At 42.8% G+C, this 121,378-nt stretch overlaps 6 protein-coding genes and 2 non-coding genes across 12 annotated transcripts; 7 read left to right on the forward strand and 1 right to left on the reverse strand.

Moving 5' to 3' along the window:
• The first annotated feature begins 25,365 nt into the window (after positions 1-25,365).
• LOC110500169 (lamina-associated polypeptide 2, isoforms beta/gamma) lies at positions 25,366-30,774 on the forward strand. The gene is made up of 6 exons (XM_021577366.3): positions 25,366-26,178; positions 26,608-26,725; positions 27,009-27,176; positions 27,435-27,547; positions 27,769-27,878; positions 28,505-30,774. The coding sequence occupies exons 1-6, from the start codon at positions 25,945-25,947 to the stop codon at positions 28,920-28,922; spliced, it is 1,161 nt and encodes a 386-aa protein (XP_021433041.2). The 5' UTR covers positions 25,366-25,944; the 3' UTR covers positions 28,923-30,774.
• Positions 30,775-32,082: 1,308 nt separating this feature from the next.
• On the forward strand, positions 32,083-40,234 carry LOC110500174 (solute carrier family 25 member 3). Of its 3 annotated transcripts, none has more exons than XM_090213088.1 (8): positions 32,083-32,137; positions 32,533-32,703; positions 34,134-35,336; positions 35,811-35,990; positions 36,444-36,625; positions 37,715-37,887; positions 38,738-38,848; positions 39,479-40,234. In XM_090213088.1, the coding sequence occupies exons 4-8, from the start codon at positions 35,874-35,876 to the stop codon at positions 39,637-39,639; spliced, it is 744 nt and encodes a 247-aa protein (XP_090069214.1). In that variant the 5' UTR covers positions 32,083-32,137; positions 32,533-32,703; positions 34,134-35,336; positions 35,811-35,873; the 3' UTR covers positions 39,640-40,234. The 3 variants fall into 3 exon arrangements, with proteins under 3 accessions (XP_090069214.1, XP_021433062.2, XP_021433054.2); XM_021577387.3 differs by having other exon boundaries at positions 34,134-34,258; XM_021577379.3 differs by having other exon boundaries at positions 35,209-35,336.
• On the forward strand, positions 36,874-37,109 carry LOC118944177 (small nucleolar RNA SNORA53). Its single transcript, XR_005039488.2, has one exon. It is a non-coding gene; the product is annotated as a small nucleolar RNA SNORA53 (small nucleolar RNA).
• Positions 39,102-39,342, forward strand: LOC118944176 (small nucleolar RNA SNORA53). Its single transcript, XR_005039487.2, has one exon. It is a non-coding gene; the product is annotated as a small nucleolar RNA SNORA53 (small nucleolar RNA).
• Positions 40,235-41,124: 890 nt separating the features above from the next.
• LOC110500186 (L-lactate dehydrogenase B-A chain) lies at positions 41,125-46,704 on the forward strand. The gene is made up of 8 exons (XM_021577399.3): positions 41,125-41,738; positions 42,225-42,361; positions 43,164-43,281; positions 43,416-43,589; positions 43,691-43,864; positions 44,122-44,239; positions 44,527-44,650; positions 45,643-46,704. The coding sequence occupies exons 1-8, from the start codon at positions 41,684-41,686 to the stop codon at positions 45,808-45,810; spliced, it is 1,068 nt and encodes a 355-aa protein (XP_021433074.1). The 5' UTR covers positions 41,125-41,683; the 3' UTR covers positions 45,811-46,704.
• A 6,556-nt stretch (positions 46,705-53,260) lies between these two features.
• Positions 53,261-56,972, reverse strand: LOC110500221 (vesicle transport protein GOT1B). Of its 2 annotated transcripts, XM_021577466.3 has the most exons (6): positions 56,767-56,941; positions 56,334-56,425; positions 55,040-55,218; positions 54,663-54,744; positions 54,323-54,385; positions 53,261-54,153 (listed from the first exon to the last, which is right to left on the reverse strand). In XM_021577466.3, the coding sequence occupies exons 1-5, from the start codon at positions 56,789-56,791 to the stop codon at positions 54,347-54,349; spliced, it is 417 nt and encodes a 138-aa protein (XP_021433141.1). In that variant the 5' UTR covers positions 56,792-56,941; the 3' UTR covers positions 53,261-54,153; positions 54,323-54,346. The 2 variants fall into 2 exon arrangements, with proteins under 2 accessions (XP_021433141.1, XP_021433132.1); XM_021577457.3 differs by having other exon boundaries at positions 53,261-54,385; positions 56,767-56,972.
• LOC110500215 (UDP-xylose and UDP-N-acetylglucosamine transporter) lies at positions 56,419-69,333 on the forward strand. The gene is made up of 10 exons (XM_021577446.3): positions 56,419-57,239; positions 57,462-57,575; positions 57,723-57,825; positions 57,970-58,019; positions 58,366-58,447; positions 58,622-58,682; positions 59,401-59,510; positions 60,217-60,292; positions 64,756-64,831; positions 67,795-69,333. The coding sequence occupies exons 1-10, from the start codon at positions 57,163-57,165 to the stop codon at positions 68,045-68,047; spliced, it is 1,002 nt and encodes a 333-aa protein (XP_021433121.1). The 5' UTR covers positions 56,419-57,162; the 3' UTR covers positions 68,048-69,333.
• LOC110500196 (uncharacterized) lies at positions 69,300-86,962 on the forward strand. 2 transcript variants are annotated; one of them, XM_021577415.3, is made up of 9 exons: positions 69,300-69,553; positions 75,387-76,608; positions 76,915-77,011; positions 77,186-77,366; positions 82,293-82,307; positions 82,486-82,569; positions 84,521-84,591; positions 85,828-85,960; positions 86,078-86,962. In XM_021577415.3, the coding sequence occupies exons 1-9, from the start codon at positions 69,485-69,487 to the stop codon at positions 86,096-86,098; spliced, it is 1,893 nt and encodes a 630-aa protein (XP_021433090.3). In that variant the 5' UTR covers positions 69,300-69,484; the 3' UTR covers positions 86,099-86,962. The 2 variants fall into 2 exon arrangements, with proteins under 2 accessions (XP_021433090.3, XP_021433099.3); XM_021577424.3 differs by lacking the exon at positions 82,293-82,307 and having other exon boundaries at positions 69,304-69,553.
• Positions 86,963-121,378: the final 34,416 nt, after the last annotated feature.

The following is a 121,378-nucleotide window of genomic DNA, read 5'->3' on the forward strand; positions in this document are numbered from 1 at the left end:
GGTTTAATAACATACTGTAACTGTACAGACAGTAGTAGTAATGGTTTAATAACATACTGTAACTGTACAGACAGTAGTAGTAATGGTTTAATAACATACTGTAACTGTACAGACAGTAGTAGTAATAGTTTAATAACATACTGTAACTGTACAGACAGTAGTAGTAATGGTTTAATAACATACTGTAACTGTACAGACAGTGGTAGTAATAGTTTAATAACATACTGTAACTGTACAGACAGTAGTAGTAATGGTTTAATAACATACTGTAACTGTACAGACAGTAGTAGTAATGGTTTAATAACATACTGTAACTGTACAGACAGTAGTAGTAATGGTTTAATAACATACTGTAACTGTACAGACAGTAGTAGTAATGGTTTAATAACATACTGTAACTGTACAGACAGTAGTAGTAATGGTTTAATAACATACTGTAACTGTACAGACAGTAGTAGTAATAGTTTAATAACATACTGTAACTGTACAGACAGTAGTAGTAATGGTTTAATAACATACTGTAACTGTACAGACAGTAGTAGTAGTAATGGTTTAATAACATACTGTAACTGTACAGACAGTAGTAGTAATAGTTTAATAACATACTGTAACTGTACAGTAGTAGTAGTAATGGTTTAATAACATACTGTAACTGTACAGACAGTAGTAGTAATAGTTTAATAACATACTGTAACTGTACAGACAGTAGTAGTAGTAATGGTTTAATAACATACTGTAACTGTACAGACAGTAGTAGTAATGGTTTAATAACATACTGTAACTGTACAGACAGTAGTAGTAATGGTTTAATAACATACTGTAACTGTACAGACAGTAGTAGTAATAGTTTAATAACATACTGTAACTGTACAGACAGTAGTAGTAGTAATGGTTTAATAACATACTGTAACTGTACAGACAGTAGTAGTAGTAATGGTTTAATAACATACTGTAACTGTACAGACAGTAGTAGTAATGGTTTAATAACATACTGTAACTGTACAGACAGTAGTAGTAATGGTTTAATAACATACTGTAACTGTACAGACAGTAGTAGTAATAGTTTAATAACATACTGTAACTGTACAGACAGTAGTAGTAGTAATGGTTTAATAACATACTGTAACTGTACAGACAGTAGTAGTAATGGTTTAATAACATACTGTAACTGTACAGACAGTAGTAGTAGTAATAGTTTAATAACATACTGTAACTGTACAGACAGTAGTAGTAGTAATGGTTTAATAACATACTGTAACTGTACAGACAGTAGTAGTAGTAATGGTTTAATAACATACTGTAACTGTACAGACAGTAGTAGTAATGGTTTAATAACATACTGTAACTGTACAGACAGTAGTAGTAATGGTTTAATAACATACTGTAACTGTACAGACAGTAGTAGTAATAGTTTAATAACATACTGTAACTGTACAGACAGTAGTAGTAATGGTTTAATAACATACTGTAACTGTACAGACAGTAGTAGTAATAGTTTAATAACATACTGTAACTGTACAGACAGTAGTAGTAATGGTTTAATAACATACTGTAACTGTACAGACAGTAGTAGTAATAGTTTAATAACATACTGTAACTGTACAGACAGTAGTAGTAATGGTTTAATAACATACTGTAACTGTACAGACAGTAGTAGTAGTAATGGTTTAATAACATACTGTAACTGTACAGACAGTAGTAGTAATAGTTTAATAACATACTGTAACTGTACAGACAGTAGTAGTAATGGTTTAATAACATACTGTAACTGTACAGACAGTAGTAGTAATAGTTTAATAACATACTGTAACTGTACAGACAGTAGTAGTAGTAATGGTTTAATAACATACTGTAACTGTACAGACAGTAGTAGTAATGGTTTAATAACATACTGTAACTGTACAGACAGTAGTAGTAATGGTTTAATAACATACTGTACAGTAGTAGTAGTAATGGTTTAATAACATACTGTAACTGTACAGACAGTAGTAGTAGTAATAGTTTAATAACATACTGTAACTGTACAGACAGTAGTAGTAGTAATGGTTTAATAACATACTGTAACTGTACAGACAGTAGTAGTAATGGTTTAATAACATACTGTAACTGTACAGACAGTAGTAGTAATGGTTTAATAACATACTGTAACTGTACAGACAGTAGTAGTAATGGTTTAATAACATACTGTAACTGTACAGACAGTAGTAGTAATGGTTTAATAACATACTGTAACTGTACAGACAGTAGTAGTAATGGTTTAATAACATACTGTACAGTAGTAGTAGTAATGGTTTAATAACATACTGTAACTGTACAGACAGTAGTAGTAGTAATAGTTTAATAACATACTGTAACTGTACAGACAGTAGTAGTAGTAATGGTTTAATAACATACTGTAACTGTACAGACAGTAGTAGTAATGGTTTAATAACATACTGTAACTGTACAGACAGTAGTAGTAATGGTTTAATAACATACTGTAACTGTACAGACAGTAGTAGTAGTAATGGTTTAATAACATACTGTAACTGTACAGACAGTAGTAGTAATGGTTTAATAACATACTGTAACTGTACAGACAGTAGTAGTAATAGTTTAATAACATACTGTAACTGTACAGACAGTAGTAGTAATGGTTTAATAACATACTGTAACTGTACAGACAGTAGTAGTAATAGTTTAATAACATACTGTAACTGTACAGTAGTAGTAGTAATGGTTTAATAGCATACTGTAACTGCACAGACAGTAGTAGTAATGGTTTAATAACATACTGTAACTGTACAGACAGTAGTAGTAATGGTTTAATAACATACTGTAACTGTACAGACAGTAGTAGTAATAGTTTAATAACATACTGTAACTGTACAGACAGTAGTAGTAATGGTTTAATAACATACTGTAACTGTACAGACAGTAGTAGTAATGGTTTAATAACATACTGTAACTGTACAGACAGTAGTAGTAATGGTTTAATAACATACTGTAACTGTACAGACAGTAGTAGTAATAGTTTAATAACATACTGTAACTGTACAGACAGTAGTAGTAATGGTTTAATAACATACTGTAACTGTACAGACAGTAGTAGTAATGGTTTAATAACATACTGTAACTGTATAGACAGTAGTAGTGTTTTAGTAACTTGCTGTAACGGTATAGCAGTAGTAATGTTGGTGGCACCGGTTTGATTCCAAAGGCAACCAGCACTATGGCAACACCACAAGTCACAGAACATAAAACACCATGGTAGGTTTTTAGACTGTGTGTAAACTGCCACCACCAGAACCAAGAGAGCCTCCACGCACGCACGCACACACACACTTCACACACACACACACAAACACACAACCACCTCCTTAACCAACCCCTCACCCTCCTCCCTTCGTCCCTCAGACTTCACTGCAGAGCTATCTTTACTTGGGCACGGGGGTGGAGAGGGGGTCTAACTGTGTCTGACTGTGAGGTGTGCTGTGTGTTGCTTGGCAGTGCAGCTGAAGTTTATGGTAATGTTTTGGGTGATAGGTCGGTCGGGGGCAGTGGGTTGGCGGGTGGCAGGCCAGGCCAGAGCAGCCATTGGTGGTGGCTATGTGGTGACTGTGTGAGGTTTCAGGCCGTGTCCAGCTGGCCAGGGTTCGTTCTCTGAGGTCAGGGGAATGAGAGGAGGCAGGTAGCAGGCAGTTCGACCTGGAGCTGCTCGTGGTCAGGGTGGGCGGGTGGGTGGGGGGCGGCGAGACGGAGCCACTCTCTCTTGTAGACCAGAGCACAGGGCCAGAGAGGGTAGCCACAGTCAGACACACAAACACACACACATAAACCGACACATAGTCAGACACACACACAGAGTCAGACACCCCCAATGCTCTCTCTCCCCCCACAAACAACATCTGCCAAGACTGAGCAATGCCACAGTGACCACTTCATGAGGCCAGGGCAGAAGGCTCGGACTCTGGCCTTCATTTTCTGCTTTCTGAATCCCCCGAATCTCTTTAAAGTACTGAGGTGTTATCACACAGGCACACACACACAGTTTAAAAAGGAGGAGGGTTAGCGACTACGGGAGCTCAACATTTTATAGATTTATCTACATAGTTTTCCAAGTTCAAGTATCTTGCATTCTCTAGCAAAACTCCTTCCCCTTTAATACAAAGGCCTTTGTGAATTCACACTAAATATTTTTGGGGGGAATATTTACTGTAAATACCTTTTTTTAGTACCCATATATCTAATATATCTGTTGTCACCCCGTGTTATGAAATGTCTCTCCAGTCATCATCAGACCCACACGTCTGGTCCCATGGTGTCCCCCCTCCACCAAGGTGTCGTCCCCCTCCACCAAGGTGTCCCCCCCCCTTCAAGGTGCCCCCCCCCTCCCTCCACCAAGGTGCCCCCCCCCCCCCTTCAAGGTGTCCCCCCCTCCACCAAGGTGTCCCCCCTCCACCAAGGTGTCCCCCCCCTTCAAGGTGCCCCCCCCCACCACCAAGGTGCCCCCCCCCCCCCCACCACCAAGGTGTTCCCCCTGCATCAATTCAAGCCACATTGTAGATGCTTTTGCTGCAAAGAGGTGGGTGGAGAGATAAGAGCGTCTGCTAAACGACTCAGATGTTAAACATGTCAAATGCATTAAAGGGGATGGGTGTGTTTTGAAGCTACAGGGTGAAAAGATACATCAAAGACCGTTGGCTAAATTTGTTCCAGGCTCTGCCCCTATTTTCAATTTCAGTACAAAAGCTTCTGTGAATTCAAACTAAGAAATATATATATATATAAATAATAAAACAAATAAATAATATTTATTTAAAAAAATACATTTTTGAAGAAATGAGACATAGAGAAAGGTAACAACAGTTGTTCCCCCTAGTTTCTCTCCCAGTACCACACTGAGTCTGACAAGCCGCTGAAAAATAGGACCAGCTCGAGTTTCACCCTTCAGAAAGAATGTGCTGTGAGGGGCTGTGACTGCTACCAACTACCAACCCTGTGGTCTAGCCCTGGCATGTTTGGTCTGGCTCTTCTGAAAATGATGTTGAGTGCCATTGAAGACCTAGCTAGGCAGGGTATGTACTGTACTGTACACCAAAGAGCAACTCTGAGTGTGTGTTCCAAATGGCACCCTATACCCTTTATAGTGCACTACTTTTAACCAGGGCTCATAGGGATCTTGTCAAAAGTAGTGCACAATATAGGGAATAGGGTGCCGTTTGGGACGCACAATGATTCTGACTGAGGGTGTTTCTACTCTGGAACTCTGGAGAACAGACTTCGTCCACCAAGACCTAATAGTAGCACTGGTAATCAGTCTTAACCCGGGCCTCAACATCAAAGCATTTTCTCAGGGGTGGTTGGTTGGTGACTTTGGCGGGAATGCGTTTTTGATCATTGGCACTGGGACATTATAAACACCTGGTACTAGATTGGCATTATATGAAGGCTGCACACTAACTGCTGAAAGAAAGAAACAGCTTCAGGATGGACAGGAGTAACACTTAGTTTAAAGTGTCAATGAAAACAATAAAAGCTTTTAGGAGATACCTGACCAGCAGTGTTTGTTGTACAGTGAACACTTTGTTTGTTTTGAAACAAAAGTATACTATCCCAGCAGTGCCCTTTATAAAAGAAAAGAAATAAGATTATACACAGACTGAGACAAAAAAAAACAATGAAAAATGGGCTGTGTGATGTAAATTTAATACAATGATGTTATTGTATTATAAACATATTATTCTCTCATAAAACACAATTATACCTCATTCGGTCAATTCTGTTTTATAGTATACCAACTGTTCAGCGCTCACCTCCGGGCAGAACATCTCAACTCCTCAACCTCTCCTTTTATCAAAACCAGAAGTATTGGTAGCCGCCGGCCTAAGCAAGGCTGCGATCTGGTTCAGTTACATAGAGACATAAAGTCCCAACAGAGGAAGAAAAACACTCAAAGACAATTTGGTCAAAGCACCTGATCTCGACTGGAATGTATTAGGTGTCACCCCCCCATAGATGCTTGGTACCCTACCAAATTGTATTCCTTACACCGCTTCTGTCTTGCTATTGCACCTGTTCTGAATTTGCAGGAAGACAGAAAACACATACTATACACTAATGGGAGGAAGAGTATCACTCCGACTCAAATGACACCCTATCCTAATGGAAGCCCTCTGGGCCCTGGTCAAAAGTAGGGCACTATATAGGGAATAGAAAAAGGAGGTAAATCAGATCAAACCACCCAACATGCAGCATTCTCACTGTGAATTAATTCAAATTGATTTCCCCAGCAAGGCCAATATTTTTTGGTCCTGCCTGCCACTAAAAGTCGGGCGATTTATCATCCAAACATCCTAAGCTAGGGTGAGGGGTTTTGTGTATAGGTACTCTTGGACCTCAGGACCAGTGGGTGTGATGTCCGGCCAGAGATAATATGGCTGTCTTGCCAAGAGCCCAAGCTGTGAACGCTTGTCTGAGAGTTACCGTAAATCCTTCTGCCTGCACCACTAAGAAGCTCAGAAAGCCACAGCCCTGCTATTCGCCACCCCTGTGGTCCTTTACAGGTAGCCTAGACTGACTTCCAGACTGAACTATGATCTCCCTCCTCCATTTGTAAAAGGGAGCATTGCAAGGACAGACAGAGCTCTCAATGGATAAAGGTATTCTGTATTATTATCCATAGGTGAAACCATGAGCAACAACTTTGTCTCATGGATAATGAAAAATAAAAATAATTCAAAAGCTTCTCTCTTAAAAAATATACAGTTCCTTTGGAAAGTATTCAGACCCCTTGACTTTTTCCACATTTTGTTACGTTACAACCTTGTTAAAAAAACAGTATTAAACTTCCTCATCAATCTACACACAATACCCCATAATGACATCACAATACCCCATAATGACATCACAATACCCCATAATGACATCATAATACCGCATAATGACAAAGCAAAAACAGGTTTGTAGAATATTTTGCACATTTATTAAAAATGAAAAACAGAAATACCTTATTTACATAAGTATTCAGACCCTTTGCTATGAGACTCGAAATTGAGCTCATGTGCATCCTGTTTCCATTGATCATCCTTGTTTCCATTGATGTTTCTACTCCTTGATTGGAGTCCACCTGTGATAAATTCAATTGATTGGACATGATTTGTAAAGGCACACACCTGTCTATATAAGGTCCCACAGTTGACAGTGCATGTCAGAGACAAAAACCAAGCCATGAAGTCGAAGGAATTGTCCGTAGAGCTCCGAGACAGGATTGTGTCGAGGCACAGATCTGGGGAAGGGTACTAAAACAATTCTTCAGCATTGAAGGTCCCCAAGAACACAGTGACCTCTATCATTCTTAAATGGAACAAGTTTGGAACCACGAAGACACTTCCTAGAGCTGGCTGCCCGGCCAAACTGAGCAATCGGGGAGAAGGGCCTTGCCAAGGCACATGATAACCCACTTGGAGTTTGCCAAAAGGCACCTAAAGGACTCTCAGACCGTGAGAAACAAGATTCTCCGGTCTGATGAAACCTTTGGCTTTGGCCTGAATGCCAGCGTCACGTCTGGAGGAAACCTGGCACCATCCCTACGGTGACGCATGGTGGCGGCAGCATCATGCTGTGGGGATGTTTTTCAGAGGCAGGGACTGGGAGACTAGTCAGGATCGAGGCAAAGATGATTGAAGCAAAGTACAGAGAGAACCTTGATGAAGATCTGCTCCAGAGTGCTGAAGACCTCAGACTGGGGCGAAGGTTCACCTTCCAGCAGGAGCACACAGCCAAACAATGCAGGAATGGCTTCGGGACAAGTCTTTTTATATTGTGTGTATATTAATAATGCAAAGAAACTGTAATGTAACAAAATGTGAAAAAAGACAAGCTCTTCGAATACTTTCCAAATGCACAGTATATATCTATATATGTCTTGAAGCTGTCTTGAATTGGAGGGAGCACTATCCATGTAACAAATGATTGTATAAAAACAGGCCACTTTCAGAAAGCCTGTCTTCCGTTTTAGTACAGATGTAGGATCTTAATTTGACCAGTTTCTCACAACAGTAAAATAATCATGCGTCAAAAGGAAATGTGAACTATTGTGTGGATTATAATGAATGGATTTGTGTCGGGATTAATTCATTTCTAGTATTAAAAATGTTAAAGTGGAAATTACAAAGTTTAGAAACCTTTTTAAACCTTGAATACACTACAACTTTACATTTTCTGTTATGCAGGAAATTTCCTACAACAACAGAGTGATCAAATTAAGATCCTACATCTGTAGCTGCTTGGTTCAGTCAATGGATCGTCGTTTGCTTCCTCTCGCAATTGTTTCTGGAATTACTCTTTGTGTACACAAGTGTTTGCTTTGGCATTTTCATACAATGGTCTATATAGCATTCCTGGGTGCAAACGGTTTGTCAAGTACACCTGTTGGAAAAACCTTTTAAAATGTGTTTGGGTATCCTGAAACGCAGCAAATATCCTTGTTTCATAGAAAGAGAGGGAAAGTAAGAAAAAACATAATAATACTAATATTAACAATAATTGTACTAGTTGATTCGAAAAGCTCAGAAAATATATCTGTATTATGAAATTGTATCTGCTGCCATTTGTCACCAAGTTCTAATGCTAACTGTATATTATCAGCGTTTGCTGCTGATAATTGTACCTTCTGCTATTTGATTTGATTTCTATGTGATTTATGTGATTTATTTAGATTTATTTGTGTCTTTATAATTGTTATAAAAAGAATTACAATAATAATATTATTATTTTCTAAGTGCACCTGTTTCCCTAGTTCACTTGACTTATTACTTCAGGAATCGAGGGAGAACCTCAGATTTCAGATGCTCTCTATTTCTGTGACTTGATATTAGAGATCACTCATGGCACACTGGCTCTGCATGGGAACTAAGGACGTGAAACAAGGAATTACCCAACTTTCAGTCCTTTGGATATCAAAGCCTGCCGTTTGGGAGGTAGGGTAGGAGGACAGGTAAGGTCCAACACTGCCCCCACCAGGAGTTATCATCCCAGCAGGGTCCCAGGATCGAACCCTCCATCCCGACCTGTCGCTGCCTGGTCCTCAACCCCAAGCCATAGGGACAGAGAGGGACGGTAGACTTGGGAGGTGGCAGATTGGGAAAGCTAGGGGAGGTCTTAATCAGGATGAGAGAGACAGCACACCCTAGCTGCGTGTAACTAACTGCCATAACTGCACAGTGAATCCTTTCGCTCGCTGTCACGCCATCCTGCGACCACAGGATTGCAATGGCACCCTATTCCCTATGTAGTGCACTACTTTTGACCAGGGCCCATAGACCCTATTCCCTATGTAGTGCACTACTTTTGACCAGGACCCATAGACCCTATTCCCTATGTAGTGCACTACTTTTGACTAGATCCCTATGGGCCCTGGTAAAAAAAAAAAAGTGCACTATATAGCGAATAGAGTTCATTTTGGACGGACCTAAAAAAGGGAAGACCACCGGCAGTTGCCACCCGTCGGGCACTGGGCAGGACCTGGGGCTCATCTTTGTTGAACGTGGCTGTGGTACCTGGCTGCCTCTCACCTCCCACTGGGCAGCCCGGACTGGAGACTATATTTAGCAACAAACTGAAAAAGAAAAACCCTCTCATTCTTAAAAAAGCTTTCTGTTTATGTTTCCATTGAGGCAGGCTGGGGGTTTAAAAGAGGTGAGAGGAGAGGAGGAGAGGTGAGACACTGGGCTGCACTCTGATGCTCTGACTAAGTGGTGATTTGATTTGCACAGGGTGGTGGTGGTGGTGATGATGGTGCAGATCAGTTTTTCCCCCGCAGCATTCACGTGTAGATGTTGTGTCTGTACTGCAGACAGTCACTCTCTGGTTAGAGCTAGATCCTCTCCAAGCTCATCTCTTTTCCTAAGCTGAGTACAAAAGCACAGGACCAGCCCGCACAATAAATGAAGCCTTAGACAACTTATTTCAAGACAATGAATGGACACATCCTGGACACATTACATTTCTTCTTCTTCTGTAAATCATGTCCAACAACATCACATTTAAAGTGGCTGATTTTACATGTTGTAAGGTGTTTAAAATAACAAATATAATGGAATCGTTGGAGAGGAAAGTCAGGGGTTTGTAGCTCATTGAGCCACTGAGAGTCTTCAACCAAAACCACAGAAAATGCCTGCTTTTAAAAGAAAGGGTTGAGGACAGCGACCAGTGTTGTCTTTCCTGCGAAATTTAAGTAAAAAAAAACATTATTCTGCTCCAACCTCCCCGACATGTTTCTACGTCTGTCTTTCATAGGGATCGGGAGAAAGAAGACATTTGTCAGACATTCTTGGTCAGTGGACAATAAAGTAATCTTATATTTCTAAGTTCTCAATCCATCTTTAAAAGGATCGGATGAGATGCAGCAGTTTCTAAAGGAGGACATTTCTTTAAGATATAAGTTCCATGTTCTTGTTCACCCCTACACTGGGGTGATCTAATGTATGTGCGCTCCAGTCGAGAGACAATCCCTCTTTTCATGCCTCGCTTTCTTTCCATGTTTGATTCAGTGGTTCAGTGGGTGGTAAGACTCACAGTAAGAGCCTCACTGTGATTGGAGATGAGGAAGTTTGGCCTGGGAGCATGTTCCAATCCAAGGTGAGTAGGTGGCCTACCTACCGACGTAACTTATGGGAGATGACTGGTGTGTTCTGTTCACTCACTGCCATTAGTCTAAGTGCAGTAGTGTCAGTTAACTCGCCACTGGCACCAGGAGCACCAGGACTACTTAATGCCAGATGGAGGGAGCTGTCCTTGAAGTCTTCACAAGCAAGACATAGAGAAACAAACCCTTTATTCAGTAGAGGAGAGAGTAGAAAAAAAACGGATATCTTAGCAAGGTTACCACAAAGTGTAGGTTAAATCCCACATAGGAAAAGGGAGGGATAAAGGAGATGGGGGGGGGGGGGGACTTCCAATTCCATTCCAGAAGTGTATAAAAAAAACACAATTTGGATGTTGCTGACTGTAATTTTTTATTGCGTTCAAAATACAGGCTGAGATATAAAACAAAGCGGTGGTTGTCACGCTAAAGGGTCCTGCTGCTGAAGAGGTGTCGAATTATTGTACCTCAGCTGGATACGTGGGTGTTGGAAGCCAGGGGGTGAGGATGGAGCCAAACCCAGTAGACTTTGGCACATCTGTCCCCTCACCGCTGGCACGGATCAACCTTGCTCGCTGTGAGGCTTCAGACCATCGATAGGCCTCTGGTGGATTGGCAACCGACTACTACCGAGAAACCATGAAACCCATGTAAGGGCTTCACTGACTGACTACCAAATATTGATCTATGATGAAGAGGATCATTGTATTGGAAAACAAGTAAACAACACTTGTCACTTCCTGTTGTAGTCTTATCTCCACCCAATCCCCTTGGAACTGACACTTACAATGACATAACACTTCTTCTATGTTACAAATAGGTCAACACTAAACTAGAGAGAGGCCCGCCCAAACAGTACAAGGAAGGAATGAAAAGTTTACGTTTTCAGGATTATATAAATAAAATAATAGCGGAAAAAATGCTTTGCTGTTTTACCAGAGCGTGTGTTTTACCAGAGCGTGTGTTTTACCAGAGCGTGTGTTTTACCAGAGCGTGTGTTTTACCAGAGCGTGTGTTTTACCAGAGCGTGTGTTTTACCAGAGCGTGTGTTTTACCAGAGCGTGTGTTTTACCAGAGCGTGTGTTTTACCAGAGCGTGTGTTTTACCAGAGCGTGTGTTTTACCACAGGGTGTGTTTTACCACAGGGTGTGTTTTACCAGAGCGTGTGTTTTACCAGAGCGTGTGTTTTACCAGAGCGTGTGTTTTACCAGAGCGTGTGTTTTACCACAGGGTGTGTTTTACCAGAGCGTGTGTTTTACCAGAGCGTGTGTTTTACCAGAGCGTGTGTTTTACCAGAGCGTGTGTTTTACCAGAGCGTGTGTTTTACCAGAGCGTGTGTTTTACCAGAGCGTGTGTTTTACCAGAGCGTGTGTTTTACCAGAGCGTGTGTTTTACCAGAGCGTGTGTTTTACCAGAGCGTGTGTTTTACCAGAGCGTGTGTTTTACCAGAGCGTGTGTTTTACCACAGGGTGTGTTTTACCACAGGGTGTGTTTTACCACAGGGTGTGTTTTACCAGAGTGTGTGTTTTACCACAGGATGTGGTTTACCAGAACTTGTGTTTGCCTGCCTTGGCAAATTGCATGAGCTTTAGACAGCTCGGAACTGAATGAAAGCTAATGACTGGACCAAACCTGTTCTGATAAATTCCTTTGAGTAAGCAAACTCTTGTTTAAGTAAGTACATACAGTACATTTATACAACGTTTTTGTTTATTTTTTACCAGCGATCAAATCAAATCAAATCAAATTTATTTATATAGCCCTTCGTACATCAGCTGATATCTCAAACTGCTGTACAGAAACCCAGCCTAAAACCCCAAACAGCAAGCAATGCAGGTGTAGAAGCACGGTGGCTAGGAAAAACTCCCTGGAAAGGCCAAAACCTAGGAAGAAACCTAGAGAGGAACCAGGCTATGTGGGGTGGCCAGTCCTCTTCTGGCTCTGCCGAGTGGAGATTGTAACAGAACCATGGTTTATAAATGACCAGCATGGTCAAATAATAATAATCACAGGCAGAACAGTTGTAACTGGAGCAGCAGCACGGCCAGGTGGACTGGGGACAGCAAGGAGTCATTATGTCAGGTAGTCCTGAGGCATGGTCCTAGGGCTCAGGTCCTCCGAGAGAGAGAGAGAAAGAGAGAATTAGAGAGAGCATACTTAAATTCACATAGGACACCGAATAGGACAGGAGAAGTACTCCAGATATAACAGACTGACCCTAGCCCCCCGACGCATAAACTACCGCAGCATAAATACTGGAGGCTGAGACAGGAGGGGTCAGGAGACACTGTGGCTCCATCCGAGGACACCCCCAGACAGGGCCAAACAGGAAGGATATAACCCCACCCACTTTGCCAAAGCACAGCCCCCACACCACTAGAGGGATATCTTCAACCACCAACTTACCATCCTGAGACAAGGCCGAGTATAGCCCACAAAGTTCTCCGCCACGGCACAACCCAAGGGGGGGCGCCAACCCAGACAGGGTTGGCACTGTCGATAAGCAAGGCAGTGACGAAACTGGCAAGACCATTGATGGCCTTGAGTGTAAACGCCCCCATAACCATTCAGTTAGACTCTCCTCTTTATTTAACTTCTTTACTCAATTACAATTTCTTGTTTTGCTGAAAAAGCAGTAATATTATAATTTGTTCCATCTTTGCTGTAGTCAAAAGTATGTGTTTCTTTCTGTGGCCTATTGCAACTTCCCAATACAAGATTACCGGTGCTGGGGAGAAGAGAACAACCTATAGTTTAACTGGTAATTTAACTACATATTGCAGTAGTTTGGTGGTAATTGCACTAAATTCAAATCTTGGGTAGTGTTTTTAGTAGTTGATAACTTTTTTGCCATGTAGCGGTGTAGCTAACTACTGGAACTACACACTACTTTTTTTGTTGCAAAAATCAAATATGGGTTTTTATGTTTAATAGGCCAAATTACACATTCTGTTAACTCAGATCTGACTCCAGAGTGACCAGTTCTTGCAATTTGTAGTCAGATTTCAGATTTAAATATATTTGGATGTACTTTGGATGCAGTGAACTTCTTTTTCAAAGTAACTTTAGTTAAGTAAACTATATGTTTCTCAATGGTAGCTATAGTGTAGGTTAACTTCTTCCTTTAATTGGTAGCTTGGTAAACTATATTTTTCTCAATGGTAGCTATAGTGTAGGTTAACTTCTTCCAGTAATTGGTAGCTTGGTAAACTATATGTTTCTCAATGGTAGCTATAGTGTAGGTTAACTTCTTCCTTTAATTGGTAGCTTGGTAAACTATATTTTTCTCAATGGTAGCTATAGTGTAGGTTAACTTCTTCCAGTAATTGGTAGCTTGGTAAACTATATTTTCAGAGTGTCTTCCCCAAAACTGCAGACCACCAATACCAGACATTTTTTTTTCTCATGCTCTAGAGATGAATTGAAAGCATTCATGTTTCACGGAACCTTGGAAAAATACTTTTCAACACTGACTTCCGTTTCACTGAGAGACCTTTATTATTTTTTTAACATAGAACTGTAGAATAAAGGAACATTCTTTTAAGGTGGCGATGTCCGATTTCCTCTATAACATTCAATGCTCCGTTTCAAAGTGCTTACTATTGCTTCTCTATGCAAACAACTCACTTCACGCTGTCCACTCTGATTGTGGGTGGGCAGTGGGCACCCCTGGTTTCAACTGACTGACCAAATACATCTGATCATTTCAAGTCTATGCTTGGCTTGTGATTCATGATCTGCTTTAAAATGAGAAAAAAATACAGTATTGACATCTTTATTCCTTACGATCAAGATCATATTTTTTTCACATAATATCATCACTTCAACTACATGTAGGCAAAGGTCTCCAGCCATGCACCCCTGACAAGACTTTTATTATCAGCTATGGTAGATCCACTCTTCATCCACTTTCCATCCAATCTCCAATTCATTTCTTAATTGAACATTTAGGCTGGAGCTATGCCAAAAAGAGGAGAGTGGGGTAAGTTTAGGTGTTTTTTAAAATTCAGCATCACTCCCTCAAGGGAAATATAGTATTCTTTCTAACATCTAAGATGTCTACATATACAGTATTTCAGGATGTTATGTATCCCTGGAAATAATCAGAATCCATGTAAATATTACAGTTTTGAAAACATAGTTTGTTCAAAAAAAGTGGTCTCTTGGCACAACTTCCCCCGGGTATGAGGTAAGTTAAGCCACCTACACATGTCTGTACTGAATGAAAAATGACCCCTACCTTTTAAAAACCATGTCTATCTTTATTTCCCAAACACAATTCAACACAATCACAACCACTTTTTTGTCTTTTAATCATTTTAATCATATTTTTAGCATTGTTTTAACACCTAACAAAAACTTAACACGGGCCAGGCCGTTATTACCTCTTATCCCATCGATAATGCCTTGCATTACGCCTGGGAAGAAAACACTTCAATTTGCTCAACTTGCCATTGGCTCAACTTATGGTTCAACTTACCACGTAGCCATTGTCTCTGCTTACCCCAAGGCAAACATTCTGACTATATTAGCCCACACAGCTACAAGGACGCATTTTCATGCTAGGTTTAGGACCTCATATTGAAGCTTATAGAGACCCTGACTTATGTAGAGAACAATCTACTTTGGTTAAGATACAAGCATCATGAAACCTCTAACATGAAATTGACTTGGTAAAAATCTGTTTTTTTGGACCTAACTTGCTGACCACTTTTCCCATGTAGTTTCCCACTGGGCACAGATGTCAGTTCATTTGGTAGAGTTGTCAACTAACGTGAATTCAATGTGAAATCAAGAAAACATTTCACCATATCATTGGATTTAGGTCAAAAGTTGGTAATAAAAAATACAAAATGCCCTTTCGTTGATGACTTTATGCAAATCCAATCAGTTTTCCACGTTGATTGAATGTCATCACATTATTTGGGTTGAAATGATGTGGAAACAACGTTGATTCAACCAATTTTTGCCCGGTGGGTTCTTCCTTCACAGACTCCATGAAATGATGACTTCTTCCTAAATATTTGGTAAAATCATAAATGTTGTTTATGGTTTCCTAGAAGCAAGGGTGGCTCAATTTACCCATTTGGCTCAACTTACCCCACTCTCCCCTACAGTGAAATGATAAACACATTGAGATGTTGACATCTCCCTCGATCTGGCCCGGTGTGACTGGGAGTGCTGCTTGTGTTTCTACTGAATGCTGGTTGATTTATTAGGTAGGGTTAACAGTGAGGCTCCAGACTCCAGGACGACTGGTGGCCTGCTCCGATGGAGGGTAGACTTGGGTTCAAATTCTATTTCAAATACCTTGAGTGTTTGCCTTAGCCTGCCAGTAGTGCCAGATGGTGCCAGGGTTTGCCGTTTTGGGGCTATTCTATTGGACTGTTAAGCCAGGTGCACTCGATCTAGCCCAGCTCAATCAAGCCCAGCTCAATCAAGCCCAGCTCAATCAAGCCCAGCTCAATCTAGCCCAGCTCAATCAAGCCCAGCTAAATCAAGCCCAGCTCAATCAAGCTCAGCTCAATCTAGCCCAGCTCAATCGTGGCCAGCTAAAGGATTTGAAATGCATTGTATTTGAACCTCAGTCTGCTGCTCCGGTAGAGGGCTGCTGGGCCAGGCTGGTGAGCTCAGAGTCCAGCCATCAAGGATGGAGAGGAGAGGATGGAGCGAGAGAGAGAGGGAAACGGACAGAGCCAGAGGGCAGGCTGATGCCATGGCTGCCACCGGCACATCACAGCACAGGAGTCTTTTGAGAAAAGTATTTTGCTCTTTGGCTTTTCCACGCATCCGCCGTGGCAGTTGGTTCGGTAACGGTGTTCATTCAACCATGCGAAGCGACCGGTGGGCAGCGCTTAAGAAACTGAGCAGAAGCTGGTCTGACTGCTTGCCCTGCCTGACTGAGGGTTCCTGGGCCAAGTTAAGCACGGAAATATTTATTTCCTGTTCATTCAAGAGCCTTCCAGGTTACCCTCTCTCTGTTCATCCTGAGGTACCGGCCAGCCACTCGGTTCAACCGTGTCAGTCAGCCACAGGACTGTAGGCTATGTATGGTCAACTGGGTTCGTGGCTTGGTTAAACCATGTAACGGCAGGTAGCCAGGCAGTTAGAGAGGCGAGCCAGCAACTGGCACTGGACGGTTTGCCAGTTTAAATCCCTGGTCCGACAGGAACAAATATTTCAGGAAGTGAGTTGGCAGGGTTGCTGGTATCAATTCCTAGATGCCATTGCCTGCTGTTGTGTCCTTGAGCAAGGCACCTACAACCCACCCTCACAACAGCTCCCCGTTGTCCCAGTGTGGCAGCCCCCCACACTGCCAAATAAAACAAACTGTATTTGTATGTGTGTCTTTCAATGTGGTTGGGTTAAAAGCAGAAGTAATATTTTTGGTTGGACCTTGTGTGCAATTCACCAATAAAGTGATCTCAATCTTAATGTAGGTCGGCCATATTAATTTATGTTTGGTCAGTGAAGGTTTGAGACACGGTTAAATCATGGTTAGGTGAAGGATTTAACTGTTTGTCTGAATTATCGTTGAGAATTTCAGTGATATGTTGCTTACACATCTGTTGTTCCTTTTCAATAACATTTAGCATGCTCAGAATCTCCATTAAAATAACAGTCCAGGACTAGGAGTAATCTCTGTCTGGGAAACAGGCCCATAGAATTGAATCAAAGACTCTTTAGCTATGGCTATTATATCAGCTGTCGCCTACATAAGGAGACATTCACTTAGCAGGGTGGTTTTTTGTTGGCCAGAGTAAAAGTTCCCTTAATTGTGCTGCAGGTATTGAATTGCTGAGGGACGCTGGGAGGCTGAACTGCATAAGGTTGTCTCGGAGAGCCAGGTCTGTGCTGGGAGACACGAGATGGATTTATGTTTGGTCAGGGCTGCTGGGCTGGTGATTGTGTTTGGCGTACAGCACTGTAGCTCTCCTGGCACCGGCTAAGCTTAGGTATGCACATAGGGCCCGTGATCTCTTAAATTACAGCAAGGAGGATAAAAGATTTACAGGGTTGAAAGCTCTAACTCCTCTACTAATGTCTACTGGGATGTGAGCTGGTCAGGGGTAACTTTAGGCCGTGTATTCAAAAAGTGTCTCAGAGTAGGAGTGCTGATCTAAGATCAGATCCTCTTTGTCCATGTAATCTTATTGATTATGATCCTTGATGGTAAAGCTGATCCAATATCAGAACTCAGTGAGTCTTTTGTGAATATGAGCCTAGATCTTGAATATGTATTGGGTAGTGTTGACCCTTGCATAGTATTTATTAGACATGACTCCATTACACTAGGAATAGACGTTTCGTTCACACTTCAGTTTTCCTCTAAAGGGTGCTAATTTTATAAACTCGCAAAAGCACTGACGAAGGCCGTGAGGTCGATACGTTAAGCTTATTAAAGAGCAGTGATACTACCAAGAGCAGTGACACTACCAAGAGCAGTGATACTACCAAGAGCAGTGATACTACCAAGAGCAGTGATACTACCAAGAGCAGAACACTACCAAGAGCAGAACACTACCAAGAGCAGTGATACTACCAAGAGCAGTGATACTACCAAGAGCAGAACACTACCAAGAGCAGAACACTACCAAGAGCAGTGATACTACCAAGAGCAGTGATACTACCAAGAGCAGTGATACTACCAAGAGCAGTGATACTACCAAGAGCAGAACACTACCAAGAGCAGAACACTACCAAGAGCAGTGACACTACCAAGAGCAGTGATACTACCAAGAGCAGTGATACTACCAAGAGCAGTGATACTACCAAGAGCAGTGATACTACCAAGAGCAGTGATACTACCAAGAGCAGAACACTACCAAGAGCAGTGATGCTACCAAGAGCAGTGATACTACCAAGAGCAGAACACTACCAAGAGCAGAACACTACCAAGAGCAGTGATGCTACCAAGAGCAGTGACACTACCAAGAGCAGTGACACTACCAAGAGCAGTGATGCTACCAAGAGCAGTGATACTACCAAGAGCAGTGATACTACCAAGAGCAGAACACTACCAAGAGCAGTGATGCTACCAAGAGCAGTGATACTACCAAGAGCAGAACACTACCAAGAGCAGTGATGCTACCAAGAGCAGTGACACTACCAAGAGCAGTGACACTACCAAGAGCAGTGATACTACCAAGAGCAGTGACACTACCAAGACCAGTGATACTATCAAGAGCAGTGACACTACCAAGACCAGTGATACTATCAAGAGCAGTGATACTACCAAGAGCAGTGATACTACCAAGAGCAGTGAAGCTACCAAGAGCAGTGACACTACCAAGAGCAGTGATACTACCAAGGGCAGTGATACTACCAAGAGCAGTGACACTACCAAGAGCAGTGATACTACCAAGAGCAGTGATACTACCAAGAGCAGTGATGCTACCAAGGGCAGTGATACTACCAAGAGCAGTGATACTACCAAGAGCAGTGACACTACCAAGAGCAGTGACACTACCAAGAGCAGTGATACTACCAAGAGCAGTGATGCTACCAAGAGCAGAACACTACCAAGAGCAGTGACACTACCAAGAGCAGTGATACTACCAAGGGCAGTGATACTACCAAGAGCAGTGACACTACCAAGAGCAGTGACACTACCAAGAGCAGTGATACTACCAAGAGCAGTGATACTACCAAGAGCAGTGATACTACCAAGGGCAGTGATACTACCAAGAGCAGTGACACTACCAAGAGCAGTGACACTACCAAGAGCAGTGATACTACCAAGAGCAGTGATACTACCAAGAGCAGTGATACTACCAAGGGCAGTGATACTACCAAGAGCAGTGATACTACCAAGAGCAGTGATACTACCAAGAGCAGTGATACTACCAAGAGCAGAACACTACCAAGAGCAGAACACTACCAAGAGCAGAACACTACCAAGAGCAGTGATACTACCAAGAGCAGTGACACTACCAAGAGCAGTGATACTACCAAGAGCAGTGATACTACCAAGAGCAGTGATACTACCAAGAGCAGTGATACTACCAAGAGCAGAACACTACCAAGAGCAGTGATGCTACCAAGAGCAGTGATACTACCAAGAGCAGAACACTACCAAGAGCAGTGATGCTACCAAGAGCAGTGACACTACCAAGAGCAGTGACACTACCAAGAGCAGTGACACTACCAAGACCAGTGATACTATCAAGAGCAGTGACACTACCAAGACCAGTGATACTATCAAGAGCAGTGATACTACCAAGAGCAGTGATACTACCAAGAGCAGTGATGCTACCAAGAGCAGAACACTACCAAGAGCAGTGACACTACCAAGAGCAGTGATACTACCAAGGGCAGTGATACTACCAAGAGCAGTGACACTACCAAGAGCAGTGACACTACCAAGAGCAGTGATACTACCAAGAGCAGTGATACTACCAAGAGCAGTGATACTACCAAGGGCAGTGATACTACCAAGAGCAGTGATACTACCAAGAGCAGTGACACTACCAAGAGCAGTGACACTACCAAGAGCAGTGATACTACCAAGAGCAGTGATGCTACCAAGAGCAGAACACTACCAAGAGCAGTGACACTACCAAGAGCAGTGATACTACCAAGGGCAGTGATACTACCAAGAGCAGTGACACTACCAAGAGCAGTGACACTACCAAGAGCAGTGACACTACCAAGAGCAGTGATACTACCAAGAGCAGTGACACTACCAAGAGCAGTGACACTACCAAGAGCAGTGATACTACCAAGAGCAGTGATACTACCAAGAGCAGTGACACTACCAAGAGCAGTGACACTACCAAGAGCAGTGATACTACCAAGAGCAGTGACACTACCAAGAGCAGTGATACTACCAAGAGCAGTGACACTACCAAGAGCAGTGACACTACCAAGAGCAGTGATACTACCAAGAGCAGTGATACTACCAAGAGCAGTGACACTACCAAGAGCAGTGACACTACCAAGAGCAGTGATACTACAAAGAGCAGTGACACTACCAAGAGCAGTGATACTACCAAGAGCAGTGATACTGTCAAGAGCAGTGATACTATCAAGAGCAGTGATACTACCAAGAGCAGTGATACTACCAAGAGCAGTGATACTACTAAGAGCAGTGACACTACCAAGAGCAGTGATACTACCAAGAGCAGTGATACTACCAAGAGCAGTGACACTACCAAGAGCAGTGACACTACCAAGAGCAGTGATACTACCAAGAGCAGTGATACTACCAAGAGCAGTGATACTACCAAGAGCAGTGATACTACCAAGAGCAGTGATACTACCAAGAGCAGTGACACTACCAAGAGCAGTGATACTACCAAGAGCAGTGATACTACCAAGAGCAGTGATACTACCAAGAGCAGTGACACTACCAAGAGCAGTGACACTACCAAGAGCAGTGATACTACCAAGAGCAGTGACACTACCAAGAGCAGTGATACTACCAAGAGCAGTGATACTACCAAGAGCAGTGACACTACCAAGAGCAGTGATACTATCAAGAGCAGTGATACTACCAAGAGCAGTGATACTACCAAGAGCAGTGACACTACCAAGAGCAGTGATACTACCAAGAGCAGTGATACTACCAAGAGCAGTGACACTACCAAGAGCAGTGATACTACCAAGAGCAGTGATACTACCAAGAGCAGTGATACTACCAAGAGCAGTGATACTACCAAGAGCAGTGACACTACCAAGAGCAGTGATACTATCAAGAGCAGTGACACTATCAAGAACAGTGATACTACCAAGAGCAGTGATACTACCAAGAGCAGTGATACTACCAAGAGCAGTGACACTACCAAGAACAGTGATACTACCAAGAGCAGTGATACTACCAAGAGCAGTGATACTACCAAGAGCAGTGACACTACCAAGAGCAGTGATACTACCAAGAGCAGTGATACTACCAAGAGCAGTGACACTACCAAGAGCAGTGATACTACCAAGAGCAGTGATACTACCAAGAGCAGTGATACTACCAAGAGCAGTGATACTACCAAGAGCAGTGACACTACCAAGAGCAGTGATACTATCAAGAGCAGTGACACTATCAAGAACAGTGATACTACCAAGAGCAGTGATACTACCAAGAGCAGTGATACTACCAAGAGCAGTGACACTACCAAGAACAGTGATACTACCAAGAGCAGTGATACTACCAAGAGCAGTGACACTACCAAGAGCAGTGATACTACCAAGAGCAGTGATACTACCAAGAGCAGTGACACTACCAAGAGCAGTGATACTATCAAGAGCAGTGACACTACCAAGAGCAGTGATACTACCAAGAGCAGTGTGCGGGTTTCTTCTTTTTTCTAATTGTATTCAACCGTTACCATGGCACCTGCAAAAAAGATATCTCAGATGTGCGAGTGTCTTTTGAAGTTTGAATGTTCTAAATGACCTAACACGTCATGCCATACCCTGCTCTTGGTAGTGTCACTGCTCTTGATAGTATCACTGCTCTTGGTAGTGTCACTGCTCTTGGTAGTGTCACTGCTCTTGGTAGCATCACTGCCGGTGGCAGGGTATCTCCTTTTGAGACTTGAAAGTTCACCTAACACAAATGTCACCTAACATTTGTCTGATCTGAAGCAACCCAGTGCAGTGCACACAGACATGAGCTGTGTTTTCTGTATTCGACAGCCAAACAAAACTGGTATAAAACATTTTTTTTAAACTATAATAACAATAATGCAAGTATATGGGGCACTTAGTTGGTATGGTGCCAATGAGTGGAGAGCCATATGAGCATCAACAGATGGGCTAAGAGAGAATCTCAGTTTCCCCTGCAGAGAGAAATGTCTACAACTAAGTGTGTGTCCTTTATGTACAGTTAGTTTGAATTGTCAACAGACATAAATATACTGTGTGAGCAGCAGACTGAGTTGAACCACTACTGGATGGCTGGATGGCTGTTCTTAGGCCAGGACACACAAATCTCCTCTTCAGCTCATGTGAAACGAAACGCAGTCAGAGTGCCGGCGCCCGCATCCTACCCTCCCTCCCACCCTCCCTCCATCCTAGCTCCGTACCTCCCTCTGGAACAGGAAACGACAGGGTCTGATCTTAATTAGCTTGGCAGTTATGAATAACATCCTCAGTGGATTAAGGGGATTGTTGTTGTTGTAGGTTTGTGTAGGGAGCAGGGAAAATGTCTCAACAACCAACCATTCTGATTCAGTTATTGTATAGTGGTGGTACACACACATGCACACACACACACCTTGAGTGTGTATCCAGTGCCACGGAACTATTGAAACCCACCCAGGCATGATCAGGATCACACAAGGGGTCATATTCAATCAAACATCAAACCCGGTAAATGGGAGATTTGGGATATCAGAAAACAAGTTAGTAGATTACCTGTAGGTTACACACATAACGAACATAGTGTAAAGAATGTGGACTCCACTTGTAAACTCTATTCCTTGTGCAATGTACCCAGGGCCACCCCTAGCCTTTTGGGGGCCCTAAGCGATTTTTGTTTGGAGGGGCCCCACCTCACGGGCATAACATTACCGTGAACCCACCCCTCTTGGCAGTGGATACTTTTTTTCAGTGTTAAATGTATTTCCTGCAACTCTGCACATTTCGCCATCGGGTGTAGAGAAAATGTTTTCGTTTTATAACTAATTTCATGCAATTCTACACATTTTGCCATGAGGTGAAGAACTGCTGATGCACTACCAAATTTTGCATCTTGTGTTTTCTACTTTTGTAACTCTCAACAATAAATTGAGACTCAGAGTGAGTTCGGCCACTGGGCCCTACGCGTAGTCTGCATGTAGGCAGAGGCGGCACTGAATGTACCTGGCTGTCTCCATGCAAAATATAAAAGTGCTTTCATCAAGTTCAACCATTTACATTTTACATCTTCTATCAATTTCACCAGTATTTATTTTGTTGTGTCAGTTTAATTGGATCAGACACATTCACTGGGTGGTAAAAGGTTGAGTTTTCCTATGCTCCTAACGCAGCGGGGGTTGGCTCGATTGGGATTCAGAAATGCTTAAAATCCAAGATAAACTGGACCAAGGACAGAGTCTTATGTTCAACATTTTTCCAAATGATCAAAAAAACTCATTGGATCTTTGAGTTGGATTTCAGTCAAGACCTCATCCGAGTCCCCACCCATCATGCTGTTACATTCTTGAATATGGAGACTTTCTGAGTATATGAATCTTATCTGGGCTCATCTGAGACTGTACAACTGTAATTATAAGGTTTATAATAATGTTATGCCTCTCTATGACACACTTAGTCACGATAATACTAGGATGATAATAACGTGTTGTAAGTGTGTCATAAAAGTCAAGTCTTATAATGCATTATACCTACAGGCTTTAAGTGAAATGTTACCAAACTCCACACACTAACTATATAGGTCACAGAAAGCCTAAACATCTCCCATATCTGGAGATAAACAAATTCACTGACAAAGCTAAAAGATGACAATCAAATACTCTGCATGCTCAGATGAAGGTCTTCATGACTGAAAGCTTGAACTTTAAACTCATTGAATGTGCATTGAACTAAGTGCGCAGAGACTCTTCTACAATTTAATCAGGTGGGGAAATATGAGAGAGGTTCAGTAAGTTCAGTAAAAACACAATTGAAAAATCTTTATCTAGCCTCAAGAGGTTACAAACATTCATCCCAAAATATATATTATTAGCTATTCACAATCACTGTATGGTACTGCAGCCTAAGAGAGCAATGTCCATATACAGTATTTCATTTTTACATTAACTCATTTTGAAAACGTGAACGTTGATAATTGCAGTCTCCACTTTGATCATTTTTCAGAGGGCACGACTGATATGCTTAAGGAGGTACTTCCTGTGATTCTTGGCCCGCCGCGTATTTTCTGTGTAAATGACATACAAAGAAAACTTAAGAGGTGTTTCTCAAGGGCTCAACATTTTTTATGCTTACACCCCATTGGCAAGTCGGCTATGGAAAACCTGAACTATAAACTTCAAGCACTGTATTCTGTGTGGTTTGAGGCTGAAGGCTGAGGTGGGCTGGGGATCCATTGCTTGGTTTCTACGGTAGCAGCAGCATCCCAGAAAGGCCAGGGTTGTGTCCCAAATGGCTCTCTATTCCCGGTATAGTGCACCACTTTTGACCAGGGCCCAATGGGCTCCAGTGCACTATAGGGAAATAAGGTGCCATTTGGGATGCAGTCCAGGTCTAGGGGCAACACTCTGCCACCTCAAACCACTGTCGCCATGGCATCATAGGGCCTTCACCACCACAGAGTTTAAAGGCTTGGCAACTGGCGTGCCCTGAAGACTGGAGCCAGACAGTGGTCAAAAATATTTTTCTATGACTGTGCTCTCTCTCTCTCTCGCTCTCTCTCAGCTGGTCAAATTAGCCATGGGCATTTATTTCCTTGTGAGATAAGGAGTGACCTCTTATCTCACCTTAATTTATCATTTATACTTCAGAACGATCTGACCAGCGTGTACATTATGTTAAGAATATTCCTATGTACGCCTGTGTCAAACAATGTTTATAACGTTTAATGTAACACTGTTATAACAGCTTTCCTTTGTCACTTATAGTCTGTGAATTGTGAAGTGCTTCGGGGGCTGCTCTCACGGAACACTGGTTTAGAGACTCAACCATATAGTGGATAACACTGCCATCTTCAGATGGGGATGCAGAGTTTCATCATCATCATCAGTGTTATAAAATTGGAAATTACCTCTCATGTCATTATAAAGGACTTTTAAACTATACCAAAAATCAATCTGGGCAGAAATTCAGACTACATTATTTTGACTGCTGACTAGGCCTACTGATGTTGAATGAAGCTCCTCTTTCTTTGTGGCAGGTGCATCTGTTATTTTCAAGACCGACCAATCAACATCTAGTTTATAGCTCATTGCGGTCTACCGTCCAATAGCTCTCCTCTTTGTTGCCTTAGCTTGGTATTAACTGGTTTACGACTGCGGACAGACAGACTCAAATAGGCCGGGCTTTAACTAATAGGGCATACAGTTCTTTAAATAGTTTTAAATCCGTATTTACTTGTTGAGTTTAAATATACAATTAAATTGCATCTGTATTTTTGCTAAATAATCGCAGCCTGAGACAAGCGATCGGAGGTGAATATATCTGAAGATTTAAAAAAGTAACTAAACCGGATAGCTTGTTCATGCTAGCTAAATTAAATCGCTGGGCGCCAGTCTTTTCATTTGCCGACATTGCTAGCTCTGCACGTTTCCTTGTTGTTGTTGTTGTTGTTAGCGACCGAGTTTGGCTAACTGCTACATTTCAGCATTACTTGCTAGCTACAGTTTTTAGCTAGAAGAAAGCAATCAGGCATGGCGGAATTCCTCGAAGATCCGTCTGTTCTCACTAAGGATAAGCTCAAAAGTGAGCTCACGGCCAACCATGTCCCACTTCCCAGCTCCGAACAGAAGAAAGACGTCTACGTTCAGTTGTACCTGAAAAATTTGACCGTTCAGAACAAGAAATATCCACCATCTGTAGACACGTTCTCCAGTGATGAAGAATTGCCTGCCCCTGTAGTCTCCAACAAGAGCCGATCTGGAAGAGTAAGTCATGAAATGTTTATGTTATTACAGTGCTATGAGTGTAAATTGATATTCTAATCTTAGTCATAATGCATTAAATCACTAGATACCTGTGTTGTAAAATGAAGGTTGCTGTCCATGTGATGTTATTTCCGTGAAATATACACTTAACTATTTTGTTCCTTCCAACTCATGCCTTGAATTGGTTCTCTAATGGATGTGCTAAGAACTAATTCTTATTTTCAATGACGGCCTAGGAACAGTAGGTTAACTGCCAGGGGCAGAATGACAGATTCGTGTCTTGTCAGCTCGGGCATTTGATCTTGCAACCTTTCGGTTACTAGTCCAACACTCTAACCACTAGGCTACCTGCCAAGGTGGTAGATAAAGTTAGATAGGCTAATATTTGGTCTCTATTAGATAATCTAATTAACCATAATCAATCCATAGAAAGCTACCCGAAAGACAGACAAGCCTCGCTCAGAAGAAGTGGAAGTCACAGACCTCACCGATGCAAGTTTAAAAGATGAGCTGTTGAAGCATGGAGTCAACACTGGGCCCATAGTTGGTGAGTGCTGCTTATGTCTCTCACTTGTCTAAGGTGTCCTCCTCTCCTTCGTCTGCACTGATTGGAGAAGAGAAGTGAAAGCGAAATGGCAGAAGCCTACTGAGGAATCTCCTTTCACCTCGTCAGTTCTTTCAAACCTGTGCAGATGAAGGAAAGGAGACGAGGAGAGGAAGCCACTTGAGACTATGGAGGTGTGTGCACCAACAGACTCAGACAAGCGGAGATGTATTTTTTATCCACAGTTCACTTCATCCCTAACTGGTTTCCTTTGCCTTTCCCTCAGGCTCCACCAGGAAGCTTTATGAGAAAAAGCTTCAGAAGCTACTGGATACACCTGCAGCTGAGACTACGCCCAGCCCACCTGAAACTGCCACAGTTAACGCTGCAGCCAAGGCAGATGGCAACCAGAACGGCAACACATACTCTGGCCAGTACAGTGACAAGGAGGAAGGTGAGAGCAATCATCTTACCACTGCACAAGAACATGCACCATTAATTAGGCAGCTCACCTATACAAATAAAGTTAATTCAGGATTGGGATCAATTCCATTTCAGTTCAGGAAGTAGGCCTAAACTGAAAAGCAATGAGGAAAATTTTAATTTCAGTCCTCTCCCTGAATTGAAATGGATCTTTTTTACTTTATGATGTTTGACTGTCAGTTTAGATGCCTTGATTCTCACTGACTCATGTTGGCTTTGCCTGTGCCAGATGAGATAGGTACCGCTACGGAACCAGAGCCTGTTCCTGTTGTGGAGAAGCCTGTGAGGAGCAGAGAGAAGACTCCTGTCACTGTTAGGAACAGCAGCAGACGGAGCAGCAAGGTAAGCCTTCAAGTTCAACTTTATTTTCCATATAGAATAAATAATAAATAAATAATAATTAAAACATCTTAAAACATACAATGGAAATCAGAGCTCTCACATTAAAACCGCTTTCGTCTTCAACAGCAAGAAAGTTCACTGCAAATATGTGCAAATAACATTATCTTGCATCCATAAACTCCAGCCTCTCAATCATCTGTTGCTATTGTCAATGTTCACAGCTACAGGTGGTGGAGGTGAGCCTAGCAACGGGCGACCAGACCCCTAAGAAGACGAGGGAGAATGTTGAAGAGATTCTCGCTAATGAGATCTTTTCACCCACAGGCATCAGGTAAGTCTGTTGACATTTCACTTCATCAGCAAAGTAGCCTTGAAGAATGGTTGTTTTTTTCCAGAAAGATTAAATATAATTTTGGAAAAGTACTTATCTTTCCAGTCGGCCTGGCACAATTACTGTATAACCATGTAATCCACAGTTATGAATGAAGACTGTCATGAAAATAAAATAACTGTCATGACCGCAACAACAACAAAAATGAACTAACAAACAGCTGACTGGAGACTGGGTGGCTAGGTATTCGCGTGGTTGAGTCCGTTTCTACGGTAACATGGACTCTTAACAACGTAACGAAACTCTGTTTCTCCTTTCTGAAACAAACAAGGTGTTGTAGCAAAACAAGCACACATAGAAATCTACAAGCAAATTGCAGCAGCACACACAGAAATGTCATCTATGGTAGCTCATGCAGTCAAGAGTGGAGGACAGGAAAAAATGTGTGTAATAATAATATTTAACATTTCTTGCTATTCGAATGGTTAATGCGGAGACTTGCGGTCATTTGGCTGGCCAAATAACATCATCCAAAATTCCATTCCATCACTTTTCAGTGATATTTAAAGCAGTAGATTTAAATTACTTTAGTCACTCAACTCATCCTCTATTCCCTCTCTCCCCAGCGCCAGCTGCAGGCGACCGATTCGCGGCGCGGCGGGCCGACCGGTGAAACCCAGCAACTACTGGCTGAACGAGTCTCTCCTGGAGCGCTCCATCTATACAGAGTCTTATTCTGGATGCAGCTCCTTGGGCTCCAACGTGCCGGCCAGGCCCGGCTTCCTCTCTGTACTATTAAAGCTCATGGTACTCGTCACTGTAGCTGGGTCCATCTACTTCGCCATTCAGCACCTCGATGCAGATCAGGTTCAGTCCTTCAAGGGAATGCTAACCGACGCCAAGGGTCTCCTAAACAGCGCTAAGGGTCACCTGTGTAGCGCGGTTGATAAGGTGGTGGATGCCGTGTTCGATAATGTGATTGTGCCGCTGGGTATCGGGGGAGGCAGCAGCCAAGGTGCAGAAGCAGAGAGTGGCGGCCGGTAAGCAGTGCACCCTCTCCACCCTGCTTTCTTTTTTTGTTGTATTATTTTACCGTTATTTTACCAGGTTGTCCAATTGAGGTCAGATCCCTGGTTATTCAACAGACCACCTGGCCACTGCTCTGCCATCCACACCTCACTAGCTCACCACACCCCCCTCCATCGTCATCCTCTGGTCACTACCTTGGAGGACGGACTGACTTTTAATCTGGGCTGGTAGACTATCATCCTGTCCCCTCCTTGTTCACTTTTCCTCACCCCACGTGAGGAGGGCAGGAGGGGTATTCAACCCAACCAACACCAGCTTCCTGGAAAACCAACACTGTCTTGCCAAGACAGTCTAAAGAGACTTGTTTTTATTATGACGTTGTTTTTAGTCGTAGTGTGAAGTCTTATGTTGTGTATCCTTTGTGTGTGTATTTTTTAGAAAGGACAGACCAATCGTACGCATGGTTGTAGTTTTTTGAAGGACATGTTTGTCGTTTTTGGAGTGTCTGTGGTGCCAGGTGTTTTTCTGATGGTGAAGTGCATGCACAGTGATAGCACTTAGTGCCAGTGTAGGTGTCAATTCCATTTCAATTCCAGTCAATTCAGAAAGTAAACAATTCCAAATGTTCCTCATTAAAAAGCATGGAAGAGAATTGGAATTCCAGTGTACTTCCTGAATCGACTGGAATTGACATGGAATTTACCTCAACCCTGCTTAGTGCCCTCCCACTAATTCAAGCACAAATAAATGATATTAATGTATTGGTTTTTGAATATACACTAGTAGTAACAATAAAGCTAGGTAGAATAATGGTGCTCAGGTCTATTCTAATTTGCTCTAAATTAATCTGATCAGTGCTGGGAGGAGTGACAGTGTCCAATAGTGTAACTCCAGGTCTCGTCACTGTATGAGGAAAAACCCTTATTTTCAAGCTATAAAGGTTATAAAACGGATTTTCTTTGGTTAAATTGCTCGTTTTTTGGTATATGCTGCAGTAACTAAGTAAGTGGTCTGACCTGTGAATGGCTCATGATGGCACCTGACTTGAGGGGCAGTGACCCAAATCCCAGTATTAGCTTTGTGAGTTTGTGTGAGTTTACGTACATGTTTCATTTAGTAGTGATTTGTTGTGCTAAAGATTCCAGATCTTCCAGTCCCATCTACCGGGTCATGTTCAGTAGGGCACCGTAGCAAAATGGGTATAATCCTCTCTGTTTTAATGTGTGTTTTCCCTGTTTGTTGCCTAAGGAACATGACCCAAGACTGGCTGTCTTTTTTAGTGCACCCACACTGCCCTTCTAAGCGGTTCTGCACACTACTGATCTGGGGGAAAAATAACGTTTTTGCAATAGGTAGTTGAGCAAATATACGAGTTAACAATGTATTCCATTTTGTTACTTGGATTATAAATTGATATTTACTCTGCCTCATGTACACTTCATTGTCATAGAAGAGGTAACACTAACAATTGCCTGAGGAGAGACAAATGGTAAGCAACTTAACAAATTGATAGCAACTTAACTTATGTTGACCATTCATAGAATTTTGATGTCAAGATGTTGACATTTTTTGTCCAGTGTTGAAAATAAGTATTTTATTTTTTTTTCTGTATTTTTCTAATGTGAATTGTTAATGTTGTTCTTTTGTCTAGGTGAAAGTGAAATTTTAAAAAACAAACAAAAAATGCTATCCTAAAACTGAACCTCTTTGTTGACTTGTGGTTACACAGTGAATACAGTATATTAAAGCTGAAATGTTTGTTACTTTGATCAGGCAGCTAGCTTCCCAACGATGGATTGTGGGGGTAAGGATTTTGAATCTGTTTTTATTTAAAATACTATCATGAAATAAATGTGGTAATTCAATTGTCTCCCCGTGGTTTTCTTTATTGAGGTTTGTACACTGTTCGATGGACAGCTACGATTATGAGAACCGATTATGAGAACCCTTGTCTTGCCTGAGACTTGAAGATTTGTGTTGGCTCACTGAGGTAATGCCTAGGATTTAGATCGGCGGGTTAACAGTCTTGTGGCGCGCACTGTGCATAAAAACACCTCAGAAGGACGCTCTAGTTTGAGAATATTTCAACAAAAACTGAAAACATTCATGCATAGTAAGATGAGCGTCCAACTCAAAGGTGAAAGAAGAGTGTTGAGTGGCATCCTTCAACTTGAGTCAAATCTAATTTTATTGGTCACACACATGGTTAGCAGATGTTATTGCGAGTGTAGCGAAATGCTTGTGCTTCTAGTTCCTACAATAGCAGCAATATCTAAAAAGTAATATCTAATTCCACAACAAATACCTAATTTACACAAATCTAAGGAATGGAATGAGAATATATAAATATATGGATGAGCAATGTCAGAGTGGCAGCATAGGCTAAGGTGCAATAGATAGTATAGAATGCAGTATATACATATGAGATGAGTAATGCAAGATATGTAAACATTATTAAAAGTGGCCGATGATTCAAGTCTGTCTGTAGGCAGCAACCGTTCTGTGCTAGTGATGGCTGTTTAACAGTGATGGCCTTGAGGTAAAAGCTGTTTTTCAGTCTCTCGGTCCCAGCTTTGATGCACCTGTACTGACCTCGCCTTCTGGATGATAGCGGGGTGAACAGGCAGTGGCTCGGATGGTTGTTGTCCTTGATGATCTTCTTGGCCTTCCTGTGACATTGGGTGCTGTAGGTGTCCTGGAGGGAAGGTAGTTTGCCCCCAGTGATGCGTTGTGCTTGTGCAGACCGCACTACCCTCGAGAGCCCTGCGGTTGTGGGCAGAGCAGTTTCTGTACCAGGCGGTGATACAGCCCGACACGATGCTCTCAACTGTGCATCTGTAAAAGTTTGTGAGTGTTTTAGGTGACAAGACAAATTTCTTCTACCTCCTGAGGTTGAAGAGGCGCTGTTGCCCCTTCTTCGCTACACTGTTTGAATATGTGCCTGTTACAAAGGAAAAGGACAAATCAATGAATGAACAACACAAAAAATGACACAAATTGCCACCTGGGGCAGTCAGAGACCTTCATATTGTATGCAGAAAAGCCTGGTATAGGTGGGACGCCACAGAGCGCAACCCAAAGACACCAAAAGTGCGGAACTGACGTATCCTCTAACCTCGGGTGACGTAGACCCTTGCACAGTTAGGACGGACACTTGCCAGACACGAAGGTCTCTACGATTCGCCGGTGGTGAAGGACGGCGGCGCCATTTTGCGACTGAACGCGTGGAAGTAAAGAACATTTAAAGATAACTTTTTTTTTGTGAATTTATAGTTTACGTAGAAACACAATTAATGTGGGATACATTTCTCAAGACAAGAATATTGGTTTCTCCAGCAAGGATAATCTAAAAACAAAATGTTGACCGACTAGCTCACGTTAGCTAGCCTAGCAACTAGCTAACACTCAGGGCTAGCCAGCAGGCTTTTGTGTACTAACGACTTTACCTAGATAACGTTAACTCTCTTGCTTTAAAATATCAAGTACATGAAACAACAACATGTCATTTTAAGCCGAAGTTGACCAACTAATCTAACTAAATACATTTTGATTTGTTTCATCCATTTTTTGGGGTAGGGGGGTTATAAGCTAGCCTAACCACGTTGTCTTTATCTGTTCCCCACAGCCATCCCTTAATAAGGAACAATGTACCCCAACGCGTTAATGACACAGGTGGCGCGATCGAACCCGTTCAGCGCTCCCGGTTTCACTCTCCAGAAAGTCGAGGAGCCATCACAAAGTCTTACTGCCGATCATGGACCAAGAACACGCACATTAGCTGCGGCTGCAGTGGCCGGTAAGAAGAGTGGTGTATATGTGATTTAATATTAGCTAACAAAGTCCTCAAACGAATTAGTTAGCTAAAATAGGTTTGATAGCTAATATTACCACTTATGGGTTATGGGTTTATGAACGAAAGCCAATTGAACCGTCTCTTTTATCTCTCTTTATTTATCGGTGTGTACATCAATGACTATGTTTGAATTACACCTATAAAGCTTAAATCGTCTGGGCCCAGTTTTTCTAAAATTATCTTTCCGGATTTCGGCTTTAGGTTTAAATGCACATACATAGAATGAATAGAACAGACTAATCATTGACATGAATATGAACTCACGTTTTTATTTCTCTTGGTGTAATACTATCCAATAGCCGAAGTACAGATAACCTTTGAAAAGACTGGATCGCTGAATATCAGACATCAGAAGATTTTTTTTTTTTTTCGCTTTTGGCTTCTGTACAGTCCCTCTGCACTTCCTTTTAGGCAAGGCCTTGCAGTCATGCATGGAGGACACTGTGAAGGGCAAAGTTTTGTAAAAAAAAAAAAAAAGTAGGCCAGAAGCTATGACAACTTATTAGTAGACTCTGCTTGAGATATAAAAAAAAAAACAAGAAGAAAAGTAAAGCAGCTAGTACTATTGCCAAGGCCCGATCCCCTTTTTATGAGGACTAAAGCTACAATGCAAATCATATTGTTAGACCTAAATGGTCTCATGTTGTCTATAGCCCTGGCACAGGTAGCTAGATAATTACAAAGTAAACACTGTAACAGCCTAGGGCTTATTTTGTTGCAAATAAGTGGAATAACACATGGGGGCCTAATCTCATGGTTGAGTTGAAAGAATAGTGTCAAAGACGTGTGTGTGTGTGTATAGGGGCTTGCACATGGTCTCCTGATCTCCTTGCCACGTGAGTTTGGAGGTCTACCAATTTACTAAAGGTCTCATTATGGACAGGTCCTAGGCTGTGCTACTTGCTTTGACAGTTTCTTCCATTGAGTCTTATCAGTTAGTGATTTAATGGGAACCGTTGGGCTTCGTTGTACTTGAGCCCCTATCAAATAGATTAGACGGATAGGCTACCGTTTACAACCCTCCGTTTGCGTACTATGTAAGATACGGTGCCCTTTAACTACATGTACCCACATATAAATGGAATAATCAGCCGTAACGCCGTTATGAAGGTGTTTTTTTTTTTTCTCCCCCCGCTGTTGCTAGACCGTCGAGCTCAGGTATCAGCTTGAATAGAATGTGAGGCACCAGTTAGACTCAGTACTAGAATAAATATATGGTCTTCACTCTCAGAGTTGAACTGAACATTTCTATTCCGGTCTCTGCACCAACTACCCAACTTAAGACTAGGCCTAATACTGCAGTTTATTTTTCAAAAAAAATTCTCCCCCTCTTACATTTGTGAAAGAACCCCAATTCACTGTCTTTTCCTCAGAGGGAGACAGTTGTGAGTTTGGCTCATCGCATTATTTCATCATGTGTGGCATCGGTGGAATCCTGAGCTGTGGTACCACACACACTGCAGTGGTGCCCCTTGACCTGGTCAAGTGCAGGTTGCAGGTCTGTGGCCCCCGACCACGGGTTGCATGGCATGTATATTGTGTTGTGGATTCCACTAAAACATTGACATCCCAGATAACAGTATTTTTGTGAAACAAGACTACATCCCAAATAGCTTTTATTTTCAGGAACGGTGTGTTTCCACTAATATGCAGTGGGGTGGAAGCAGCCAGTTATTTTATTTGCATGCTTGAACTAGTATTGTTGAGGCCCTAGGAGCTAAAAATGAGAGTGAACAGTTCACGTGAACTGTGAAGCTTTAACAGAATGCGAAGCTGGCATTCTTTAACTTTATGGTATGACCCCTAAATGGTACTGGCAGGAGCTTGCCCTTTCTCTGTGCCGCTAAGAGCAATTTGATACTCTACCCACATTCATTCAACATCAGTGACCTTTAGCCTAGCAACAACTGCAGTCAAATTCCTAGCCAGGACAGGACATCCTCCTTGTTAAAAACTGGACTGCCCTGCCTTGGAGTTGGGCCTATAATACTTGCAGAACAAGTTTTCTAAATGACGACTGGTGTCCTTGGCCAGTATTCACGAAGTGTAAGAGTGCTGATCTGGGATACTTTTTGACCTTTCGATCATAATGAATAAGATTACATTGATAAGAGGGGACCTGATCCTAGATAAGCACTTACAACTCTTGACACTCAATGAATAATGACCCTGGTATGGGAATAGAGGAATCACCTATTATTGAAGATTTTGTTTTGTGGTATGAACTTACTTTTACAATAAAAACATGAGTCAGTGTCAGGTAGAGTGTCTTCTCCACTGTGCTAGAGAGCATAATCAAGAGAAAAGCCTAGAGAGCGTATTATGACAATCCCATTGCTCGCGTTGTGGTGTGAGACACTCGGCATGGCTTAGAAGTGATGTTGACTTAACAGCATGGTGTGTGTGTGTTGTCTGTCTCTATTCTGTATTGTGTTCGGTCTGCTCTAGATTCTGACGTTAGCTGTGAGTTTGGCTCTAAGAAATACTATGCCTTGTGCGGCTTCGGCGGCATCCTCAGCTGCGGGATCACACACACGGCGGTCGTTCCCCTTGACCTGGTCAAGTGCCGTCTGCAGGTCTGTATATCCGCTAGTCGTGTGGGGTTGCGGCGTCCCAAATGCCGCCCTATAGTCTACATAGTACACTACTTTTGACCATAGGGTTTCTGCCAAAGTAGTGCACAATGTAGATAATAGGTTACCATTTGGGACGCAATTCTAGTCTCTGTGATCAATGTGCTCTGCTGCGCTGGAAGAATGGATACATTGCAGCGTTGAAGGTCGATTCCATTTCAATCCAGTGACTCAATTGATATTCCAATTTTGTTTCCCTGCCTTCCTGCTTTGAAATGGCATTGACCCCAACTCTAATAAATGTATAATACATTGAGTGTGTTATGGCCCTGTAGTATTGAGTGTGTTTCTGTAGTATTGAGTGCGTTTCTGTAGTATTGAGTGCATTTCCCTTACAGGAACCCTGCAGCACTATTTCCCCACTTAAAAAAAAACAACAACATCAGTTCGGTTTCTAATGTAGGTTCTGTTCTCCAGGTGGACCCAGACAAGTACAAGAGCATCTTCAAGGGTTTCTCCATCACCATTAAAGAGGATGGCATGAGAGGGCTGGCAAAGGGCTGGGCTCCCACCTTCATCGGTTACTCCATGCAGGGTCTCTGCAAGTTTGGCTTCTATGAGGTGTTCAAGATCACCTACAGCGACATGATCGGAGAGGTCAGTACTGTAGTGGTGCTCATCAGTGAGACTAAGTCCACGTCCCAAATGGCACTCTCTGAACACAAGTAGTGCCCTATACAGAGAGTAGGGGGGACTTAGACAATATGTTGATTCCTTGACTCAACTGTATTGGACCTTTCTTCGCAAGGAGAGTGAATGTAAGGAATCGAGTAAAGGTGAATTGCGAAAGACCCAAAGAATAAGATCGTCCTCCCATTTTTATAATAATCCAACCGGCTCTTTCTCAATGAATCTTTCCTCGATTCTTTGCATCCTCTCGCCTGCTTCTCAAAACGTATTGAATACGGTCTTGGAAGTAAGGAATCTTAGCGCTTCTGTTCCAATACAGTTGAGGAGGCAAGCAGGTGAGATGTCAGGAGTCGTGGAAAGACTTAATTGAGATTGTGATTTTGCTCTTCACCTCCTACCCTGCCTATCTGATAAATGCAGGAAAACACCTACCTGTGGAGGACCTCTCTCTACCTGGCTGCGTCTGCCAGTGCAGAGTTCTTCGCTGACATCGCCCTGGCCCCAATGGAGGCGTGTAAAGTGCGTATTCAGACCCAGCCCGGCTACGCTAACACCCTCAGACAGTGTGCCCCTAAGATGTTCGCCGAGGAGGGAGTCTGGGCGTGAGTATCCCTACTGAATCAGCCGGTCACATTTAGCTACCTTCGTCTTAGCCCCAACCCTTTTGATGTTTTTTATTCTGAAGGGTCTGGGTTGGTATGGTCAATGAAGTTCTGGTGCTCTCAGATCTGCAACCATCGAAGGGCTAGGACCGAGGGTCGGGGAACACATTGGGACCAGCTGAATTAATATGGCCTTGTTTTGTCATGACTAGAATAAACTCCTCAACGACGAGGATGTTTCAAAGTCCAACACGCTCCTTAGATCCACCTCTGGGGGGGCGCTCCTGGTCTGAGTCTGCTATCTCTCTCTCTGAGTGTTGACTGCAGCTCCAGCCCAGACGCTCCCAACAGCTTTCTGGCTGTACAGTTGGAGGTGCTTGAGTCATTGGCGTGTGAGAACAGTCTACCTGCTCCTCAGCCCACTCCCTGCACTGGCACCCTCGCTGGAAAATGACCAGTGCAGACAGGCTGGGGAGCGGACAGCTTTTATATGTCCCTAATGAACTTTTTCTTTACACGGGTCATAGACTATTTGGTTCCTGTTTCCTATACCCAATTTAAGCCTCCTCCTGGTCTTAAATATATGCTCACGGAATAATCTATTAAAACACTTGTTTATTCCAGAATTAGATTAAAGGTCCAACGTAGCTGTTTTTTATCTCAATGTCAAACAAAAAACTCAGTGTGATTGCTTTCATTTAAAACGGTCAAGAATAAAATAGCTTTTTTTTAGCAAAGAGCAATTTCTCAAGCAAGAATTTAGTTCGGACTATCTGGGAGGGGAAAACTAGCTCTTATTGGCAGAGTTTGAAACGTCCTTATTGGTTTATTAACTAATGTACCGACTGGTGATGTCACCGGGTAGGTCAAAACCTCATCCCACCAAAACAAGCTGAAATTTCAAACAGCTCTTACACTAAACAAATCTTTATTTTTACACTATTATTTCAACCTTAGTGTGGAAATGTATATAAAACAAGAAGATAGTCACGTTTTTGACTGCACTGGGCCTTTTAATCATGTTAAGGTAGAGGTCAATAACACGGAAACAAGTCACTCACGCTCTGCCCCTTTGCTGCTGCTCTATAGTTTCTACAAGGGTGTAGTCCCACTGTGGATGAGGCAGATCCCCTACACCATGATGAAGTTTGCCTGCTTTGAGAGGACCGTAGAGCTGCTGTACAAACATGTGGTGCCTAAACCCCGCGCTGAGTGCTCCAAGGGTGAACAGCTGGTCGTCACCTTCGTGGCCGGATACATTGGTGAGTCCACGGTTCTAAAGAGAAGCGGATTGAAGAAGTTGGTAGATGTTTTGTTTTGGTTAGACCTCCAACCACAAGTGGGTATACTGGGTATTAAATCATTTTAAAGATGAGTTTTACAATGGATTTCTGTTGGTATGTGTTATGAGAATTTCGTTATCAATGTTCAAAAATGTCAATTAATCTACTCAGTCTGCAATCCAGAGTTTGTAAGATTCTAGTTGAATGAAACAGACGAGAGTCCCCGCTTACAATTGTCACAATATTTATTTGCGAGAGTACTCTGAAGTCTATTATACAAAGACATTTTCTACCATGCTCCTTAATTACGCACATACATACACACCCAAACAGTAGGTGAGTTTTTATCCTTCTCCGTAGTTCTCACCCCTGTGTATCACTACCCAGCTGACAGTTCCATTCCCCCGAGATTAGGGAAACCTTGAGAAGTACTCCCTGTGCTATCATAAGTTCCTCAAGAGTTCTAGCCAGGTTGGTTCAAACACAGTTTAATTGTTCTCGGTATTTTCCTAGGCGCACACACATACACACACATTTCTCTCTCTCCTAGTCCAACCTAGTCGGATTTATGTTTAATACTTTAATTTGTCCTTATACATGCTACATAACTATAATCCCTAATGTTTAAGTTTCAGGGTAGAATTATTTAATCATTATCTCTAAACATATAAATGATTTTATCAGTATGAGATGTAGCCTATAACTTTACTCCGAAGCCATAACTCATCCAAAATGTATTTTTTTCTTAATCGATTTAAGAATTTCTACTTATCTGATATTTTCTATGTTGTCCTGATCACATCTCTGATGGTTGTTCTGTCCCCTGCAGCTGGTGTGTTCTGTGCCATCGTCTCCCACCCTGCTGACTCCGTGGTGTCTGTGCTGAACAAGGAGAGTGGCAGCACCGCCATCGGAGTGCTCAAGAAGCTCGGGCCCAAGGGTGAGGAGTAGCACTGCATTCCTCTGTCAGAACCCTCCCTTACCCCCATATCCTTTTCACTCTACTGAGACATACCAAATTGTACTGGGTTGACGCTGATATTTCCCTTCCACCTTGTTTTGTCCAGCAACTTCTTTTAACTGTGGCGGATGTGTAACCAGGCCAGCTCAGTACAGCTTGGTTTGGCTCGGTAGTGTGACTCAGCCAGTAGGATCTTTCAGATGGAAATGTATTGTGTAGTAAAGAGGTTTCCAACATGCTCCTTAGATCCACCTCTGGGGGGCGCTCCTGGTCTGTTGAGTCTGCTATTATCTCTCTTTCTGAGTGTTGACTGCAGCTCCAGCCCAGACGCTCCCAGCAGCTTTCTGGCTGTACAGTTGGAGGTGCTTGAGTCATTGGCGTGTGAGAACAGTCTACCTGCTCCTCAGCCCACTCCCTGCACTGGCACCCTCGCTGGAAAATGACCAGTGCAGACAGGCTGGGGAGCGGACATGTTTCAATATCTCCTACATCATCTGACATTTTGATTTGTTGATATTTTTTACGTATGTGCTGTAACATAAAATATTATATTTTGACTTGAGTGTAAACTGTTGTGTTCTGTTGCTTTCTTCCTTTCTATCTCCTCAGGTGTGTGGAAGGGTCTGGTGGCCCGTATCATCATGATCGGTACCTTGACCGCCCTGCAGTGGTTCATCTACGACTCTGTCAAGGTCTACTTCTGCCTGCCCCGTCCCCCTCCCCCAGAGATGCCCGAGTCCCTCAAGAAGAAGCTGGGGATTACAGAGTAAAGAAACAAAATGGCGGCCTTATCAACAAATATCTATTCAAAATGGCGGCCTTATCAACAGCAATATAAGATGGCGGCCTTCAAACAACACATCCTTAAGTTAACATCCACACTGCACACCGCTATCTGCCTGGTATAGTCATAGCTGTCCTGTTCTGCCTGTAGACCACCTACCCTGGTCTGAGCTACTTCTGCATATTACATTCAGAGCGAAATATGCCATGTAGAACAGACATGCCGCTACGACGTGTAGAATAAAGAATCATGTTGACTCTTATTAGTAGCGTTTCTATATGCGACGTTCCAAAACATTTTCGTACTGAACATGGCCCTGGTCAGCATGAGTTGGGGTCCATTTCAATTAGATTCCAGAAGTAAATTGAAATTCCACTTCTTTTTTTTAAATTATAATTTCTTAATTGAAATTTTAGTTTTTGGATTTGTTTGAAATGAAACTGAACCCAACCCTACTGGTCAAGAGGGAGGAGGGTTCCCTCCTGTGGGGGAATAGAGGGAAGACGACAACACATGCCATCAGGTTAACACCCTACCACAGTTGGTTAATGTTCTAATAAATAAATGAAAATGTGGAAACATTTTATGTCCTTGTTTTTGAAAGTTGTGTGACTGATGTTGGATTGTAGTTCAGGGGATGTTTTTTATGCCCCTTTAAACAGATCATTGCATTACTTGTTCTGTTATTGGTTGTAGTTTAGTTATGAGGATTTTTGCACTAAAAAGTTAATGGAACATTATTATGATTTGTCTGATTCTTGCATTATTACCTAGAATACACACACATCCTGCAGGTGAAGAAGCCGGATGTGGAGGTCCTGGGCTGGTGGGGTTACAAGTGGACTGCGGGTGTGAGGCCGGTTAGATGTACTGCCAAATTCTCTAAAATTACATTGGAGGTGGCTTATGGTAGAGAAACCAAAGCGACTTAATATGCCTCGCTCACAATGATTTAGTGTAATAGCACAAAACAGTATGCAGCATCATCTGGATGTGTGCAAGAAATGTTCAACATTCACCTTCTGCTACCATTTCTGTCAAGCTGTCTATGTGTACAGTTTGACACAAATGTTTGACAAATCTAATGTACTCACTGCAACTGCCTCTGTGCTGCAAATGCAGCGTTCCGTTGGAAGTTAATGTACTTCTAGTGTACCAAAATGCAAAGGACCTGTCGGTGTGATCGAGGCGTAAAACACAAGGGATTAAAAAAAATGTATTTAACCTTTAACTAGGCAAGTCAGTTAAGAACAAATTCTTATTTACAGTGACGGCCTACCAAAAGGCAACAAAAAAAAACTCCTGCAGGAACGGGGGCTGGGATTAAAAATGAATTGCATTTAAATATTGGACAAAACACATCACGACAGAGATACTACATAAAGAGAGGCCTGAAACAGCATGGCAGCAACACAACATAACATGGTAGCGGCACAAAACGGTATAAACACTATTGGGCACAGACAACAGCACAAAGGGCAAGAAGGTAGAGACAATACATCAAGCAAAGCAGCCACAACTGCCAGGAAGTGTCCATGTTTGAGATAAAACTGTCCAGTTTGAGTGTTTGTTGCAGCTCGTTCCTGTCGCTAGTTACAGCGAACCGTAAAGACGAGCGACCCAGGGATGTATGTGTGCTTTGGGGACTTGTAAAAGAATGTGACTGCCAGAACGGGTGTTGTATGTGAAGGATACACAATGTAGATCGCCATCTGAGGTGCAGGGCAGGTGCACCAGATGGGGCCTGTGTCATTACAGACATTTGGCATCCGATTAGTAAACCTAGAGCGTTGTCCGGTCAGAGTAAAGCAGGAGGAGGAGCCGATTCTAGAGCTCTGTGCTGCTGTCACCGTGTCACATTCTGTGGTGCACACTCGCTTTGGGCCTGCGTCACATTCATCCGAATCTGCAGCGCTGCAGCTCATCTACGGTATTCCTCCTGACCTGACTGGATAGAGGATACGGTCGTTGTGTGAGGTGCTGTGGTTGCAGGGAGAACCCACTTTAGCTCTCTTCTGGTCTCGTCAGACATGTTGATTACATGGTGGTATTTATATATTACAGCTCGGAGCATCCTCCAACAAAGCAAGTATTTGTTTGTTATTGTTTGTGCCTAAAATAGTTAATTGTTTCCTGCGAGGATCGACAAGCTCTGCACGGTGATATGGTGTTTCTGTTGATTGAATGGTTGGTTGTGTGTGTGTTTAAGAATGGTGTGTAGGTGGTAGTAGGCGAAAGTCATGCAGGACTAAAGACTAGAATCAAATGTCTAAAACCTTAATCTCTAATCTCTGGGCAGGACAGGGCAGTGCTGTCAGCCTGCCATTTTAAAGCGACGCAGTGTATTTTTTTGAGTGCATCAATTATTTAATGAAACTAGCTGGGTCAGGAAAAGTGTTTGTCCTGCTTGTGTCTGAGGGTTCACTATTGTGTCTCCTTGGACATGTAAAATACTTACATTTTATGTGTCTGACCAGGTACATTCTCCCTCTACCCAACCCCTTCCCTCCTCTCACCCCCCCCCCCCCCCCCCCCCCCTCCCCTCCTATTTTCCCATCTCCTTCCCTCCAGCATTGAACATGGCCTCTATCCTTCAGAAGCTCTTGACCCCCCTGGTCAGTGGGAACCCGGAGCCACCCAGGAACAAGGTGACAGTGGTGGGGGTCGGACAGGTGGGCATGGCCTGTGCTGTCAGCATCCTGCTCAGGGTAAGACCCAAACCTGCTCTGTGTTGTTGACTGACTCCTGTTAAAAACATTGCTACAGTATTATGTCTAGACTAACCCCCACCCCGTGTTACAGTATAACCTGTCTAGTCTAACCCCCGCCCTGTGTTACAGTATAACATGTCTAGTCTAACCCCCACCCTGTGTTACAGTATAACCTGTCTAGTCTAACCCCCACCCTGTGTTACAGTATAACCTGTCTCGTCTAACCCCCACCCTGTGTTACAGTATAACCTGTCTAGTCTAACCCCCACCCTGTGTTACAGTATAACCTGTCTCGTCTAACCCCCACCCTGTGTTACAGTATAACCTGTCTCGTCTAACCCCCACCCTGTGTTACAGTATAACCTGTCTAGTCTAACCCCCACCCTGTGTTACAGTATAACCTGTCTCGTCTAACCCCCACCCTGTGTTACAGTATAACCTGTCTCATCAAACCCCCACCCTGTGTTACAGTATAACCTGTCTACTCTAACCCCCACCCCGTGTTACAGTATAACCTGTCTCATCTAACCCCCACCCTGTGTTACAGTATAACCTGTTACTACTCATCTCTCAGTAGTCTGTATTACACAAACATTCCCTCTTTTATTAGTGTCATAACAAGGTTGTTGCTATGCTTTTGTGCTGTGTTTTTGCTCATGTAGGAACACCTCGTTCATTGTGTGTTCAACTAATTTATAAAACATAGTTTTTTTTAGAAGCACACATGCAAATGATATGTAATCAATAATATTACCATTTACTTATATGAATGACCTGTGTTGGGGCTGTCTCTCTGCAGGAGCTAGCTGATGAGCTGGCATTGGTGGACGTGATGGAAGACAAGCTGAAGGGAGAGATTATGGATCTGCAGCACGGCAGCCTCTTCCTTAAAACACCCAAGATAGTCGCAGGCAAAGGTGAGTCTATAGCAATGGGACACTAGGTAACCAGAGAGCCAAGATGGCCACCCTCTACATGTCAAATGTCTTTTCTCTATTTTATTGGTCACGTTGTCTTTTGATATGTTATAAACTTGTTCACTTGTCTCCAGACTACTCTGTGACGGCTAACTCTCGCATCGTCGTGGTAACGGCGGGCGTACGTCAACAGGAAGGAGAGAGCAGGTTGAATCTGGTTCAGAGGAATGTCAACATCTTTAAACGCATCATCCCTCAGATCATCAAACACTCCCCACACTGCATCATCATCGTGGTCTCTAACCCAGGTACTCACTACACACACACACACACACATACTAGTGTTAGTGACTCCAATTATTTGTTAAAGCAGTGTAGCCTAAGCCCAGAAGTCTCTCCCTGGCCATAGTTGATGTGCTGACCTATGTGACCTGGAAGTTGAGTGGCCTGCCCAAGCACCGCGTCATCGGCAGTGGCACCAACCTGGACTCCGCCCGATTCCGTTACCTGATGGCAGACAAACTGGGCATCCACACTTCCAGCTTCAACGGATGGATCCTGGGAGAACACGGAGACACCAGCGGTAAGTGTCCAGTGTGTGTTCGCGTGTATGTGAGCGGGTGTGGTGCATAATTAGGACAAATTAAAGAACACACACTCAGGAAGTCAGGACAAGTGTGTTTTTATAACATTCAAATATGCTTTAGAATTCTTCTACTATAAATAGTAGCAACCCCTTCCTTTAGGGTTACTGTGATAAAGGTGAGACGTGAGAGACCTGCTAATCTATCTGGGCATTAAGGAGTTAAGTGTTAATTAGGTTAACTGTGTGTGCTTTAGTGCCTGTGTGGAGCGGAGCTAATGTAGCAGGCGTTAACCTGCAGACGCTGAACCCTGACATCGGTACTGATGCTGACCGGGAGAACTGGAGGGAGATGCACAAGCAGGTGGTCGACAGGTAATGTCGGCCTACACAGTCCTATTCAAGCAACCTGTTATCTCTATTGCTGTTGGTATAAATCAATGTCATTTGAAGTTTAATTTCTGTAGTTCTGCTCTCTCACTGTTATGGAGTTGTGTGTATGTTGTGCTCAAAGTCACAACGGCAATCTGGTTGCCTGCTCACTTCCACAATCATTTTTACTGTCAGCCCTGGGATTCGAACCGGCAACCCACCGGTTACTCCCCTGTTTCTCGAACTGCAAGGCTACTGAGATTTAAAAATGTGACTGTGTGAGTTTTCAGTGCCTATGAAGTGATCACGCTGAAGGGCTATACTAACTGGGCCATTGGCCTGAGTGTGGCTGACCTGACCGAGAGTCTGATCAGGAACATGAACAGAATCCACCCTGTCTCTACCATGGTCAAGGTAAGGAGGACACACACAGTACTGTATATGTAAGGTGTGTAGACACTTATCTAATGTACAAACACACACCTACACCCACAGATTACCGCATACCCATAATGCACAACACACATACTACCGTTCAAATGTTTGGGGTCACATAGAAATGTCCTTGTTTTTTAAAGAAAAGCACATCCATTAAAAAAAACATCAAATTGATCAGAAATACAGTGTAGACATTAATGTTGTAATTGACTATTGTAGCTGGAAATGGCAGATTTTTTATGGAATATCTACATAGGTGTACCAGAGGCCCATAATCATTTACCATCATTCCTGTGTTCCAATGGCACGTTGTGTTAGCTAATCCAAGTTTATCATTTTAAAAGGCTAATTGATCATTAGAAAAACATTTTGCAAGTGTTAGCACAGCTGAAAACGGTTGTTCTGATTTAAAGAATCAATAAAACTGTCCTTCTTTAGACTAGTTGAGTATCTGGAGCATCAGCATTTGTGGGTTCGATTACAGGCTCAAAATAGCCAGTAACAAATAACTTTCTTATGAAACTTGTCGGTCTATTGTTGTTCTGAGAAATGAAGGCTATTCCATGCGAGAAATTGCCAAGAAACTGAAGATCTCGTACAATGCTGTGTACTCCTCCCTTCACAGAACAGCGCAAACTGTCTCTAACCAGAATAGAAAGAGTGGGAGGCCCCGGTGCACAACTGAGCAAGAGGACAAGTACATTAGTGTCTAGTTTGAGAAACAGACGCCTCTGCCGTTTCCAGCTACAATAGTCATTTACAACATTAACAATGTCTACACTGTATTTCTGATCAATTTGATGTTATTTCAATGGACAAAAAATTTGCTTTTCTTTCAAAAACAAGGACATTTCTAAGTGACCCCAAACTGAACGGTAGTGTGTGTGTTACATACAATAGATACAAATAACCACACACACACACACACACACACACTGCTCCAAAGTGTCCATGCTGTTGATCTTCAGGGCATGTACGGGGTCAAGGACGAGGTGTACCTGAGTCTGCCGTGCGTCCTGAACGCTGGGGGCGTGGCCAGCGTGATCAACATGACCCTGACGGATAATGAGATCGGCCAATTAAAACAGAGCGCTGACACATTGTGGGGCATACAGAAGGACCTGACGGATGTGTAACAGAACAACAGGGGGCGCCACACTCCACTCACCACCAGGCTGCATCCCAATAATATCTCCTTTGTCCTTAAGTGTGGACTCCTTCACAATTTTCGAATCTACAAAATGTATCTAATCTTATCTAGATTCACACAATCCAAAAGCATTGGATCGCTGGAGGCATGGGCCAGTGCGAGTTTACATCAGTCATTTCCTTTCAAATCAATGAAGGGAACTAGTGCACACTTCTGGAGGAAGGATAGATATTTGGGACAGAGCCCCACTCTCCTGATCACCTATAACGTATGCCACTTAGAAAACAAGTCGCTTTTATCCAAAACGACTTTCAGTACAGGGAATGCATATATTTTGAATGTGTATTTGTTTCCTGCGGTAATTCCCTTCATTCATTTTAAATGTTTGAACTCACACATAAGTCGTTCTGGATAAGAGTGTCTGCTAAATGACGTAAGTGTAAAATGTACCTGAAACTTTTCCATTGCTAGCACTGCACTACACTCTTAACTGGGCTACACAGTAAAAAAAAAAATACTCAACTTCCAAAAATACACTGTCAGTGTCACTGCTCCCATTTTACACTCTAGTACTGTTCTTAGCTTCCCTGTTATCTGGGAGGGGGTTTGGGTCACCATGGAAATAGGATCTAGTCCTTCTATTTCTATGTTGGTCTCATGGGCACTTGGTTTGAGGGTTACTTTGTACATGACTGCTTTACTGGAAAAGGGTCAGATTACAGAGTATTTGGGTTGGTGAACAGCACTATTAAAAATAACATTTATTCAGGTGTGCGATCAGCAAAAGCTTCAGTCATTTGTCCTTGTCAGAATGAAGAGAAATACAATCTGTCAATCATGTTGTTTGATGTGTAAATGAATAAAGCAAGATTATTTATTGGTCCTGCCTCATTTCTTTACTTTTCAGGGACAGACTCATTTTTAATCAATGGTAATTTATTTGTTTCAGATTTAGAAACGTATGTCTTCGGTTGTATCACAACCGGTCGTGATCGGGAGTCCTAAATGGCGGCGCACAGTTGGCCCAGCGTCGTCCGGGTTTGGCCTAGGGGGTTTACTTAGCTCATTGCGCTCTAGCGACTCCTTGTGGCGGGCCGGGCGCCTGCAGGCTGACTTCGGTCGTCAGTTGAACGGTGTTTCCTCCGACTCATTGGTGCGGGTGGCTTCCTGGTTAAGCGGGCAGGTTTTAAGAAGCGCAGTTTGGCAGGTCATGTTTCGGAGGATGCATGATTCGACCTTTGCCTCCCGAGCCCATTGGGGAGTTGCAGCGATGAGACAATATGGAAAAAGGGGGGTTGTGGCCTAATAATTTTAACTATATGTATATTTTTTTATATTTAAAGGGCCAATAAACAGTTGAAACAATAACAAAGCATTATCCCCACCACTGTTTTACTAAAAAGCTGGGAGATGGGGCTAGAAAAATGTAATTACTCTCAACTTCATAGTTCTTGCATCCATAGCGGTCTGACCATCCATTCTATCAAATTACAGTTTGAATCATGTTTTGAGGCTATACAGTGTTTGTTGACAAACATTGGAGTAAAAAAAAAAAGTGTATATTCTGGGTTCTGATTGGGTATGACAGTTGGAACTAAACTCATGAGGCATGTGTTATACTCTTCAAGAATCAATGGGAGTACAAGATCATGAATTTAAAGGGATTGGTCCTTTAAAGGCATGCATTAACACTTGTTAACAATTACCTTTTATAAGGGGTGTTTTCAGTTCTGCTTAGATTGAGCCCTAGGCATGGGGTGAAGTGTCACCGTACTGTTTTCTATTAGACAGATTATGCCTCTAGGTGCAACCTGGAAAAGGTTCAATAAAATAAATAACAAATCAGTACCTGGTTTGGTGCCGGGACAACCTTTCAATGTGAGCAAAGCAGAGGAGCTGATCGTGGACTATAGGAAAAGGAGGGCTGAACAGGCCCTCATTAACGTCGACTGGGCTGAAGTGGAGCGAGATTTTCAAGTTCCTTGGTGTCCACATCACCAACAAACTATCAAGGTCCAAACACACCAAGACAGTTGTGAAGACAGCACGACAACACCTTTTACCCCTCAGGAGACTGAAAAGATTTGGCATGGGTCCCCAGATCCTCAAAAAGTTACACAGCTGCACCATCGAGAGCGTCCTGACCGGTGCATCACCGCCTGGTATGGCAATTGCTCGGCATCTGACCGTAAGGCGCCACAGGGGATAGTCCATCACTGGGGCCAAGCTTCCTGACATCCAGGACCTATATACTAGGCGGTGTCAGAGGAAGGCCCAAAAAATTGTCAAAGACACCAGTCACCCAAGTCGTAGACTGTTCTCTCTGCTACCGCACGGCAAGCGGTACCGGAGCGCCAAGTCTAGGACCAAAAGGCTCCTTAAAAAGCTTCTACCCCCAAGCCATAAGACTCCTGAACAGCTAATCAAATGGCCACCTGGACTATCTACATTGACCCCACCTTTGTTTTTGCACTGCTGCTACTCGCTGTTTATTATTTGTGCATAGTCACTTTACAAATTACCTCCACTATCCGGTACCCCTGCACAATGACTCGGTACCAGTACTTCCTGTATATACCCTCCTATTGTTATGTACATTTATTGTGTTACTTTGTTATTGATTCAATTTGTTTTCCTTTAGTTTATTTAGTAAATATTTAAATCAACTCTTTCTTGAACTGCATTGTCGGTTAAGGGCTTGTAAGCATTTCACTGTAACCCTAACCTGTTGCATGTGACAAATACAATTTGATTTGATGGATGGTGTTCAGAGTGGTGTGATGTCAGTGTCTAAAATGGTACCATATTCAGGGGTAAAAACAACAACAAAAAAGTGCACTTTATAGGTAATAGGGAGCCATTTTGGCCAAAGACCATCTTAAGTATGGTGGACTGTCGGTTTTTGTTTTATTGATTATCACCTCAGTGATAAATAGTCATTTGATTTGATTTGATGAACAAAAGTCCAGCACAGAACAAAGCAAAATAGTTGTTTGAAAAGGAAAACAGCTCAAGTGACCATTAGAGCTTTAAAAAAAATTATTTATATAAAATATTTGATTTACTGCATTAATAATATAATTATAATAATTCTATTCAATGAAATACCAAATTGGTATTACATTAACAGTGCATTATATTTCACAACATGAAAAATGTATCGTTCAACATTGTAGTTGATATTCCACATTGGTTGGTCTTGAAAATATAAATAATTTTCCCTGGCTGCAAAGAAAAAATCTATTGCATGTCATTATGTGAAACTGGGACAAGCTAACGAGAAATGATGCCACCTGAGACCTTTTCAGCCAAATCAGCGTTCTCCCTGCAGGTCACTGTCAAGACACCACACATATCAAACACTAGAATGTATAGACACATACAATATACAAACACATATTGCTACTCTTTCAGCCACCAGTTGTCAATGAAAAGTACTATTATTCAAAATGCATTTTTAGCCGAGAAGAGAGCTCAGATTCTGATATAGTATATCAAAGCACATCAGTTTATTAGCTTCTTAACTCTCTTCACTGGTCCCTCATTAGCTTCTTAATTGTCTTCACTGGTCCCTCATCAGCTTCTTAACTGTCCCTGGTCCTTCATTAGCTTCTTAACTGTCCCTGGTCCTTCATTAGCTTCTTAACTGTCCCTGGTCCATCATTAGCTTCTAACTGTCCCTGGTCCCTCATTATCTTCTTAACTGTCCCTGGTCCCTCATTAGCTTCTTAACTGTCCCTGGTCCCTCATTAGATTCTTAACTGTCCCTGGTCCCTCATCAGCTTCTTAACTGTCCCTGGTCCCTCATTAGCTTCTTAACTGTCCCTGGTCCATCATTATCTTCTAACTGTCCCTGGTCCCTCATTAGCTTCTTAACTGTCCCTGGTCCCTCATTAGCTTCTTAACTGTCTTCACTGGTCCCTCATTAGCTTCTTAACTGTCCCTGGTCCCTCATTAGCTTCTTAACTGTCCCTGGTCCATCATTAGCTTCTTAACTGTCCCTGGTTCTTCATTAGCTTAACTGTCCCTGGTCCCTCATTAGCTTCTTAACTGTCCCTGGTCCCTCATTAGCTTCTTAACTGTCTTCACTGGTCCATCATTAGCTTCTTAACTGTCCCTGGTTCCTCATTAGCTTCTTAACTGTCCCTGGTCCCTCATTAGCTTCTAACTGTCCCTGGTCCCTCATTAGCTTCTTAACTGTCCCTGGTCCCTCATTAGCTTCTTAACTGTCTTCACTGGTCCCTCATTAGCTTCTTAACTGTCCCTGGTCCATCATTAGACTCTTAACTGTCCCTGGTCCCTCATTAGCTTCTTAACTGTCTTCACTGGTCCCTCATTAGCTTCTTAACTGTCCCTGGTCCTTCATTAGCTTCTTAACTGTCCCTGGTCCCTCATTAGCTTCTTAACTGTCTTCACTGGTCCCTCATTAGCTTCTTAACTGTCCCTGGTCCATCATTAGCTTCTTAACTGTCCCTGGTTCTTCATTAGCTTAACTGTCCCTGGTCCCTCATTAGCTTCTTAACTGTCCCTGGTCCCTCATTAGCTTCTTAACTGTCTTCACTGGTCCATCATTAGCTTCTTAACTGTCCCTGGTTCCTCATTAGCTTCTTAACTGTCTTCACTGGTCCCTCATTAGCTTCTTAACTGTCCCTGGTCCTTCATTAGCTTCTTAACTGTCCCTGGTCCCTCATTAGCTTCTTAACTGTCCCTGGTCCCTCATTAGCTTCTTAACTGTCCCTGGTCCCTCATTAGCTTCTTAACTGTCTTCACTGGTCCCTCATTAGCTTCTTAACTGTCCCTGGTCCCTCATTAGACTCTTAACTGTCCCTGGTCCCTCATTAGCTTCTTAACTGTCTTCACTGGTCCCTCATTAGCTTCTTAACTGTCCCTGGTCCTTCATTAGCTTCTTAACTGTCCCTGGTCCCTCATTAGCTTCTTAACTGTCTTCACTGGTCCCTCATTAGCTTCTTAACTGTCCCTGGTCCTTCATTAGCTTCTTAACTGTCCCTGGTCCTTCATTAGCTTCTTAACTGTCCCTGGTCCCTCATTAGATTCTTAACTGTCCCTGGTCCCTCATTAGCCTCTTAACTGTCCCTGGTCCCTCATTAGATTCTTAACTGTCCCTGGTCCCTCATTAGCCTCTTAACTGTCCCTGGTCCATCATTAGCTTCTTAACTGTCCCTGGTCCCTCATTAGATTCTTAACTGTCCCTGGTCCATCATTAGCTTCTTAACTGTCCCTGGTCCATCATTAGCCTCTTAACTGTCCCTGGTCCATCATTAGCTTCTTAACTGTCCCTGGTCCATCATTAGATTCTTAACTGTCCCTGGTCCATCATTAGCTTCTTAACTGTCCCTGGTCCTTCATTAGCTTCTTAACTGTCCCTGGTCCCTCATTAGATTCTTAAATGTCCCTGGTCCCTCATTAGATTCTTAACTGTCCCTGGTCCTTCATTAGATTCTTAACTGTCCCTGGTTCCTCATTAGCCTCTTAACTGTCCCTGGTCCTTCATTAGATTCTTAACTGTCCCGGGTCCCTCATTAGATTCTTAACTGTCCCTGGTCCTTCATTAGCTTCTTAACTGTCCCTGGTTCCTCATTAGCCTCTTAACTGTCCCTGGTCCTTCATTAGATTCTTAACTGTCCCTGGTTCCTCATTAGCCTCTTAACTGTCCCTGGTCCTTCATTAGATTCTTAACTGTCCCGGGTCCCTCATTAGATTCTTAACTGTCCCTGGTTCCTCATTAGCCTCTTAACTGTCCCTGGTCCTTCATTAGATTCTTAACTGTCCCTGGTCCCTCATTAGCCTCTTAACTGTCCCTGGTCCATCATTAGCTTCTTAACTGTCCCTGGTCCCTCATTAGATTCTTAACTGTCCCTGGTCCCTCATTAGCCTCTTAACTGTCCCTGGTCCCTCATTAGATTCTTAACTGTCCCTGGTCCCTCATTAGATTCTTAACTGTCCCTGGTCCCTCATTAGCCTCTTAACTGTCCCTGGTCCCTCATTAGATTCTTAACTGTCCCTGGTCCCTCATTAGATTCTTAACTGTCTTCACTGGTCCCTCATTAGCCTCTTAACTGTCCCGGGTCCATCATTAGCTTCTTAACTGTCCCGGGTCCATCATTAGCTTCTTAACTGTCCCTGGTCCCTCATTAGCTTCTTAACTGTCCCTGGTTCTTCATTAGCTTCTTAACTGTCTTGGCTGTCCCTGGTCCCTCATTAGCTTCTTAACTGTCTTGGCTGTCCCTGGTCCCTCATTAGCTTCTTAACTGTCTTGGCTGTCCCTGGTCCCTCATTAGCTTCTTAACTGTCTTGGCTGTCCCTGGTCCCTCATTAGCTTCTTAACTGTCTTGGCTGTCCCTGGTCCCTCATTAGCTTCTTAACTGTCTTGGCTGTCCCTGGTCCCTCATTAGCTTCTTAACTGTCTTGGCTGTCCCTGGTCCCTCATTAGCTTCTTAACTGTCTTGGCTGTCCCTGGTCCCTCATTGGCTTCTTAACTGTCTTGGCTGTCCCTGGTCCCTCATTGGCTTCTTAACTGTCTTGGCTGTCCCTGGTCCCTCATTGGCTTCTTAACTGTCTTGGCTGTCCCTGGTCCCTCATTGGCTTCTTAACTGTCTTGGCTGTCTCTGGTCCCTCATTAGCTTCTTAACTGTCTTGGCTGTCCCTGGTCCCTCATTAGCTTCTTAACTGTCTTGGCTGTCCCTGGTCCCTCATTAGCTTCTTAACTGTCTTGGCTGTCCCTGGTCCCTCATTAGCTTCTTAACTGTCTTGGCTGTCCCTGGTCCCTCATTAGCTTCTTAACTGTCTTGGCTGTCCCTGGTCCCTCATTAGCTTCTTAACTGTCTTGGCTGTCCCTGGTCCCTCATTAGCTTCTTAACTGTCTTGGCTGTCCCTGGTCCCTCATTAGCTGTGAATCATTAGCGGGTATCATTATAACCCATTGTGCGCTAACTGTGAACTGTCATTACTACTGATACACAAAGTTCCTTCACAGGGTGGAGATATCCGATTCAGATTTAAAAGCTTGTAATAGTTTTTTAAAAATTGGGAGGGGGGGGGCAACTCTTCCCTGCATTATGGACAGTATCCATGCAGTGATGGGGAGAATCAACATTTGATCTTTGACCTCTGAACTTTCATTAGGGCATACATAGAAAACAGTATGTATAACCTTTGTTCACTGGATTATCCCGCTTATTGTTCCTAATTATACATTTTACGAATGAAAGGGGGATACCTAGTCAGTTCTACAACTGAATGCATTCAACTGAAATGTGTCTTCCGCATTTAACCCAACCCCTCTGAATCAGAGAGGTGCGGGGGGCTGCCAGAATCGACAATCCAATTTAAAAAGCAGAATTTCCGGTTATTTTAATCTACATTACTGTCATCTGAATTTCATGTGTCATTAAAACAAATTTGTCTGACAAACAGAATTTTAAAAACATACTTTATTTCAAGCATGTATTTACAAAAGATACTGTACATTGAGTAAAACATCTCTCTGACAACAAGGCTCTTAATACCTTAAATAGAAAGTGACTTGTAAAGCCAAGGTGTGAGACCAGCAGTCTCTGGGCTGTAGAGACACATTTGTAGTATTGGGGGCATTTGTTTTAGCTCGCGCAGTGTCCCGGGTGGGCGGAGATTTACTGTAGGACCAATGGAATAGTCTAAAATTGGAAAATTCAGCTCACACGGTGCCCTGGACGCGCTAAAACAAATCTACCCGTTGTGCGCTCAGGGCTATTTATCTACAACAGCTCCGGATACCATTCATGGACAGGTGTAGCAGGTGTGTATTCAGTGACGCTGAACATTCTGAACATTGCAGATAGAAATAGAATAAACAGAGCTGACGTAATTCTCTGACAATCATATCCGTTCTACATTATACATTTCTATCTGAGCGTTCTGTAACGCTACAGCCTCCAGAATAGGCCCCAGGTGTAAAACAAGCTGTGTTCTCAACAGCTGTACAAAATCTTCAGAGGTAACCCAAAAGGTAACCCAAAAACTATTTTCTTCGTGACGCTACAGGCACAACATTCCAATCTAGAACATATCTATCCATGTAGAAGAAAGGCATCTGTAACAGATTCCAGACTCCTCCAAAGAGATGTCCAGTCCAGTGATTGGTCCAGTCACGTGTCAATCATCATCATCAGTCGATCAGGAACGGACAGTAACACAAAAAGGGCCCAATTCACCCATTGGGCTTCGAAATAAAGTAGTCCTTTAGTAACAATGTCCATCAATGGCAACCAGGTTACGAAGCCATTTCCTTATCGTCAAAATAAACTTTACGAAGCCAGTCGTATTCATACACCTGCCCAAAATAAGATTATATTTCTTTGAACAGAAAGAGGTTTTTGATTCACAGCTTTGACCTTTAACTTGTGTTGACCAATAGTAGTTGACCAATTGTAGTTGACCAATAGTAGTTGACCAATAGGGAACAAAGTCCCCATTACAAATAGAGTTAAGCGATGTAATACCCTCCAATCCAAAGGTTGTCACTGTTATACCATATTGTTGCTGTCGCTGACTTTGTCCACCAACTGAAGAAGAGAGAATTTGATTATTAGTAAACCACAATCTTACCAATTCAGGGGCTGGTTTCCCGGCCACAGATTAAGCCTAGTCGTAGACTAAAAATCAAGCTCAACGGAGAATCTCCATTTAAGGACTTTTTATTCAAGGACTAGGCTTAATGTGCATCTGGAACCGCCCTGAGGACAGGCACAGTGATGAAAAAAAGCAATGAGACAAAAACAGCTGACTGACAATTCTATGAACTTTGCCACATTACACACAGCAAATTAATGTGATACTTACTCCACTAATCCCTGGGAGGTTGAGTATGGACCCGAGGACAGGCACCCTCCTGATGAAGCCTACTGCCACTGGGAAAAAGCCCCTGGAAAAGAGAAGAGAGTGGCATATAGAGGTGAGAGACTGAGGAGGACTATCATTTAGGGTGAAATTCAAAAGTATATTTCTTGATTCATCACATCCTTGGTACATCACACCCCCACCTTCCCAAAATATCAGAGGGAAGCAAAACGGGAGAGCACTGGAGGAGAATGTTTCTCCTCCAAAGCTCTAATCGCTTCCCTCTGATATTTTGATTAGACAAGGAGAGAGGAAGCAAGGAAAAAAACTTGAGATTAGCCCATTTTTTTTTAACCAATTTTCATTTCAGACCAACTCACCTGAATAAGAGGAAAAATCCATAGATCTCCAGCACCACTCCAATGATGGGCCAGCCAATCAGAACCACGACCACGCCCCCCAGGAAGAAACTGGTGGCTTTAAATTTGTGTCTCTGGAAGAAGAATTTGAAGGTACGCTCCAAGCCGATGACAAAGGCTAGGCCTGCTACAAACAATATCTGACACACAAACACAGGGACAATAAATTAACAGAGGATTGGCAGTACTAGCCTGGCTGCATCCAAACTTCTTATAGGCACTTTAGTATTGCCAGTGTAACAGTATAGCTTTTAGTCCCTCTCCTCCCTGGGCTCGAACCAGGAACACATCGACAATTAGCGCGCGCTAACTAGCTAGCCATTTCACTTCGGTTATACCAGCCTCATCTCGGGAGTTGATAGGCGTGAAGTCATAAACAGCGCAATGCTTGACGCACAACGAAGAGCTGCTGGCAAAACGCACGAAAGTGCTGTTTGAATGAATGTTTACGCGCCTGCTTCTGCCTACCACCGCTCAGTCAGATACTTAGATACTTATATGCTTGTATGCTCAATCAGATTATATGCAACGCAGGACACGCTAGATAATATCTAGTAATATCATCAACCATGTGTAGTTAACTAGTGATTATGATTGATTGTTGTTTAGAGTGCACCTGTGTAATGATCATGCTGTTTAATCAGCTTCTTGATATGTCACAACTGTCAGGTGGACGGATTATCTTGACAAAATATAAATGTTCACTAACAGGGATATAAACAAAATGTTGCCAAAAAGAGAGTAATAAGCTTTTTGTGCATATGGAACATTTCCGGGACCTTTTATTTCAGCTCAAGAAACATGGGACCAACACTTTACATGTTGAGTTCATATTTTTGTTTTGTGTTGCTACAGTTGTTTCACTTCAACAACGGTGAGGTAAAAGGTAGTGAAATCATTTTGGATGCAAAGCTAGTGCAATACAGTATGTCTTATCACTTAATTTAGCTATGCGAACTGCTGGAGGTCACATACCAATAATACAAGCTAGACAGGTCCTGACACGGTGGTTTGATCAGAAACCCTGACATATACTGCCGCTAAGGAAGTGTCGCCATGCATTACAACAGAGAATCATCAAAGGCCTCCACAACAATAGCTGAAAGGGTTTCTTCCATAGAGGAAGGAGTATAGCAGCAGAAATGAGGCCGTGTTGTTACTTTACCATAAAGAAAGCTGGTGCACATACACACAGAGGGGAATCTATGGCATACGTCATAACATTCTGATTATGTAGGCTTGGGCTGTAACTCACATTTCCAATGGCAAGAAGAGCTTTGTCAAAAAACAGGACCATACCGAAGAAGAGGAAGAACACGCCGAAGCCTGTCAACCCCATCCCGATCTCTGTGGAGCCAAAATAGATGTTAATACATAGTTCATTTACGCTTTCCATTGACATTGGATTGACACCTCCATCCATCCATCCATCCATCCATCCATATGGCACTCAGTCTGCAGATCAGGGAGATCAGGGAACTCATGAGCTAGCTACGAACTACAGTACAGATTCTTCTAACTAGCGATGCCTAGCTGCAATGATATGACTAGCATTGAAGCTCATAAAATAGGGCGATGGGCCCAACTGGTCCCATTCATTAAATTATAGCTGGCTAGCTAGAAGAAGTAGTTCACAAAGCGAAAAAACAAGCTTAAAACATTTCATTTATAAATTAAAATGGTCTTACTTTGTGAATCCGTTAAAGAGATCATTTTGGCTGCAGTGTTGCAAATGGCCAATAACTACTGCTCATTCAATATTTGTTAGATAGCTTCTAGCAGTCTCTGTTGTGTGAAGCTTGTTGACAGCAGAGGAGAAAAGCTGGAGCCACGTCTTCTGGATCGACGCATGTACGCTCAAATGATACGTTCGCAGGAATCAGTTATGCGCAGTGCTGCGTAAAGACTATCTTTATGGGAAATGTTGTTATCATTGTGGAAACTACAATACCCAAGCGTACCAATTTATTTATCTAGCTTTATCTCGGGCAGGGACCTGTGTTTACACAATGTCCTCGTTAGAAATACTCTTGAACAAGTAACGTATATAATTTTCGACAAAGTTTTTACCGATAACTGCAAACATGAACACCATTTTTGCAGTACTTCTTGTTTTTGTTGGGTGCTGCAGCAATGTTGTGTTTCTGGAACTACTTGTAAGGTCAGTTATGAACTGAACGAATGAACTATTGACTGCGCTAGACTAGGCTACTAGCTTCCATGGTTAAATTAGGTTCAATCTTTTCAGTATTTCTGCATTCTTTGGTTGTATAGCTAAGATGATGTTTCGCTTACATTACACTAATATATTATGTAGGCTAGCATATTTCCTACTAATTTATACGATTCATACACACTGTTAATGCATTCTGCCTTCTCCCAGAAAGTTTCCAGGATGTGGCAACATTGTGACCTTTGCTCAATTTGCCTTCATTGCATTGGAGGGGTTCATCTTCGAGACGAACTTTGGAAGAAAGAAACCAGCTATTCCAATGAGGTAGCCTAACGTCCTAATGTCTAGTTATCATTTTGTTGTCTGTCTGCGTGTCTGTCCGTCTGCCGGTCTGTCTGTCTGTATGTCTATTAAGAATGAGATGAGAAGCACAGTTTTCATTTAAACGTTGTGTTTATTTCTTCTTTATAGCAACTATGTGATCATGGTGACCATGTTCTTCACAGTCAGTGTGATCAACAACTATGCCCTCAACTTCAATATCGCTATGCCTCTGCACATGATCTTCAGATCTGTAAGTATATCAATTTCCTTAGTCCAAATCAATTTCCTTATAGCCTAACTTTAACTCAATGTCTGATGCCTCATACCACCTATTACCATTTAAAATCTCTTATTGGTTGACTAAGTGTGTGCTTTGTGTGTTATATCTCCACAGGGATCATTAATAGCTAATATGATCCTGGGTATAATAATTCTGAAGAAAAGGTATACATCCCTGCCTAATATCTCTTGCCCTGGCAGTCTTTATATATACCCCCCCCCCCTCTCTTACATCACAACCCTTTAAACTCGTTTAGCATGTTAGAATGTAGATGTTGCTAAAAAGACACCCTAGAGCCATTATTTTGATAGATGAATGCTTTGCATTTCAGTTGTATTAAGTGTTGCATCATGGGAATGTGCTGCTGCTTTTGTCACTATGTTGCATGCTCAGACTGCTGTTTATAATTATGAGCTTAACTATATTTTTTATAGATCTTATAGCTAATCTGGTTATCCAAACTCTGATAGGAAGTTTCTAAAACCAGGTACTGCATCTTTTCCCCTGCAGGTATTCAATGAGTAAATATCTCTCCATAGCGATGGTGTCTCTGGGTATCTTCATATGCACCATTATGTCCGCCAGACAAGTGGTGAGGTCCTCATTAACATGTTTCTGTTCAACCACACACTTTTCTTCCATATAAAGTGCATTGTGGGTTGCAGCTTCACAGTTGTGTTGTAGCAGAGTTGTTAGTAAGATTGTTACACAGTTACAACACTTCGTTACACATCTACTCTAGTGACCTCTGTTTTTCCTTGTGCAGAACACAGGGGCCGAGGGCTCAGAGGACCAAGATGTTTATGCCTTCCTGCACTGGCTGCTAGGTAAGTTTGCCATGGGTGTGTACTGTTGGGTGTGTACAGGATTGATTTGACTGAGTCATCACTCTCACTCAGCCAGAAGTCTTTGTTGACTTGCATTTTTGATATGGAGATCGTTACCTGAGCCCAGACAAGTTGGGACTACCTTTTAACCGAGAACTGGCCACTTATTGTTTCAGTTGTTGACAGTTTTTATTTTTTATTTAACCTTTATTTAACCAGGCAAGTCAGTTAAGAACAAATTCTTATTTACAATGATGGCCGACCCCAGCCAAACCCGGACGATGCTGGGCCAATTGTGCGCCACCTTAAATTCTATTTGCGCCTACAGATCTCAAGTCAGAATTCTTCCCCTGGTGCATTACCTATCCAATTCCCTATTTAATGTTTACATACTAGCTGATCCCGAAGACTTCCAGGCATTGTGCTAATGCTTGATAGCATTGGTTCGTGAAACTACCTCAAACTTCCTTCATGCAGGGCACAGATTATATAATGTGGTATCCACAAGTTCATCTGACTCTGGGGAGTCAAGCTAAACAAAACAAACTTCCTTCAGTGTTTGAAAAGAAATGGAACTCACTCAGCCCCAGCCTGATTCTCTGTGTGTGTGTGTGTGTGTGTGTGTGTGTGTGTGTGTGTGTGTGTGTGTGTGTGTGTGTGTGTGTGTGTGTGTGGTATCAGTATCTCAACCATGATCCACTTAATCTTGTTATTCTAGGAATCGCCATGTTGACCTTTGCTCTGCTCATGTCTGCGAGAATGGGCATTTTCCAGGAGACCCTGTACAAGCAGTATGGCAAACACTCCAAGGAGGCTCTCTTCTACAACGTGAGTGTCAACCAGGGCTTAGACGATACCATCAACGCAATACTCTTTAGTAACGCGGCAAGCAAACAGAACACAAAGTGGAAAATATCCCTAATGTTGTCATCATTTATTTATTTTATCAAGCTATAGCACACAAATAGCACACAATATTTGTTACATACAGCAGGTTTTTAAAGGACCAAGAGTTTTGTCTGCTTTGTGTTTTCATTTTTTTGCCTTGGAAAAAATATTGCCGTAGTGGTATCATCACAGCCCTTAGCGTCAACCCCAAACTCCTGTCTGCAATGCATTTCATACCTGACAGATGCCGCACACTTCTTCAGGCAAAGTAACTAACAAAAGTGACTGTCGTGTATCCCCTGGCAAGGGAGATTAAAAAGCTTTGCTTCTCTCACCAAACATAATGCTCCACCAGACAATAGCACAAAGCCTAATCCTTAACATTTGCTGCAAACAGAGTTGCTTAATTGTCAGTGTTTTGTGTGCATTGCTTGATTTGTACTGTACCTTTTATGTATGTATGTCTCTTCTCTGCACATTTAGTTTCCTCGACTCAGATTACGTTTAGACCTGGACCAAAAAAACAATTTCAATGGAGATTCTCAATTGCGGATGTTTTCTAGTTGAGGACGAGGCTTCATCTATGTCTGGGAAATCCACCTATAATCTTTATCATTGTAATATGTTTTGTTTGTTGCCCTCTCAGCACTGCTTGCCTCTTCCTGGGTTCCTGCTTCTGTCCTCAGATATCTACAACCATGGTGTCCTCTTCAGTCAAAGCAGTGAGTTAAAAGACCTTCAAATATTTGAATGAACCATGTCAACGTAACCTCATTGAGTAGAGTTTCCAAGTTAAAAATAAATAAATAAATTAGTTCCAGTTGGAGGATTCTATTCCTTCGTGATTCCCCCCAAAAACCCTCAGGGATTTCTGAACAACCTGGAAAATTAACAGAATTTTACAACTCGAATCCTCATTCAGTGTAGTGAAAGGACTTCAAACCTCAATAATCTACGGTTAAGTTTGTTGTTGTTGTCTTTGCTGACTGAAGTCATTTATGCTTTGTTGAATCTACACTGGACAAAAATATGAATGTAACGTGTAAAATATTGTTCTGACGTTTTATGAGCTGAAATAAAAGATTCCAGAATTTTTCCACACGCACAAAAAACGTATTTCTCTCAAATGTTGTGCATGAAGTTGTTTACATCCCTGTTAGTGAGCATGTCTCCTCTGCCAAGATAATCCATCCACCTGACAGGTGTGGCATATCAAGAAGCTGATTAAACAGCATGATCATTACACAGGTGCACCTTGTGCTGGGGACAATAAAAGGAATGTCCAACAGAGCTGGTGCCAGATCATTTAATGTTCCTTTCTCTATCATAAGCGGCCTCCAATGTATTTTAAGACAATTTGACAGTACGTCCAACCGGCCTCACAACCGAAGACCACGTTTAACCACACCAGCCCAGGACTATCCACATCCGGCTTCTTCACCTGCGGGATCACCTGGACAGCTGCTGAAACTGTGGGTTTGTACAACTGAAGAATTTCTGCACAAACTGTCAGAAACCATCTCAGGGAAACTCATCTGCGTGCTCGTCGTCCTCACCAGGGTCTTGACAAGACTGCAGTTAGACTTCAGTGGGCAAATGCTCACCTTCGATGGCCACTGGCAGTGAAGTGTGCTCTTCACGGATGAATCCCAGTTTCAACTGTACCGGGCAGATGATAGACAGCATGTATGGCGTCATTTGGTGCGAGCGGTTTGCTCCATGGTCGGGTTATGGTATGGGCAGGCATAAGCTACGGACAATGAACACGATTGCATTTTATCTATGGACAAATTTAATGTACAGAGATATCGTGATGAGATCCTGAGGCACATTGTCGTGCCATTCATCCGCGGCCATCACCTCATGTCTCATTATGATAATCCACGGCCCCATGTCGCAAGGATCTGTAAACAATTCCTGGAAGTAGAAAATGGCCCAAATCTTCCATGGCCTGCATACTCACCAAACATGTCACCCATTTAGCATGTTTGGGATGCTCTGGATCGACGTGTACGACAGCGTATTCCAGTTCCCGCTACTATCCAGCAACTTCGCACAGCCATTGAAGAGGAGTGAGACAGCATTCCACAGGCCACAATCAACAGCCTGATCAACTCTATGCGAAGGAGATGTATCACGCTGCATGAGGCAAATGAATGGTGGTCACACCAGATGCTGATTGGTTTTCTGATCCACGCCCCTACCTATTTTTTAAGGTAACTGTGACCAACAGATGCATATCTGTATTCAGAGTCATGTGAAATCCATAGATTAGGGCCTAATTAATTTATTTCAATTGACTGATTTCCTTATATGAACTGTAACTCAGTAAAACCGTTGAAATTGTTGCATGTTGCGTTTATATTTTTTGTTCAGTGTGTGCGTGTGTGTGTGTACAGTACCAGTCAAAAGTTTGGACACGCACACCTATTATTTTCAAGGATTTTTATTTATTTGTACTATTTTCTACATTGTAGAATAATAGTGAAGACATCACAACTATGGAATAACACATATGGAATCATGTAGTAACCAAAAAACTGCTAAACAAATCAAAATATATTTTAGATTCTTCAAAGTAGCCGCCCTTTGCCTTGACAGCTTTGCACACTCTTGGCATTCTCTCAACCAGCTTCACCTGGAATGCTTTTCCAACAGTCTTGAAGGAGTTCCCACATATGCTGAGCACTTGTTGGCTGCTTTTCCTTGACTGCGGTCCAACTCATCACAAACCATCTCAATTGGGTTGAGGTCAGGTGATTGTGGAGGCCAGGTCATCTGATGCAGCACTCCATCACTCTCATTCTTGGTCAAATAGCCCTTACACAGCCTGGAGGTGTGTTGGGTCATTGTCCTGTTGAAAAACAAATGATAGCGCAAACCAGATGGGATGGTGTATCGCTGCAGAATGCTGTGGTAGCCATGCTGGTTAAGTGTGCCTTGAAATCTAAATAAAACACAGCCAGTGTCACCAGAAAAGCACCCCCATACCATCACACCTCCTCCTCCATGCTTCACGGTGAGAACCACACATGCCGAGATCATCCATTCACCTTCTCTGCGTCTCACAAAAACACGGCGGTTGGAATCAAAATCTTACATTTGGACTCATCAGACCAAAGGACAGATATCTACTGGTCTAATGTCCATTGCTCGTGTTTCTTGCCCCAAGAAAGTCACTTCTTCTTATTGGTGTCCTTTTAGTAGTGGTTTCTGTGCAGTAATTCGACCATGAAGGCCTGATTCACGCAGTCACCTCTGAACAGTTGATGTTGAGATGTGTCTGTTACTTGAACTCTGTGAAGCATTTATTTGGGCTGCAAATTCTGAGGCAGGTAACTCTCTAATGAACTTATCCTCTGCAGCAGAAGTAACTCTGGGTCTTCCTTTCCTGTGGCGGTCCTCATGAGAGCCACTTGATTATTTTTGCGACTGCACTTGAAGGAACTTTCAAAGTTCTTGAAATGTGTTGGATTGACTGAACTTCATGTCTTAAAGTAATGCTTATTTGAGCTGTTCTTGCCATAATATGGACTTGGTATTTTACCAAATAGGGCAATATTCTGTATACCACCCCTACCTTGTCAAAACACAACTGATTGGCTCAAACGCATTAAGAAGGAAAGAAATTCCTCAAATTATCTTTTAACTTTGCACACCTGTTAATTGACATGCATTCCAGGTGATGACCTCATGAGCTGGTTGAGAGAATGTGAAGAGTGTGCAAAGCTGTCATCAAGGCGAAGGGTGGCTACTTTGAAGAATCTCAAATATAAAATATATTTTGATTTGTTTAACACTTTTTTGGTTACTACATGATTCCATATGTGTCATTTCATATGTCTCCACTACTATTCTACAATGTAGAGAATAGTACAAATAAAGAAAAACCCTTGAATGAGTAGGTGTGTCCAAACTTTTGACTGGTTCTGTGTGTATGTTTTTTATATACAGCCTTGGCCAAATGTTTTGAGAATGACACAAATATTAATTTCCACAAAGTTTGCTGCTTCAGTGTCTTTAGATATTTTTGTCAGATGTTACTATGGAATACTGAAGTATAATTACAAGCATTTCATAAGTGTCAAAGGCTTTTATTAACAATTACATGAAGTTGATGCAAAGAGTCAGTGTTGACCCTTATTTTTCAAGACCTCTGCAATCTGCCCTGGCATGCTGTCAATTAACTTCTGGTCCACATCCTGACTAATGGCAGCCCATTCTTGCTTGGAGTTTGTCAGAATTTGTGGGGTTTTGTTTGTCCACCCGCCTCTTGAGGATTGACCACAAGTTCTCAATGAGATTAAGGTCTAGGGAGTTTCCTGGCAATGGACCCAAAACATTGATGTTTTGTTCCCCGAGCCACTTAGTTATCACTTTTGCCTTATGGCAAGGTGCTCCATCATGCTGGAATAGGCATTGTTCATCACCAAACTGTTTCTGGATGGTTGGGGAGAAGTTGCTCTCGGAGGATGTGTTGGTACCATTCTTTATTCATGGCTTTGTTCTTAGGCAAAATTGTGAGTGAGCCCACTCCCTTGGCTGAGAAGCAACCCCACACATTAATGGTCTCAGGATGCTTTACTGTTGTCATGACACAGGCCTGAGGGTAGCGCTCACCTTGTCTTCTCCGGACAAGCTTTTTTTTGGATGCCCCAAACAATCGGAAAGGGGATTTATCAGCTGGTCCTATTGTGGCAGGGCTGAAATGCAGTGGAAATGTTTTTTGGGGATTCAGTTAATTTGCATGGTAAACAGGGACTTTGCAATTCATTGCAATTCATCTGATCACTCTTCATAACATTCTGGAGTATATGTAAATTGCCATCGTCCAAACTGAGGCAGCAGACTTTGTGAAAATTAATATTTGTGTCATTCTCAATACTTTTGGCCACGACTGTGTGTGTATATATGTGTGTGTGTGTGTGTGTGTGTATATATATATATATATATATATATATATATATATATATATATATATATATATATATATATATATATATATATATATATATATATATATATATATATATATATATATATATATATATATATATATATATGATATATGATAGTAAAGAAGTGACTTAGCATGTCTGTTGGAGTCTTTCCTGTAATATTATGTTGAGTTCTTGTCCTGTTGTCCTTTTGTTGTGCTGTAGCCTAAATGTAATTTGTCTTCCAGCTCCTGTAGAGGTTCCTGTGATTGGCCAGGCTGTTCCAGTGATGTGGCTATACCTGCTGATTAACGTAATCACACAGTATCCTTGATCAAATCAAATTGCATTTGTCACATGCGCAGAATACCGTGAAAAGTAACACAAAGTAACAATAACAAGGCTATGTACAGGGGGTACAGGTTAGTCGAGGTCATTTGAACAGGATTCAGTGTTAGTCCTGTATTGACGCTTTGCCCTTTTGATGGTTCATCTGAGGGCATAGCAGGATTTCTTATAAGCGTCCAGATTAGTCTCCCGCTCCTTGAAAGTGCCAGCTCTTTAGCTCGGTGCGGATGTTGCCTGTAATCAATGGCTTCTGGTTGGGATATATACGTACGGTCACTGTGGGGATGACGTTGTTGATGCACTTATTGATGAAGCCGGTGACGGAGGTGGTATACTGCTCAATGCCATTGGGATGAATCCCGGAACATATTCCAGTGAAACAGTCCTGTAGCATCCGCATCATCTGACAACTTCCGTATTGAGCGAGTCACTGGTACTTCCTGCCTTATTTTTTGCTTGTAAGCAGGAATCAAGAGGATATAATTATGGTCAGATTTGCCTAATTGAGGGAGAGCTTTGTATGTGTCTCTGTGTGTGGAGTAAAGGTGGTCTAGAGTTTTTTTTCCCCCCTCTGGTTGCACATGTGACATGCTGGTAGAAATGATGTAAAACGGATTTAAGTTTGCCTTCATTAAAGTCCCAGGCTACTAGGAGCGCCACTTCAGGATGAGCATTTTCTTGTTTACTTATGGCCTTATACAGCTCGTTGAGTGCGGTCTTTGTGCCAGCATCGATTTGTGGTGGTAAATAGATGGCTATGAAAAATATAAGACTCTCTTGGTAGATAGTGTGGTCTACAGTTTATCATTAGGTACTCTACCTCAGGCGAGCAATACCTTGAGACTTCCTTAAAACTTCTTATGGCTTAGATCCCACTAACGGGATCGATATGACAACAGCCAGTGAAAGTGCAGGGTGCCAAATTCAAAACAACAGAAATCTCATAATTTAAATTCCTCAAACATAGAAGTATTTTACACCATTTTAAAGATAAACTTGTTGTTAATCCCACCACAGTGTCCGGTTTCAAAAAGGCTTTACGACGAAAGCACACCAAACGATTGTTAGGTCTGCACCTAGTCACAGAAAAACACAGCCATTTTTCCAGCCAAAAAGAGGAGTCACAAAAAGCAGAAATAGAGATAAAATTAATCACTAACCTTTGATCTTCATCAGATGACACTCATAGGACTTCATGTTACACAATACATGTATGTTTTATTCGTTAAAGTTCATATTTATATCCAAAACTCTGTTTACATTGGCGCGTTTATGTCCAAATACCTCCTTTTTGTTTGCGCGTTTAGGACACAATCCAAACTCACGACGCGCGGGCAAGTCCAGGCGAAAGTTCAGAAGAAAAGTCATAGTACAGTTCGTAGAAACATGTCAAACGAATTATAGAATCAATCTTTAGGATGTTTTTATCATAAATCTTCAATAATGTTCCAACCGGAGAATTCCTTTGTCTGTAGAAATGCAATGGAATGCAAGCTAACTCTCACGTGGGCACGCGTGACCAGCTCATGCCACTCTGGCAGACCTCTGACTCATTCAGCTCCCATTCCCCCCTCCTTCACAGTAGAAGCATCAAACAAAGTTCTAAAGACTGTTGACATCTTGTAGAAGCTTTAGGAAGTGCAATTTGACCCCATAGACACTGTATATTGGATAGGCAATGAGTAAAAAAACTACAAACCTCAGATTTCCCACTTCCTGGTTGGATTTTTTTCTCAGGTTTTTGCCTGCCATATGAATTCTGTTATACTCACAGACATCCTTCAAACAGTTTTAGAAACGTCAGAGTGTTTTCTATCCAAATCTACTACTAATATGCATATATTAGCTACTGGGCCTGAGTAGCAGGCAGTTTACTCTGGGCACCTTATTCATCCAAGCTACTCAATACTGCCCCCAGCCATAAGAAGTTAATATTAGACATCGTGCAACAGCTGTTGATGAAAAATAGACACACACCCCCACCCCTCGTCTTACCAGATGTAGCTGTTCTGTGCTGCCATTGCTAGGAAAACCCAGCCAAATGTATATTATCCGTGTCTTCGTTAAGCCACGACTCGGTGAAACATAAGATATTACAGTTTTTAATGTCCCGTTGGCAGGATAGTCTTGAACAGAGATCATCCAGTTTATTCTCCAGTGATTGCACGTCAGCCAATAGAACGGGTGGTAGAGGCGGAAAACCCACTCGCCGACAAATTCTAACAAGGCACCTGTATCTTTTCTTCACGCGAATATCTAGGATTTGTGCCTGGTCTCGGAGAAGCAGTATATCCTTCGCGTCAGAATAATTAAAGAAAATATCTTTGTCCAGTTCAAGGTGATTTAATCGCTGTTCAGATATCCAGAAGCTCTTTTTGGTCATAAGAGACGGTAGCAGCAACATTATGTACAAAATAAGTTACAAACAATGTGATAAAAAAACACACAAAATGGCACAGTTGGTTTGGAGACTGTAAAACTGCAGCCATCCCCTCCGGTGTCATTCTTTTACAGTATTATTGCAATTGTTTTATTTGTTTTTAAAGTACACCTAAAGACGAAACATAATGGACAGTAACAAAACATTAAGGACAAAAACCTCAGAAAAGTGTCCTCACAGGGCTTCACTCGCATTACAAAACTCTTACTTGAAACACTTTGTGTGTAGTCACAGAACACAAATGGGCATAATTGGTGGGAAATTCATCCCACTGTAAACTAATTCGATTAGTGTAGAGATTGATTTTATACAGCTGTAAGAACAGCACACTATTGCTCTCTGCATACTAGAAGACTATGAACATTCACCTTAAACATGTATGACTGTATATAGTACTCATGCAAGGATATAGAAGAGCCCCCCCTCACAAAAAAAAGCATAACATTTTTATTAAACACAATCATCATCACCCTCTTGCAGTCCTTCACTTTCTCCTCAGATACGTGTGTATCCGCGGCGTGTTCATCCTGACCACAGAGTGTGCCTCTCTCACTGTGACCCTGGTGGTCACACTGAGGAAGTTCATCAGCCTCATCTTCTCCATCCTCTACTTCAAGAACCCCTTCACCGCCTGGCACTGGGTGGGCACTGCCGTCGTCTTCCTGGGCACCCTGATTTACACTGAGGTCTGGACTAGCGTCCGCATGGCACTGAGAGGAAAAGAAGAGCTGAAAGAGAAGAAGGCGGAGTGATACACAGCACTGACGTATCACTCAATGACTGATTTCACTTTATCTTTCCTCAATTCCTTGCATCCTCTCTCCTTGCCTCATTCTCAAAACACATTGGAGAAGAAGGTCTAGGGAGAGACCTGAGACATTCTCTTCCAATATGATTGTAAAGTAGTAGAGGAGAGAGGATGCGAGGAAATGTCGAAAGAGAAATTAAGATAGAGCCAATGGCACTGTTGTGTGTGTGTGTGTGTGTGTGTACTGTATTTGTTGTAGGTGTGCTCCCCCCTTCTCTCTCTGCTGCAGTCGCAGTGGGACCACGTCTGTTTTTAATAGGATCATAATTCTGTATTTTTTTAGTAAGGATTTTCCTATTTCCTTAGAAAAGATGGCTTCCCAATAGGCTTCCTGCCTAACCCATTTTTAAGGACATCACCTAACAGTGGAGGCTGCTGAGGGGAGGACGGCTCATAAGAATAGCTGGAATGGCGTGAATGAACAGGCATCAAACGCATGGAAAACAGACCATTCCACTATTCTGCTCCAGCCATTACCACGAGCCCGTTCTCCCCAATTAACCTGTCTGTGCTAGACAAACACTACAGTACTTATTGACCAAATAAGCCAAGGCAAGCTAAAAAATTAAATAAAAACACACATATAATAATTATAATAAAAAATACATATTTGTCCTCTGAAGACAAAGGGATTCATAAAAAAATAAAATAAGGCAAGCTATTGTGAAACTGAAACCGTACTGTTCTGTTAATTTTGTTTGGTGAAAACTATTTATTTAACTAAATATGAGGTTGGGGATATTCTGATCTGTGTGTTAATAGTGAGTTGACAAACCACTTCATCAACAGATATTGATGGGACACAAGTGAAACGTGTTATGTTAATGTTTTGTGATACTTGTTCATGTTTTATTTGAGGAATATCTCATTAGGAAACTGTTTGTCCTATCAAAGTAGTACTTGGCAGGACCAGTAACTTTGTCATGAAAAACATCAATGTGAAAAACCATGCAAATGCATTTTTATTTTAAAAGATTGTCCTACATTCTAGAATCATTACACCATCCATTCTCTATCTACTGAAATGGCATTGTATTATATAGTTTCCATATATTACATTTCTCTGTACGTATATTTCCATAACATGAGTCCCTGATAATGGGACATACTGTACTTCTTACGTCATAGTTTCCGTGAAAATGAAGACCAATGGAAAGGGGTCTTGTTCAAGACGCCTTTTCTCAGCCAATAGAAATGACCAATAAACATTACTCAGAAGTGGGAAGGGCAGGTACTTGCGGTTGTGTTTGTATCGGAGCTGTGAGATTAAACTGGGCGGCGTGTTCTCGGTCCAAAGACCCACGTTGTGGTTCAAGATTTACACCAAACCTACCTGCACATTTCTCAATAAAATTTTAGGCACTCTGTCTGTACGAAGAGGATGGGAGGCAACAGCAGCAGCCACGTCTCGTATGAAGACGACCACGTTACTTTTGTGAAGGGCATTCGGGTGAGTGAGCAATGAGATACGAAGTTTATGTAACCTAAAAACATGCAATAATGTTACGCGCACTTACTCATTAGTTACAGAAAACTGAAATTATACGGTTATGTTGCATTTATTTTTGTCGAATGTCGATATCATGCCAAAATACTGAAACGCACCACATTCGTGAAAAACATCGATGCTTCTTCCAACAGCCTCATCAGCACGTTCACTTTCCAAGTAAATCAAAATCTATGTATTTCTATAAGCGGGCAAACAGACAGTTTTTACACATTGCACAACCATTTGATTTGAAAACAATGTGCTGCTACGCTCCCCCAAATTGCCCAGGCCTTTTCTAATTTGGCGAAAAGTCCGTCCCCGCCCTCCATCCTCTCTCCTCCGCACCGAATACAACAGGCGAAGACATGACCGTGAAATGCTTACTTAGGAGCCCAACAATGCAGAGTTTTTTATTTTTATTTATTTTTTTTAAGTAAGAAAAATGTGCTAAATAAACTAGAGAAAATAGTAACACTATAAAATAACGAGGTTATATACCGAGTCAATGTGCAGTGGTACTGGTTAGTCAAGGTAATTGAGGTAATATGTTGGCAGGGGTAAAGTGACTAAGCATAGAGAATAGCAGCAGCAGCATATGTGAAGGAATGTGTGTCAGTGTAGTGTGTGTGGTTGGAGCCCAGTGAGTTGACATCAAGTCGGTGCAAAAAATTATAATAAAATAAGGGGGGCAATGCAAATAGTCCGGGTTGCTATTTGATTAACTATTAAGCAGTCTTCTGGCTTGGGGGTAGAAGCTGTTAAGGAACCTTTTGGTCCCAGACTTGGTGCTCCGGTATTGCTTGCCTTGAGGTAGCAGAGAAAACACTCTATGACTTGGGTGGCTGGAGTTTTTGAACATTTTTAGGGCCTTCCTCTGACACCCCCTGGAAACTCGCCCCCGGTGATGTACTGGGCCGTACGCACTACCATCTGTATCACCTAGTGGTCAGATGCCAAGCAGTTGCCATAACTAGCGGTAATGCAACCATGCTCTCGATGGTGCAGCTGTAGAACTTTTTGAGGAGTTGATGTCCCGCCATGCCTAATATTAGGCATATTTTCAGCCTCCTGAAGGGGAATAGACGTCACTGTGCCCTCTTCACGACTGTGTTGGTGTGTTTGAACTAGAGGTCGACTGACTATGATTTTTCAACGCCGATACCGATTATTGGAGGACCAAAAAAAGCCGATACCGATAAATCGGACAATTAAAAAAATATATTTAAACTATTTTTATTTATATAGTTGTGACAATTACAACAATACTGAATGAACAATGAACACTTTTTTAAAAAATAACTTAATATAATGCATAAAATCAATTTAGTCTCAAATTAAATAATGAAATGTGTTCAATTTGGTTTAAATAATGCAGAAACAGTGTTGGAGAAGAAAGTAAGAGTGCAATATGTGCCATGTAAAAAAGCTACCGTTAAGTTCCTTGCTCAGAACATGAGAACATATAAAAGCTGGTGGTTCCTTTTAACATGAGTCTTGGCAAAAGCTGCTGGCAAACGGAGGAAAGTGTGGTTTGAATGAATGATTTAGAGCCTGCTGCTGCCTACCACCTCTCAGCCAGACTGCTATATCAAATCATAGACTTAATTATAATATAATAAACACACAGAAATACGAGCCTTATGTCATTAATATGGTCAAATCCGGAAACGATCATTTCGAAAACACAACGTTTATTCTTTCAGTGAAATACGCAACTGTTCTGTATTTTATCTAACAGGTGGAAACCCTAAGTCTAAATATTGCTGTTACATTGCACAACCTTCAATGTTATGCCATAATTATGTAAAATTCTGGCAAATTACGGTCTTCACACAGTTCGCAACGAGCCAGGCGACCCAAACTGCTGCATGTAGCCTGACTCTGATTACACTCAGCGCAAGATAAGTGACACAGGACACGCTCGTTAAACTAGTAATATCATCAACCATGTGTAGTGAACTAGTGATTATATTAAGATTAATTATTATTTATAAGATAAGTTTAATGCTAGCTAGCAACTTACCATGGCTCCTTGCTGCCTGCACTCACGTAACAGGTGGTCAGCCTGCCACGCAGTCTCCTCGTGAATTGCAATATAATCGGCGTCCAAAAATGCTGATTACCGATTTGTTATGAAAACTTGAAATCGGCACTAATTAATTGGCCATTATGATTAATCGGTCGATCTCTAGTTTGGACCGCGATAGGTCCTTAGTGATGTGGACACCAAGGAACTTGAAGCTCTCGACCCGCTCCACTACAGCCCTGTCGATGTGAAAGGGGGCGTGGTCGGCCATCCTTTTCCTGTAGTCCACGATCAGCTCCTTTTGTTTTATTCACGTTGAGGGAGAGCTTGTTGTCCTGGCACCACACTGCCAGGTCTCTCTACTCCCTATAGGCTGTCTCATCGTCGTCTGTGATCAGTCCTACCACGTCGTAGCCACGTGGTCGTGGGTGAACAGGGAGTACAAAAGGGGATTAAGCACTGTGGTGGAAGAGTTGTTTTATTTTCCACAACAGCACGTACCCCTGAGGGGCCCCCGTGTTGAGGATCAGCGTGGGAGATGTGTTGTTGCCTACCCTCACCACCTGGGGGTGGCTCGTCCCAAGGTCCTTAGCTTAGTGATGAGCTTGGAGGGCTCTATGGTGTTGAACGATGAGCTGTAGTCAATGAACAGCATTCTCACATACACTATATATACAGTGGGGCAAAAAAGTATTTAGTCAGCCACCAATTGTGCAAGTTCTCCCACTTAAAAAGATGAGAGAGGCCTGTAATTCATCATAGGTACACTTCAACTATGACAGACAGAATGCGGGAAAAAAAATCCAGATAATCACATTGTAGGATTTTTAATGAATTTATTTGCAAATTATGGTGGATTTTTTTGTTGTTGTTTTTGGTCACCTACAAACAAGCAATATTTCTGGCTCTCACAGACCTGTAACTTCTTCTTTAAGAGGCTCCTCTGTCCTCCACTCGTTACCTGTATTAATGGCACCTGTTTGAACTTGTAATCAGTATAAAAGACACCTGTCCACAACCTCAAACAGTCACACTCCAAACTCCACTATGGCCAAGACCAAAGAGCTGTCAAAGGACACCAGAAACAAAATTGTAGACCTGCACCAGGCTGGGAAGACTGAATCTGCAATAGGTAAGCAGCTTGGTTTGAAGAAATCAACTGTGGGAGCAATTATTAGGAAATGGAAGACACACAAGACCACTGATAATCTCCCTCGATCTGGGGCTCCGCGCAAGATCTCACCCCGTGGGGTCAAAATGATCACAAGAACGGTGAGCAAAAATCCCAGAACCACTCGGGGGGACCTAGTGAATGACCTGCAGAGAGCTGGGACCAAAGTAACAAAGCCTACCATCAGTAACAGAGAATAGCCTTAATGAAGAGCTCAGTGACTTTCAACATGGCACTGTCATACCTATAGGATGCACCTTTCCAACAAGTCAGTTTGTCAAATTTCTAGGCCACACAAGCCACAGAACGGGACTGCCGAGTGCTGAAGCGTGTGTAAAAATCGCCTGTCTTCCGTTTCAATAGTCAGTTCCAAACTGCCTCTGGAAGCAACATCAATCTGTCGGGAGCGTCATGAAATGGCCGAGCAGCCGTACGCAAGCCTAAGATCACCAATGCTAAGCATCGGCTGTAGTGTTGTAAGGTGCGCCACCATTAGACTCTGGAGGAGTGAAAATGCGTTCTCTGGAGTGATGAATCATGCTTCACCATCTGAAAGTCCGGCGGACAAATCTGGGTTTGGTGGATGCCAGGAGAACCTGCCCCAATGCATAGTGCCAACGGTAAAGTTTGGTGGAGGATGGATAATGGTCTGGGGCTTTTTATCATGGTTCGGGCTAGGCCCCTTAGTTCCATTGAAGGAAAATCTCAACGCTACAGCATACAATGACATTCTAGACGATTCTGTGCTTCCAACTTTGTGGCAACAGTTTGAGGAAGGCCCTTCCCTGTTTCAGGATAACAATGCCCCTGCACAAAGCGAGGCCCATACATAAATGGTTTGTTGAGATCGATGTGGAAGAACTTGACCGACCTCCACAGAGTCCTGACCTCAACCCCATCGAACACCTTTGGGATGAATTGGAATGCAGAGTCCGAGCCAGGCCAACATCAGTGCCCGACTTCACTAATGCTCTTGTAGCTGAATGAAAGCAAGTCCCCGCAGCAATGTTCCAACATCTAGTGGAAAGCCTTCCCAGAAGAGTGGAGGACTTGATGTAATGGCATCACAGGGGACCAACTCCATATTAATGTCCATGATTTTGAACGAGATGTTCATGTAGTCCAGGTGTTTCTTTTATCCAGGTGGGAAAGGGCAGTGTGGAGTGTAATAGAGATTACACAATCTGTAGATCTGTTGGGGCGGTATGCGAATTGAAGTGGGTCCAAGGTTTCTGGGAGGAGGGTGTTGATGTGAGCCATGACCAGCCTTTCAAAGCATTTCAAATATAAGTTTGGTAATAGTTAGGTTGTTACGAATGCACTGATATAAGTGGACGCACATAGTATTTCGGCAACTTTGGGAAAAAATGACTTTATATTGGAGTTGTGCCTGTTGACAGGTGACTCATGGGTATAACCTGTTTTAGCATGGACATTGCCATTGAGGGCTTCCGACATTTTTAAAATAGTCAACTGGGTGGGGATTGCTCCCAACTCATAGGAATCAGCCAATGAAGAAGAAGAAAGCACGGGCTGTCACAGACGCTATGATGGCACAGACATAAAGATGAGTGCTCTATCTCTGTGGCCTGTTTACACGCGCATCTGCCCTCGCATTGACTAGAATGGTCCAACCTGATATCGCTTTCTCCCGCCAGCCTTCTATCTTTGAGGACATGTATTTCCATTGTTGGAGCGGTCACTCAACTATCTTGTCAATACAAAAGACAATCTTTGGTGTCAATTCATTAGTAGGCAAATGGAAGACTGTCCTCCCCTCCTCGATATCCTCCTTTTGGCGAAGAAGCAGAAGTGTATCCTCCTAGAGCCCTTCACAGAAGAGTTTTGCTATCTGCAACACACCCCTTGAATTAGCTATTGTTTTCTCAAAGGAGAAAAGCATGCAAACATTTAAAAACAACATCCTTTTATCTGCTAAATGTCTTGCACAACGAGCTACCTTTTGTTTTCATCACTTTATACATTTTATTTTGGACATCTATCCTGTACAACTATGCTGGGGCGGCAGGGTAGCCAAGTGGTTAGAGCGTTGGGCTAGTAACCGGAAGGTTGCAAGTTCAAATCCCCGAGTTGTCGTTCTGCCCCTGAACAGGCAGTTAACCCTGTTCAGGGGCCGTCATTTAAAATAAGAATTTGTTCTTAACTGACTTGCCTAGTTAAATAAAGGTAAAATAACATTTAAAATAAAGATAATTTGCCCGAGGATGCGCAATTGGAGAAGGAGACTCATACGAGCGTATTTTCGTCCCTTTGCCTCTTTCGTCTCCTTGCCTCTTTTCCTTGATTACCTTTTTGACCTTTCTCTCAAAAGGAGGCTAGAGAGAATGGAGGAGCGAGGACCCAAGAGTTGAGCAAATCTAATTGAGAAAGTTCCCTGTCTTTACAGGGTGTAAGCTTGTGCACGTCTTTGCAGGAGCTGGTGGGAGGGGGGTGCTACGCCAATATAAGCTATCACTGTTAGTTGATTTACATGGCACACATCTAATTGTATTATCTTTAGTACGGTCTAGTGCTGTGTTTCTAGAATAAATATTATGCCTGATGATTGTTGAACTTTTGCCTTCTTTCCCTGACAGCTGACTGACAAAGTCATCAATCGGATGAGAGAGGAGTGCCAAGCCCAGAAGGTTGTCCATCCTCGCTCACAGCAGAATGGACCTGCTTCCACGCTCTCAACAGAACCTGTGGTTCCTGTGTCCACACCGGCCCCCACAGTCGATCATTTGGTCCCCCTTCTGGTCTCCCCTTCCCTGTTTATCCCCACAGCCCCTCCACCTGCGGTCCTACCCACACCTCCGTCTCCCCCTGTTCAGCCAGTAAAGCTTACTCCTCCACCTCCTGTCACATTTGTCTCTGCTCCCTGTCCACCTGCGGCCCTACCCACACCTCCCTGTCCACCTGCGGCCCTACCCACACCTCCCTGTCCACCAAAGGAATCGATAGTCCGAGCTCCAGCTGTTGAACCTATTGTTCCACCTCTAGATACCAAAGTGCTTCCTCAAGGGGCAGAACCCATACTTCCTCTGGTGCCTTTAGAACCTATAGCGCCATCTTTGGCCCCATCTCCACCAATAGAAGAACCAGTACCCGTACTCCTATGTACCCCTACCACTGAGGAACCTGTAGTTCTGCCGACACTGGCTGAACCTATTGTCCCACTTGTCCCTATAGAACCCGTAGTACCACCTAAGCCTGTGAAACCTGTGGTTCTAGCTTCTGCAGCTGTGGAACCAATTGTGCTGCCTCCAGTGGTTGAATCTGTTGTCCTACATCACCCTGTAGAACAGGTAGACCCACTTACCCCATACCCTTCACCTGTTGAAGCTACTGTCCTGCCACCTGTTGTGGTTGAGGAAGTAGCAACACCTACCCTCGTAGAACCGGTAGTCCTGCCACCTGTTGTGGAATCTGTCACCATTACGACACCACTTGTTGTTGAAGAGGTTGTCGTACCCACACGTCCACCTGTAGAGCCCCTACCTGTCTCTACTCCTCCGCCTGTTGCAGAACCTCCACCTCCCCCAGTCCTAGCACCTATCCCAGAGCCTATTCTGGAGGAACTTCCTCCAGCACCATGTCCCTCCATGGAGCTGGCCACCCTGTCTACTGCATCGGCTGCTAGCAAACCAACTGATCTCCCTCCCCCTGTAGAAGAGCCCATAGCTCCCCCTCCTCCTCTCTCTGCCCCAGTAGAACCCATGGTCAGCATTCCACTACTCCCTCTCATTGAAAACGTGGCTGTTCCAGTCGTGGCTCCTGTTGTGACCCCCCCTGTGGTCCCACTGCAAACTCCATTGGGTGAGTCTGCTTTCTCTCATTCAACTTGTATTGGTTTGTAATCATGTAGTCATGATGTATTCCTTATTGGCTGAAATAATTCAAGCGTATGTGGTTGTTGACCATGTGTACACGATTGCAACGGAGACGTAAATGAAGACACGGAGACCTGTCATGATGCATAAGTGTGTGCTTTGTTTGACTCCTACACTACATAATTCAATATAGACCTCTCAGACGTCTCGGGTTGATTTGATAAGTCGAGCAGCGTTGTTGTTTTTTACACAAAGCTCTCGCATGAAACATTTCCCTCTCTTTGTGGTTTAGTGGTAGATGAAGAAGTGCTGAGGAGGCAGATCCGAGCTGAGCTGACGAAGGGCCTGGAAGAGGAGATGAAAGTGAAGCGGCAAGAGTTTGAAAAACAGTGAGGAGACCCACATAAATCATAAAGGGCTGTTTTCCCAGACACAGGTTACGCCGAGTACTGGACTAAAACACAAGCTCAGTGGAATATCTCATTTCAAATACTTTTTCAAAGTGGTCCTAGGAATAGCCTTTTTAGGGAGGTCTGAACTTCTGTGTCTCTGTCTATCTATAGGTTGTATGAGGTGAAGGTTCAGGCCAGAGCCCAGGCTCAGGCTGTAGCCCAGGCTCAGATCCAGGAGGAGGTTAAGAAAATCCTGGATGCGGAGAAGGCATCGCATGGAGAGAACCTGATGGCGGCCATAGAGAAGGAACGCATGACCACAGAGGATGAGAGACTCATGGCCCAGCTCTACGTAAGACACAGCACTAGATACATCGGTGGATGTGCAAGCTTGAATATAAGCAATGCCTGAAATGCTAACTAAGTACAGTCAGACTGGTCTGTCAACTTAACCAGAACTACATAGCCATTTGCCTCTAATTGTGTTCACTAAATATACTATATAATATACTATATATTTGCTCTTCTGTAGTTTGAAATATTTGCATGAGGTTTGTCTGTGTACTTTCTGTCTGATCATGACTAATGTTACAGAGTACTTGGATTTATCTATTGTTTCATTCTGTCTGAAATGCTTGCGAAGGCCTTGCAAGTAAGTGTTTTAGCTGTTTCCATAAAAGGTCTGCCTGATGTTGGTAATATTTTGTGCATGACTGCTTGTTTGGCGAGCTGAATTCAAATCAAAATCAAATGTATTTATATAGCCCTTCGTACATCAGCTGATATCTCAAAGTTCTGTACTTTCTACTTCCGGCGCCGACAGAGATGGCCGCCTCGCTTCGCGTTCCTAGGAAACTATGCAGTTTTTTGTTTTTTTACGTGTTATTTCTTACATTAGTACCCCAGGTCATCTTAGGTTTCATTACATACAGTCGAGAAGAACTACTGAATATAAGATCAGCATCAACTCACCATCAGTACGACCAAGAATATGTTTTTCGCGACGCGGATCCTGTGTTCTGCCTTACAAACAGGACAACGGAGTGGATCCTATGCAGCGACCCAAAAAAACGACTCCGAAAGAGAGGGAAACGAGGCGGTCTTCTGGTCAGACTCCGGAGACGGGCACAGCGCGCACCACTCCCTAGCATTCTTCTTGCCAATGTCCAGTCTCTTGACAACAAGGTTGATGAAATCCGAGCAAGGGTAGCATTCCAGAGGGACATCAGAGACTGTAACGTTCTTTGCTTCACGGAAACGTGGCTTACTGGAGAGACGCTATCCGAAGCGGTGCAGCCAACAGGTTTCTCCACGCATCGCGCAGACAGGAAAAAACATATTTCTGGTAAAAAGAGGGGCGGGGGCGTATGCCTTATGACTAACGTGACATGGTGCGACGAAAGAAACATACAGGAACTCAAATCCTTCTGTTCACCTGATTTAGAATTCCTCACAATCAAATGTAGACCGCATTATCTACCAAGAGAATTCTCTTCGATTATAATCACAGCCGTATATATCCCCCCCCAAGCAGACACATCGATTGGCTCTGAACGAACTTTATTTAACTCTCTGCAAACTGGAAACAATTTATCCGGAGGCTGCATTCATTGTAGCTGGGGATTTTAACAAGGCTAATCTGAAAACAAGACTCCCCAAATTTTATCAGCATATCGATTGCGCAACCAGGGGAGGAAAGACCTTGGACCATTGTTACTCTAACTTCCGCGACGCATATAAGGCCCTGCCCCGCCCCCCTTTCGGAAAAGCTGACCACGACTCCATTTTGTTGATCCCTGCCTACAGACAGAAACTAAAACAAGAGGCTCCCACGCTGAGGTCTGTCCAACGCTGGTCCGACCAAGCTGACTCCACACTCCAAGACTGCTTCCATCACGTGGACTGGGAGATGTTTCGTATTGCGTCAGATAACAACATTGACGAATACGCTGATTCGGTGTGCGAGTTCATTAGAACGTGCGTTGAAGATGTCGTTCCCATAGCAACGATTAAAACATTCCCTAACCAGAAACCGTGGATTGATGGCAGCATTCGTGTGAAACTGAAAGCGCGAACCACTGCTTTTAATCAGGGCAAGGTGTCTGGTAACATGACCGAATACAAACAGTGCAGCTATTCCCTCCGCAAGGCTATCAAACAAGCTAAGCGCCAGTACAGAGACAAAGTAGAATCTCAATTCAACGGCTCAGACACAAGAGGCATGTGGCAGGGTCTACAGTCAATCACGGACTACAGGAAGAAACCCAGCCCAGTCACGGACCAGGATGTCTTGCTCCCAGGCAGACTAAATAACTTTTTTGCCCGCTTTGAGGACAATACAGTGCCACTGACACGGCCTGCAACGAAAACATGCGGTCTCTCCTTCACTGCAGCCGAGGTGAGTAAGACATTTAAACGTGTTAACCCTCGCAAGGCTGCAGGCCCAGATGGCATCCCCAGCCGCGCCCTCAGAGCATGCGCAGACCAGCTGGCCGGTGTGTTTACGGACATATTCAATCAATCCCTATACCAGTCTGCTGTTCCCACATGCTTCAAGAGGGCCACCATTGTTCCTGTTCCCAAGAAAGCTAAGGTAACTGAGCTAAATGACTACCGCCCCGTAGCACTCACATCCGTCATCATGAAGTGCTTTGAGAGACTAGTCAAGGACCATATCACCTCCACCCTACCTGACACCCTAGACCCACTCCAATTTGCTTACCGCCCAAATAGGTCCACAGACGATGCAATCTCAACCACACTGCACACTGCCCTAACCCATCTGGACAAGAGGAATACCTATGTGAGAATGCTGTTCATCGACTACAGCTCGGCATTCAACACCATAGTACCCTCCAAGCTCGTCATCAAGCTCGAGACCCTGGGTCTCGACCCCGCCCTGTGCAACTGGGTACTGGACTTCCTGACGGGCCGCCCCCAGGTGGTGAGGGTAGGCAACAACATCTCCTCCCCGCTGATCCTCAACACTGGGGCCCCACAAGGTTGCGTTCTGAGCCCTCTCCTGTACTCCCTGTTCACCCACGACTGCGTGGCCACGCACGCCTCCAACTCAATCATCAAGTTTGCGGACGACACAACAGTGGTAGGCTTGATTACCAACAACGATGAGACGGCCTACAGGGAGGAGGTGAGGGCCCTCGGAGTGTGGTGTCAGGAAAACAACCTCACACTCAACGTCAACAAAACTAAGGAGATGATTGTGGACTTCAGGAAACAGCAGAGGGAACACCCCCCTATCCACATCGATGGAACAGTAGTGGAGAGGGTAGCAAGTTTTAAGTTCCTCGGCATAAACATCACAGACAAACTGAATTGGTCCACTCACACAGACAGCATCGTGAAGAAGGCGCAGCAGCGCCTCTTCAACCTCAGGAGGCTGAAGAAATTTGGCTTGTCACCAAAAGCACTCACAAACTTCTACAGATGCACAATCGAGAGCATCCTGGCGGGCTGTATCACCGCCTGGTACGGCAACTGCACCGCCCTCAACCGTAAGGCTCTCCAGAGGGTAGTGAGGTCTGCACAACGCATCACCGGGGGCAAACTACCTGCCCTCCAGGACACCTACACCACCCGATGTCACAGGAAGGCCATAAAGATCATCAAGGACATCAACCACCCGAGCCACTGCCTGTTCACCCCGCTATCATCCAGAAGGCGAGGTCAGTACAGGTGCATCAAAGCTGGGACCGAGAGACTGAAAAACAGCTTCTATCTCAAGGCCATCAGACTGTTAAACAGCCACCACTAACACTGAGTGGCTGCTGCCAACACACTGACACTGACTCAACTCCAGCCACTTTAATAATGGGAATTGATGGGAAATGATGTAAATATATCACTAGCCACTTTAAACAATGCTACCTTATATAAATGTTACTTACCCTACATTATTTATCTCATATGCATACGTATATACTGTACTCTATATCATCGACGGTATCCTTATGTAATACATGTATCACTAGCCACTTTATACTATACTATGCCACTTTGTTTACATACTCATCTCATTTGTACATACTGTACCCGATAACATCTACTGTATCTTGCCTATGCTGCTCTGTACCATCACTCATTCATATATCCTTATGTACATATTCTTTATCCCCTTACACTGTGTACAAGACAGTAGTTTTGGAATTGTTAGTTAGATTACTTGTTATTACTGCATTGTCGGAACTAGAAGCACAAGCATTTCGCTACACTCGCATTAACATCTGCTAACCATGTGTATGTGACAAATACAATTTGATTTGATTTGATTACAGAAACCCAGCCTAAAACCCCAAACAGCAAGCAATGCAGGTGTAGAAGCACGGTGGCTAGGAAAAACTCCCTAGAAAGGCCAAAACCTAGGAAGAAACCTAGAGAGGAACCAGGCTATGTGGGTTGGCCATTCCTCTTCTGGCTGTGCCGGGTGGAGATTATAACAGAACATGGCCAAGATGTTCAAATGTTCATAAATGACCAGCATGGTCGAATAATAATAATAAGGCAAACAGTTGAAACTGGAGCAGCAGCACGGCCAGGTGGACTGGGGACAGCAAGGAGTCATCATGTCAGGTAGTCCTGGGGCATGGTCCTAGGGCTCAGGTCCTCCGAGAGAGAGAAAGAAGGAGAGAATTAGAGAACGCACACTTAGATTCACACAGGACACCGAATAGGACAGGAGAAGTACTCCAGATATAACAAACTGACCCTAGCCCCCCGACACAAACTACTGCAGCATAAATACTGGAGGCTGAGACAGGATGGGTCAGGAGACACTGTGGCCCCATCCGAGGACACCCCCGGACAGGGCCAAACAGGAAGGATATAACCCCACCCACTTTGCCAAAGCACAGCCCCCACACCACTAGAGGGATATCTTCAACCACCAACTTACCATCCTGAGACAAGGATTGCTCCTATTCTGTTGGCACGAGATCACCTCTTAGGGTGAGCCAGGTGATTTGCCCAGGAAAACAGGCAAAGGTACCACTCCTTACCCCCTGCCACCACTAATGAGCTTGGCTGCAGCTGGCCCATACAGCTCACCCAGATTTGTGGACAGAGCACTGGTCAGTTGACTGCCAGGCTGGCAAGTTGAGTTCAGAGCAGATCCCAAAGGGATGGCTTGTTGTTTGCTTCTGCTATGAAATAGAATGGCATGACGCTGCATCTTGGAGGTCTGCATTTCCCCTTTGACCTGTAAAGATCCTAGTTCTCACCAATCCATCTTCATCTTCCTTCCTGTTCTGCTATCTTGTTTCAGTGGATAGAGCTTAAGGTAAGACAAGGGAGTGATCCTACTTCATGCATTCCTTGAAGATCATCTATTCAGTTATATGATTTTCGTGTTGAATATTTGATTTTCATTGTCATCTCACTCAGGCTGTCATTTAGTAGGAAAGAAGAAATGACTTTATGCTCCGTTTATATAAATATATGATCTCTGTCCTTCTCAGGCCCACAAACTGGAGGAGAAAGAGAACCAGGTGAAGAAACAAGATGCACTCTTCAGGGAACAGGTCGCCAAGCTGGAAGAAAAGGTACACGACACACGGACATACAAATGTCTCACACACACACACACACACGGCCACAGCCTCTGTTATTATTCCTGTCATATTGTGTTATTACTGTACACACTGTAGAAAGGTTTGTGGTCATATGCACATCCTTAAAGGTAGGTGCTGGACTAAGGAAGGATCCTAGAGAAGAATAAAGGCCCGTACACTGAATTTGCTCCCAATTGCCACCTTTTTATTGACAATGTTTAGATCCAAAAAGCATCTTCTTCAGGTCAAAATGACTGTGTACACTGCGTTGCAGCATTGCATCTACAGTTGAAGTCAGAAGTTTACATACACTTAGGTTGGAGTCATTAAAACTCGTTTTTCAACCACTCCACAAATGTTTATAGTTTTGGCAAGTCGGTTAGGACATCTGCTTTGTGCATGACGCAAGTAATTTTTCCAACAATTGTTTAGACAGATTATTTCACTTATAATTCACTGTATCACAATTCCAGTGGGTCAGAAGTAAACATATACTAAGTTGACTGTGTCTTTAAACAGCTTGGAAAATTCCAGAAAATTATGTCATGGCTTTAGAAGCTTCTGATAGGCTAATTGACATAATTTGAGTCAATTGGAGGTGTACCTGTGGATGTATTTCAAGGCCTACCTTAAAACTCAGTGCCTCTTTGCTTGACATCATGGGAAAATCAAAAGAAATCAGCCAAGACTTCAGAAAAAAATTTGTAGAACTCCACAAGTCTGGTTCATCCTTGGGAGCAATTTCCAAAACGCCTGAAGGTACCACGTTCATCTGTACAAACAATAGTATGCAAGTATAAACACCATGAGACCACGCAGCCATCATACCGCTCCGGAAGGAGACACGTTCTGTCTCCTAGAGATGAACGTACTTTGGTGCGAAAAGTGCAAATCAATCCGAGAACAACAGCAAATGACCTTGTGAAGATGATGGCGGAAACAGGCACAAAAGTATCTATATCCACAGTAAAACGAGTCCTATATCGACATAACCTGAAAGGCCTCTCAGCAAGGAAGAAGCCACTGCTCCACAACCACCATACAAAAGCCAGACTACGGTTTGCAACTGCACATGGGGACAAAGATCATACAATTTGGAGATATGTCCTCTGGTCTGATGAAACAAAAAAAATAACTGTTTGGCCATAATGACCATCGTTATGTTTGGAGGAAAAAGGAGGAGGCTTGCAAACCGAAGGACACCATCCCAACCGTGAAGCACGGGGGTGGCAGCATCATGTTGTGGGGGTGGTTTGCTGTAGGAGGGACTGGTGGTACACTTCACATAATAGGTGGCATCATGAGGGAGGAAAATTGTGGATATATTGAAGCAACATCTCAAGACATCAGTCAGGAAGTTAAAGCCTGGTCACATAGGTCTTCCAAATGGACAATGACCCCAAGCATACTTCCAAAGTTGTGGCAAAATGGCTTAAGTACCACAAAGTCAAGTTATTGGAGTGGCCATCACAAAGCCCTGACCTATAGAAAATTTGTGGGCAAAACTGAAAAAGCGTGTGTGAGCAAGGAGGCCTACAAACCTGACTCGGTTACACCAGCTCTGTCAGGAGGAATGGGCCAAAATTCACCCAACTTATTGTGGGAAGCTTGTTGAAGGCTACCCAAAACATTTGACCCAAGTTAAACAATTTAAAGCCAATGCAACCAAATACTAATTGAATGTAACTTCGGACCCACTGAGAATGTGATGAAAGAAATAAAAGCTGAAATAATTTTTTATGGGATTAAATGTCAGGAATTGTGAAACTGAGTTTAAATGTATTTGACTAAGGTGTATGTAAACTTCCGACTTCAACTCTAAATGCTGACACACCACCTTACTTTCCCTACAATGCATGACCGCTCAGTAGGCACAGTCATACCAGTGTCCTACAGCTTGTCAACAGTCCAACAGCTGTTGTGTTGTTCCTCTCGTTAACAGAGTGCTCAGTTCTTCAAAGTCACCACAGAGAACTTCAAGAAGGGCAGAGAGGACGCCCACAACACCTTCAAGTGAGTAGCATCGTTATTGGGGCTGGGATTTGCCAGGGACCTCCCAAAATGATTGTATCGCTATACTTAGGTGTCGGTTCGTGACTTTGATTTTATTGCAATTTGATGTTCCAAACATTGCTAGGGCTGGCACAATAACCGTGTAACCGACAGTTATGGATGAAGAAATACAATTACTGCTATAACCGAACGAACAGCTGACTGAAGACGGGATGGTTAGGTGTTCAGTCCGTTTCTACGGTAACTTGGACTCTTAACAACGAGATGAAGCTGTGTTACGCCTTGCTGAAACAAGCAAGGTGTTGTAGCAAACAATGAATAGGATGGGCTTGGAACCTCTAACCCTGGCAATTTGATAGGTAAACCAATGGGTATAATGACTGCCTGGTATTGTGATGCAATAATTTCCATGGTAATGGAGAATGTTCATTCAAATTATGTTAACTGATGTGGCTCATGCAACGGAATGTTTTTATGTCCGTTGAGTTGAATCAACAAATCACAGCACATATTGATGGGTGCATTTCCTGCTTTTACGTCCTCCTTTGTTCCTATGGATACACTCGCAATGGCCGCCAGTCCACCCATTATGCCATCATTGACTTGAATTCAAACACCCGTTCTATTCATTCTAATTTTATGGAATCACATGCAGTTAGGAGAAGAGGAGAAAATGTACATCCATTTTTATTTTGTCTTATATATATTCAAACTGTTATTACCATGGTAATTTGGCTGGTCAATTACCGTCATCCAAAATTCCATGACCTTCACAGATCTACATATGCTCACCATATGTCTGCTACAGAGGGACACGCGACAGCATGACAAAATTAGTTTTGATCAGTCGTGGAAATAAAAGTGCTGGAAAACATGTTGGATTACTATTTAAAAAGATGGAGAACAAGCTATAGGATGAAAAATACCGGCGTTTTGTCGGAGATACAGCCGACTAACTCTACCTAACAACAAAAATTTTTTAAAATAAAAATCAATACTTCAGTCAAGTATCGATTTATAATATCGTCCAAAAATCATATCGCGATATGTAACTATCTGTTTTGGTCTCCCCATTGCTCATCGTTTCACTGGGTCGTGGGCTTAAGGTTTTTAATTCCTATTTAACCTGGTAGGTTATTGAGAAAACATTCTGTTGGACAAAAACAAACTGTCTTGACTGGGCAGACTATGGTATAGTAGGATGTGTCTATAATCTCTCTCTCTCTCTACTCCCAGGCGTGTTGACATCAAGCCTGTGTGTGGTGACCTGCAGAGTCAGATCCTGAAGTGCTACAGAGAGAACACTGGACAAACCCTCACCTGCTCTGGCATCGCCAACTTGTACATGAAGTGTGTGGACAACCACAAGGTCTCACACATCTTTATTTCTCTCTGAAAAACACACACACAGACTGAAAGTGAAACACACACCTCTATTGTGAGCTGACATTTTAGTCAAGCCCTGTTCTTCTTCTTTGTTTTTCAGACTAAGAGCATTGGAGGTTAGAAGAGCCTAATTTTTCACCAATGGCGTTACTGTTTAACTAGAGGGACAGGAGCTGAACGCCATCAGCCATCGAGACGCACCAAAAACCAGTTGAACTGTTCTGAGACCATGACCACCACAGCTGAAGACACTCCTGCTCCACCATCCCTTCCTCCCATCCATGGTATCTGTATTAATCCCCCCCCCCCCCCCCCCCGAGAGGGTCAGAGGTAGAATGAGGAGCCCATGTCCTGACCCAGTACAGGCTAGAGGCTGGTACTGATGTTAAAGAGAGCGCACAATATGGTTCTTGGGTACACAAATGGACAGTGCTACTAGCACTACACTGACAGAAAATGGACATTGTTACCATGACTACACAATGACAGGAAATGGAACCGGAAATGCAACACGTGCACTACACTATGACAGAAAATGGACATTGTTACCATGACTACACTATGACAGGAAATGGAACCGGAAATGCAACACGTGCACTACACTATGACAGAAAATGGACATTGTTACCATGACTACACTATGACAGGAAATGGAACCGGAAATGCAACATGTGCACTACACTGACAGAAAATGGACATTGTTACTGTGACAGGAAATGTGAGACATCTCATCCCTGACTGAATATAAAATGCTTTATACATCTCCACCAATGGAAATATTGGGATTACGCTTTTGCCATTGACAGCAGTATGAAACATAATGGAATGGCCAAGTTGTGAAAGATATTGTGCATTGTTTGTTTGTTGAGTTAATACGCACCTATGCCTTAATGTCCTATCAAAACACAAATGTTGCCTATGGAAAAAAAATATTGTAATTTTGATCTTTATTGTTATAAAATACAAACGGATATGGGGGTGGAAACTGACTGTGCCTTCCAAATGACATCCTATTCCCTGTGAAGTGCACTACTTCATAGTGCACTTCACCATTTCATAGTGCACTACGACCAAGTGTGAGGTCTGGCCCATGGGCTCGGGCCAAAACTAGTGCAAAAGTAGTGCATAGTGTGTCATTTGGGCCAGACGTCACACTTGGTCGCCACAGACCAAACCAAGACATATTTGTCACATTGTTCATGGAGGGTGTGAACGGGAGTTGTTCTGAAACCCCCATCAGCCTTCCTATTGGAATTTATATTGTTTCAGCTTTAAGAATGTTTATTGGAAATATAACAAAATTGCTTTTTTGAGTAGCACTGCCCTCCTGTGGACATGGTTAGAATTACGCATTTTATATATTTTTATTCAACCTTTTAACTAGGCAAGTCGGTTAAGAACAAATTCTTATTTACAATGATGGCCTTCCCTGGCCAAACGCAGACGACGCTTGGCCAATTGTGCGCCACCCTATGGTACTCCCAATCACGGCCGGATGTGATACAGCCTAGATTCGAACCAGGGACTGTAGTGACGCCTCTTGCCATAGACCGCTGCGCCACTGGGGAGAGGATAGCAAGTAAACAATTGACCCAAAATGTCACACTTTTTAAAGGGTTGTTTTAACTTAATCACATCCAGTGTACCCTACTTGTGTGGAAATGTATCATCTTCCGATACCTGTCGCTGCGTATTATCTACTGCGCTTGTGTTTTGGCCATTAGATTGCGCACCTTTTTCCGAGTACTGCAGCATGCAGAGATCGGGCGACCCGTGTACATACTCAACTGTAGGTCTACCACATCTGTTGCATGTCGGATTTCTAATCTACCACTTCGGAGTTCCCTTAAATGTCCAAAGAGAGAATACGCACATTATCGCATGGATACGATGACAGAATAGATACGGAAAAGCAAAGTGCGCAACGGACCACAAAAACATCGGTCAAAGCGAGCGCACGGAACTTCCCACCTCCATCCATTCCACTCGGAACGGCATAAGTGCGGTGGACCACACCATCCGCGACTCGCGCTTCATCTGCAGGGCGGGGAGACGGACACCTGCACGGAAGCTTCGCCATTTGCTTGTACATGCAAGTTTGCCATTTTATTTTATCTTAATTTCAATTTTATAAATACAATTATTTACTGTATCCCAGTTGGATTATTTGATGCTGAAGTGTGGTGTTTTATGCAGATTCTAAGTAAGCTAGGCTAATATATTTAATTGTAGCTACAATAACGGTGGCCAACGATGGTAATTTGTTTTTATTAAATAGTCCTATAGAAATGTTTTTGTAAACTAGTGTGACTAGATGAATTGATGCTGCGCAATGTTTTTGTAGACTAGTGTGACTAGATGAATTGATGCTGCGCAATGTTTTTGTAGACTAGTGTGACTAGATGAATTGATGCTGCGCAATGTTTTTGTAGACTAGTGTGACTAGATGAATTGATGCTGCGCAATGTTTTTGTAGACTAGTGTGACTAGAGGAATTGATGCTGCGCAATGTTTTTGTAGACTAGTGTGACTAGAGGAATTGATGCTGCGCAATGTTTTTGTAGACTAGTGTGACTAGAGGAATTGAAGCTGCGCAATGTTTTTGTAGACTAGAGGAATTGATGCTGCGCAATGTTTTTGTAGACTAGCGTGACTAGAGGAATTGAAGCTGCGCAATGTTTTTGTGGACTAGTGTGACTAGAGGAATTGATGCTGCGCAATGTTTTTGTAGACTAGTGTGACTAGAGGAATTGATGCTGCGCAATGTTTTTCTAGACTAATGTGACTAGAGGAATTGATGCTGCGCAATGTTTTTGTAGACTAGTGTGTCTAGAGGAATTGATGCTGCGCAATGTTTTTGTAGACTAGTGTGACTAGAGGAATTGATGCTGCGCAATGTTTTTGTAGACTAGTGTGACTAGAGGAATTGATGCTGCGCAATGTTTTTGTTGCCAAAGGGAGGGTGTTTTCGTCAGCCGCCACACGTGTCTGACACTTGGGGCATTGCCCAACGTCTGCATTCCGCATCATGTTGCGCAGATACAAATCCAGTGCTGAAGTATTCGGAATAACCAGGAGGTGAATGTCTTTTATCTAGCAATACAAGAAAGTGAAGCCGTAATGAAAACGTAAATAACTAGTGAATCCCACTGCTATTTAATGCACGTTACTCCTCAGTAGATGACCTGATAAATATATAATCCTCAACACTGCTTTCTACTCGAGATTTGCAGGAGACTGACATGATTCTAGGAGATTCCAAAGTATGGGCTTCTATAGGCTATATGATTGTTCCTTCGGGTGAACATGAAGTGTGCTAAATGTGTAGCAGCATGCTAAAATAATATCTGGCCATCAGTGGCCTTCATTAAGGGCTGGTATATAGGTGTATTCAATGTCCACCCCGTTTTTACCGACTTAAAATAAATGTGCTGTGGTACTTGGCTGCACCATGCTCTGTCACCAGGAGAGGGCCCTCTTTCTTAGACCCTCTTCACACTAGTGAGCCGAGCTGTACTGCACTGGCCTGGTTACACAACTAAAAGACTGAGTCAGTTTGACTCGTTCCTCAGTCAACTCTAGCTCACCTCATCCGCTGCCGTAAAGTAAAAAGCTGGGAACTCACCGGTTCTATTTTGCCTCCATTGACTGATGCTTTGCCATGCCTCCTACAGAGTGAGAGCCTTGGCAGTTCTTCTGTGCGCCAGACATCAGGGCATGTCTCTGTCTCGCCATTATGCTTATGGAAGAGTGTCTGACGGTGCATATTTCTGCCAGAAAATCTGGGTGTTTTTTAGGCTTGTGTGTTTTGAGTGGGACTGGTAGTCAATGCCCCATTATAGTACAAGCAGCATGAAGCAGATATGAGACAAAACCTAATCACATCCAGACCATGAAGCAGATATGAGACAAAACCTAATCACATCCAGACCATGAAGCAGATATGAGACAAAACCTAATCACATCCAGACCATGAAGCAGATATGAGACAAAACCTAATCACATCCAGACCATGAAGCAGATATGAGACAAAACCTAATCACATCCAGACCATGAAGCAGATATGAGACAAAACCTAATCACATCCAGACCATGAAGCAGATATGAGACAAAACCTAATCACATCCAGACCATGAAGCAGATATGAGACAAAACCTAATCACATCCAGACCATGAAGCAGATATGAGACAAAACCTAATCACATCCAGACCATGAAGCAGATATGAGACAAAACCTAATCACATCCAGACCATGAAGCAGATATGAGACAAAACCTAATCACATCCAGACCATGAAGCAGATATGAGACAAAACCTAATCACATCCAGACCATGAAGCAGATATGAGACAACCTAATCACATCCAGACCATGAAGCAGATATGAGACAAAACCTAATCACATCCAGACCATGAAGCAGATATGAGACAAAACCTAATCACATCCAGACCATGAAGCAGATATGAGACAAAACCTAATCACATCCAGACCATGAAGCAGATATGAGACAAAACCTAATCACATCCAGACCATGAAGCAGATATGAGACAAAACCTAATCACATCCAGACCATGAAGCAGATATGAGACTAAACCTAATCACATCCAGACCATGAAGCAGATATGAGACAAAACCTAATCACATCCAGACCATGAAGCAGATATGAGACAAAACCTAATCACATCCAGACCATGAAGCAGATATGAGACAAAACCTAATCACATCCAGACCCATTAACCATTGCAGAATATATTAAAACTGAGTGTTGTGTTGGGGGCCATCACACTGGTGCCATTTTGGTGTTTTACAAGTGTGTTTGTGAGATGACAGGAATCAGATAGAGAAGGTGGGTGGTCCAAGTGAGTTGTACCGTAGCCTAGTAGAGGTAGTGAGAGCAGGAGGAAACGGAAGAGGAAGTGGCTACCACACGACACATTTTAGAACACATTTTCAGTCCTTTCTCTTTTCGCATCTCTTGGCAACGAGTTCAGTTGCTGAGGTGTGAAGTCGTCACTCTGCAGGACCAGTCAGTGCGTCTCTGACAAGAAGATCATGTGGTAGTTCATTGTTAGGGATCCAATGCCAGAATATTTCAAGGGGGAACAGTATTGACCACAGTAATAGTTCTGTCTGTCTTAATAGAGCAAGTGTGTGTGTGTTTTTTTGTCTTCTGCCTCACTCTCCCACAGCTGCTTATGGGCTTCCCCACCTAATAGCAGACTGGGAAAACAAAACACTAAACCAAACTGTGGTCTGCATCTCCAAAACCAGACTAGACGTCTGTCTGCGCTCTACTCCATTACCCAAAGAGGATGCTGTGGTCAGAATAACATGGTGGTTTTCTGTGGCTTGTTCTGTTTGTACATCATGGTTCTGACTGGTGCGGGTTTGATTTAACTGTTAGTGCACACCCATATACTCTGTGGTGTGTGTGTGCATGAGCCAGTAGTATAGTAATTGCTTATAAAGACCAGCGCATACTGCTGTCACTCAACTTGTATTAGAGATTGTAAATCCTCCGCCCATGTTGACCTGATTGCTCACTGAGGTACAGGAATTCACACATTTGAGATGCATGTTGTAAGATGTATGCAATAGCTAGATGTTGTACTGACTCGTACAATTACATCCGTGTCCATAGCAACATAATATGGGGAATGTTATGTCTTCAGATGTCAGATTTTGGTCAAAACATTCTAACGAGTGTGTTCATACAGCCGTGTTTCAGTATCCCAATCCCCTGTGTAAATGTGTATAGCTGCTCCAGCTGTATAGCTGTGTTTTATAAGAGCTACAATTGGCTATTATATTTGTTATTGTTGGTATTTTATTAGGATCCCCATTAGCTGTTGCAAAAGCAGCAGCTACTCTTCCTGGGGTTCCAGACAAAACACGAAACATGACATGATACAGAACATCAATAGAGAAGAACAGCTCGAGGACAGAACGGCCTCATTTCATAGACGCAGGGCGTGCCCTAGTGATTGTTACCGAGGATGTATCTGTCTGCAGTCTGGAGACCACTCAGGGGTAGTATTTATTATATATATATATATATATATATATATATTTACTTACTACTGTTCAAAAGTTTGGGGGCACTTAGAAATGTCCTTGTTTTTTGAAAGAAAATATATTTTTGTCCATTTTAAAATAACATCAAAATGATCAGAAATACAGTGTAGACATTGTTCATGTTGTAAATGACTATCGCAGCTGGAAACGGCAGATTTTTTTAAATGGAATATCTACATAGGCGTACAGAGGCCCATTTATCAGCAACCATCACTCCTGTGTTCCAATGTCACCTTGTGTTAGCTAATCCAAGTTTATCATTTTAAAAGGCTAATTGATCATTACAAAACCCTTTTTTAATTAACTTAGCACAGCTGAAAACTGTTGTTCTGATTAAAGAAGCAATAAAACTGGCCTTCTTTAGACTAGTTGAGTATCTGGAGCATCATCATCTGTGGGTTCGATTACAGGCTCCAAATGGCCAGAAACAAATAACTTTCTTCTGAAACTCGTCAGTCTATTCTTGTTCTGAGAAATGAAGGCTATTCCATGTGAGTGTCTAGTTTGAGAAACAAGTCCTCAACTGGCAGCTTTATTAAATAGTACCTGCAAAACACCAGTCTCAACGTCAACAGTAAAGAGGCGACTCTGGGATTCTGGCCTTCTAGGCAGAGTTGCCAAGAGTTCCTCTGTCCAGTGTCTGATCTTTTTCCCATCTTAATATTTTATTTTTATTGGCCAGTCTGAGATATGTCTTTTTCTTTGCAGCTCTGCCTAGAAGGCAGGACAATGACTCTAGACCCACGGCCACGACAATGCAGGAGTGGCTTTGGGACAAGTCTCTGAATGTCCTTGAGTGGCCCAGCCGAGCCCGGACTTGAATCCGATCTAACATTTCTGTAGAGACCTGAAAATAGCTGTGCAGCAACGCTCCCCATCCAACCTGACTGAGCTTGAGAAGATCTGCAGAGGTGTGCCAAGCTTGTAGCGTCATACCCAAGAAGAATCGAGGCTGTTATCGCTGCAAAAGGTGCTTCTACAAAGTACTGAGTAAAGGGTCTGAATACTTATGTAAATGTGTTATTTCTGTTTTTACATTTGCAGAATTTTTTTTATTTTTATTGCTTTGTCATTATGGGATATTGTGTGTAGATTGAAGAGGTAAAAAAAACAATTTAATCAATTTTAATATAAGGCTATAATGTAACAATGTGGAAAAGGTCAAGGGGTCTGAATACTTTCCGAATGCACTGTATATCTTGTTTTTTAGCGTATTGTATTAAACTGAAACACCATCCTATGGCTTTTGGCACTGTTTTATAACGTATGGGTCTAATCAGCAGGGGACTCTCCATATGTTCCTGTTTTTAATATCACTGAAATAACTGTTTGATACATGGAATGTATGGCCCAGTACATCCCTGGGGCCAAGCTTCCTGCCATCCAGGACCTCTATACCAGGCGGTGTCAGAGGGTAGTGTGTACGGCCCAGTACATCCCTGGGGCCAAGCTTCCTGCCATCCAGGACCTCTATACCAGGCGGTGTCAGTGGAAAGACCTAAAAAGTGTCAGACTCCAGCCACCCTTGTCATAGACTGTTCTCTCTGCTACCGCACGGCAAGCGGTACCGGAGCGCCAAGTCTGGGTCCAAGAGGCTTCTAAACAACTTCTACCCCGAAGCCGTAAGACCGCTGAACGTCTAATCTAATAGCTACCCAGACTATTTTTATCACCCCCCCCCCTCCTCTTTCTACACTGCTGCTACTCTCTGTCATTATCTATGCATAGTCACTTCAATAACTCTACCTTCATGTACATATTACCTTGACTAACCTGTGCCCACTGTATATAGCCTCATTATTGTTATTTTACTGCTGCTCTGTAATTATTTGTTGTTTCCCAGGTGTATTTTCCATTAAACAGTATGCTTTATTTGAGTTCAACCTGTAGTTGTTGGCTCTCTTCAAAAGTAAAAGATAATATTACTACTTAAGTTAAGAATTTTTTAAAATCTTCTTACCTTGTAAAGATTTTTGATGGTCTTTTTTATTTAATTTTAATTTCTAACTCAGATTTAACTTTTGCAGAGTATGAGATTATCATTCCTCTATTGTACGCCTTAAAAGCATCCTAAATTATGTTGGGGGTCGGCTTTTCTCTGTCCTCAATGTGTACATTTGTAATGGTAAAGGTTTTCATTATTTCATTTACGTATTTGATACATTTCAGGCTTTGAAGATGCGCTCTGTTCATATTCTGTCGTTAAGTGGTTTTTTTTGTTGTAATTTAGCATGATCGTGGAGTGATCCAATATCACTCAATTAATTTTATATTTTTTAAACCAAGTAAATTGTTGAGAGCATTTTTTTTTAAGAAACAAATGTATATTTAAATTACTATTTTTTTCTTAAAGTAAGAAAAGCTGTCTTTTGTAGTTGGGAATAGTGAACTTCAGGTATCCTGTGAATTATTTGTAGAGAATTTTCAGCCTCTTCGGAGTTTGTTGAATTAGCTTTTTTTTTTGTGCTGCGTTTCAATCTTATCGAATGTAAGATTTAGGTTGCCTGCTAAAATAATAGTTTCTGTCTGGATTCAAACTATATTAGATCAAATCCAATCTAAGAACACCAGATTTGCCCCTGGTAGGATATAAACTCAGCAACAACAAAAAATATATCCCTTTTTCAGGACCCTGTCTCAAAGATAATTGGTAAAAATCCAAATAACTTCACAGATTTTCATTGTAAAGGGTTTAAACACTTTCCCATGCTAGTTAAATGAACCATAAACAATTAATGAACATGCACCTGTGGAACGGTTGTTAAGACACTAACAGCTTACAGACGGTAGGCAATTAAGGTGACAGTTATGAAAACGTAGGACACTAAAGAGGTCTTTCTACTGACACTGACATCTGCGTGAACGTGCCTTAGGCATGCTGCAAGGAGGCATGAGGACTGCAGATGTGGTCAGGGCAATAAATTGCAAAGTCCGTAGTAAACGACGGTGCTACAGGGAGACCAGACCGACAGCTGATCGTCCTCGCAGTGGCAGACCATGTGTAACAACACCTACACAGGATCGGTACATCCGAACATCACACCTGCGGGACAGGTACAGGAAGGCAACAACAACTGCCCGAGTTAGACCAGGAACGCACAATCCCTCCATCAGTGCTCAGACTGTCCGCAATAGGCTGACAGAGGCTGGACTGAGGGCTTGTAGGCCTGTTGTAAGGCAGGTCCTCACCAGACATCACTGGCAACAACGTTGCCTATGGGCACAAACCCACTGTCGCTGGACCAGACAGGACTGGCAAAAAGTGCTCTTCACTGACGAGTCGCGGTTTTGTCTCACCAGAGGTGATGGTCGGATTTGTGTTTATTGTCGAAGGAATGAGCCGAGGTCTGTATTCTGGAGCGGGATCGATTTGGAGGTGGAGGGTCCATCATGATCTGGGCAGTGTGTCACAGTATCTCAACGCTGTGCGTTACAGGGAAGACATCCTCTACCCTCATGTGGTACCCTTCCTGCAGCATGACAATGCCACCAGCCATACTGTTTGTTCTGTGTGTGATTTCCTGCAAGACAGGAATGTCAGTGTTCTGCCATGGCCAGCGAAGAGCCCGGATCTCAATCCCATTGAGCATGTCTGGGACCTGTTGGATCGGAGGGTGAGGGCTAAGGCCATTCCCCCCAGAAATGTCCGGGAACTTGCAGGTGCCTCGGTGGAAGAGTGGGGTAACATCTCACAGCAAGAACTGGCAAATCTGGTGCAGTCCATGAGGAGGAAATGCACTACAGTACCTAATGCAGCTGGTGGCCACACCAGATACTGATTGTTACTTTTTGACCCCCCTTTGTTCAGGGACACATTATTCCATTTCTGTTAGTCACATATCTGTGGAACTTGTTCAGTTTATGTCTCAGTTGTTGAATCTTGTTATGTTCATACAAATATTTACACATGTTAAGTTTGCTGAAAATAAACACAGTTGACAGTGAGAGGATGTTTTTTTACAATGAAATCAATGTGTATTTTTCACCATGTAAGGTACAATTCAAAAGTAGAAAATGTCCTTCTTGGTCCATGTGCTGGGATATAAGGGAAAAGGGTGTATTCTTATGTATCTGGATGCCTATACCTCTGTTGTTACCACAGTAGGTGGAAGCATAGGCCTGTTCAACCCAGCTCTTCTTTAAATATTCAATTTCTCATTTTTTGAAGTGTAACTCTTGCGGGAAACCACATCTGCTTACAATATCTTTAAGTGTTCAAGAACCATATACTTTTTTCCCCCATCATGGAGCCTGTACAGATTCCATGGAATAAAATGGATTTTCTTGGTCTTGTATAAAATCAAGTTAACCTTTTCTGTTCTGTCTATCATTGAAGAACTAGATAATTATTTTTATCAGACATATGAGGGCAGTGGACATTCTATGGAATGGAGGAGTTATAGTATGAATACATAGTTATTATGAGAATTACATACAGTTGAAGTTGGAAGTTTACATACACTTGTGTTGGAGTAATTAAAACTTGGTTTTTCAACCACTCTACAAATTTCTTGTTAACAAACTATAGTTTTGGCAAGTCGGTTAGGACATCTACTTTGTGCATGACACATCATTTTTCCAACAATTATTTACAATAGGACTGTTTGGCCATAATGACCATCGTTATGTTTGGAGGATAAAGAGGGAGAATTGCAATCCAAAGAACACCATCCCAACCGTGAAACACGGTGGTGGCAGCATCATGTTGTGGGGGTGCTTTGCTGCAGGAGGGACTGGTGCACTTCACAAAACAGATGGCATCATGAGGTAGGAAATTTATGTGGATATATTGAAGCAACATCTCAAGACATCAGTCAGGAAGTTAAAGCTTGGTCGCAAATGGGTCTTCCAAATAGACAAGCATACTTCCAAAGTTGTGGCAAAATGGCTTAAGGACAACAAAGTCAAGGTATTGGAGTGGCCATCACAAAGCCCTGACCTCAATCCTATAGAACATTTGTGGGCAGAACTGTAAAAGTGTGTGCGAGCAAGGAGGCCTACAAACCTGACTCAATTACACCAGCCCTGTCAGGAGGAATGGGCCAAAATTCACCCAACTTAATGTGGGAAGCTTGTGGAAGGCTCCCCAAAACGTTTGACCCAAGTTAAATAATTTAAAGGCAATGCTACTAAATACTAATTGAATGTATGTAAACTTCTGACCCACTGGGAATGCGATGAAAGAAATAAAAGCTTAAATAAATAATTCTCTCTAATATTATTCTGACATTTCACATTCTTAAAATAAAGTGGTTAAGGGCGCTGTAATGCAGCGCCAGCTGTGCCATCAGAGTCCCTGGGTTCGCGCCCAGGCTCCGACCGGGAGGTCCGTGGGGCGACGCACAATTGGCCTAGCGTCGTCCGGGTTAGGGAGGGATTGGTCGGTAGGGATCTCCTTGTCTCATCGCGCACCAGCGACTCCTGTGGCGGGCCGGGCGCAGTGCGCGCTAGCCAAGGTTGCACGGTGTAGCCTCCGACACATTGGTGCGGCTGGCTTCCGGTTTGGAGGCGCGCTGTGTTAAGAAGCAGTACGGCTGGTTGGGTTGTGTATCGGAGGACGCATGACATTCAGCCTACGGGAGTTGTAGCAATGAGACAAGATAGTAGCTACTACAACAATTGGATACCACGAAAATGGGGAGAAAAAGGGGTAAAAAAAAATGTAAATGTAAAAAATAAAGTGGTGATCCTAACTGACCTAAAACAGGGAGTTTTAACTAGGATTAAATATCAGGAATTGTGAAAAACTGAGTTTAAATGTATTTGGCGACGTGTATGTAAACTTCCGATTTCAACTGTATGTAGAGCGTGTGTGCTGAGGTGACATTTAACATAAAAAACATAAAGCAAAGCACTTGGCACTCGGGAAGTCTGATGTAACACCAGTGTTTATGTGGCCTCAGAGTCTCGGCCTTCAGTGGCAGGTTAAACATTATGGAAACTGATTGCGCTGTTGATTATACAGTGAATGTTCATTGTAATTATGTGCATTTTATATGTAATTGGTTTTGACAGATGAATGAAGATGCCTGTGTAAAGTGTGTGTGTGTAACTGTGTGTGAGCGTGTGTAACTGTGTGTGAGCGTGTGTGTGTGTAACTGTGTGTGAGCGCGTGTGTGTGTAACTGTGTGTGAAACAGTTCCACTTGCCAGATAATACAGCCGGTTTGTATTTTAAACAGACAGAGTAATAGAGGGGTGGTCAGGATTTCTGGTAAAAGGGTGGGGACTGTCTGTGGGACAGTAGACAGTAGACGTCCAAACAGACATTCCACACGATGCTGCGGCAGCACGCTGGTCAGAGCACACACAGAGAGAGAGGCGAGGGTAGAGGAGCAGCAGCCTGTCAAAGTATAGTATTTTTTTAATGTATTTAAAAAAAATCTTTATCCAAGAAACTATCCCTGAAACATGACGATTCTGTCACTTGTTAGTGGTCTGTGGAGGGGATGAGTGGTGGTGATGGAGGCTGATCTGGGTGAGGGGTTATGGGTAGCTGTGACTCAGCCCCCACAGAGATGGAAGATGAAAGGAGGAGAGGAAGGAGAGAGGGAGTGACTCAGCATGTGGTCAGCTTCTCAGACCACAGGGAACAACAGGGAGCATGTGCAGCTGGAGGGGCAAGTGTGTGTGTGTGTGTGTGTGTGTGTGTCTCTCTCTCTCTCTCTCTGTCTCTGTCTCTCTGTGTATGTGAGTGAGTGAGTGTGTGTGTGTGTGTGTGTGTGTGTGTGTGTGTGTGTGTGTGTCTCTGTCTCTGTGTATGTGAGTGAGTGTGTGTGGTCTTTGACAGCCAGGGCTTCCATTAGTTTTGTTTCCTGTCACTTGATTGGAATGCTGGAGCAGGATTCCTGTCCTGTTAGTCTCTCCCACTCACCTGCCCAACCTTCACCACCTGGGATACCATTACTTCCTCTTGTCTATGCGGGACTTTCCCATTCTGTGTGGACATAGTGAATGTCACTGGGGTTGTAGTGCGTGCGCCTGTGTATAATTGGATCTCAAGTGTCCCTGATTTTAGGGATTTATCATTTATGATGAGTCTGTCTCTCATCGAAACTATATTTTTTAATGTGTTGAGTATTATTTTAAAAGGGGCTCTGATGAGAAAAAGCAAACAATGCCACCATGTGGTGAATACTGGAGTTGTCCTGTGGGTGTGTCGGACGCACTTTCAAGTGTACGGGAAGTGATTATTCTAAAAGTGTGTTTGTACAGTTGTGATTCTAAAAGTGTGTGAGAGTACAGTTTGTGTGTGTGTTTTAAAAGGAGAGAGAGTGTGTCATAAAGCCTGTTGACTCACAGTATAAGAATGACTTCATCTGCTTCAGGTCTGGATGAACAGATCACAGCCTCACACTTAGAGTAAAGAGGAGAGGAGAGAGGGAGGAAGGCAAAGAGGGAGAGAGAGGAAAGCAGAGGGGAGAGAGAGGAAAGGGAGCGAGAGGAAGGCAGAGAGGAGACAGAGGAAGGGAGTGAGAGGAAGGCAGAGAGGAGAGAGAGGAAGGCAGAGAGGAGAGAGAGGAAGGCAGAGAGGAATAGAGGAAGACAGAGAGGGAGAGAGGAAGGGAGAGGGAGAGAGAGGAAGGGAGAGAGGAAGGCAGAGAGGGGGAGAGAGGAAGGGAGAGAGAGGAAGGCAGGGAGGCAGAGAGAGGAAGGCAGAGTGGAGAGAGAGAAAGGCAGAGAGGTAGAGAGAGGAAGGCAGGGAGGCAGAGAGAGGAAGGCAGAGAGGAATAGAGGAAGGCAGAGAGGGAGAGAGAGGAATAGAGGAAGGGAGAGAGAGGAAGGCAGGGAGGCAGAGAGAGGAAGGCAGAGAGGAAGAGAGGTGAAAGATGTACAGTCTCTCTGGAACCTATCCTTCAGAGCATCTATTCCTCACTCTCTTTGAGCTTGTTTAGAGACAGACATGAGGGCTTAAAGAGCTACATAATGTCTCTATAGACTGGCTGGGTGGATGGGCTCCTCTCCTTTCAACCAAACAGTTGAATGTCTCTATAGACTGGCTGGGTGGATGGACTCCTCTCCTTTCAACCAAACAGTTTAATGTCTCTATAGACTGGCTGGGTGGATGGACTCCTCTCCTTTCAACCAAACAGTTTAATGTCTCTATAGACTGGCTGGGTGGATGGGCTCCTCTCCTTTCAACCAAACAGTTTAATGTCTCTATAGACTGGCTGGGTGGATGGGCTCATCTCCTTTCAACCAACCAGTTTAATGTCTCTATAGACTGGCTGGGTGGATGGGCTCCTCTCCTTTCAACCAAACAGCACAGCAACACAGGCAACATGGAGATGGCTCCTGGACCTCATGTGGCTCACAGGTTAGTGTGTCTTTGTGTACATGGTACTTATTCTACAGTATAAAATGCAACTAAAATTCACTGTTACAACAACTATGTTAAATGATGTTCAATGGCATTTTAAAATGGTGTAATTGGAAAAGTAACTCATGTTTTCAGTAAGATTCAGCATTTATAATGTATCTATTTATAATAACGGTTTGTCTTTTATTTTTGTCATAGACGTGGTAAACTGTTCATGTAGTAGTGGTGTGTGTTTGTGTAGTTGAGTACGTTTTTGAAAACATGTAGTGCATCTAGCAGTCAAATCGGAAGACTGTTGAATCAATCTCCTATTCTCTGGCACGCTCTGACGAGACAGTTGCTAACAAACTGGGCGTCTGAGGTTTCACTAACATCTGTCATGCACTGTACTGTAGACACCAGGATCCCCAAACACTCATAGACATCAATAGAATGCTGAGCTGTGGTATAAGGCAGTATGTAGCTACTCCCTCACGCCAAACATTTCACAGAAGCTAAGGCTTTGTCACAGAAAAACTGTCTGGAAGACATTACCCTCACAGAAGCTAAGGCTTAGCCACAGAGAGACTGACTGGAAGATATTACCCTCACAGAAGCTACGGCTTTGTCACAGAGAGACTGGCTGGAAGACATTACCCTCACAGAAGCTAAGGCTTTGTCACAGAGAGACTGGCTGGAAGACATTACCCTCACAGAAGCTACGACTTTGTCACAGAGAGACTGGCTGGAAAACATTACCCTCACAGAAGCTACGGCTTTGTCACAGAGAGACTGGCTAGAAGACATTACCCACTCAAGAACATAAAGAGTAAACAATGATCTCATATTCAGTTGTAACCTCACACACGCACGTATGCATACACACACGCACGTAGGCATACACACACACACACACACACACACACACACACACACACACACACACACACACACACACACACACACACACACACACACACACACACACACACACACACACACACCCTATAAACATACAGATGGTGTGATGGTCACCTGTGAGGTGTGTGTGTGTGTGTGTGGTGTGTGTGTGTGTGACCCTGTTAGGTGTCATGTTTTTAGATGTGTGTATGTGTTTCACTGTGTGTGTGTGTGTGTGACTCTGTTAGGTGTCATGTTTTTAGATGTGTGTATGTGTTTCACTATCAGTCTCTCTCTTGTTTGAGAGTGTGTGTGTTTGTGTGTTTGTTTCACTATGAGTCTCTTTCTCTCTTGTATGAGTGTGTGTGTGTGTGTTTCACTATCAGTCTCTCTCTTGTATGAGAGTGTGTGTGTTTGTTTCACTATCAGTCTCTTTCTCTCTTGTATGAGAGAGAGTGTGTGTGTGTGTGTGTGTGTGTGTCTGTGCCTTTTTTGTGTGTAAGTTTCACTTTCACTCTGCTTAGCTTTCTCGTTCTCTCTCGTATCCACATAGCCCATGTTAGTTCCGGGTGATGACACCTGGATTTTGTCCTACATTGGCTGTGCACGTATATAGCTACGGCTCTTCCTGAGTGGCGAGCCTCATTCTGTCAGTTCTACCCTGTCTGTTCAGTCCCTGATCTACAGAGTCAGTCCCTCTGTCTGTACAGTCCCTGATCTGTAGAATCGGTCCCTCTGTCTGTTCAGTCCCTGATCTGTAGGGTCAGTCCCTGATCTGTAGGGTCAGTCCCTCTGTCTGTTCAGTCCCTGATCTGTAGGGTCAGTCCCTCTGTCTGTTCAGTCCCTGATCTGTAGGGTCAATCCCTCTCTGTTCAGTCCCTGATCTGTAGGGTCAGTCCCTCTGTCTGTTCAGTCCCTGATTTTTTAGGGTCAGTCCCTCTCTGTTCAGTCCCTGATCTGTAGGGTCAGTCCCTCTGTCTGTTCAGTCCCTGATTTGTAGGGTCGGTCCCTCTCTGTTCAGTCCCTGATCTGTAGGGTCAGTCCCTCTGTCTGTTCAGTCCCTGATTTGTAGGGTCAGTCCCTCTCTGTTCAGTCCCTGATCTGTAAGGTCAGTCCCTCTCTGTTCAGTCCCTGATCTGTAGGGTCAGTCCCTCTGTCTGTTCAGTCCCTGATTTGTAGGGTCAGTCCCTCTGTCTGTTCAGTCCCTGATCTGTAGGGTCAGTCCCTCTCTGTTCAGTCCCTCATCTGTAGGATCAGTCCCTCTGTCTGTTCAGTCCCTGATCTGTGGGGTCAGTCCCTCTCTGTTCAGTCCCTGATCTGTAGGGTCAGTCCCTCTCTGTTCAGTCCCTGATCTGTAGGGTCAGTCCCTCTGTCTGTTCAGTCCCTGATCTGTAGGGTCAGTCCCTCTCTGTTCAGTCCCTGATCTGTAGGGTCAGTCCCTCTGTCTGTTCAGTCCCTGATCTGTAGGGTCAGTCCCTCTCTGTTCAGTCCCTGATCTGTAGCGCGGGTGACAAAGGTTCAGCCTAATTAACTACAAACTTTTGCTTTTCTCAGTGTAAAGTGTAGGTTAACTGTAGCTGTCTAGTTACATTACTATCCACACATTACTATCCACACATTACTATCCACACATTACTATCCACACATTACTATCCACACATTACTATCCACATATTACTATCCATAAATTACTATCCACACATTACTATCCACACATTACTATCCACACATTACTATCCACACATTACTATCCATACATTACTATCCACACATTACTATCCACACATTACTATCCACACATTACTATCCATACATTACTATCCATTCATTACTATTCACACATTACTATCCACATATTACTATCCATAAATTACTATCCACACATTACTATCCACACATTACTATCCACACATTACTATCCACACATTACTATCCACACCTTACTATCCACACATTACTATCCACACCTTACTATCCACACATTACTATCCACACATTACTATCCACACATTACTATCCACACATTACTATCCACACCTTACTATCCACACATTACTGTACTGGGGAGGACTCATGGCTGGCCCATACATCAGATCTTGTACTAGGAAATACATTTGGACCTTTTCCTCCATTATTTATGTGGATATTTTGCATATATTTGCATCTCATAATGGCAAGGATTCTATACGTAGATGGCTAATATTTTCATTTATGGGCTTTACAATCTGGTTTACCTGGTCTCAGACTATGTCTCCTTTAAAGCTGTCTATTGAAATGAAAATCTACTGAGTGAAAATCCATGTTATTATGCGTGATCCGTCACAATGACAGGCCAGTGATTGCTTTCTGTCTGTAGAATGCGTCGTTGCCATGTTGCGCCCGCCTCTCTGACGTCTCAGTTGAAGTGTTGACATTGGTAGGAGGAAGCAAGGCGGAGCTGGTTGGAGGAGTACATTATTACATCCTGGTTAGAAGGATGATGGGAAGGGATGGGTTTTCTCCTGTCTGGCCCACTGCCCAGTCCCAGAACCTTACTGGGTTCCTGTACTGAAAGCCCCACTCAGTAACTTGAAAAAACAACAGAACGGCAGCCTCGTCCCGCTTTGTTTTCTCTATAAGAGAAACGACACAGAACACACTCCTGAAGTCTCTCACTGTGAGTCAGTATCCCTAAGGGAAGTAGCGCTGGGAAATTGTGCTGACATTTGTATCCATAATAAACTATAAGAGGACATGAAGTGGTGTTTTGAAATTATTATAAAGTAAAGTGTCCATTCTTGGTAAGTACAAGGATGAGGTTGTGGTTTTAGACAGACATATTTGAAAGGAATTTGGATAAGAGCTTGTTTTTAGCTTTTTGACTAACTGTCATTAGAATGCTGTTTGGATGTGAAATTGACTAACTGTCATTAGAATGCTGTTTGGATGTGAAATTGACTAACTGTCATTAGAATGCTGTTTGGGTGTGAAATTGACTAACTGTCATTAGAATGCTGTTTGGATGTGGAATTGACTAACTGTCATTAGAATGCTGTTTGGATGTGGAATTGACTAACTTCCATTAGAATGCTGTTTGGATGTGAAATTGACTAACTTCCATTAGAATGCTGTTTGGATGTGAAATTGACTAACTGTCATTAGAATGCTGTTTGGATGTGGAATTGACTAACTGTCATTAGAATGCTGTTTGGATGTGGAATTGACTAACTTCCATTAGAATGCTGTTTGGATGTGAAATTGACTAACTGTCATTAGAATGCTGTTTGGATGTGAAATTGACTAACTTCCATTAGAATGCTGTTTGGATGTGAAATTGACTAACTTCCATTAGAATGCTGTTTGGATGTGAAATTGACTAACTGTCATTAGAATGCTGTTTGGATGTGAAATTGACTATCTTCCATTAGAATGCTGTTTGGATGTGAAATTGACTAACTGTCATTAGAATGCTGTTTGGATGTGGAATTGACTAACTGTCATTAGAATGCTGTTTGGATGTGGAATTGACTAACTTCCATTAGAATGCTGTTTGGATGTGAAATTGACTAACTGTCATTAGAATGCTGTTTGGATGTGAAATTGACTAACTGTCATTAGAATGCTGTTTGGATGTGAAATTGACTAACTGTCATTAGAATGCTGTTTGGATGTGGAATTGACTAACTTCCATTAGAATGCTGTTTGGATGTGAAATTGACTAACTGTCATTAGAATGCTGTTTGGATGTGAAATTGACTAACTTCCATTAGAATGCTGTTTGGATGTGAAATTGACTAACTGTCATTAGAATGCTGTTTGGATGTGAAATTGACTAACTTCCATTAGAATGCTGTTTGGATGTGAAATTGACTAACTGTCATTAGAATGCTGTTTGGGTGTGAAATTGACTAACTGTCATTAGAATGCTGTTTGGATGTGAAATTGACTAACTGTCATTAGAATGCTGTTTGGATGTGAAATTGACTAACTTCCATTAGAATGCTGTTTGGATGTGAAATTGACTAACTGTCATTAGAATGCTGTTTGGGTGTGAAATTGACTAACTGTCATTAGAATGCTGTTTGGATGTGAAATTGACTAACTGTCATTAGAATGCTGTTTTGATGTGAAATTGACTAACTGTCATTAGAATGCTGTTTGGATGTGAAATTGACTAACTGTCATTAGAATGCTGTTTGGATGTGAAATTGACTAACTGTCATTAGAATGCTGTTTGGATGTGAAATTGACTAACTGTCATTAGAATGCTGTTTGGATGTGAAATTGACTAACTGTCATTAGAATGCTGTTTGGATGTGAAATTGACTAACTGTCATTAGAATGCTGTTTGGATGTGAAATTGACTAACTGTCATTAGAATGCTGTTTGGATGTGAAATTGACTAACTGTCATTAGAATGCTGTTTGGATGTGAAATTGACTAACTGTCATTAGAATGCTGTTTGGATGTGAAATTGACTAACTGTCATTAGAATGCTGTTTGGATGTGAAATTGACTAACTGTCATTAGAATGCTGTTTGGATGTGAAATTGACTAACTGTCATTAGAATGCTGTTTGGATGTGAAATTGACTAACTTCCATTAGAATGCTGTTTGGATGTGAAGTCCAGGTTACGTCCTTGTTAGTCACAGCCAGGTTGTGATTTGAGCACATTGTGTCTTTGAGCTTTTTTTGGTTGTACATCCAGAAAGCAGAGTCAAGTAATTTACTCCTTAATCCCTCTTCAATCCCCTGTATTACATTTGAAAGGAAAATGCTTACCCATGTTAGGAATGAAAGTTTGCGTGTGTATTTAAACCCGGGAGTGTTGATGTCAGTACACTGTGTTGTATAATGTCCTAGTAGCTCATGGCATGATGAATATCAGACCGCTCCTCTGGGGCGGTTCCCTGGAATACGCTTCTGTCAGCAGATTCACACTTTCCACAGCTATAGCCTAGCTTGTGATATTAAGGATAATTGGTGTGTGTGTGTGTGTGTGTGTGTGTGTGTGTGTGTGTGTGTGTGTGTGTGTGTGTGTGTGTGTGTGTGTGTGTGTGTGTGTGTGTGTGTGTGTGTGTGTGTGTGTGTGTGTGTGTACCCCAAGCGTGAACCCACTGCGATATGCTAAGGGGCATTAACTCAGACGTGAACCTGGGGAGGCACAGCGAGCCACGTTAACTTCGACATGAACTATGGTAGTGTACAGAGACAGCTCCCTGTCCTCCCCAGGCACAGGGGATAACTCACTGTCATATCCTGATCTTTAGGGTACAGTATGATACTGTATATGGCACTTGATAGACTATTTTATCCAATGTGTCCTACAGTATAGGGAATGCAGACATTTTGAGTCTGTTGTATGTGATCACTGTGGGAATTGAACCTACAACTTGTGTGTTCAGCACCATGCTGTTACAAACGGAGCCTCTCAGTAGGACCACTCCTTATGGTCCAATAAGGAGCTGATGTGACTCACTTTGACTGTATCAGGTTACGGACCAAGCTCAGATTTCCAGGATATGTTAAATGACGTGGTGATGGGAGAACTACTGATGCGATGAGTAACAAATTGGTGACTCAAAACACAAGTGCCACTCTCTCAGATTCCTGTCTGCATTAGTCAGTCATTGCTCCTGGAAATATGATCCTTTAAGTTGATGCAGAGACAAAACCCTTTCACACAAACACAATGGGTCACAGACAGACCTACTAATGTGTTGTGATGTCTGTAGAAGATTGCAGAGTAATGAATGTGTTCTTTCAGCTTTCCTCGTACATGGACATGTACTTGTTTTGCTTTAACAGTCTCTCTGCATGACAGTTTGAACAGCTTAGCCTAGGAGCTCTGACATGTACAGTTCAAGTCGGGAAGTTTACATACACCTTAGCCAAATACATTTAAACTCAGTTTTTCACAATTCCTGACATTTAATCCTAGTAAAAAAAATCCCTGTCAGTTAGGATCACTACTTTATTTTAAGAATGTGAAAATGTCAGAATAATAGTAGAGAGAATAATTTATTTCAGCTTTTATTTCTTTCATCACATTCTCAGTGGGTCAGAAGTTTCCATACACTCAATTAGTATTTGGTTGCATTGCCTTTAAATTGTTTAACTTGGGTCAAACGTTTTGGGTAGCCTTCCACAAGCTTCCCACAATAAATTGGGTGAATTTTGGCCCATTCCTCCTGACAGGGCTGGTGTAACTCAGTCAGGTTTGTAGGCCTCCTTGCTCACACACACTTTTCTGTTCTGCCCACAAATTTTCTATAGGATTGAGGTCAGGGCTCTGTGATGACCACTCCAATAAATTGACTTTGTTGTCCTTAAGCCATTTTGCCACAACTTTGGAAGTATGCTTGGGATTAATTTTCCATTTGGAAGACCCATTTGCGACCAAGCTTTAACTTCCTGACTGATGTCTTGAGATGTTGCTTCAATATATCCACATAATTTTCCTACCTCATGATGCCATCTATTTTGTGAAGTGCACCAGTCCCTCCGGCAGCAAAGCACCCCCACAACATGATGCTGCCACCCCTGTGCTTCACGGTTGGGATGGTGTTCTTTGGCTCCCCCTATTACTCCAAACATAACGATGGTCATTATGGTCAAACAGTTCTATTTTTGTTTCATCAGACCAAAGGACATTTCTCCAAAAAGTACAATCTTTGTCCCCATCTGCAGTTGCAAACCGTAGTCTGGCTTTTTTATGGTGGTTTTGGAGCGGTGGCTTCTTCCTTCCTGAGCAGCCTTTCAGGTTATGTCGATATTTGACTTTTACTGTGGATATAGATACTTTTGTACCTGTTTCCTCCAGCATCTTCACAAGGTCCTTTGCTGTTGTTCTGGGATTGATATGCACTTTCGCACCAAAGTACGTTCATCTCTAGGAGACAGAACGCGTCTCCTTCCTGAGAGGTATGATGGCTGCGTGGTCTCATGGTGTTTATACTTGCATACTATTGTTTGTACAGATGAATGTGGTACCTTCAGGCGTTTGGAAATTGCTCCCAAGGATGAACCAGACTTGTGGAGGTCTACAATTGTTTTTCTGAAGTCTTGGCTGATTTCTTTTGATTTTCCCATGATGTCAAGCAAAGAGGCACTGAGTTTGAAGGTCGGCCTTGAAATACATCCACAGGTACACCTTCAATTGACTCAAATGATGTCAATTAGCCTATCAGAAGCTTCTAAAGACATTACATAATTTTCTGGAATTTTCCAAGCTGTTTAAAGGCACAGTCAACTTAGAGTATGTTTACTTCTGACCCACTGGAATTGTGATACAGTGAATTAATTATAAGAGAAATAATCTGTCTGTAAACAATTGTTGGAAAATTGATTTGTGTCATGCACAAATTAGATGTCCTAACCGACTTGCCAAAACTATAGTTTGTCAACAAGAAATTTGTGGAGTGGTTGAAAAATGAGTTTTAATGACTCCAACATAAGTGTATGTAAACTTCCGACTTCAACTGTAGAGCCCATAGGGGACACATGGTGTGTGTGTGTGTCCGTGCAACATGATGAACTCGCCAAATGACACCGGGTGACACCCGGGGGTGGTGGTGTGTGGACCATCTGAGAACAGCCCACGCTCTCAACACAACCATTATTTACATGGTTGCATTGAGATTCGTAGACTCTCACTATAACACACAACTCCTCTCTATATTACAAGCTAAGTCTATTTTCTTCTCCCTCTTACTCTCAGGAGGAGACCTCCCAACCACCCGGGAGCGTCCTGCCGTGCTCTGCTGATGCTGCACAACGACACTGTACTGGACCTCTGTCCTCTTCAGGGAAACTGTACTCTCGTATGCATGTAAGAAGTACTGCCAACTGTAATGGTAAATGTGCAAGCTTTCAGAATATCCATGCACTGCTCCTCACTCCTGAAGTAAAAGGTAGCCTACCCTCGTGTGTATCCAGGAAATACGGCCCGTTGTATTGCTAGAATGCAAGCTGGCAGAATATCTCCATGACGCATCCTCTTTGTTTCCCTGTTCAGGTTTTCATCACAACCGTTTTGGTTTTGGAATAGGTCATGTGACCAGGCCACACTCCCTGTTTTCTATCCTTTCATTTTTAGAATGGGACATGACATGCAGACAGTGAAATGAGAGAATTAGGACAGTTTCTTTCTCTCTCTCTCCAACCCGTGACCAAGGTAACCTGTGATCTCTCTACTTCCTTTAATAACAAGCTGGTCTCAGCCAGGCCATCGCATTGTTCTGTAATCCACAAATAACCTACCACACCCACTGTCTGCAGACAGTGACCTCTTCTGGCAGAATGAAGAACATTTCAATGACCTCAGACACAGTAAAAATACAGAGCACTGAAGGTGCACTGAGTAACTCCCCCCAGAAGCTGGTTTCCTATGGTGGTTTAGATGTGAGTTCCCTGGTCTAGCACCATATGAAATCAGTGTTCTGGGAGGCAGATTAGCAGCTCATGGAAACAGACCAAATTGTAGTTTACACGTATATGATATATAGTGATGTATGGTGTAAATGGTAAGTACAACCGCATGAAGTGTTTCATTGCAATTTTGTAATAAAGTTATTTCTGTCTTGATAACTATGTTATTAGTTTGGCTGCTTTCTGTATAACCTCTAAAGGTATTAAAGCAGGGGTGTCAAAGTCAAATGGACGGAGGGCCAAATAAAAAAATCAGCTACAAGACGAGGGCCGGACTGTTCGAATGTTCATTGAAAAATTTTTAAATGACGCATATAGTCTAGTGAACCTAATTGAACCTACTGAAAACCTAACAAATATATTACAATATGATCAGATAAATAAAGCAATATTTTCTTATGGCTCTGTCAGTAATCTTTAATTTTCAACAGACACAAAAGACAAATTTCCTTTATATAAATATCCCCATAACATGAACATTAAATGAAAGAAACCGGTATTCAAGGCACCATCAGTAGACTATATTTTCTATTTTAGCAAAAGTGGGCTAAATTTACTTCAAAGAAAAAACAATAATAGCAATTTTCTATCATCCACTCAACTGAAATATTTTTAAAATATAATTGGATTGAAATACAAAAAAATAAAGTGCAAAAATCTATTAATCAAAAACAACACTTTGTTTAAGGAGAAGTAACATGCAGTGAAAACAAATATTAAATTTTAACTTTTAAACTTGAACTGAGTAAAAACTCTAAATATGTGATTGCACAGTAATGTTCACTTGTTTGAGGTTGAGGGTGATACTTGGTGGTGTCCCATCTTTTCCACAAGTTCATCAATGTTCGGGGTAAGGCTCTGAGCTGAAGAAATCCTCAGAATTGAGTGGAGGTGTTCAGCAGTAAGTCGACTTCTGTGTGATGTTTTGTTCAGGTTCATCAAAGAAAACAGTTGTTCACACAGGTATGTGCTGCCAAACATAGACAACGTTTGAGCAGCCTGGATGCGCAGCTGGGGCATTGTGCCGGGGAGGAAACGGGCGAACTCCGCAGCACCCACTGCCGCATATTTTGCCCTCAGTGCATCATTGCATTGGAGGTCAATCAACTCCATTTGGAGGTTTGGTGGTGAGCTTTCCACGTCAACAGCAAATGGGTTACCGAGCAGTTCCAACCTGCTTTTTTGTGCTTCAAAGTCAGCAAATCGGCGTCGAAAGTCAGCGGCAAGCATACCTATTTTATCAGCCAACTGTGTGCTCGGGAACGCACTGGTAGAGAGCTTCTCTTTCATGGTCTGGCAGCTGGGAAAGTGGCTCAAATTTTCTTTCCGCATCTGCGTCTCCCACAGAGTCAGTTTGGTTTTAAATGCCTTCACTGTACTGTACATATCAGAGATGACACGATCCCGACCCTGCAGCTGCAAGTTTATTGCATTCAGATGACTCGTAATGTCACACAGAAAAGCCATTTCACACAGAAACATTTCGTCTCGGAGTTGTGTTGTGTCTTTCCCTTTGCTGTCCAAGAACAGACAAATCTCCTCACGAAGCTCGAAACATCTTTGAAGCACCTTTCCCTGGCTTAGCCATCGCACCTCTGTGTGATAAGGCAAATCACCATGCTCCGTTTCTAACTCCGTCAGAAATGCCTTGAACTGGCGGTGATTCAAACCTTTGGCTCTGATAAAGTTAACTGTGCGCGTGATGATGCTCATTACATGCTCCATTTTCAAGGCTTTACCGCACAACGCTTCCTGGTGTATGATACAATGATAAGCTGTCAGCTCACCTGTCGCGTTTTCCTCTTGCATCTTTTCCCGTATCTTCGCCACCAGTCCGCTCCTGTGTCCACACATCGCAGGTGCTCCGTCGGTTGTCAAACCCACGAGTTTTTCCCAAGGCAGCTCCATCTCATTTACACATCTTGACACCTCTTCATACAAATCATGCCCCGTAGTTGTGCCATGCTTAGGACGTAAAGCCAAAAACTCCTCTGTCACGCTTAGGTTGGAGTCCACTCCGCGGATGAAAATTGACAACTGGGCAATGTCAGAAATGTCGGTGCTCTCATCCACAGCCAAGGAATATGCAATAAAATCTTTTCCCTTTTTCACAAGCTGCTCTTTTAGATTGATGGACAACTGGTCTACTCTCTCGGCAATGGTGTTTCTGCTCAGACTCACATTTAAAAAGAGTTGCCTTTTTTCTGGGCAAACTTCGTCACAAACTTTAATCATGCAGTTTTTGATGAAATCCCCCTCCGTAAATGGCCGGGCTGATTTAGCGATCTCTTCTGCCAAAATAAAACTGGCCTTGACAGTTGCGTCCGCGTGTGTGTCCGCGTGTTTCGTTTCATAATGTCGTCTCAGATTATACTCTTTCAGTACCGCCACACTTTCTCCACACAGAAGACACACAGGTTTTCCAGCTACCTTCGTGAACATATACTCCGACTCCCACCTTGTTTGAAACCCCCGGTTCTCAGTATCCACCTTCCGTTTTGCCATTTTTGATGGGTATCTGAAAGTTAATTTTACTGTGATGCTGACGACTGCTGTGCCAATAAATATTGAAATGAAGCAGCCTACTGCTCGGTGCGTCACCTTTGCATTGTGGGAAATGTAGTATTGGTGCGTGTAAAAGATCTGCGGGCTGCCGGCTTGCTGCGGGCCGGTTCTAATAATAAATCAAGATCATCCCAGGGGCCGTAAAAAACCTTCTTGCGGGCCGGATGTGGCCCGCGGGCCTTGACTCTGACATATGTGTATTAAAGGGAACAGATGATACCATCAGTGTGTATGACTCCTTTATTTATGGTTGTAGTCTCTGTTGTTGTTTATTCCTGTACTCTCTCTGTGTTGTTGTTTATTCCTGTACTCTCTCTCTGTTGTTGTTTATTCCTGTACTCTCTCTCTGTTGTTGTTTATTCCTGTACTCTCTCTCTAATGTTGTTTATTCCTGTACTCTCTCTCTGTTGTTGTTTATTCTTGTACTCTCTCTGTTGTTGTTTATTCCTGTACTCTCTCTGTTGTTGTTTATTCCTGTACTCTCTCTGTTGTTGTTTATTTCTGTACTCTCTCTCTGTTGTTGTTTATTCCTGTACTCTCTCTCTGTTGTTGTTTATTCCTGTACTCTCTCTCTGTTGTTGTTTATTCCTGTACTCTCTCTCTGTTGTTGTTTATTCCTGTACTCTCTCTCTGTTGTTGTTTATTCCTGTACTCTCTCTGTGGTTGTTTATTCCTGTACTCTCTCTCTGTTGTTGTTTATTCCTGTACTCTCTCTGTTGTTATTCAATCCTGTACTCTCTCTGTTGTTGTTTATTCCTGTACTCTCTCTCTGTTGTTGTTTATTCCTGTACTCTCTCTCAGTTGTTGTTTATTCCTGTACTCTCTCTCTGTTGTTGTTTATTCCTGTACTCTCTCTCTGTTGTTATTTATTCCTGTACTCTCTCTGTTGTTGTTTATTCCTGTACTCTCTCTATGTTGTTGTTTATTCCTGTACTCTCTCTCTGTTGTTATTTATTCCTGTACTCTCTCTCTGTTGTTGTTTATTCCTGTACTCTCTCTCTGTTGTTGTTTATTCCTGTACTCTCTCTGTGGTTGTTTATTCCTGTACTCTCTCTCTGTTGTTGTTTATTCCTGTACTCTCTCTGTTGTTATTCAATCCTGTACTCTCTCTGTTGTTGTTTATTCCTGTACTCTCTCTCTGTTGTTGTTTATTCCTGTACTCTCTCTCTGTTGTTGTTTATTCCTGTACTCTCTCTCTGTTGTTGTTTATTCCTGTACTCTCTCTCTGTTGTTATTTATTCCTGTACTCTCTCTGTTGTTGTTTATTCCTGTACTCTCTCTATGTTGTTGTTTATTCCTGTACTCTCTCTCTGTTGTTATTTATTCCTGTACTCTCTCTCTGTTTTTGTTTAATCCTGTACTCTCTCTCTGGTTGTTTATTCCTGTACTCTCTCTGGTCTTTATTCCTGTACTCTCTCTCTGCTCTTTATTCCTGTACTCTCTCTCTCTGGTTGTTTATTACTGTACTCTCTCTCTCTCTCTGGTCTTTATTCCTGTACTCTCTCTCTCTCTCTCTGGTTGTTTATTCCTGTACTCTCTCTCTCTCTCTCTGGTTGTTTATTCCTGTACTCTCTCTGTTGTTGTTTATTCCTGTACTATCTCTCTGGTTGTTTATTCCTGTACTCTCTCTCTCTCTCTCTCTCTGGTTGTTTATTCCTGTACTCTCTCTCTGGTTGTTTATTCCTGTACTCTCTCTGGTTGTTTATTCCTGTACTCTCTCTGGTTGCTTGTTCCTGTACTCTTTCTCTGGTCTTTATTCCTGTACTCTCTCTCTGGTTGTTTATTCCTGTACTCTCTCTCTGGTTGTTTATTCCTGTACTCTCTCTGGTTGTTTATTCCTGTACTCTCTCTGGTTGCTTGTTCCTGTACTCTTTCTCTGGTCTTTATTCCTGTACTCTCTCTCTGGTTGTTTATTCCCGTAGTCTCTCTCTCTGGTCTTTATTCCTGTAGTCTCTGTGTGTTGTTGACCATGAACTGTTGCCTCAACACATTTTATGGCTCTTCTTTAATGGTGCTAGTTACAATCAGATGAACCATAAGCATGTCAATCTTTTGTGGTGACTCGACGGTGACTGCACACACACACATGCCTGTACACACACTCAGGGCCATAACTACATATGAGGACACCGAAGTCCGAACCTCTGTATTCTTTTCGAATTTGAAAAAACAAAAATGTTGGAACTTGGTTGGGGTCTCATCTTACTGGTGACAGTTAGATTTTGTCTGTGTTTTATATATCTCCACACTATGAGGTTGGAATTACTGTGAAAATTATGATAATTCCCTTTTAGTGTAGGAGCTGTTGGTGGGATGGAGTTTTGGCAAATTAGTTCATAGGCCAATAAGACAGTTCCAAACCTTTCTGTAAATAAAAGCTAGATTTTAGACCCAGGTCCCAGACAGGCCAAGCAAAATTCTTACTTGAGAAATTGCTTTTTGCTAAGAAGATTTTTATTTTATTTTTTACATTTTAATTGAAAACAACCACAGTAAGGTACTTAATTATTACAGAGAAATTATTTGATATTGAGATAAAAACATGCGCATTGGATTTTTTTATAAAATACATTTTCTGCTAACATATCCCTCTATACTTATTAAATGATTCGTTTTTAATTCTGGTGCTGAGTTAATGTGTAGTGGCTAGTATATAGCTAATAAGCGATGTGTTTGTAGATAGACAGAGGTTAATGAAGCAACAGCAAGCATTGTGATAATGGCAGGAGTCATTTTGGCTTGTTTTTGCTGTTCTCCAAATAGCATTTTAGCATTCACTAAAACTCAGATCCTGGTTACGGTCCTGCACACACATATTACACACACACACACACACACTGTCCCATTTGACATTAAAGACACACACCCCTCGCTCTTCGATGGCAGACTGTAATTCACCTGACAGACAGGGAGGCGATTCTTGTACTTGTACAGCCTACTGGGCTCCGAGAGAGTTCCTCTCTCAAGTGATCATGTGAGTGAGTCTCTGAACTTACAATGGCTGGCCCCAAGTCGTTATACTTTTTTTCCTGTGCTTTGTGCTATCTGCCTCACACTCATGTGTGCTTTGTTAACTGTGAACTTGCTTGTTTACCCAACCGTGGGACAGACTTTGTTCCCACACTCAGGACTCTGACTCTCTATTGGTTACACAGACTTTTGGCCTCCCATCCTTTTCTAACCACCTCTCGCCGGCTTTGTATTCGTGTTACCTGATGAAATGGCTGTACAATATCATCTTGTTGCCATCTGGTGCACATTCAAATGTCATAAAAAATCAACACTGTTTCTAGCCCCAATTCTGACTTGTGCTCTGATATCTGCTTCATTGATTTCTGCTCTCGTTAAAAGCCTGGGTTTTCTGCATGTTAACACTAGAAGCTTATTACCTAAAATGGACCAATTGAAAGTGTGGGTTCACAGCTCCAGATGTGTTGGTCATTACTGAAACGTGGTTAAGAGAGTGTTTTGAGTACTGATGTTAACCTTTCTGGTTATATCCTTTTTCGGCAAGACAGATCTTCCAAAGGTGGGGGAGTGGCAATCTTTACCAAGGATCACCTTCAGTGCTCAGTTGTCCCCACTAAGTCTGGCTCCAAACAATTTGATTTGCTGGGTTTAAGCATTACATTTTCAAATAGCTCTTTGTTGACTGTTGCTGGGTGCTATCGTCCTCTATCAGCACCGGCCTGTACCCTACCTGCCCTAAGCTCTCTCCTGGCCCTTTACATGCTACGTCTTGTCCTGCTTGGTGACCTAAACTGGGACATGCTTAAACAACCTGACCATGTCCTAAAGCAATGGGACTCCCTAAATATTTCTCAGATTATTACTGATCCCACAAGGTATGACTCCAAACACCCAGAAAAGGCAACTCTCCTAGATGTCATCCTCACAAATAATCCTGATAGGTATCAGTCTGGTGTTTTCTGTAATGACCTTAGTGATCACTGTTTTACAGCCTGTGTTCGTTATGGCTGCTCAGTGAAATGACCTGTCCTGATTTGTGATAGATGCTTGCTAAAAAACTTCAATGAGCAAGCCTTCCTTCATGAACTGGCTTCTGTAAATTGGTATAGAATCAGCTCGTCTGTTGAGGACGCTTGGACCTTCTTTTTTGATATTTTCAGTAGTATTGTTAAAACAAACCCACATAAAGAGAATGAGCATTAAAAACAGGTTTAGCCCCTGGTTCGACCGTGACTCCACCTTAAGAATTCCATTTGGGGAAAGGCTCAGCACGCATACTCAGGCTGACTTGCTCTCGTTCAGGCAAATGAGAAATAAGTGTACTATAGTTGTACTATAGGCTATAGTTACTTTAAGGAGCAGTTCTCTCTCTGTGGATCTAACCCCAAGAAGTTCTGGAAAACAGTTACAGACCTGGAGAATAAACCCTCCTCCTGACAGCTGCCCATGTCCCTTAATGTTGATGTTACTCACAAGGAGCACATGGCTGAGCTCTTTAATCTCCACTTCATTAAATCCTATTTGACTTTTTATTTTATTTTTCCTTTATTTAACTAGGCAAGTCAGTTAAGAACAAATTCTTATTTTCGGCCTAGGAACAGTGGGTTAACTGCCTGTTCAGGGGAAGAACGACAGATTTGTACCTTGTCTCGGGGATTTGAACTTGCAACCTTCCGGTTACTAGCCCAACGCTCTAACCACTAGGCTACCCTGCTGCCCCCGCATTGCCTGTCTTTCATTTCTTCATCTCCAACCCCTTATAATGTGACCATCCCCGATGCCCCACTACAAAGTTTCTCCCTGCAGGTGGTCACTGAGTCCGAGGTACTAAAGGAGCTCCTTAAACTTGACCCTACAAAAAAAAACATCTGGGTCAGATGGTTTGGATCCTTTGTTCTTTAAGGTTGCAGCCCCTATCATCACCAAGCCCACCTTTGACCTTTTTAACCTGTCTCTACTCTCTGGGGAGGTTCCCATTGCTTGGAAGGCAGCCATGGTTGTTCCTTATTTAAAGGGGGAGATCAAGCTGATTCTAACTGTTATAGGCCTATTTCTATTTTGCCATGTTTATCAAAAATTTGGGAAAAACTTGTCAATAATCAACTGACTGGCTTTCTTGATGACTATAGTATTCTCTCTGGTATGCAATCTGGTTTTTGCTAAAGTTATGGATGTGTCACTGCAACCGTAAAGGTCCTAAATTATGTCACGATTGCCTTTGATTCTAAGCGATATTGTGCTGCTATTTTTATTGCATTGGCCAAAGCTTTTGATACGGTAGACCATTATATTCTTGTGGGCCGGCTAAGGAGTATTGTTGTCTCTGAGGGGTCTTTGGCCTGGTTTGCTAACTACCTCTCTCAAAGAGTGTGGTGTATAAAGTCAGAACATCTGCTGTCTCAGCCATTGCCTGTCACCAAGGGAGTACCCCAAGGCTCAATCCTAAACCCCACTCTCTTCTCAATTTACATCAACAACATAGCTCAGGCAGTAGGAAGCTCTCTCATCCATTTATACACAGATGATAGTCTTATTCTTAGCTGGCCCGAACCCCGAATTTTGTGTTAAATGCTCTACAACAAATCTTTCTTAGTGTCCAACAAGCTTTCTTTACAATTAACCTTGTTGTGAACACCTCCAAAAGAAATGTAAGAAGAATGTTTGGTAAGACGAATTCCCCTCTTCCCACAGGTGTTATTACTACCTCAGAGGGTTTAGAGCTTGAGGTAGTCACCTCATACAAGTACTTGGGAGTATGGCTAGACAGTACATTGTCCTTCTCTCAGCACATATCAAAGCTGCAGGCTAAAGTTAAATCTAGACTTGGTTTCCCCTAGTGTAATCGCTCCTCTTTCACACCAGCTGCTAAACTAACCCTGATTCAGATGACCATCCTACCCATGCTAGATTACGGAGATGTAATTTATAGATCGGCAGCTAAGGGTGCTCTTGAGAAGCTAGATGTTCTTTACCATTCGGCAATCAGATTTGCCACCAATGCTCCTTATAGGACAACATCACTGCACTCTATACTCCTCTGTAAACTGGTAATCTCTGTATACCCGTCGCAAGACCCACTGGTTGATGCTTATTTATAAAACCCTCTTAGGCCTCATTCCCCCCTATTTAATATACCTACTGCAGCCCTCATCCTCCACATACAAAACCCGTTCTGCCAGTCACATTCTGTTAAAGATCCCCAAAGCACACACATCCCTGGGTCGCTCCTCTTTTCAGTTCGCTGGAGCTAGTGACTGGAACGAGCTGCAACAAACACTCACACTGGACAGTTTTATCCCTATCTCTTCATTCAAAGACTCAATCATGAACACTCTCTAACTGACAGTTGTGGCTGCTTTGTGTGATGTATTGTTGTCTCTACCTTCTTGCCTTTGTGCTGTTGTCTGTTTCCAGTAATGTTTGTACCATGTTTTGTTTTGCTACTATGTTGTTGTCATGCTGTGTTGGTACCATGCTGTGTTGGTACCATGCTCGGTTGTCCTCTTAGGTCTCTCTTTATGTAGTGTTGCGGTGTCTCTCTTGTCATGATGTATGTTTTGTCCTATATTTTAATTTTTAACCTCCAGCCCCCGTCCCCGCAGGAGGCCTTTTGGTAGGCCGTCATTGTAAATAAGAATTTATTCTAGACTGTCTGGTTAAATAAAGAAAAATATTTTTAAAAAGACAGGGTGATGGATGGACGGCCTCACTGAGCTGATCTACACACAAAGGAGGTGATGATGATGTATTCATGAAGGAGATGATGATGATGTACACATGAAGGAGATGATGATGATGATGAGGATGATGATGTACACATGAAGGAGATGATGATGATGATGATGATGTACACAAAGGACAGGGCCAGCAGAATCCAAGGAGTTCGTTTGACTGAGTGATAACAGGGAAACCTGGGCAGTGGGCAAGTATTCGTAAAACTTCTGAGTATAGGTGCTGATCTAGGATCAGTTTAACCTTTTTTTAGCAGAGTAGAGGTGCTGATCTAGGATCAGTTTAACCTTATTTTTTTTATCAGAGTAGAGGTGCTGATCTAGGATCAGTTTAACCTTTTGATCAGAGTAGAGGTGCTGATCTAGGATCAGTTTAACCTTTTGATCAGAGTAGAGGTGCTGATCTAGGATCAGTTTAACCTTTTTTATCAGAGTAGAGGTGCTGATCTAGGATCAGTTTAACCTTTTTATCAGAGTAGAGGTGCTGATCTAGGATCAGTTTAACCTTTTTATCAGAGTAGAGGTGCTGATCTAGGATCAGTTGAACATTTTTGATCAGAGTAGAGGTGCTGATCTAGGATCAGTTTAACCTTTTTTATCAGAGTAGAGGTGCTGATCTAGGATCAGTTTAACCTTTTTATCAGAGTAGAGGTGCTGATCTAGGATCAGTTTAACCTTTTGATCAGAGTAGAGGTGCTGATCTAGGATCAGTTTAACCGTTTTTATCAGAGTAGAGGTGCTGATCTAGGATCAGTTTAACCTTTTTGATCAGAGTAGAGGTGCTGATCTAGGATCAGTTTAACCTTTTTGATCAGAGTAGAGGTGCTGATCTAGGATCAGAGGGACTTTGTGTATCTGAGGCTCTTTCCTCTGTCGCCTCCATCATCCTCCAAATCCCACCAACATCAGCCACCTCAGAGCGCAACTGGTCCTTGTTTGGGAACACACACACCAAAGTACACAACAGGCTGACCAATACAAGGGTTGAAAAATTGGTGGCCAACCTGGCAATTTTGAGGCTTTTTGAATCACACAACGAGCCATTCTCAACAAGGTTGGAAAGTGACAATGAAGATGAGGCCTCAGAGTCTGATGTTCAAGAGGTGGTCATTGAGGAGGTCCAGGGAGAAGACATGGAAACCTGAGATGAAGACAACCAAAGCTTTAGTTTCTAGACTATCATTTTACAGATGTATGTTGAAAATGTTTTGGGGAGATACGATGGATCAGTGAGGATCATTCAATATTTCCTTTCTTTTGTTGTTCAGTGAAATCATTCCATGTGAAGAGTCAACTCATTTAATTAAAGTTAAATTCGTAACTAAAATGTTTTTTATATTTCTTTTGGAAGGATTTAATCATTTGTAATTATGTCTACTTATGATAAGATAAAAGGTTTATGTTTCTGTCTCCATATGACATGGTAAATATATCCAATGCAAAAGACATCTACATTTAAATGGTATTAACATTAATTTGCATATATTTCCATTAATTCCCGTTATTTCCTGTATATTCCCGTTAATTCCCACAGAAAGTTTCCACCTCTAAATATTTCCCAAAATGTGCAACCCTAGTTGGGATTCATGCCAGCAAAGCCACTACACAACAAAACGCAACACTGAACAATACATGAATTGCACTATACGGTGACAAACGGTGCCCACAAACTGTTAGGGCCGACATAAAACTGTCCCAACAGCAGAGTCCCAACACCTTACCACCGCTACACCTGGCTATCAGCTGACCCAACAGCAGTCCCAACACCTTACCGCCGCTACACCTGGCTATCAGCTGACCCAACAGCAATCCCAACACCTTACCGCCGCTACACCTGGCTATCAGCTGACCCAACAGCAGTCCCAACACCTTACCACCGCTACACCTGGCTATCAGCTGACCCAACAGCAGTCCCAACACCTTACCACCGCTACACCTGGCTATCAGCTGACCCAACAGCAGTCCCAACACCTTACCGCCGCTACACCTGGCCCAACAGCAGTCCCAACACCTTACCACCGCTACACCTGGCTATCAGCTGACCCAACAGCAGTCCCAACACCTTACCGCCGCTACACCTGGCTATCAGCTGACCCAACAGCAGTCCCAACACCTTACCGCCGCTACACCTGGCCCAACAGCAGTCCCAACACCTTACCACCGCTACACCTGGCTATCAGCTGACCCAACAGCAGTCCCAACACCTTACCACCGCTACACCTGGCTATCAGCTGACCCAACAGCAGTCCCAACACCTTACCGCCGCTACACCTGGCCCAACAGCAGTCCCAACACCTTACCGCCGCTACACCTGGCCCAACAGCAGTCCCAACACCTTACCACCGCTACACCTGGCTATCAGCTGACCCAACAGCAGTCCCAACACCTTACCGCCGCTACACCTGGCTATCAGCTGACCCAACAGCAGTCCCAACACCTTACCGCCGCTACAC

Source organism: Oncorhynchus mykiss, chromosome 2, assembly GCF_057628025.1.
Source record: "Oncorhynchus mykiss isolate SJ-2025 chromosome 2, ASM5762802v1, whole genome shotgun sequence".
Taxonomy (NCBI): domain Eukaryota; kingdom Metazoa; phylum Chordata; class Actinopteri; order Salmoniformes; family Salmonidae; genus Oncorhynchus; species Oncorhynchus mykiss.

Excerpts from the sequence above, each read along its gene's own strand:
- LOC110500169 (XM_021577366.3), top strand. The coding sequence starts at position 25,945 with ATGGCGGAATTCCTCGAAGATCCGTCTGTTCTCACTAAGGATAAGCTC. Across the intron at positions 27,177-27,434 it reads GTACAGTGACAAGGAGGAAG|ATGAGATAGGTACCGCTACG; the intron begins GTGAGAGCAATC and ends TGCCTGTGCCAG. Across the intron at positions 27,879-28,504 it reads TTTTCACCCACAGGCATCAG|CGCCAGCTGCAGGCGACCGA; the intron begins GTAAGTCTGTTG and ends CTCTCTCCCCAG.
- LOC110500174 (XM_021577379.3), top strand. The coding sequence starts at position 32,553 with ATGTACCCCAACGCGTTAATGACACAGGTGGCGCGATCGAACCCGTTC. Across the intron at positions 32,704-35,208 it reads AGCTGCGGCTGCAGTGGCCG|ATTCTGACGTTAGCTGTGAG; the intron begins GTAAGAAGAGTG and ends GGTCTGCTCTAG. Across the intron at positions 36,626-37,714 it reads GCCGAGGAGGGAGTCTGGGC|TTTCTACAAGGGTGTAGTCC; the intron begins GTGAGTATCCCT and ends GCTGCTCTATAG.
- LOC110500186 (XM_021577399.3), top strand. The coding sequence starts at position 41,684 with ATGTTGATTACATGGTGGTATTTATATATTACAGCTCGGAGCATCCTC. Across the intron at positions 41,739-42,224 it reads TCGGAGCATCCTCCAACAAA|CATTGAACATGGCCTCTATC; the intron begins GCAAGTATTTGT and ends CCTTCCCTCCAG. Across the intron at positions 43,282-43,415 it reads CAAGATAGTCGCAGGCAAAG|ACTACTCTGTGACGGCTAAC; the intron begins GTGAGTCTATAG and ends ACTTGTCTCCAG.
- LOC110500221 (XM_021577457.3), bottom strand. The coding sequence starts at position 56,791 with ATGATCTCTTTAACGGATTCACAAA. Across the intron at positions 56,426-56,766 it reads CTCTTTAACGGATTCACAAA|AGATCGGGATGGGGTTGACA; the intron begins GTAAGACCATTT and ends TTGGCTCCACAG. Across the intron at positions 55,219-56,333 it reads CTCTTCTTGCCATTGGAAAT|ATATTGTTTGTAGCAGGCCT; the intron begins GTGAGTTACAGC and ends TTTGTGTGTCAG.
- LOC110500215 (XM_021577446.3), top strand. The coding sequence starts at position 57,163 with ATGAACACCATTTTTGCAGTACTTCTTGTTTTTGTTGGGTGCTGCAGC. Across the intron at positions 58,020-58,365 it reads ATAATAATTCTGAAGAAAAG|GTATTCAATGAGTAAATATC; the intron begins GTATACATCCCT and ends TTTCCCCTGCAG. Across the intron at positions 64,832-67,794 it reads CTGATTAACGTAATCACACA|ATACGTGTGTATCCGCGGCG; the intron begins GTATCCTTGATC and ends CTTTCTCCTCAG.
- LOC110500196 (XM_021577415.3), top strand. The coding sequence starts at position 69,485 with ATGGGAGGCAACAGCAGCAGCCACGTCTCGTATGAAGACGACCACGTT. Across the intron at positions 76,609-76,914 it reads CCCACTGCAAACTCCATTGG|TGGTAGATGAAGAAGTGCTG; the intron begins GTGAGTCTGCTT and ends TTTGTGGTTTAG. Across the intron at positions 85,961-86,077 it reads AGTGTGTGGACAACCACAAG|ACTAAGAGCATTGGAGGTTA; the intron begins GTCTCACACATC and ends TTTGTTTTTCAG.